A 144,179-nucleotide genomic window follows, 5' to 3' on the forward strand; every position below is an offset into this window, starting at 1 on the left:
TCTGATGATGAACCAGCCCCATTATTTTCTGTACGACAGCAGGAAGAGATAGATTCCTGAATGTTGTGCCTTCATAGAACCAACATTATCCCTCTATGTCAGAGGTGGGTAATATCCTGGCGGTCTGGGAGTCCAGAGGTGCATACAGAATGATGTCATTAATCCTCCGGGGCAATCTTTTTCTCTCTGGCTCACTCGCTCTATTTCTACTACTGGCAATGCCGGAAAACAGAGCCACATTTGCATGCTGCATATGTTGCCAGGTGGCTCTGTAGGCTGCGGGTACAAATTAGATTTTCTGACAACAAGGTGTAAGAGAGGGGAGACTGGTGGGGGATGGAGGTTTTCTTTCTTTCCTGTCCTGTGGAATTCTATAGAAACAATAACTTACATTTAACTTAAAGAAAATGGACACCAGACACCTGGTGTTTTTGTCTTCCTCTACATATGAAGCCTGAGTAAATTACTTTAATGTCACACTTTCTCTAATTGATCACTTACATCTAACAAAAATTAGGGGTCAAACATATACATAGATAACCACAGCCTTCACCTTGACATTGGGAGAAATGTGGAAGGAAATGTAAAAGCACAACTCTGATGGTGGGCTTAAACTTTTCAGCTGTGAGCTACATGCCTGTCTGGCCTGTTCCCCACCCCCAAGGGGTAATGACGCTGTTTGTGTCAGTCTCCTTGGAACCAGCATGGATGGACCAAAATGCCATTATATTATGCCATTGTTTACCACCACCTCCAGACAGAAGACAGGAAGCTAGGTTGTGGATGACATTAGCATTCCTCATAGTCCTCATGTTGCCAAGGCCTTGATCTCTCAGGAGACAATGAGAAGGGGCATCAAAGCAAAGATGGTGTTCATTTGAGTGTGTCAGCACACTCATGCATGTGGTCTCATGTCGTGCACCGATATCGAAAAGCAAAGCCCTCCTGCCTCATTTACCCCAAATTCAACATTCCATTGATCGGTCCCTTCAATTAGCGGCCAGGTTGGTCCCCAATCAATTCCTAGCTCACCCTCCCTTGTCTGCTCCACTATCTGTCCATCTCTTTCTCTGCATTCATCTTCCCTTCATTTTTCACATCACCCCCTTGTGTCCCCCATTGCTTCCCCCCCCCCCCCCATGCTCCTACCTCACACCCTAAGGTCTCAGAGGTCACTCCCACCAAGGTGATTCGTAAACAGCAGCTTGGAGAAAAATCAATACTTTATCAACAAGCCACGAGGGGCTTTTGCACTTATCCTATATGATCTTTGTGGTAAAGGCCTCCAAGCATCTATCTCCTTGTCTGGTCCGCTCCCTAAGCTCTGTTGCTAAGACAATCAGAAGAAAGAAAAGGGGGATGAAGAGAGGAGGAGGGGCCAAAGGAAGGAAGGAGAGAGACAGAGGGAGAGGGGATTGTGCAGGGTCTAGAGGCTCGCTGTTAGAGGAGGGATTTGCTGCTCTGCTGCTTTTAGCTTGATCTGCATCTGATTAAGGAGAGAGGGCAGAGTGTTGTCCTTCACCCCACTGCTCCCCTGTCCCGCCATTATGTACCCTGGCACTGAGATCCATCATCCACCTACCACAGGCCTGGCTGCCATAGCCTAGGGACTTATTAGACCAACCCTGCTCTGTTCAACACTGCCCCACACTGCATACCACTGAGGGTAAAACCTGCTGCTGTATGGCATACGGTATATTTACCATGCATCCCAATGACTTGGGTGAAGTGTAAAGAATACATAAATGTACATATGTGTGTATACTAGATTAGCATACAATGTGTCAGCCATATACTTTGGATTGTTAACTCTTTCTTTTACGCTTACATTATACTATCCTTATGTTTCGTTTGTATACAAATATCACTACAAAAGCACTGATTACTCCTTCTTATATTGTAAACTCTGCCTGGGCAGCACTAGTTTTTCTTCTACTCGGGGGGCACCAGATGCTACCCTCACTATGCACCGATATAGCAGTATTACCTGCTAGCAGGTTACCATGCTAGCATGTAATACTGCTATAACTTCAATAGATAGGTTTGACTAAGGCTAAGTTCAGACTGCAGGCTAAAGTGACCCAAATCCGATTTTTTTGCACAAATGTGACCTATATCTGATATTGTCATGACAGTCTGAACAGCTCAATTCCGATTTTTTTATATCTGACCCAGGCCACTTTCATATGTGATCCTAAATCAGATACGCATCCAATTTTTTGCAATGCAACCTCAGTCTGAACGGCTATGCGGCATATATCCGACTTTTGCGTCAGTGAAAGGCGACAGACGTCACAATTCTGCGACACAGGAATGGGCAGACAAGCGGTGTTGTTAGCAACAAGCTCCTGTTTCCAGGAAGTAGAGCCCAACTCCAGCACGCTTGCTCACAGATGAGGGAGATGTCGACTCTCTTGCTGTGAAAGTGACACAGAAGGCGCTCGCAGACGTATTCAAAGGTTCTCGTCATTCTGAAATTATGAATGTTGAATGTTATGAATGAAGTCAGTGTCGCTAAAAGCAGTCACATCACTATCCCACCACTCCGCACCCACACACATCTCTGTACAGACGTTGCAGCTACTGCTCTCTTTTTTCTCAGCGTTCTTCCTAATATTATTTGGTTGTAATTATGTTGGCTATGATCGGACATTAACACAAACAAAGCCACACAAGCACACATTGTGCGACGTCGTGTCCCGCATGCGGGTCACTTCAGGGCCGCAGTCCGTTCACACAGGAGAGTGGTAGCAGTCGCAACGAAAAAAAATTTCACCAAAAAATCTGAATTGAGCAGTAAGACCTGCAGTCTGAACGTAGCCTAAGTGTCTTCACCCACTTTGATTAAGAGGTGGATGCCATCAAAGATTGCCAGCTGTCTACTGCAGCCACCCACCACATCTACACTTGTGCTCCACCTCTCTGCCCATTTTTTGATATAGGGGTCTGCCAAGATGATGACAGCCACCGCAATAAACTTCAAACCTGTTCTTGCATGTGCATGTTGGGTTCACAGATAAGTTGTAATAAGAGTGCTTGAGCTGCTTTTTACCTAGGCAGAAAATAACCTTAGCAATAATATTAACAGATAGATCAATTATGCAATTTCAGTCTTTTTTTGAATTATGTACTGTTGTTTTCCAATGCATCATCTTTTTATACTGTTGTCAAATGTGCATGAAAATAACAATGACAATATGAAAAAAAACCTACATGCAAAGAAAAATAAAGACAAAAAATGTTTTGTTTTTTTTACTTACATGTGCGCCAACACATGTTTGTGTAAACAATTAACTTCAAACATTTTAACCAAATCAGTAAACTGTTCTTCATCCACACATTTTCTTTATATCTCTAATTTAAAAAATCATGTGTCTCAAAAAAAATTTGAAGCATGTTTTAATTCCAAAATTCTGACGCAACTGCTCATTACTTAAAAAGTATGATGATAAGTTAGGGTTTAATTCAGCTCTAAATCATAAGGTTCTGGAAGATAGTCTCTGTTCTCTGAGCTGTCTCGCTCCCAGTGGGGCTCGTCCAATAAGCCTGCATCAAACCCGTCAGACACAGAGTGAAAAGTGGAGGAGCCCGCCATGTGCAAACATCAATCCTAAATTTCCAGCCTCAATACCATCATGACCTTGGTTTGGAATGACATCTATTTGCTGGCTGGCTGCACACATCTCTTTGCAAATTGTATGGGCCAGGCTAATTTGTTTTTATGCACGTTTAGTCAAGAATGTGATGCCACGTTAGCTTTTGGGAGCACTGCCAATGCGGTGTGGGGTTCCGAGTGACAGACAGAAAAAGGGTGATTGAGGATGATTGTTCTGCCCGGTTGTGTTGATATATGAAAAGAAAGAAGCTCTGCTCATCGTGGAATGGGTTCACGGCAGATAGGAGTCCTTCTGGGACCACCTAAAGCTGAATATCATCATCTGTACGAGGAAATAAACAATGACCTTTAAAGCTCAAATCCTGGAGTGAAGACAGGTGCAGGGTAGTAACTTAACAAGTCTTGAAAGAGAGGACATTCTACAGTGTGATAAAAAGCCTTATAAAACACTTTAAAACATGAATCACAAAATTTATGGGGGAAAAAATGTAGCTGAAAAAATACTTGTCAAGCTTGTCTGTTGTAAGCTCCTTTGACCTGCCTGCAAAACAATCTCTGTGCCCCGACGTAACTGAAATGTAAACACACTTTATGCGGGAAAATATTTGCCTTCCTCATAGCTGAATTGACCTCTCATCTCCACACAGGCAACCTAAGCTGTTGTTTCATTATCTCTTCAGCACAAAATAGAGTCTCAGGTTCAGCTCCCTGCATGCATGCTGCCTCATTACCATCCTTTTATATAGGCCTTGCTTTGAAAAGGGCCTACATAGAGTACTCAACACAATGCGTTTTTGTTCATGAGTAAACATAATAGACCCCTTGCACATGATCTGACTTCACAACAACTGCACAAATATAAGTCTTTATCACACACATACATTTACTGTATATATCCACAATCCCACTCTCCCTTGCATATCCTGCAATGACCAGGGCACAGTTCACCCTGACTGACAACGAGCCGTCTTCATATTACATGACAGAAATAGTCCATGTGGCCCTCACAGATATATGCTGCAGGGTGTTGGGACATACATTCAAGTAAATACTGTCCATAACCTGAGATTTGTTCTTTTCCACATGTGCCGCACGTATGCACACAGCCTGGGGTGAAAAGGTCTCATACACACAAATACAGTGTGAGCCTGGCCTCACACAGGCACACACATCTGAAGATAAATGCACACTGCTACACACACTTTTGTACTGTACTCTGAGTAGCGTGTCAACGTGTCTGCAAAGGTTACATTCCGCAGACATAGTTCGCATATGTCTTAATATATGACGAGGGTCTGTTCAACTGCTCCACATGCTTCACACTTAGTAGTTACAGAGCAGATACAAGCGGATGGTAATGGGTTTATTTACCACTCCAAGAAATTGTTGTTATGGTCGTATGCGCAAAGGTATTGAGATATCAACCTCTGAACATGTGCCTCAAGCCAAAAAAATGGATTTCAAAGGAAGCCTGTTTGTTCAGCTGAAGGCAATGAAAATTTTAACATCAACATCTCAACAGTGAAAGTTACTGTGGATAATCCACCGGCTGTTCTGTCAAAAAAAGATTCTCAAATGTCATGTTTGAGTATGTTGCTAAGATTCAATTTATTTATTAGAGTGACATTATGAGTTTGAAAGGTGACCTTCACTGGCAGTAAGTGAAAGAATGTGTGTTGGTGTACCGCAGAACTTCAAATAAGGTCAAAACTTCAGTTTCTCAATGTCTTCTATATTTTTCAGATTCAATGTCCACTTCGGTTTACATCTAATATGGTTCAAGTATGGCCAGAGACATAAATGCTTTTGAACAACCTTCCCTCACATAATACACCTAAACTGTACCAAAATAGTAAGTAGGTTACTTAAAGATTCCACTAGAGGGCGCATGCAAATGACCAAGTATGTCCCCTGTGTAACAGGGGAGAGAGACCTTTCTGATTGGCTGTTCAGCTTAGTGTGTAGTGTGCAAGAAAAAAAAATAATGTGATGAAAGCGAGAATAGTTCACATTTAACGTCAGCCTCCAGGGTGGAGACATGAAGCCAGTCCAGAAGTGTTAAAAACTGCAGTTCTCTCCTCAGACTCTCGGGGCTGGCTCCAAAAGTGAGTCAAACCCCATTGACTATAAACTGTTAAAACGGCTGACTTTGCAGCAGAAATAAAAAACAAACATGTTTAGAGCCTGTGTAAAAAATGATTCTGGTCACAATTGGCAAGTTGTCTTTTAGGGACAACCATGGGGGGTTGGGTTGGGGGTTGATTTAGTCCTAACTTTTACCCTTTTTGTCCTTGTGTATGAGAAACTTGCTCTCAGGTCCACAGATAATAGATGTCCTTTCATGCCAGGGAGGTGTGATAGCCACACAGTGGCCTCACACCATTTGGCTGCCCAAGGCTACTCCTCGCCCACATCAAGTGAAACGTTCAACCAACATTTGATTGAAACTGGAATGAAGAGATACAAGAGCATGTGATATGGCTTCAGGGGTGGAGTGCAGCTTCGACGCAATCTCACAGACGGAGCAGTATCAGAAATATCAGGTATGCTTGTATAGCCGGAGGTTGTTCCATAGGATTAGAAAGCAGCATTATCTCTGTGCAGTTTGAATGTGAAAATAGACCAGGCTGGGTTTAAGTGTGTGTCAGTCAAAGAACACTCTGGTATGCCATCTAGCAAGGGCTATCACTGACATCATTTAGTATTATTGGAGTCTTATGCAAAACATAGATAAATATTCACAATATGACTCAATGGTGCAGCTAAATCATATCACCACTGAATTCAGATACATATACTAGGTGACATTTTTCACACGTTCAGGATGACGAGATACAGCATGTTTGGCTAACAGGGAAAAATACATTTGCCCTGGAAAACAGCAGGTGACCTAACTTCTTAAGCTGCAATGCTGATTTACACACAGCCGCGAGTCGAAACCGGTTCCTTCACTGAGGATTAGCAACATGAACACCTACAGAGTTACCTGCATCTGTGTTCAGCGCTCATATGGAGAGAATAAACTGACTCCATATGTTTACCTAAGTACTCAGTCTGCCTCATCCTCACCTGCGGCCCCTTGGGATCAAAGGTCGCTTCTGCAACCCAAATCAGCAGCTGAATAATTACTCCTCTCAACTCCTTCGCCTTTCTCTTCACTCAAACATTCTTCCTTGCTCATTTTTGTGGCTGTTTTTCTTGCTTTTTGTCTCTGTCCCCTAATTTTACCTTCCATCTTGACATCTCTTAGCTTGTCACTGATTCATGCTCACCTCCTCCGCGACCCATAGCTTCTCTGTCCCTCCATCCGTCACTCTGCTGTCCTGAGGCAAGCGGGCAGAAGCCGATCTGACTGTACAAAAGGTCGTGGAGAGGTGACCACTCCCTGTTGTCTCCCTCAACTCCTGAGTGTTTGATGACATAGCTGTCCATTTCATAGGCAAATTGGTTCTGTGCGTGTAGCGGCAGGAGACATACTGTTTATGCTCATCTTTCAGTTGTATAGGAAGACATTAGTGTGCATCAGCATATGGTCTTGACATACAGTAATAGTGCAATGACTTGCCTGTCTTTTCCACTGGTTCCTCAGTTTTTCCAAATGGCTCATAAGCTGGCCAGATAAAACAGGAGAAATATGTAACCCCCATATTTTTTTTTTGCTTCTTGTCTACTTTTCTTGTCAATTTCCCAAAGAGGTCATCCACATGTAAAACTAAGTACCTCGGTGACTGATGTAACACTGAATGGTAGCAATTTAAGTCTCCTAGCAGGAGCACGACTGAAAATGAATGTCTACACTCGAGATCCAATGCTAAACCTCATTTGTATGGGAGGCTTTTAAAGTCATCATTTCAGAAAGAATCAATTAATAAAACTTGAGTTATATAGCACAAATCATCCATCAAACGCAACTCCAAGATCCTAATCAAAAAGACAAAAAATATTCTAACACTTTTCTCGAAGTTCGATTTAACTTAGCTATTGTCATTGGATAGAAGCCTGGAAGACTTTCAAATGTACATGAATTAAAACTGAATAAAGAATGTGCGAGCACTGAAATGGTGTTGAAAGTGGTAAGTGGATAAAACTAGAGTTTTTGCCCAAGTGTTGCTGTAAATCAGAGCTAGAGCCAATGAGTACCTTTGAGTACTATAAAGTCGTATGACCTGGCAGTTAGTGGGTCTTAGTAGGTTTTTCCAGTGTGAAAAAAAACTAAAATTGATCTTAGACTGAATCTGATGTAGATGATTCCAGGGATCTCGTAGGTACATACCTTAAAAATGTCAGACACCTCGAACGATAACAGTAACATCTATTGTTTCAAAAAGCAAGAGCAGTAATTTTAATACAGGTGTAATGCTTGTTTTCCTTGTGGTCCTCCTGGTCAGCACATAAGAAGCTGAATTTTGTTTAAGTTGCATTTGATCTATAGCTTTTTTTTTGGTAGAACAGAAAGTGGAGCATTAAAATAGTCCAAGTCTACAAGTAATATAGTGAGTGTGCACTACTTTCTCAGTACCTGCCTGTGTGAGAAAAAGATGCTGAGTATACAGTATGTTGTGTTTGTACATCAGCGTCTACAAGTAGCCTCTAAGTTGCAGGAATGAAGAGTTGCAGGAATAAAATAAAAGCGCACACCTAAGTTAGGTAACGTTGGTTTTGTTAAATCCATTTCAGTGTTTTAAAAGAACAGAAAGGATGCATACATATGCGCAACTGCTAAAGCAAATTTTACATTAAAATTGTGTGTGTGTGTGTGAATTAGATCTTGCATGTATAGCTAAAACACAGTTTACCGTTTCTCTCTGTATTTAGCTGCTCCTAGACAAAGCCATTCATGGACTTACAGTGATTTCTCTGTATCTCAAACACACACGCACACGCACAACCTCACACACACACACATATACACACATCTAGGTCAAGGCAGCCAGGGGTAATGGGAAAAGCCTGAGGCGTATCTGCCAGGCAAATGATCTTATGAAATGATTAAAGAGAGGTTTCTCTCACTGAAGTCATGGATAAAACAAGACTAGTGGTGCATATGCAGGTTTATGTATATGTGTACATGTGAGCAGAGCTAATCCAGGCTTCACAGGATCCGCTGTTAAGAGGCAGTACAGAGGAGAGAACGTAAGACAGACAGACAGACAGACAGACAGATAGATAGATAGATAGATAGATAGATAGATAGATAGATAGATAGATAGATAGATAGATAGATAGATAGATAGATAGATAGATAGATAGATAGATTAATTTATAATAAATAATTTTGTTACGAGAGGTTGCCAATATGTTGGTACTAACTCCGCATGAACTTGACTGAGCCTGACAACATGTCTTTAACCGTGTACAGGCCACTTCAACCCAGCTCCACTAGTGAAAAAACAAGCTGAAGGTGAGAAATTATTTAAAAGCAAGCAGAATAAATCTCAGGGATTACACCTTACAACTGAAATTTCTCACTTCATCACTCGCATACACAGTTTGAAGACTGACAGTGATGTAGATATTTTTGCTTTTGGCAAGCTGCTACACACTTTCAACCTACCATTTTTTATTATTTGTTAAAATCAGCTCTATTGAAAAGTGCTGACAGATATGCAAACAAGCTGAATATGTGTTAATGACTGCTAGCTTAGTGTGTGAATAGCAAGGTGTTGATTAGTGCTGTTGCAAGCTGTTGTAGCCAAGGCAGGCCTGGCTCACCACGGTGAGTTACAGCCCACACCCTTAGCCAACAAAAACGAACTTCTGTTTCCATCAACAGCTCTTGTACTCACTTCTGCTCTCGTCCTGACAGAGGCGATGCTGCCTTATTGCAGAGCTGAAGTTTGCCCCGTGGCCATGCGGGGAAAGAGAGGGGGAGGATAAATGAGACCTTTTTGGACAGCGGTGAAGTGACCCACATGTTTTCTCTGGTCATATCTCTATCTCTGCACTCGTCCTCTCTCATTTTGTTCAAATTTCCGTACCGGTCACCTCTTTCTCTCTGGCCTCCAGAGCCTCCGCACCCTCACCATTAGTGCTTCCCCTTAGTGACAGCAGACAGATGTTTGGCGCCACTTTTTTAGCAGAGAAAAAACACAGGACATGGAGTAGAGTCCACACACACAAATTTATATAGTAACATGTACCGCACTGACAGCTGCACCGTGCTGTCTGTGAGTCCCGCTCTGTTATATGCAAAACACTTCAAGTGAATTTTTCCACACAAACAGATATACCCACATTTCTGGTGCCCACATCAGAAGAGGGATGCTGTGTTGTTGTTCCCAGTGTCACAGGATCACTATCACCACAGATGACAAACAGATATAATCAGCTCTCCAGAGACCTATCCTGCTGCTGCCACGTTCATTACTCCTGAACTAATACATACATCAAACAATCAGGGGCCACTGGCCACTGCACTTTACAGACTCACAAACACTCTTACACACATGTGTAATGGCTGCATATTCGAACACACATTTCCGTGCACACCCAGATATATACACATAATTGCACGCACTGTCAACACTCATTGTCATCACATCAACACATATCTCATATCAAAGGAATTGTCTGTTTGACCCTCCACAAGCACACAGAGCAGAATAATCGCATAATCTCTAAACTAAGGAGCGATATACATATCTAAATGACTGGCTGGGCCATCCTGTCATTCCATCAGTGAGGATTTGCATGTGTGTGATGTATTTAATACTTTCTCATGCCTGATCCAGCCCACCATAATAACACAGCATGTGAATAAAGGCTAGGCAGACCTGCAGCTCATTTATAGTCCTACCCTGGCTGGAGGCTCCGTCTGGGGTGTTTGAAGTGACATGAGTGTGTCTGTGTGTATGAATGGATGCACATAGATACAGATATAGGTGTTTATGCATGTGCCTGTGTGGGTGTGTGCATGTGTGGATAGGGGGTTCACTCGTCTAATGCATGTCGTCTAGACAACATTTGTGCCCTGCGTCCGAAAGGGGTGACTGTCTTATGCAAATGAGGCCACGCTAGCTGTGGGTGCTGCATCCAGCATGTGGGTCATGTGATGAGAGACCAAAGCGAAGTGGTGACGGTTGACCAGAAGACGGAAGAATGTTGTTCTTTCAGCAGTAATTACACTAAGTGGTATTCAGACCAAGAGAACAAACAATCTTTATAACTAGTATATAAATAGTTATATAACTATAACTATTTTCTTGATTGGAAGTGATTCATGTGAGTTTCTCAGTTTTTTTGCAGAGTAGTATCAGCCAATTTAGGGTACTTAGCATTTGAAATTTCTGTCACCACCTTTATAGATGTTCAGCATCTGCATTTCTTTCAACAAAGCATTCCATCATATCTGCATATTTATCATCCACTTGGCCAATATTCCATAGTTGAACGAATGACTTATAATGAAAACCTAGAGTACTGACTTCAAAATTAAATGTTGCAGTTATATTATTGATATAATGTTCATTTTTAGTATTGTAAGCTCTACGACATAGTTTAACAGTACGTTAGTGTGAAGATGTTGGATCAAATACATTTTGACAGGCTTCAAGGTATATGCTTGTGTCAGATGATAGAATCTAAGTGGTGCAAGGATGACAAATTTGTTGATGAGAGCAAGAAAAAAAATCTGATGTATGTTTTTTTTTCTCTTTTTTTTAGCATGTCAGCTTATATACCACCAATCTGTCCGGGACGTAAACACATACTAATACACTTTTGATGTTAGGATTTATGACGTGAAGGTTATGATTTGGGCTTTAACATTCTCAATCACAATGGTAAACACATGGCCAACTTCTCACTAGGGCTGCAACGATTACTCGAGTACTTGAGTAATATTCGAGGGCAAAATGCAGGCGCCGCGGACTGGAGCAATGGCACTGCAGCAGTCCAAAGCACGTATCCACTACGTGTTAGCTGCAGCCGTATCTATGGGAAAACTATATGACATTTAGCTTACGTGTGATCCGAGTACTCGAATAATCGCAAAAATAATCGGTTTGTTTGTTGCAGCCCTCTTCTCACCATCTGCAACAGTCTTCTCCATCACTTCTAGTCACTATGATAACAAATTCTTTCCCTACTTGGAGATTTTTAAAACAGTAAAAATCCCTTCCCTCTCCCTTGGTAATGTAGGAATTTAAATGAGATTTAAATAGAAGGTTTTGATTGTGCCATACCATTACTACTACTTATGACGCAACAGCATCTGTTTGACTGATTTTGATGCATTGATCCATTTCAATGACTAGCAAGGACATTATATGTCCTTGTCTATTATATGCAAAGCAGCCATAACATTTACAGTTCTACACATGGTGAGATGTGAGCAGATGAGAACAAGGCTGCATGCTCAGCACAGTCAGATGCAGCTTCTCTGCATCCATTCATACACTTCTAACACTCTCTACCAAATGTGGCAGCCATTTTCTTGTAGCTTCCAGTCAAAATGCCCTCTTTAATTATGGAAAGACAGAAAGGACTGCAGTGCAGAAAGAAAACAGTGTTAGGGTAGAGAGATGGAGGGGGGTTCTGGGACAGCGGGGAGCAGTGTGGACTTGACAACCCAGGGCATGAATCGTGTAAATGGATTTCAAAACAGATGACCTGCATGCTGATCCCATGATCTGTGCCTTCCAGTCCTTCCTAAATGCAAGCTTTTACTTCTCATCTCTCTCATCATTCAGCCTGTTTTTTTTCTCTTTCTCATATAGAAATCACCCCCCTACACACACACACACACACACACACATACACACATATATGACACAGCCTGGGGTATTATCATAGGATATGTCCAGAGGTCCATGCTGACCTTTAACCCTGGTCTCTGGGATAGAAGGGGGCCCCGATCTCTGCCTGAGCATAAAGAGTGGCGGGGCCAACGGCAGTATTGTTGGAGGGGGCTGCTGACTGACAGGTCATTTTTCACCCATTGTTTCTTTTTTCAAACAGCAATTTTATCTTGCAAAGTAACGCCTTGGCAACCATGAAATGTGTAGCTTCAATGTGCTTGTTATTGTTAAGTGATGATCTGATGCCATTCAGAGCATAAAGATGGCCAAGGTTTTTTTTTTCTGTTTCAAAAAGGTTAAATCTGTTTAACATGAGCAGTATTTTTCTAATTTATTACAGTCCGCTCTTGTAATGGTAATGCTTAACAGATCAAAAGAAAGGAGCAGGCTAAAAATGACAGCAACAGCATATATATATATATATATATATATATATAATATTTAGTGATATATTTCTAGACATCTGTTCAACCAAAAGTGAAAATAAACCATGCAGCCACAACACACTTTGTTTACTTGAGGTACTTATGTGTTTACAACTGCTGACACACCAACGTGTGTTAGTCTCAGTTGCTGTGGCTCTCCATTTTCTGTTGGTATCTGGCACTGAATCAAAGCTGGGGAACGAGACGCACTCCAAGTTTTAAATTGAATTTCATGCTGGATTAGTGGCACTCCTCTGAAATGCATGTGAGCCTCCCCTAATGACGCGCTCATCTTCGCACTCCAGAGACATGCTGTGGATATGTGTGCGTATGTTTCTCCGTCAATTAGTGCAAGTGGCCCAACAGACATGTTTGTTTTATCGGTGGAAGTAATTATGTTGTTTTCTTTTGGTGGACTTCAATGTGCTGTGTACATATTATGACAGCTGATCATTTTTATTCCATTTTTGTTAACAAATGTTTTTCCTAGAATATTTCAAACATTTATTTTTAGCCTGTGCTTATAATCATCACTACAAGTTTCACAAAGTCCACGCTTCCTCACATATTTCATATCACACATTCTTGTTCCCTCCCTCTTTCTGTCCCTGGCCAGGTCTGATGGGGTCCAGGCAGCCTTGGGTCTATCTGTCCTTTGCCATGTGTCCTCTTTAGCACTGACCCATGCTGGAGGAGCAGGGACTGGGGCCTGGGGGCTGAGGTGGTAGAGAAGGGAAGGAGTGTGTAGTAGAAGCAGGGGGGTGGGGGGGGATGGCCTCTGCTAGAGGCGATGGGTGAGCAGAGGGCAACAGCGTGGGGGTTGAATGTAAGCCTCTCCTACCCTTCCATCCACCACTCCACCCCTCCCTCGTGATCCTGGCCTGAATGACATGGATGAATAACAGAGATGTGCAACGGTACAGGCTGCCCTGCTGCTGACCCTGGTCTGCTCTGGCCAGACCACGAATAGTGTGTGTGTGTGTGTGAGAGAGAGAGAGGGAGAGCATGCTTCCATACACTTCCATACATACATGTGCACAGAAAGTTTTCCTTCATTCTAATATCATAGGTCTTTGTGTATGTTCACACATCTATGCTTTATGCATTATTGTGTGTGTGCATATATATGTGCGTGCGTGTGGCCAGGAGGGAAAAATAAACAATGTGCTCTCCTTGTCAAAGGCAAGGCCCCAGGGCTGTGGAATATCTTGGACACAGCTCACAAATGGAAATGAATGAAATCAAGCAAAGTAAGAAAGGGGGGGAAAAGGGACCTTCACTCCATATGGCACATGGCTAAATCATATCACCTTTGTATGGACATGCTCATGCATGATTCTTCATGTCTAAGAAGTGAACTGAAAGCTATTTGAAAGTTCTTTGCATCTGCAACAGAAGATTTATAGGCACAATATTGTTTTTTGTCCTGTGCCAAACACTGTGTGCGCGCACTCATATGAACACAGATGCACGTGTCCACTGCTGCTATCTTCTTAACAAACTCTAAAAAAAAAAGACAGAAAGGCCATTCCTTTAGATAAGTGGAAATATTGAACAGATGTGTGAACTTGCAATAAAACCTTGTCACATCATCCGATATTGTTATTGCACAGGTGACAGTCTAGTATTGATTGTATCATGAGTTTAAAGTATTGTATCATATTTTGGTATATAGCCATTGTATAGTTGGAGCTATGTTACTATTAACTGCTATATTAGAAAGATTAAAGGTATTTAGATTTCGAAAGTAAACACACGCCCCTTTCTTTCGGAGCTCACCCCGAAGCCACGCCTCCCAATCACATGGAAACGCATTACATGAAGACGAGCTGCGGTCTGTGACTTCAGCCATCATGCACGTACCTCTTTGGTGTGACAACCAATACTCCGCGCAGGGTCGTCCCGGGGGATTGGCTGATGTTTTTAGCGTTTTATAGCTTCCACAGATGATTAATATTTTTCGTTTTAATGCGAAACTGCCGAACTAATTGGTTGCTATCGGACTGTAAAGAGAAGTTACACTAATTTAACAAAAAGTGCATCAGAATGAAATCTCCTACCCTACCTTTAATATACAACACTACATATTACTTATATACTATAAGTACAGATTACATTACCAGATTAAACGGCTCAAAACCTGTATTAACACACATGTACATTTTTCATAATTTAGAATAAAGTATTGAGAATTGACCGATATATAATATAACTTTATACTTATCAGTGATATATTTTCCATCAATGTACAAATATTCAGCCATATAACATTCTGCCCTGACTTCTTCCTACTGTACTACAACTACCTTAATGTGTGGTCTGGTGATTAACGGTACAATAAAGATGGACATTTCCGACAATGGTTGTAAGACACGCGACAGTAACGATGCTATGCAAATTTGCAGCAATCAATCTTAGCGCAGAAGTGGTTAACTTTCAGTGGGAGGTGGAACAAAAAGCCAGCCATATTGGCAGTGCTGTGTGCCAAGTGGTAGTCATGGCCTCTGCCCAGCCCTCCTATTATGAGGCTGGCAATAAGTTGGCCTGCCCGCTGGGGAAAACAGGGAGCTGACACCAGGAACATATGCAGCAACACCTGATTGCTGTGCCACCGCCACAGACCTGGCTGCCAGAGAACACAAACACAGCAAATTCACACATAAAATGACAGATACTGTAGCATGCATTAAAACCATTTATCCATACAATTTGCTTGGTATAGAAAAGCCTCCACTGCTGCCTAAATATGCAGCGTACACAGAGCACATGCAACATAAACACACACTGACTTACAGAGCAAACCCATTGGGGATTAATTTCCTTATTCAGAGTGTGTGTATGCCAAGCTTGGCTGGTGTGCCAGTCGCCCGCGGTGCACCACACGCTGCCATGCTGTGCCAGCAAACAGCACTGATGCCCTCCATTTGCAGTGTCACATATATCAAATGCATGCTGCTATCACTTAGCCCTCAGTAGCCTGAACCCTACCCTGCCTGCAAGCCTCTCTGCACAAATGTGTATGTGTTCAGCATCTGGTTTCATCCCTGCCATGTACTCCAACGAGTTTGATTGACGACAGTCCAGCATAATGCCATGATTGATTGTGTGAAAATCGGAGTGAATGAAAGTGTTTTTGGGATTATCTGTGGCCAGACACTCACCCCGCTCTGCCTCAACACAAACTGACAAAGCTTGGGATTTTATTTGCCGCCATTTTCAAGAACTTTATTCCGATTTGCAAACCCGTGACCTTCTTAGCACATGCAAACACATACAGAGAAGCAAAAGCAGAGAAGTTGCTCTCAGATTTTCTACCTCTCTGGCCAGTATAAACCATAGTCAGTCCATCATTATGGAGCCATGTGTGGTAGAGGGAAGAAAGCTTGAGAGAGTAGGAGAAGGGTGGGGGAGTTGTTAGAGACCAGGCCTGCATTGTCTGCTGCCTCTCAAAAGGTTTTTACTGTTGTTCATGGTCATGTTCTGAACTGGATGCGACCCTACAGGTGTCCCTGCTCTCTAAATGTGCTCTCCAGACCCTTCACCAGCCCCCCTCAAGCCGCCTGTCTGTGACCTCTGACCCCACAGACCCCAGGAAGTATGGGTAATGGCAGGCTTGTCAATAAAGTCCAGGGTCACTAATAGACTAGCTTTGTTCTGCCATGTCAGCTACCAAAAAGGAAAAGACTGGCAGAGAAAAAAAAATCTCCCTCTAACCCACCATCCTTATAACGTATCTGGGTCTATTCAAATAACAAATGGGTGCTTTTGATTGTAAGCCCACAACCCACCACCTTTCTCTACCCCTCTCCTGCTTGCCTGCCTCTCCTCATCTTCTTCCATCTCCTTGCCTGGCTGTTCGCATCTTCAACTCCAAAGAGGTGCTTGTGTGCTGGGCTAAAAGGTCTTAATGTGTCTGCATTCATGGAACCAGACCATAGAAGGCTGTTTTTAACCCTGTTTACGGCCTTGCATCCATTTGGCCAGGAGTCCTTCACTCCTTGTCCCTCCCCCTCTCCATATCTCTCTCCATTTTTCAACCTCCTTCACTCTCTCTTGCTCTCTTTCTCTCTTCCACCCACATCCCAATCCTTTTGTGATAGGATATGAATGCACTTTGCTAGTTGATAATTACACTCTCCTTCTCTGCCCTCCTCTCCCTTTCTGACAGTGGGATCCACAGGCAGTCCTTATTCAGCCAGTAATTTGCCTGTCCTCCTCATTCATTGAGAAGGTACAAATTATCCTTCACATGGGCACTGGCTATTCTCCCTCTCAGCCAGTCTGATGAAGACTGAACTAAAGAGAAAATAGCCAAGAATATGCACTTTGCATCTGCTCTAAGTGTAATCTAAAAGAGGAGATTTGTGTTTCATTCAGAAAGTACAGATTTCTGGTTAATATGGCAGGCAAATGGAAAGATGTAGTAATAAAAACTCCTAATTGTGCAGCATTTTACTATAAAATGTGATTATAAAAGCATTTTCAAATAATGGACAAATAATTTGTTTTGAATGTTTTGACCAGATCAAATACAATATGTTTAGCTTAAGCTTTATAATTACAGCCAACACCAGTCGGCCATTTTGAGATGATTCACGCATGTGATTCCTGGCATTAGTGTCCAGACCCGGGCACATTTGGACATTTGCTCCTCATTGCCTTCTCATCAACACCCATAGCTGAGGTCTCACCACCAACCCAACTGTGTTTAAGCCTCATCCAAAATAGCCCGAGTGACAAACAGATAGTTAGCAAATGAAAGGATTCCACGACAAATTGCTTACAGGACTCCGGCTTCTTGAGAGCATATGTCTCTGCAGCCTTTTATATCGACTTTATGAGCGTATAGTTTTGTCAGGATTTATGGCTGGCTATGAATTATGTACAGTATTACACCCTTCCAGGCTGGAGTGTTTTGCATCCTTAGACAGGGTGGGTTTATTTCAGCATATCTGTGTGAATTTAATTACAAGTGCTTTGCTCAGTTAAAAAGTGTGACAGCACCACGGGCCATTTTGGTAATTTATTTATGGGCTGCGTTGGCAGCAAAGATGAACCTCATTGGGTGAGAGCAGGGTTAAAGCAGCCAGTGGCGATTACAGGGCAAACGTGACCACTGGATAGACAACGGCTGGCCCTGGAAGTCAACAGGAAATGCTTTTTTAAAGACCATAATCATGTTTTGTCAAGTAATTACAGAACCAGGAAGAAAGTATGAAAATACATGGAGATAATGGGACAAAGCATTGATCATAACTGTTCCAAACAACTCCTGATAGCCATGGAGGGACAATGAAGCACAGAGACACCCATTGTTCCTTGACTCAATGAACTATGTAGCTCGTTAGGTGGAGCTTTCCAAGATTAAAGAGATGGATATGAGCGGAGGAGTCAAGGCCCGAGGTTGGAACTGGGGGCGAAAATCGACACTCTGCCATAGCAGAGATGATCCAGCTCCCCAGCCTCTGACCCCACAGCGGGCTGCAGCCTTTGATTCCGTTCCTCCTTTTTTCATCCCCACATCAACAACACACATCGTTTCATCTCTTTGCATATTATCAAACTCCTCCCTGCTCTCCTCATCTCTAATGAGTGTCCATCTTTCCTTCCTCTTTCGGTTCCTTCTCTTTCTGTCTTGCAACTGTTGTCGTCTTCCTCCCTGTAAGGGGTCCGTAATTGATGGATTTCAATGAAAGGTGGAGGTGTTGTATGTATATCTGCCAAAAGCACTATGCCATTGATATTCTCCCCCAGGCAATGGAAGAGAGAGGGAGAGAGACAGAGAGGGAGAGAGAGGTGACCCTGCTGGCTGAGTGGCAGTGGCCGTCATGCATAGCATCTCTAAAATGGGGTGGGGGGGTGAATGTCACTTTCAAGTGTCTCCTCGGCACTCTCTCTTAATGAGAGATGGGTTCTGCTCCACAGACAGCCAAGGGGACCAAGGAAAGGCCCTCCCCGCCTCCGCCTCATTCCTCCCCTCCACCTCTCAGATCTCCAATCCTCCAAGGAGCTGACAGCTCCAAGATCCGCAAGCCTGCGTCTCCTCCACCTGCACAACCTCATTTCCCAATCATAACAACAACAAAGGTAGGAACTACTATCACTGTCTTCACAATGTGCACATCCGCCACACATCAATCTTAATCAGAATGACCCCCACATACATTTTCACTGTATTGGCTCACATCTTCGCTCCATATCTCACTCTTTTCTTAAGTGAAGGGACGCACACTAATGCTATTTAGCTAGCCTGGCTAGTGATTCATCCATTCCAGCTGAAGGGAAAGGTGAGAGGAGAGATCTCCCAGGACTCCTTGCAGCCCCCATCTGTCAGACGCACCCGGCCCACTGATTTACATTTACCGCAAGGATTTATGGGATGCCCGCCACAAAACGAGTCGAAGCAGCAAGAATCATGGGGCGAGAGACAGAGCGGGGAAATTATTCAAAGCAGTGATTATTTTGGGATGGCCATTACGCATGCACACCTGATCAGGGGGTGTCACCCGTGACTCCCCCCATCCACCATGATGGAGAGGGGCCTCATCCGTGCTGCGCTCTTATTTTACCTGGCTTGCATAAAGGAGAATTCTCTTAGGCACCAGGAGAGCCTACTAAGGCTAAATTAGGCCCCCGGACAGGCAGAGGAGAAGGGAGAGAAGAGCAGATGAGGCAGTTATATATGCACAGGGGATTGAGATGAGGGATACTGGTCAAATTCACGATCAATCTTAACCCAACATATTGTGGCTATATATTCACAAATGCATATTTGCTTCTTTCTGCACAGTGATTGTTTATGAGGATATTTCAATATACTAGGTCAAATTCACCTGCTACAAAACACAACACAATGTGTAGCATTGCAAATCAGTTTAACCAAAACGAGACAATTATCAAAGATGTGTGAATTTCTGTAAGTTTAACAGGTGACATTTGCTAGTCCACCTGCTCTTTCTGTAATTCAGAGGCCCAGAAAATGTCACAATGACAGCCCTCCTTTCAACATGGCTCTTAAAGCTCTACTTACTTGCCACCTTCAGTGAGGATCATCACTTATGGTCATTACTTACAGCACTTTGCAGTCAGTAGCAAAAAAGGGTTAGTGTAGCCAAGTTTGAGCACATGCCTGCCTGTTGTAGCTCTACAACTAAGGTCAGCTCAAATGCAACTACTGGCCCTCCTCCTCCTTCTCCTCTCCCCTTCATTACCAGTGGCCCCCAGGAACGACCTGATTTCAATTCAGACGCACTTTGTTCAATTGCCCTACATGGAAGACGTTGCCAGAATGGGGCCAGTTGATTATGCTCTACAACCACTATGCTTACTTTCATTTCATCTCGAAAACAGCAGATAATTTAAACAATCTAGGACAACTAACCATGTTTTACATCTTCTTTCATTTATTGCCTTATGTATCCAACTTATCTGTTTCTTTCCCGTGTTATTTTACTCTTTGAGTGGTAAAGTGGTGTCAAAGAGCAGTCGGTGATCAGCCGTTAGCAATTAGCTGACCTTAAGATGAAAGGAGCAAGCACATGATCTTTGTTGCAGCGATGAAGTCAGCATCACTGCCCTCTAGCATAAATTTTGACCTCAGAATGATAAAAAGAATATTTCAGATCTACACTGAATGATAAGCAGAAGGATCACAGTAAATGCAAAGTTAACAGAGAGTAGTCAGCATTTTCGTCCTTCTCAGGGGATATAACATGCATTTTGTTACTTAGTTTAGGACATTTTTATGTTATCCACAGCATTAAATAACCATACAAAGAAACTTTTTTTCACCATTTACTGTATGAAGCAGTGATATTCAGTAGCCATTTACTGTGTATACATCTTTTAAGATCCTATTTTGTAGTCTGTTTTTGGCAGTGTGTACCACACAAGGTGACGCTCTTTTTTCACATTAATTATCAGGTTTTACTTTAAAAGTATTTATTGGTTTACTGTTTACAAATGTGCTGCTATTGTTGTGTGGCATTTTATTTGAATCCCAAGCAGAAAATTCTACTTTGAGTGACATTTTGTTGCAGGATGTTGGAAAATGTCAATTTACAAGTTGGGTCCAGCAGTCAGGGGGAAAAAAAGAAAAAAAGTCTTTCAAGGACATTTTCTAATGTGGTTTTTACACATTTCTTTTGAAGATTCAACCTTTACTCTAATTTCAAATACCCTTTAATACTCTAAAATCAAAGTTTATTTTTAACGTAACTTTTTTTAATCAATTATTTTATTAAAAGAGCTGCAATGTTTTTCTCAAACATTTTTTTGTAGCAGAGGGAAACAGTCCTCACTGCAAAGACTCTCTGTGTCAGAGGAACTGGGGTGTTTTATTGTGTCTTTCTGGCCAAAGTTGTGATCCCCTTACCTACGAGACGCATTTACAGGCATTACAGAACTGGACATGGTTCAGCACTGAGCAGCGCAGTATTTCTGTTTTACTACACACTCCTCTTTTCCCCATACTGCCTGACTGCTATATAAGGTTCTTTATTGAGAAGAAAAGCAGACTGAGAGTCACTATTTGAATCGGATTCAAAGAGTCTTATTTGCTCTATGATTGTCTTTTTCCTGGCAGTGAATGATCAGCTTACTAAAAATGGCCTTCTCTTTGTGCCAGCTGATCCTGAGATGATGAGCCATTTTATTGGGTCCAAAGGAAAGTTGATTTGCCCCCAAAACACAGAATCCTTAATTTGTCTGTGTGAAAGTGGAACACAGTATGAGAACTGACTGTGCCACACTAAGACTCGCGGAGAAAGAGGTGTGAGCAAAGCCGTACTGTAAAGCTGAAGGAGGCAAGAGGGAGAAAAGCAGCTTGGACAGGGGGAAGCGCTGGACGAGGTGGCCAGATTAGTATCGCAAGAATTTGTTCGAGGGATGAAGTGATGATGGAAAAGTCTGCTCTGCATTATATTCTCAAATGTTGCTTTATACTAAAAATCATCATGCTGACAGATTAAATAGTGAATTAACCCTGGTGCAAGAAGTTGGAGAAAGCAAGGTTGGCATTATCTAATGGATCATAATTAGCATATTCCCCCAGCAGACCTCTCATGTCTTTGTCTTTGTTGTGTATTCATATATAAATCGGTGGACATGGTGACGGTGAATATGTGGCATAACATATGTGGGAAATATTCTGAGGCCTTTGTGGCTGACAGAAGAACCATCTAATCTGTGGGATAGCTTTGCCTCAGATAGCAGGTCTGAAAAGCTTTTAAGAGAAACAGGACAAAGAGACTCTTAATTTCCAATACAGCTTCATCGGTTGTCAACTCAATTAACATATTAGAAGGGATCAGTCTGTGACAACTGTCAGAGCAACCTCAAGACAAAACCACTATTGTGTCTGAAGGAAACCTACATGCTCTGGTCAGATAGACGAGTGGGAAATAGGTAAGCCTGAACATGGGGCGAAGAGAGTGCATTTATGAGCACATTTCAGAAAGATACGTCTGGTGTCACATATAAAACTGTTACTGTCTGTGAGGGCATGGTCTGATGCATCACCTCACACTCCTTTCCTTTATTCCTGCAGAAGCAGTAAAGGCCAGCGTGCCAGCTGTACTGATGGTATTGGTGGCGGTGGCAGCGTTGAAGCTAAGCGCTGGTGACAAAGAGAGATGCCTGGAGGACTCTTCAAATGTCCATCCTCACACGACATGAAGCACACAGGGCCCACAGCAGCTTAGAGACAGGATGCCAGTCTAAGCATATGCTACATGGGGGACAAAGCATGAGGGACAGACAAGGGGGCAAGATGGGACTCTGAGATGCAAGGCATGATAAGAGAGACAAATAAATGTGCAGGGAGACAGGGACGTATGGGTTACAAGGATGAGAAACTGGGAGGTGGAGAAGAGGGGTGAAAGGGACAGAGAGACTATGCATGAAAGGAAGGTGGGGGGGGGGGGTGAAGGCAGGGAGGGGTTAAGAAAGAAGGAGAAGTTTGAAGTAAAGTGGTTGGGACATGTGTGACATTGGGCCCTGGCAGGGGTTGTGTCATTGGTCCAATTGACTTGTTTGGAGCCTGGGTAAAGTAACGCTTCGTAACAGTGGTGGAATGGTCGCTGCATGACCTTTCCATCAGGAGCACTGTAATGACATGTCACAACATTTTGAAGGGAACAAGGCCGCATTATTGGTGATGTCTACATGTCCCTTGTCTGAAATCGATTTAAATAATAAGAAATATATAAGGGAAAAAGGTGTCAAATCCAACATACGTCTTCACTTTCCATGCCCCTGTGCAATAAGGCTCTGTTCGTGTCTTATGTTGTCGTGGGCTGATGAGACTGAGCAGAGTCCTTCAGCCATATAAACAAAACCCCTCGGAAGAGAAAATGCCAGGGTACCTCAGACCCCCACCATCATCACCAGCAAGAAATAAGACTTGACAAGAAGCAGACACAGGTTCAAGCCTTGGCCTCTAGGCCTCACTGCATTCTTCACTATTCCACGAAACACAAAGTAGTGCAGAAATGTTGCCATTTTTTTTCTTATGACACCACAATTGAGTCACGAAAACAAAGGTTGTCAAACTGAATTCAAATAGTAACACCACATAGTATATGACAGAGACGTGTATTGAACTGTAATGTATGACAAATTAGAGCTTAGGTTCTTTAACACACACACAAAACCTGTGAAACAAACAGAACAGAGGCTGATTATTAGATACATGGGTTGTAAAGTTTAAATCAACCTTTTATCTTTCTGTGTTAAAAATGACAAAAAAATGAGGTGAACTTTATTTTTTGTCAAACATTAATAACATTCACCATGGGCCTTCATGAGGATTAACTCTTTGTTCCCCCAATACTCAATCAATAAACAGACATCTTTATTCGAAGGCCACTCTAAAGTAGAAAAAAGAGCTAAGGCCCCTATTCTACTTTCTCTGCGTGATGATGTCTGCTCCTTAATCTGGCCTGCATTCAAGTTGGCCTGCTTTATGTGCAGCTTTCTGTGTGTGTGTGTGTGTTTTTGTATGCACATATGTGGCATCGGGTGAGCTGCGATCATGACAGATTAAAGGTAATAAGATCATTTAACAGATTAAAGGTAATAAGAGTGGATACAAGGCACAAATAAACTAGCTAGACATACACTGTTAGAAATGGCTCTTTTCATCAAAAATAGGACAAACTGATTAAAATAACCAGCTGAGGTGAAAGGAGCATTTGGAAACTGCAGATAAGGGATGAGAATAACAATAGAGGGGTGCCCTAAACATGTGTTTGCCTCCATAATCCTGTGGCTTCACTCCCACATCCTGCTTTCTTAAGGCTAATCCAAATGTAAACAAACAATCTTTCTAATTATTAGAAATATGATAGAATAAGAGACACCACACATGCGTAGAAAAACACTTTTCCTCTTAAAACGTGTGTCCTCATTCTTCCCTCCCCAATGGTGGACTCCCACAGTCCTTGGGCCTTTGTGTCTGTCTCCTCTTTATGAATAGAGGCTTAACTATGGCCTGAAGCAATGCGTCTTCTGCTCCCTCATTGATAGCCAATGCATTATTCATTTATTTTCATCATATCATCAGATGTGCATAAGCTTTACCCACTTATTTTTGGGGTGCGACATTGGCTTTTCTTTCTTTCTTTCTTTTTTACTCCATTACTTTTCACAGAACACATTCACATTATTCAATCATTCATGGCCTCTCAACTTTATCAAGACCCCAGCTGAGATGAAAGTTCGTCTTTATTATTGATTATCAGAGGGATTAGCTCCCAGTGAAAGTTAAGGTTAGCCCCCCAATGCTGTTAGTCAATGGATGGGAGCCAGTCCTTTTTGTCAGGAGAGTGTCGCTGCACGCTACCCTCTCATGTGCGGGTTAGGCGCTTTGTGTGTATGCAAAGACAGGGGAAATAATGTTCAAATCATACACGCATTCTTAATGGTTGTATTTTTTTCCCCTTCACATTCATTCAAACATCATGCACCACAGGCAAGCCAGGATTTTTTCCAACTTCAGCAGACAAAAACCGGAGTGGGCCGATAGGTAAGATGAGGAACAAAGAGTTTGAAACTATATCCTGTGTCCACAGCCCTGTGTGTAAGTCAGTGCCCTGGACCAATTATCCATAGCTCTTTCCTCTACCTTTCTTTACTTAGAATGAAAGACAAACAAAAACCCAAAAGCAGCTGGCCTGCCTGGTGCTTCTGTATGAAAGCATTGCTTCTCTCTCGACCCTCTCTTCATCCAGTGCCCACAAGTCTCCAGCCTTGACCATACATTATCTTTCAGACTCAACGCTCCTCTTCCTCCTCTCCGTTTTCCTCTCCCTCTCCAAGAATAAAGCGCTCCTAATGACTGTAGGCTCTCAAGGGCCTGCTGGTGCCCGGGCACTCGAAAGTGCGGTGCGGTGGAAAAGGGGGGCACCTCCTCCTTCTCTTCCTCCTCTTTTATCACAGGTGAGAATAGAGGGTCAAGAGGGGTTAATGTGCTGCTGTTGCACAGAGGTTTGGGCTATCACCATGGCAGCAAGCATGTCGAATACCAAGGTGTATTTCTTTTCTCAGAAAAGAGGTTTGTTTGTGACTTGTTTTTTTGGCCTTTGGGTTCAACTTCATTTCCAGATTGCAGGTTGAAAAGGTTTAGCTTTGACTCTTTGAAGTAAGATAAGGGTGGAAAGATGATGTTTTAGTCACTGCTGTTGAACTTGTTTTAGGGGAAACATTGTAAATGTGCTCCAACTCAGTGAAGCACTAAATTGCCCCAAAAGATCTTATGTCACTCCAGAAGAGTGAGTTCAAAACTCCCGCCATCGCCCATTTTGGCAGTGCCTGAGTAAACCCAACAACTGCCTGAAATGACAAAGAGATGTTGTGCAAGTAGAGCAGGTGATGCATCAGATCTAAGATGACACTAACCAGTCACTGTTTATGCACCAGGTTGCAAACATGTTTTAACATGGAGATCTACGAGCCATGCTCAAAATGGCCATTCCAGGATCCATCTCCATTTTCCCCTGCATCCCATGGGCAAAAGGTCACAGTGTGAAGGGCTAAAGTCTTCAGTTCCTCTCAGAGGGCCTTAACAACTATATACTGTTGAGGTGTAGTGGTGGACATTATTGCAGAAATATACTTTGCATGGCACAGATATGCATTTAGCTTTAATTGTGGGAAGCAGAGATATTGTTTTGCATGCTGCAGACCTGAGAAAATGAATCATTAAAGCCCTGCAAGGCTTTATGTGCTAATTTAAATTCCAGTACTGCAAAAAAATTAGCTTGCTCCTTTATTCTTTTTCCATCCAACTTGAAACAAATGCAGGCAAATCTAAAATAATTAATTTCAAAGGCTATGAATTAAAGAAAAATTCCATCTAACCATTCTGATGCAATTTGCATTTTGATTTCTGCGATTTCTGCACTTTCTTTATTTTGCGCCTTCACACTCTCAAGGTTCTCACTTTAATATCAGTGAGGATCAAAAGCCTTTCATTAAGGTTTTCTGCACTCCTTCCAGCATTGTTTGGCTCCTAGGATAACAACAAAGTGCTTTCCCCTACTCCAGGGCCAGGTTAGCAGAGAAGAAAGGAACAGTTATTCCTGGGCTAAGTTCACATCAAACACAAGGGGCTCCAAGTGAGAGAAGATGAAAGAGCCAGGCCTGACCCGGAAGATTAGACCAACACTGCTGCCAGCTCTGTTGCACCCAGGGGCCATGCTCGCTCCGGGATCCTACCCCTCCTCTTCACATAGCACAATGGACTTTAGCACAGAACAAGAAGAAGAAGGGAGTAAAAAAATGAGGAGAGGAAGCAGACAGAAGGAGATACAAAGGAGCAGTGCAAGGCAGACAAAGAAGGAGTGAGGGAAATGGATGAGCAGAAAAGAAAAGGAAAGAAAAATGTAATATCATTTCAAGAGTGTAAAACTGCAGACTATCCCAACCTACTTTTCTCGCCTCTGCTGCCGCCTCCTCTGACAGATAGCGGTGAGGCTAGAAATAATGCTGATTATCATAATTGCTTAAAGTGTGTGTGAATATTCATGATTTCTTCAGCCTTATTATAGCAACAAATCCACAACACAATGAATGTAAATGCATTGTGATTATTTTACATAGCGCAGTGCCCCCAATCCCTATTCCCCATCTATGTGTGTATGTGTGGACTGCAGCTGTGGGTGTCAAGGTTGGGTGCTATCTCTAACTGGCCCTCATCAGCTGGCCAGGCTGTTGCCATGCATCACATGCAGAGGAGAAAAAATCTGTAATGTGAAAGAAAAGGGGTAGGAAATAAGAAGAGGGAAATGAGGAGGAGGAGACAGAGAAGGAGAAGGAGAAGGAGGAGGAAGGGGCAAAGGGGAAACAACCTCAGTGTGAAAAAGAGAGTGAAATGAGTAAAAGAAAAGAATATGTGAGAGTGATAAAAAAAGCAGGCAAGGAAGGAGGGGGTCATTCATTCAGAGAAAAATGCACTTTCCCATCATGGTTTAGAGAAAATGAAGGGCGGGGGGGGTACAACAGAAAGAAAAGTGAACAAAAGAAAACATAAGTAAGTGATGTTAAGGAAATGGGTCATATGAAAGAGTAGGGCCACACAAGGCACATAACGCTGTACTATCAAGATACCAAATCACACACACACAAACACACACAGCCCCCCCACCCCTGCTTCTGTGCCCATGCTTATGAGATGCCAGATGGCACAGGACAAACGCTCCTGAGGGGAAACTGCATGGTGACCCCTCCCTCTCTCACCCATACTTTCTCACACATTGAAGACACATGGAAACAGAGATGGGTTTGAGGGGGGGGAGAAACAGGAGGGGTTGAGGTTATCAATGATGCCCATCAAAGCACACACACACACACACACACACACATACACACACACACAGCGCAAGTTATGCGCTGACTAACACCCAAGATGCAGCGATATCTAGGCATGTCTTGACATATTCTGTGACAGGCAAAGAATTTGAATAGCCCATCAAAAACAAATCTGGCTGGTCTGTGGGCCCTGTTGCTCTGCCTGCAGGACAGTGCCCTACATCAGACATTAGCTGCCTTCACTTTGTTTGCCATCCATGCCATGCTAAACCAAAGATGCTATCTCACCTCCGCCTGCATGGTACATGGTGACTCGTCCCTCAGACCTCTGCTGCAACAGGACCCATGAGTCGTGTCTGAAAACTTGCATGAGGAGTGGTGGTTATGGGTGAGCGGCTCAGAGAAAAGAGATAAAGGAGATACAGAGCTGAGGAATGAATGTGGGTGAAATTACAAGAGCTGCTGTTGCTGGTGGGGACCATATTAATCAAAGCACCACCATGACACATGTCATGTGCCGGCTGTGAAACAGTTGTAATTTGCTACATCCTTGAAGCACATTTCAGTCTTAACAACCCAGGCCTTGTTTTCTACATCTGGCCATCATTTGTGTCATTAATAATACAATGTTAATGACAACACCACCTAATCTGGTCATGTACAAGGGACGATTGATAAATTCATGGCTTAAACAGAAGAATATTAGTTATTTAGCTAAGGTCTACACATGCTTGGTCGTATCACTATTGGACGGGGCTCCTTTTTACAGTATGGTAACTAACAGGAACCATGTCATGATCTTGACATATAACAATACATAACAAAACAGCACACTGTCACAGAGATGAATATCTCCCAGAAACCTTTCAGTGCAGTTTTCTGCAACAAACTCCAAATGACCAGCTTACTGGGACCCCGAACTCTAAGTGACTGATATAAAGCAGATTTGGCACAGCTTGTCTAGGATAACGCATTAGCTGACAGCTTTATCTTGGTAATGGTTGCTACCCTAGTAATGCAGAGTGGAACTCCAACACCAGCCCTTTTCACCTGATTTGGCACCCACACTAGCTCAGAGATCACCTTTTTGACAGTGGTGACAGTGTCATCGCTACACTAGTTTCTGGAGTTCCAAAAATATCTGAATAACGGAAAGATGGTTAAACACATGTAATGTTTTTCAAAATAGTTTGACCAATCTAAGGGTGTGTTTACCTCCTTTGCTTCACTTGAGTGACGAGCTAACAGTACTATAAGGCAGCTGTGTAGCCTATCAACAACAGCCTTCGCTATTTATTTCTTCATCTGTGGTATCACATCATTCAAGGTTTTTCACATTCACATCTGACATTTTGCAATCATAATTATTTGTTAAGGGGGACTGATGTTTGAATTTATTTAGGTCAGATACCTCTCACTGGAGTGCAAGCCATAGTGCTTTGTATATATACACTGAGAATTCTAATATGAACAGATGATTACAGCGGCGATCTCTATTCAAGCAGCAGTAGTTAGAAGGTGACAATATATTTTCTTCTGCCACACATACGTCAAGAATACCTCTGTCTGTGCATGCCGAAAGAGTGACCTATTTGATTTCGTCTCACTCCTCTCTCTCTCTCTCTCTCTCTCCATGCGTCGGCTTGGAAGAAAAAAAAATGCACTGGGAGGACAGGCCAAGCCGTCCCAATGGGCTCCACTACTTATCACCAGTCTACTGAGATTCCACCAAGATTCACCCCCTTATGAATAATCTCACCCACAGGCACCGTGGAGCATTAGAAAGGAGAAAGCGACAGATTATTTAGAAATACGCAGGGAGGGTTGGGGATAGTTTCAGGGTGAATGAGAGAGAAAAAAAAGAGAGAGAGAGAGAGAGAGGAAAAGGGGGAGACAACAGAGAGAGATGCGAGATGGAGAGAATAAAGGAATAGGGTGGGAGGGGATGAAGGACAGGGAGAAAGTGAGGAAGTCTTTTGATGTGTTTCCCTCTTCAGCACAGGCATCAGGGTATTTGGTGGATCCAAAGCTAGCCCCGCTGCTTGAAGGGACTGACTGGTTTATTAAACGCTCCCACCGCCCCCATGCCTCCGAGCATGATGGGATTAATGCTGGCATAACCCTTTACTTAATTCATTACAGGAGGACGCTGGCTAATTTGATTTGATATTATTTTAATAAAGTTCTGTGATGATTTGGAAGATTGTTTCAGGCTATCAGAAATAATTTTCCAGTTATTACTGCCGTTCAGGCAAGTCCTTTGATAGCGCCAGTCAGTCTTGGTGTGTGCAGAATACATTAGCCGTAAGTGCAAGTACTTTAGCTACAAAGCTACTGAAGAAATACTAATAATGAGACCACTCTGAATTGCTGAGTGTTGTGAAATGATGTTCAGATGTGCTGTGGGCAGGCACCGTGTAAGACAAACATGACAGAAGAGGAAGAAGAAAAGAGAGAACGAGAACAGAGAGCAGAGACGGAGCAGTGGAGCGATATTTTGTATGCATTGAGCTTACACATGTCACCATTGTTAAATCTCCTAGGGATACATGGTTGCCTTTCAGAGGAGCACCAGCGCTTTGTGGTATTCATGTGATTATTGAAGAGACCACTGCTAGCGTGGGTGTCTCTGAACAAAAAGATGGTCCATTTTCTTTCTCCATGGCTGTGGACTTTGTTTGTCAGTGCGCAAATGATCAGATGTGGAGCATTAAACATGACATGATACACTGTTATCCTTTGAAAATGTATAATAGTTTGGCATACTTTTTTAGAAGTACTTAGTGCATGTCTGATATGTTTAGCACATTTTATTCCCAAAGTGTTGTGACGCTTAGTTCGTACAGTAGTTTCACAGAATAATAAGGTTCCGAATCCATCTCAGTATTATATTGGTCCCTCAGTGTTAGAATAATCCTGTTTTCCACCAAGCCTTTTGTCCACCTCATGTCATGAGCCGTTGCCAGTTGCATATAATCCCACCACTGTCTCTTCACCTATTTACATATTCCTCAAGATAATTGGAGACACTGTAGATGTCTCACACTATTTCCTTAAGCCTGCGTCCAGGCATTGCAAGTTTTGGAAGAGAAGGGAGAAAAGTGAAGGGCCCGGGGTTTCAGGGGGTGTGGGGGGGGGGTTTAAACTGTATGGTAGTGACAATGTTTTTGTTTTGCTTTTTCCTTAAACCCCAAATGACACACATTTCCCTCTGAAAAGATAAGCCCTCAGTCAAAGGCCGCGGGAGATGTCTGGGACCCTGTGAAAGAAGTGGGGGAATTACCTACCAGGGGTCTGGCATGAAGGGAGGAGGGGGTGAGGATGGAGAAAGAGGTGGAGGGGGGGTTACCCTTATTCATTAGTCCGTCTGGGGTCCAAGGCGGGGTCACACAATGTGACGGTTGTTCTCCAGACCCCCAGACCCCAGCAGACACGTTTAATGGCCACCGTTTCCTCTCCAGACAGAGAGAGAGAGAGAAAGAGAGAGAGAGAGAGAAAAGGAGGGGGACGGTTGGAGTGAAGGTGACAGAGGGGGATGGACTTTGAGAGAGAAAAGGGAGAAGGATGAAGAGAGAGGTAAAGAGGAAAAAAGTACTATAAAGAGGGGGAAAAACAGGCCCAGGAAGGGAAAATTAAGAGGCGAGAATCAGGTGGATCACTGAGACACATTTCTGGGTCATTGAGGTTCTCACTCGGGGCAGGTTAGTACCTGCCCTGGGAGAGAAACTGCAGCGCATTCCACCTCTGGATGCTTCTCTCTGTTTTTTCACAAGCTCCAAGGTGCACAGGTCACAGTTTAGAACAATTATTGGGGTCAGAGTTTATGGTTATCATGGATAAGTGGAATCACACAAATGTGGAATTTCACAGCCCACAGCAAGTGTTTAAAAAAAGTGTATAGTTTCCACTTCACATAAATACTTCAACAGGGCTTGACATAGGCAGCCATAAATCCTGGTAAAAAACTTTTACGTCATGATCGAGATCGACACCACAAATAAAGGATGATATGCAACTTCGCATCACTTATGGAAATGGCATGCAAATCGTATGTATATCGCCCTGTATTTTCCTTCCATATGTGCGTTTTAACCAAGGCATTTGATAATGTCAAAATGTCAGAGGTGCCGGTAATAGCTAGCTTTCTTTAAGTTCATTATATCCGCCGAGATATGCTGCTTCAGGTTCAGTAGTATGGCCCCAGGCGGAAATCAATGTCCACAAAAAGGTTTTTGATACTACAGCAAGTAATCAAGGTTATAGAAAAGGGCACGCATTAACACAATTTCACTGAAATATGCAGAGGTTATGTGCATATGTTCTCAGATTAAATCAAAAACTCAAATGTCAAGTGTGAATGCAGGCAGATCCAAGCAAATAGACCAAAGCTCCTGTTATTGATACTAAGACTGAAATGTTCAGTGAAGCCATTCAAATTTATATAATGATCAGTCAGAGAATGCAAATCAAAAATGGGTAATGCTTTGTATTTAAACTCTCTTTCGCCTTAATCATTTCTTATCGAGACATAAATTCATGCAAATGAGTGCAGATGTTGAAAAGAGCATCTATTTTTAATCGACAGACTCTGAAACACATTGTCATCAGTACGAAACACATGCTCTGAGCAAATCATAATGGATAATGGCAAATGATTTTTATCTAATGGACTGTTTTTCTCTTCCCCTTACAACAGGGTTTAAGATGGAATTAAAAGATATAGCATTAACTACCTAGGTATCCGCTCCGACATCCATCTCTAGAGGTTCTCTCTCAGTCCCTAGTGTGAAAGGTAGTAATTTGTCACTTTACGCTGGCTCCAATTAGATTAATTGCATTAGACAGGCTAGTTTAGTGAAACCCCCTCCTCTGGAGCTGAGAGACATGGGTTTTCTGTCTTCTTTTCTCCTATCTGTCCTTAATACGCTGTTTCTATCCCCACGGGGTTTAGTCGTGATCTTGAAAGATTCTGTGATCCACAGTTGATTCATACGTCGCAAATGAACGCAGCGAGGGAACTTATTTTGAGGAAATACACCTAATCCTGAACATGAATTACTTCCTGGAAGTTTTTTTTTTCCAAGACAGAAACAAAACACCACAAACAAGTACCTAAACACGCCCACCTACATGTCTCAACCAGGTTAAAGGCACACAAATAAGGACTTGCTCTGCCATAAAATCCTCTGTCTGCACCTTCCTTTTAAAAGTCTGGTGTTCAAAACACATGTTGGTCCTCCCAGAGCTTTAGTTACTACTCTTGCTGACCAGAGCAAGAAGATTAGGGGTCATGTCAGCTCCAGATTATTGGAGGATTTTACATTTATATACCTGTGCTGGCTCTAATTTAACTGCACCTTCAGGGACCTTAAAATGTGGCTAGAATGAGAGAAACAGATGTGCGGCCCTGTTAATAGGGAAATAGCAGCAGTGGACAGAAAGACAAGGCCAGACAAGCTCATCATCTTCACTCTCTTTCTTTCCTTCCTCTCTACCAGTTCCCACTCTGTTTCTCTCTCAATCTCCTCTTTCCACTCTCCTGCCCTTTCTCCCCGTGTCCCTTTCTTAGGTGGAGCTTTGCCGATTTCATGCCTTACTGTTGACTAGGTTCACTGCCAAGCGCTCTGCATCCAGGGATACTCGCCTGGCACTGGTGCACCGGACAGGGCCAAGCCTCTGTAGCTCATGCTCTGGTCAGCTGGCAGTGCAGTTGAAAGTTAAATACCTTGGACTGTGAAATCAAAGGCTTTGCAGTGATTTGACTTGTACGATCTCTGCAGAATATTATGTCACCTAGTCCTTAGAGGAAGACGCAAAAAAATGGATAAAGATTATGGCATGTGTAATATCCTGCTGCTGTTGTGCGTTAATGAAAAAGAAGAGGTTACAGCAACAGGATAATTAGAGAGAGAATTATTTAATAATGAAAGAATGTGAGAAATCACATCACTGATTGTGCTTGTAATTTTTAAACAGTAAATGCCACTATGTCTGATGATACTGATCTCTCATCTCCTCAGCCTCTGTCCTTCTACATATCCCTCTATCTGCCTTCTTTGGGCTTTCAGCCAAAAGTGGGCCAGAGTTTAAAGGGATCTGCTTCCCATTTAAGGGCCCTTAGCCATCGCCATGCCTAATGACAGACGGCACTGGATTCCTCTCTCTTTCTCAGCCTGAGAAATCTCACCATGGAAGGATCTGCTACCACAGGGAGGGCTGAACGACTGCAGATTGCTGGGTTTTACAGAGCTGCATTCACACTCCATACAAAATAATGAGCAGTAGTCTGTGCTGTGATATGCTGTTTTTAAAGATACCCCAAAATAGTAATGTTTACATCTGAGTATCATATGCAAAACTAAACCGCGTGCCTTGAAGTCAAGTAAACGTATTGATGGCATTCCCTTTATGTAAAACATCTATAACACTGATAGGTAGTTGTTACTCTGTAGTCCTGCATTGTGTCATAATCACTTCACCATTGCTTATTAATCTTTACAAAATTTTCCGTATTCTCCTTACAATCATTTCCTTAACAGCAAATTACAGTAAGAATTAGGAATGTCCCGATCAGGTTTTTTTACCCTCGAGTCCGAGTCATTTGATTTTGAGTATCTGCCGATACCGAGTCCCGATCCGATACGTTCAACATTCTCTATAAAGGCGGCAAATAGCAAGTCACTCGTTGCAGCAAAACCTGTGTGTGTGAGTGTGTGTGTCCAGAGCGCCACGCTAGGAGATTTCAGACACGCAGCAGCTCATTGAGACCTCGAACCCAGGACCTCTCACACCAAAAGGAACTGTCATACCCCTACGCTACAGGACACAGAGCCACCCTGCACAGAAGGCGTTAACTTTGACAGCCCTAATATCCGAGTCCTGATCGGGAGGCAACATCCGATTCCGATCGAGTCTGAAATCACATAATCGGGCCAGATTTCCAATCACGTGATCGTAGGAATCACTCCCCATAACTATCTTTATCATATTTAGCCCACACAAACATCACTATTCAAAACAGAGTTTGTACCAGTTAGGCTAACTCTGTGTTAAAAGGCAACAACAGCAAACAAAACCTCCTGTTATGTGAGTTAACATCACAAAATCATCATAGGTTTGTATCCAACCACACTCATGTATCAGTATGTTGTGAAAACCTTTCTTGTCTGTCAACATCACTGGGAGTTATATAGTACAATGTAAATATATAATGTGTTCTGTCCCTTTAGATCATGTTACTTATGTTGCTTCTGGCAAATCTTCTTGTCGCAATACTGACTCATCCTCATCCACATTAAATTACTGTCATAATTTGCTCCATCTCACACACATAGATACACAGACACACACACACACAGACACAGGGACATACAGTCTTACTTGTCATACGGTGGCTTGGTGTGAGAGGGGCAAAGCGTCGCCTTATCAGTGGCCAATCAGCGGTTCTGTTCCATATGGCACAGATCGGGAGGCATCACATGCTCGCCGGCTTCCCAGTCTTACTGCCAGACAGGCCTGTTAATTGGGCGACAAGATCAGAGGCAATATTACAAGCCAATTAAAGCGATTGGGACAGATTGCCAAGTGATGAGCTCCACTGCGTAATTGAGAGTGTGAAGTGCTTGTCACCTCTCTCTCTTGTCCTCTCTCTCTCTATATATCTGTCTCTTTCTCTCTCCGGGTCCATCTGAATGCAGTGATGAGACTGCAGAGGACTGAAACTAGTTAGCGCATTAGTGATGTCACTTGAGGCCCCTTCATCATTACTCTTAGAGCAGGAGGCAGTGGATTTGGGCTGGAGGATTTGCTGCAGCGCCTCAGTCTTGCCGTTACTGAGTAGTAAGTGGGCCCACGGCACAGATGTACCGACATCAGAGCAGACGTTTTTCAGTGAGACTAAGGTTCTCTGCAGACCCATCCATTCAAGTTTGAGAGGTTTGTTGTTTCATGAATCTCTGTTTGTTTGATTTCTGCCACTCTCCTGTGATTTGAGATTGACTATGTCATTAGTTTAGTTTTTGGTTGGCTTTCTTCTTTCTTCTCTCACTGTGTGTGTGTGTGAGAGAGGGGGGGTGAAACAGAGAGAGAGAGAGAGAGAGAGAGAGAGTGATCCATACGACAGCTACTTTAATTTGTTCTGGGAATATTGTTGTATTGGTGCAGTCCATTGGGTAGCACCTGCATGCCAAGTTTGCTTAATCATGCAAAAAGAACAGAAAATGCATTACAGATGTCAGACTGTGTCCCACCAGAGACAGAGATTTGACAAACACCTTGAACCCTGAGAGAACAGCAGTGCAAAATTCTTTTTTGTGTGTGTTTGTGTGTAGGTAGATCTCCCTGCCACAACAGCCCCTGATATTTTATATATTAGCCATGTGCAAATTAATCATAGTGTATTTTATGTTTTTATGCATAAGTATAGAAACATATATTTTACCAGAAAAAAAGATTAATATCAAGCTCTCTGCTTAGTAATCACCAAGGCTGTGTTACAATGTCCATACTGCAAGGCTTTTTAGCATGCCAAGAAATGTCCCAGTATGTAGTATGTCATATGCAGTATGCAAAAAGCACCAACGTACTCAACTCGTCATCTTGTCACATTTTGCAGAGCTAGCATGCTATTCTGGTTATATTTACCCACAGTCACCTGCATAGAAGAAGTCACATGACTGGCCTGCCAAGAGAATACAGTGAAGTAACAACAGCGACAAAGGTAAAAGCATCTCGAAAAAATATATGGAGCGCACACTGTTTTGTCAATATTAAAAGTAGAAGGTAGCATTTAAAGTTTAAGATGCAAATTTATGCTGTTGTGTTACAATTGTATGCCAGAAAGTATGTTCCCAGCCTGGCACAAACAGTTTTGGTCCCTATAGAGCTTCAGGAAAACATACGGGTGACATCACTGGGGTTCATCCATCTTTGTGTTTTTCACACTCACACACAGATATAATGGCTTTCAGTTAAAAACCGAAATTGTTTTCATTTCATATCTGAGATAACCCTGGTGACAGTTCTCCTCAATGCTTCCTGACTCCTCTGAATTTAACCCCTGCAGTACAGATCAACTGCTGAATTTCAACCGCTCCCAGAAACGATCAGAGGCAGTGATGTATGCTGATATTCTCCACAAACAAATTAAAAATCAATAAACGCTGCCTACATCTGTGCATTTAAAAACTCTGTGGTCCACCTGAACCAGCTGTCAGGCATCATGCAAAGCGGAAGTATTCTACTTCCGCTTTGGATGACGCTAACCGCGTGTAAATACAATGGAAAATCTCATAGAAAAACAGGCTTAGCTAGAGGAGTTAGCATCACGTTATTTTACTTACACAAGCAGTCAAAACGAACCAACTTTACTTTCAGACCAACTTTAACGATGTGACAGGAGCACTATCAAGTTACCACCATAAAGAACGCGCTTAAAATCAAAACATGACGCATGTAAAGTCTCTGCATCTGTGTGGTTAGTAAGCTAGCGCGCACTGATTTAGCCGTAACAATTAAGCTAGGTTTCATGATAAAAGAGAGAGAAAGAGAGAAAGACAGACACTAACAAAGGGCCGAAACGATGGTGGTAACCTTAGGTGTGGTACAGAAATTGCGTGGTTTACGTATGTATGGTTTTACCTGTGAAAACAGGATGAACAGATGAGACGTCATTAGGTGATGCGTTCACTGTCACTTGAGATGGAGAACCGAACCAGCGCACCAACGGGGCGACGCCCCCCTGTGGCATTAAGTTAAAAATACAAATATATAAAGTTACATTTAAATTTGTCATATTTACACCACAAAGTCACACAACAACACACATTGTGGCCTTATACCTCATATAATTCAAATTTTTTTTTAAAAAGTTTCCTTTTAAGAATAGAAATTCTTCTGAAATGTGCACTGACCTGCAAAAACAGCTGATAAAACACAGTAGTTACTGTACTGAGATGTGTTTCCATAAAGCAATGGTAACATAGCTCATTTAAGCTCCTTGTGATGATGTTATGACAGTTATGACAATGAAGACTTATCTTTGGCGATAGCTCCATGTCACGTGTGGTTTGGAGGTAGCTGGTGTTTAGCGTAGCTGAAAACCAAAGTCTGCGCCCTTTGCTCTCCGTCTCTCTCTCTCCTTCAGGGTCTCAGTCTCGCTCTACCACGATCTGTGTCTCCCTCAGACTCTCCCACATCCCTCCATAATACAGTGGCAGCCATTTAATATCCAATGGCTGTGATTATCCAGTCAAGTCAGAGATTTTCCATCTGATTTTGAAAACTAATGGGGTGTTGGTGCATGTTTTCAGTTTGATACAGGGTTTTTTTTTTTTCTAAAGGATAGCAGGGGCTCGTTCTGAAGGCTCGGAGCCATTCCAAATAACAGCTAATGCTAGACTCAACTGGCTTTGTTTGTTTTAAAGAGGAGAGAGTGACATTTAGTGGCTAACCGAGGGGCGAGGGAGCGAACATGAAAGTGAAAGTTTCATTTTTAAAAAGAAAATGCCAGCCTAAGGTTTCTGTTGCAGGCAGGTTGTCGTACCACACACACCCTCTAAAAACCACACACATACACACACACACGGCTCCGGCAGTAACGACCATTTTCACTTTTCCCCATCAATCTTAAATGTCCTGCAAGGTGCATCCTCGTTACATTTAGACACACTTCTCTTTAAATGGGTCGTAACTTTAAAGGGAGTTGACACCAACTTCCCATTACAAAACACAGCTACAAGTTTCACAACCTTTTTTTATGAGCTTTATTGACAGCTTGCCCCCTAAATGCTGAGCAACAGCAGTTCAATAGTTGAATTGTCCTTCTTTCCTCTTTTCCCCCTCTGCTTGCACTGCTGATGTTGTTCTAGTGCTACTTGGGGAATAAGAGACCTCACACCATGGGGACTTGTAAAACCACTGTCATGTTGATGGGGAGACTCTGAAGTGTGTGTGTTTGCATGCACGTGTGTGTGTATGTGTGTGTGTGTGAGAGAGAGAGAGAGAGAGAGCGTCTTTTGGATGTGTGTATGAGCACACTGCGGAGACCAGTAAAATGCTGTCTGAATGAAGTCCCAGTGCAGCAGTGGTGAGTAGAGTTTGATGGCCATGTGATTTGTTTGTTCAGCCCCAATGGCCTTTTCTCCAGGCTCGAGTGAGGGAGAGAGAGAGGGAGAGAGAGGGGGGGGGGGTGCGAAAGGGAAACCAGGGGAGAGGGAGGGCTGATCGCTTCGCACCTTCTCCCCTCCTAGCCCCACCAATGAGCCATTTAATCCTCCTTCTTACAGCTAAATCAACACCTCTCACACACTGTGAGCCGGTTCGGACCACCACTGCTGACTGTCTGCAGCTTGATCTGAAGTCTGTCTTCTTTGGATTTAAGTTGTGGACAGCTTGTGGGTACATCTGTACATCTGTTCTATTATTGGGGCACAGTAATGCCTAATGGACACACGATGAGGTGCCTCACTGACAATGATGCATCCATTTTATCATCTTTCCCATGTCGTGAAAATGAAACCTCTTATCATCATCATGAAGGAGGAAAAGGAGTGAGACAGGTGAGGGCTGGAGGAGGCAGGCAGGCAGGCAGAGTGTGTGAATGAGATAATTAACAATAGAAAGAGAAAGGCCAAAAGCATCAGAGGAAAAGAGGGTTGAGGAAAGTGTGGAGGGCCTTTGATGGGTACTGTAGCTTGTGGGCGGCATGTTTAGCCCGGTGTGGTAATTGTGTCTCTAGGGTAAGATCCTTGGACCTGATCCTGGCTGAGATCAGAGAGCGAGGCAGATCACTGCAAAGCAGAGCAAGAAAGAGAGAGAATTACATGTAAAGACAGATCAAGAGAAAGCTGCATGTGCTGGGAGGTTGATGTCATTATCACAGTGAAACAATGTGTGCCTGTTTATTATAACTCTTTTGTATTTTAATAAGGTCAGTTTCAGCAATTATGGGAAATATTAATGAGCCATTTTAGATAAATAAGATGGATGGATGAGATCAGAAGGCACTCCACACACTCAAAAATGAATGATAGCTGGATTCTATTTAGCTACTTAATCTGCTCTTTATTCCAACTAGTCACCTACAGACACTTTGGTCAGGTAACCTCATGGCGTTATATAGGTGTCATGGTAGTGCAACGTCAGTGCAGATGAGATGAGAGTTTCGCAGACGAAAGACGAGCATCGTAGGAGAATCGTGGTCGTGGCTCTAAATCGGTGGTCTTACGTCGCACTGTGAGGCAGGTTCCACGACGGCCGTTGTCAGCGTCTTGCGACCAAAGACAAACTGAGATCAAATTCTAGCGGTGTCAGAAATTTAGGATGACTGACTCACAGTGTGACAGGTCTGTCACTCCACGTCCACATCTTCCTCCTCCACGCATGTTGACGTAAGACGTAACCTGTTTCAGTAACCGGTCATCGCGCAATCTGCACGCATCAAACTTGACGTCGTACCAAAGTTTATTAGATTCAAGTCTTGTAGTGTGTCATGCAATGGCCTTATAAGATCGCTAAAAATCGCACGGTGTAGAAAGGCCATAAGTGTACGGCCTGGACAGGGCTAAGATAGAGAGATAGAGAGACTCTTTGGAATGTACAAGGAAGCCGGAGTACCTATAGACAAAACCCAAGAAGAACCAGGGACATACGGTGTGGCAGTGCATCACCATGCCAGTGAGTTAAACAACCAAGATACCTCACCTCATGGGTCCAACAACACCACCACAGTATGGTGACAGACCTTGCTGCATGTCATTTTATGACGCTAAAGGCCACATTCATTAAACCCCTTTCACACTCACTTACTTCCAGGTATTTATCAGCTCTAAAAACATGACACCATGGTGGATGGGTGTTTTGTCCCTTTTCCATTAAGCCTCTATCTGTAACTCTTTACCATGTCTGCCACAACTTCTATCACCTTTGATATTAAAGATTAAATATATTAAACTGCTGCATTAGAAGTTGGAAGTTTTAGCACTAAATTAAGTAGTTTGGATTATCAGACTGTGACTGTTTCCCCTTCAATCTCTGCACTCCATCATCTTTCTCATGTAAGAAGTTGGTGGAAAAAACAGTTCAGCATCATCAGATAGGGAAACTGTTGCCATATTTCTGGACACAAAATCAGGAAAAGCTGTTGAATAATAATTTAATTGTATTAATGATCCATGCGCTCATTATAGAGTTAATGTCATAGCAACAATGCAGCACAAACATCCACAGATTAGCTGCCTTTGAACATAACAGGTAATACAAACAATAGGAAGTCCATTTTAGTGGCTCTTCCACATACTTAGTACACATGCCCCACTCAGCTAATGTGTGAAAAGCTGTTCTTGGCTATTTTGTTGCCAGCCAGAGTACAGAGAGGCCACTACTCTGCTCCCCGCTGAAAGACCAACATACTCTCGTGTGAAACACCTCCTTATCTCCCTCTCCCAGAATGACCAGGTTTGTTTCCCTGCAGGTCCACCAGCACACACACACACACACACACACACACACACACACACACACTCATACACACCAATGCAAGCATACTCACACACCACCCAGGGAGGCAGTGGGACTCTTCACAGACACATGCTGATGCTCACATAAAAATGTGTATGCGGCCGGACAAATTCAGACACACAAATGTACATACTGTAGGCTTGCCCCCCACCCCCCCACCACCATCTCTCTCTATCTGGTGGCAGCAAGAGAGTGAGGGGAAACATGAGCGTTGGCGGTCCAAGTGCCTCGGTGTCGACTGACAGATATAATTACAGGAGCGGTCTCTAAAACCTCACCCTTCCTCCCCCACCCCCTTACCTCCCCTCTCTCCCTCTTTCCTTCAGCCCCCCCACCCCTCCTTTTTCCTCTTACTAACCACCCCCCCACCACACACACACACACACCCTCCAACGCCACTCTTACCCCCTCAGCTCTAACCATTATTTATTTTAGCAGCTCCAGCCCGCTTCAGAGGGCTCAGCAGCACTCACAGGGCCCCTGCCAAAAAGTGGCTTTCTGACTGAAAGCTTTCCAAACAAGCTCCGCTGGTCCATTTGGCCGAGCTCCAACACTGTGCGGTCTCCCTACTACCGCTCCCTCTCTCTCTCCCTCTCTCTCTAAGAAAAGAGGGAGCGAGGGAGTCTGGTTTGCATTAGGATGAATATGTGTGTGTGCAGCCACATGTGCGCTCATACTTCTACAAGTTTATGTGTGTGTGTCTGTGTTTCTGGCGATCTGACCCAGACCCAGAGTGATGGTCCCTGGAACCTGAAGCCACACCGCGCTGTATAAACAATGAGCAGTGTATTTACACAGAGCTAAGAGAGCAGGAGACTGTGGCTCCTCCGGTGCATCACAGCAAAGCCATGTCTCTGATACTATGCAGACAACCTGTTTATGGCCTTCTATGTGTGTGAGTGTGTAGCTCAGTGTGTGTGTGTATATGTATGAGAGAGAGAGAGAGAGAGAGAGAGAGAGAGAGAATGAGAAGAAGACAGATAGCCTGTCTGGACCTTTCTCTGGCCTACCTCCCTCCCAGGTATCTAATCACTGTTGGTGAAGATAGTAGAATATGGAGAAGCGGCTATAATGGCCCCTTTAGATAAGTCTGTGTACAGGAGAGAGAGGTGAATAGATAACACATGATTAGATTAAAAATGGTGGTCAGACACACAAAAATAATGCGTTCTATACAGGCGAGGCTGATGAGCAGAGCTGAAAACACTGCTCTGTGCTATTTATGTTTGAGATTTGCAGAAAAAAATATCTGTTTATTTAAGTTCTCTTAACTTAAAGCCGGTTTATGAAAACTTTGTCAATAAAGTGATGAAATTTAATTGACAACGGAACTAAATCTGGCACTGGACTGAGGAATGGGCAAAGAGAAGTTAATTTTACTGATGAGACAAGCCTGTGGGGGGAAAAAAACAGTCACAGAAAAAATTAATGAGCACGTGTGCAAGCTCTGTTTGTGTATTCTACTGTATGTGTGTGTGTGTGTGTGTGTGTGTGTCTTCTGTGGCATTTGTGTGAGATGTTGCAGCTGTCCACTCTTCCAGGAATCAGGAACCAGACCCAATCTCACCTGACCTCCTGTGTGAGCTGTGGAGTGTGACCGAAAACATGCACATATACGCATGTATACACACACACACACACACACACACACACACACACACACACACACTTATACACACGCATGCACAAGCCTCAGAGGAACAGAGCAACAGGACACACACTCTTCCCCAGGCCAGCAGAGAGGAAGGAAATAAGGGCTGGTGGTCACACAGCACGCCAACGGCAAACCTGCCTGTCACACACTTTGAGTTGCCGTCTGCATTCACCAGTGCGACCTCTTTAAATGAATAAAAGTTATAACAAAAAGGGTGGAATTAAGCATTTTTATTCCATTTTAATCAGTTCTATTCATTAACTTGAAAAATATTCACATTGTCAGTACAGCTGTGCTTGACATTTTGACTTTTCATGAGGAAATTTTCCGAAAGACATTATTTGACAATAACTAAGTAGGAATTGTGTTATTTTCTGAATGGAACAAACTTATTATACATTTTAAAGTTAACAAGTTTTCTGTATAAACTGTTTAAAAGCCACAGTCTAATAATAAAAGTTTTAAACATTTTAAAAGCGTTGGTACAGACACACTCAGGCTTCCAGGAAAGTTGATAAGGTTTGCATCAACATCTGTTTATGGGCTTCTCATCACACTGTTATAGGGGATTACTACCCTGATGTCTGAAAATGAAAAATATCCAGGATGTGAAGTTGACAAGAGAAATGCTCTGCTACACTGCAGCCCACATGTGCACAGAGGTGATGGCTGCCTACCAGGAATGTGGATCTGATCTCATCCAACACCCACCCTTTGCACCTGATTTGGCACTCTTAGGCCCCGTTCACACTGAAGAAAGTTAATCCAGCTAGAGTAGGATTGTATCTGGATTGTCTTTAAACTGGATACGTTCAGACCTATTTTCAAATCTGGCTATCACACAAGCGTGTCCGCACTCAATCTGGCTTAATCTGGCTTGTTTGCGGTCCTCCCAACCGCTAGGTGGCGCCTTGTAATATACAGAGTCCATTCAGGCTGCGGTAGGACTGCGTGTGTGCATGCGTCATGCATTTTTTTGTCCCGTGTTGCTCGTTCCTTCTGGTTTTTTTTTCGGTTTAAAAAGCAGTTTATTCCTTTGTAGCCCTGTGGAAAATAAACTCGGGGCAAAGCTGTCATAGTTCAACAGTTGTTTACATACAGCTTTTGTACACGACCCGGACACTGTCCCCATGAACCGGAAGTATCACATCGCTAACCGGAAGTATCGCGTCGTTAGCCGGATTCGCTAGCTGCATTTGCATTCAGAGCTGAGCCACATTTGAGCCAATCCGGCTAGATCCACCTCCGAGAGGTGGATTGAAATCAAGCTGGATATAGCCGGATTCACAGTGTTCACACTCAGAAAAAGGATATATCCAGATTCTGCCCGCTCTAGCCGGATTGATTTCCCCAGTGTGAACGCGGTATTAGACTACAAGCCTCTTCCTCTGCATGAAGTGGTCCCCTTTCATGACCTAATGGACTCCTTTCTGGATCGTCGAAGACACTGACATCTACAAAGAAAGGATCCATATGCTCCAAAACCAAGCTTTAATGAACGGATGTCTTCTGCCGTAAGCCAAACGGTTGTCAGTCACTGCTAGCAATGCAAGATGATCCACAGTGGAGAGCAGACTTACAGCAGAATTTTGGGACATTTTTATGGACACTGCATTATTTATTTCACTGTTCTTTCATGAAGATTAAAGTTTATTTGTCTACTTGAAGAGAATGAAAAGAAAGAAATGTCATCATATTAAAACAAATTTCACCACAGCAAACAAAAACCTTAAGTGTCTCATCATGCTAGGGTTAACACTGAAGTGTGCCTAGCACAATAAAAATATACAAAATCTAGTAATCTCATGATTGCCCTGATTAGCACAGTTTATTTGGTTATAAGTCAAGAACAAGCAGCTGCAGAGACGTAATCCTCTTTAGTTATTTTAATTTTTATAGCTGGAACAAACGTGGAGCAGCAGGGTGACATGAGGTGAACCGGATTTTTCATTCCGCTGAGCGACGGCCATCTGAACGCCTTCCTGGTTTTATGACACCAACAAAAAATGTACAGAACTGGAACAGCTGGTTTTATGTGTGCGAACACAATGTAATAACCAGCGTTTACAGAAGCGCTGACTGAGTGATGTCACACAACAGAGACGCGATTGTTCAGCTAGTTAGTTTGCAGTTTCTGTTTATCAGAAGGGGTCAAGGCTGGCGGTTATGGTTTGAGTGCTGCCACTGGTTCCAGGCTGCAAGGAGCAAAAGGTTGCCCTCACTGATAACTGTCAGCGAAGGCGATGTCACGGCATACATCAATCATTTCTCTGGCTGCTCAATTCACCCCTTTGTGTCCGTCCTTTCTTCCTCTCTTCTTCCTTTCTTTTTTCTGTCTCTTTTATTGCCCTGCAATTACAGCTTATCTACAGTGGTAAACTTGGCCCTTCTACTTCCTTATCTCTCTGACTGGGCAGAGCAAGGGTCTCTTGAGTAAGAAGAGAGGGAGGACAGAAGCAAGAGGAGAGAGAGAGAAAGAGAGAGAGAGAGAGAGAGAGAGTTAAGAATAAGCAAAATCGAGACCTCAAGCAAATGAATGGGCAAGTCGCTGAAAGGAAGCAGGCTTTACTTATGACTTCCTACCCTCCCCTCTCCTCTGTAACAGCCAGCACAATACATTCTCTTTTTATTTGCACCCTTTAACACTGCAAGACTGATAAAGCAAACAGCTGGATTACATGCACATTCACTGAATAATGACCATTAATAATTGTTTTACTTATTATTAATATTATAATTAACTCTGTTATTAAGTTGAGGCACATCTGCATACTTATATTTTTCCATGAATGCTTTCATTCAATCACATTTTTTTCCTCTTTAACCACCCCCCCCCCCCATTCTTCCCCTTCATTGATTCCTTGATTCCTTACCACCCCTCCTTAATGTCCCCCTCTCTCTTGTCTCGGTTGGTCAGTGTGTGTGTGTGTGTGTGTGTGTGTGCAAGCTGCTCTGAAGGGTCACTGGGGCCAGGGAGTAGACCTTGGCCTTGTGGTTTGACCCCAGAGAAGAGACTGGTGTCTGGGTCTGAACGCCCTGTCTGACTTCCCTGTCACAGTTGTGTGTGTGTGTGTGTGAGAGAGAGAGAGAGAGAGCGCGAGAATGTGAGAGAAAGATGTTCTGTGTGTGTGTTTTATGCATATTTGCACATGTATTTGTGTTTATGTTTGCACATACACACCTCCTCGTGCAAATGTGTACATGTGCAGCTCTAAATATTGAACTACTCAGTGCGTTCATGTGTGTGTGCATCGTCAAACTGCCTCCCTGTGTGGTGGTGGTGGTGGGAGGGGGAGGGGGGAGGGAGCAGGGCTTTGGCCAGACGAGACAGAAGTGACAGGTATTGATCATCGCTGTTCCAGTCAAGCAAAGACCCTTTCAAGCCTGTGTGCTTTAGGGAGAGTCCTGCCTGCGTCCAGGGAGAGAGAGAAGGAGAGAGGGACAACTACAATCAATGTCTGATCCCCCCTTTCAGAGTGGCAGGGTCAGTCTGGATTTACCTCTCTTTCTTGCTTCTGACAGACAGCGGTAAAATAAGATATGTCAGTAAACAAAATGAGTGAAATACTAAAAAAAAATGTCAATATTCATGCTTTTTCTACTCCAAATAAGATTTAGAGCACAAAATAATGATGAAAAATGCAGTGGAATCTGCAAAACTACTTTGAGTTCTCACTGTGGCTTTTATGAAGCTGAACCTGCGATGATGCACAATTGTGCTTGCACTAATTGGCCTTATTGAGAGCTAAGAATAAGAAAGTATGGAGGTAGAGCTGCATAACTCAGTCTATTCACTGAGTGTTCTCACTGCTGCACAATCTCCCATCCCACCTCCTTGCCCTCACCTCCACAGACAAATTGATTTGCAAGGGTCCGGAGCTGGCGAGCCCTCAGAGCACCACCTCCTTTGCATACAGAGCGCTGAGAGGATAACACAATGACTGAGTCCAACAAAAGATGAGGGGAGAGAGGGATGAGGAGAAAGAGAGAGAGAGAGAGTATAAGAGCAAGAGAGAGAGAGAGAGAGAGAGAGATGGAGGGAATGAAGGGAACAAGGGTGTTTGTGGGTGGGGGGGGGTTGGCTGCATCAGGCCAAACTCAGCAGGACCGGGTGAACTGGCGGGTTCAGAGGTCCATGATATCAACTAACACACAAAAATACACATGCAGACACAAGGATGCAGTCATGCAAACACACACACACACACACACACACACCCACTCCAGTGCCCTTACGCCCTCAGCCCTCCCTCCTTGTCCCTTTATTCCTGTCTGGTTGGAAAGGTCAGCGCATGTCTGGGAAAGGGGGTCCCAGAATCCCCAAACCCTGCTTTTCCTCTCTCTCTCTCTCTCTCTCACACACACACACACACACACACACACATGGAAAAACATAACAGCAAATTAATTTTTATGTAACTTTATTCATAAATACTATACACACACCTATAAAAAATACATAAAATACACAAAGTAAAGAACCTTTTGCTGACCTGGTGGGAAGGAGGTCTGGAATAAATTTATGTGCATTGGTCAGCATCAGCTGACCTCCCTTCCACACCCTCACACATACACATACATACACTGTGCACCCCCTATTACCCTAGCCCACTCCTTCCCCACCGACCTCAGTGAAAGAAGAGAGTGAACACATTCAAATGGAAAACATAGTCCATTGTGACCGGTGTTTTGTCTCCGCTCGATGTTAATAGCTACACCGGCCAGCATTCAGAAATGTGCAGTTGTAGCAATGTCAGATAACAACGCAGTCCCTGTCAGTGATGTCATTATATCAGCGGTCATGTGACATGCGGTATTTTGGGTAGATATGTGCATGTGTGTGTTTCGGCTGTCTGGTCAAGTACTCGTGTGTGCAATAATGAAGAGATAACATGGAATAAAGTACTATATGTGCTGTGCATGTTTGGGTGTGTACTGAAATGATCTGCTGTCTGTCTGGCTCTCTTCCTTTTTCCCTAATGCCCCTGAGACACTGCCTCACTCACACACACACACACACATATGCAGGATTGTAGACACACAGATAGTGAGGGAAACCCTCTATATCCTTCATGAACCTCCTGACCTGAAGCTATATACAGACACCCAGGACCAGGGGTTGTCTGTATAGGGAAAACAGGGGGGACGATGGGGGAAGGAACATTGTATGGAGTGTGGGGGGAACTGCAGTCCCAGCTGGGGTGGAGGAGGACAAGTCTAAAACCTTCCCTCCTCCTCCTTCACCTCACCCTCTGATCTCTGACCTGCTGCCAGGCAGAGGACAAGCCATGTCTGGTTTGGACATGTCATACAGCAGCAGTGAGCTGCAGAGAAAACGCCACTCCTCTAACTGGCAGGAAAACTTTTATATATATATATATATATATATATATATATATATATATATATATATATATAGCACACAGATTTTGCACACCTTTGGTTTCTGTGTGACAATTTGTTCATTTCAGCATTCAGGTGTGCACACCTCTCTGTGTTTACTAGTAGTGTTTAAATGCATATAATGCATTTGAAAACTTGCACACACATATGGAAAGAGGACACTGTTTGAAACACCAGTATTACTGCTAACAGTATGCCCCAGCTAACCCTCACCTGTTCTACTTTAACAAGTGGCAAACAACAGAGAACTCTTGGGACACAATGTCATAGCTGCTGAAGAAAATAATACTGTGTTGCAGCGCTTTGTCTGCATTTCTGGTAATGTGTCTGATTGTTGACTTTATCTTGTGAAGAGTCGTCTTCACTCTGATCTGCACACCAAGAGCAGCTGCCTGCAGGGAGAGATGTACAGACAAAACAGTGACAGGGGTCACACGGCGAGGACAAATAACCAGATAACGTAACGAGAAAGAAAGTTAAAGAAGGTGAAGGTTATATTGTGTCTGAATGCTGTGTTTGTCTGTGACACTGATGGAGCACCCATGCAGTGTGTGTGTGTGCCTGTGCAAGAATGTGTATTAAAGTGTGTTTACATTTTAACACGCTGAGTTCAGTGGCTGGGATGTGAAGAGGGGGGTAGGGGGGGTTATCGTTTGCTTGGTCTTAGGTCCCACACACCATGAAGGTTTCTGCCGGTCCTGCCCCTGATCTGGGTCAGGGGACACCCCATTCAGGTCCATTCCATCCCCCAGAACCCCCTGCTGCTTCTGTGCTTCATCCCCATCCCAGCAGCCTCTCACTCCTCCATGCCAGGGATTGTTTCCAAAGATTAGACTTAATATGAATATCCATAAACAGAATGGGACTCCCAGACTGTGAAAGCTATCAAAGACATATTTGCATCTAATCCTCAAAGAACCCCCTCCCACCCCTTACAGAGAGCTCACTACCCCCTTTTGGCCCCCCGAAAAGATCCTACTAAACCTCCCCCGAAAAAAAAAAAAAAAAAAACCCTAAACCTGCCATCCTCCCCAGCCTAGAAACCCTCCCCTCTTGCCCCCCGGACCATCCCATCCATTCCCTAACCGTTGGGCCAGACAAGACCAGACCAATTCTGTTGGGGATTATTTGGCTTAGTGATGAATAATGGATGACCATCTCCCCTCTGGCTCTCCACCACAGTTGCACCTCTCAATTGGCCTTGGCATTGAGCCATTCAGCGGCCTGTCTGGATGGCTGCTTGGCCGGCTGGCTGGCTATAGGCAGCCCAAGAGATCGGCAAGGTGATGGCAATATTGGTAAAGTATGGACACAATATTAGTGATGAATGCTGAAATCATATTGATAAATCATTTAATGACAGGGTGAACTCTAAGGTTAAAGTATTAATACCAACTTTTAACAATTGAGCAATCAGAAAATATCATATTTATGCTGAAGCTCAATAATTAAAAAAAATAAATTGCCAGGATGTGTTTCGGCTGCACACATAAAAGTGCATCCCTGTCCTTGAAATATTTACTAATATAGAAGGCTGCGCTCTGTACATGAAATTACTGAAGGCCTTTCAATAAATTAATATATAAACTGATTATCCTTGACACTAAATAGACCACGGGGGCAGAGAGAGTGTTGAACAGAGCGTGGGAGAAAGGCCTGAACATTGTCCTTGCCCTGAAAAGCAAGGAAGCCACTCTTCTTTTATTCCTCCTCTCATCCTTGTTTTGCACTTTATCTCTTTTCATTCGCTTCGCTCTCCGTCTTATTTTCAATGGAGCACTTTGGGCCAAACAGACGTCAGTGCAGTGGATACACACACGCATACACACACACAAGGACACACCTGGGCATAAGAGCGCCAGCTGAAAGGAGACAAGTTCATCTAAAGGGCCTGGCTAACAGTAACACAGGAGGGGCCAAGTCCCTTTGTGCCCCCCCCCCACCACCTCCCCGCCGGTCCGTTCAGAGGCTTCTTACCCCTTCTCTCTTCCTGAAGATAGACTCCCAAGGTGCAATTCGACAAGATGGTTTTTGTACACTCATTATTTGTGACCCTTTTTTGTCTTTCATTTTCTTGTTTTACGGCTTTGTTTGTTTGTTTCTTTCAGTCCAGGGTAGAGTAGCCTTGGGTCTTTTGACGACAGCTGTGCTGCCGAGCGCCGCATAGAAACAACACAAGTTCAGCACAATGACTGACAAGCGCTTTGTTGGCAAGAAGGCCCACAATGAATGTGTCCCCACTAAAGACTACCGGTTGGCCCCATAAAGACCAGAATATTAGTGGCTGCCTGGTCCAAGAGTGTCAACTGCAACAGTGCAAACACTCACCCCACCCCGCCGCACCCCCTGGAGTATTATACACAACTGCAGTCTACTAACAGCTGAACCCTAATGAATCTATGGGTTTGAAAGAGAATGCATGACAAATTATTGATAGGTTTGTGTTTTCTTTTCAGTTTTCTAATAGCATGTGGATCACATGAACCTCACAATGAATAACCTCAGAGCTCCTCCATCCTTCATCTTAAGGAAAGAGAGGGTGTGGACGTAACAGGAGATGTCATCTCCTACTGTGAAACCTCACTCATACTCCTCTTAAGAGCAGAAAAAAAACTCAATAACGAAGAGGCCATACAATAACATATGTGGATGCAATATGTCAAATTCCTACCTCTCCCTCTTTCTCACAAAAAAACATACACAAAAACTGTAAATACTGCTAGCAGGGGGAAGTATGTATAGGTTGTAGAAAGGTCAAGGCCTGCCAGGTCAAGCATGTGACCGTGGACTTACAGTCCCTCTTCCATCCCTCCTCCTCCACCCTGATCCCACTCACTTTAACCCCTGGGCCCCAGGAATGAACCAGGAGTGAACCAGGAGTGGAGCTGCAATTCTCAGAAACTTCCTGAAACTTTCAGAGCCCTTCACCCTTCGACCTCGTTGGTCTTAGCCTCCATCACCTCTGCAGCAGCTGGAGAGGCTCAGAGAGCTCTTCTGGCCCCCACGGGTCAGCGCTGCAATATACACCTTTAACACACACACACACACATACACTAAAGGACACACACACACACACTAAAGGACACACACACACAGGGATATTTATTGGGTAAACACTGGTAAAAAAAGGATAAGCAAAGTAGACATGAAAGAACATTTCAAAGAATCCAAATTTCAAAGAAATTGGAAACAGACATGGCTTTCCTTCAGATAGCACGTCCAGCAGCTTTGTCAAACAATCAAGTTGATATGTACTATATGTTACATTAAATAAGCAAGATACGACAGAGAAAACTTTTATTTAGAGGTTATGGTTAATTAAATATCAGGGTGCACCTTCTTCAGAAAGATGCTCACGTCTTTCTGCCAGCAGGATTTGATGCTGTTGAGCGCCATCTTGGATTTTGAGGTCACAGCTACTTGTATTAACACTGGCCTTTGGCAGTGAATGGAAGTCATAAGATGTGGATTTGTTCAGTGTTGATGTAGTTCTTAGTAACAGTGGGCTGCTGAGGTCAAAGGTTAAAATTCCTTCTGCCTGATACAACTTAAAAAATTTGAACAATCAACCAACCTTTTTCACTGTACTGTGTTATTGTTTTTAAGAGCAATGAGCATGTCCCCTCTGGGAGTTTCAAATCCACACAGAATTCCATTATAAAATGTATTAAATGTAAAATTTTATCAACAAGACAAGTGAGCATATTTCACAAAGGTTCAAAGCATTCTTGCAGCTCTTAGCACCTTGTAGACAAAAAATAAATATTAGCCAGAATGTATAATTCTGACAATGAATTATGTATTTGCTGTGTTACTGTCCAGCCTCTACTGACACTGAAATATAGTGGCATAAAGAGGCCGGAGGATGAACTTTGCCTCTTTGTTCACAGGACAGTAAACAGGCGCCCTGCTGTCTCCCACGGCACACACAGCATACAGCTCACACACACATGCACGTAGACACACATGCAGGTGCAATGAAAAGCACACACAAGTCAGAGGGTACTGATGAAATGACCCTGTTTTACTGGCCACATAAATCCTGCCAGCGGTGTTGCACCTGGAGAACACACAGACGCACAATTATGATCATAAGCACACACTAACCCAGACATATGCGCAAGTGCACGCCGCGCTGTATCTATATGTAAACAGAGTACTGGCCAAAGCACGGAGGGTTTAGTGGTTAGAACATGGTGCCACTCTAAGCTCCACGCCCCAAGGTTCAAGGTGGGATCAGTCGCTCTCTGGAATCCACTGCCTGTCCTCGCTCCACCTCCCTCACCCCCTGACCCGCCCCTCTCCTCCAACCACCCATGCTCTGGAATGAGCCACCCCTGCTGTGTGCCACAGGAAACCCCTTCAGTGATTGACCAACCACATACTGATATCATACAGTGCAGCTTTCACACTGAAATAGTACTGACCTGTGCAAGGCTGGCCCTGAACCTACTGTACACACACAAAACACTTGTGGAGGAGGAACATGAGTAATCTGCAGTAAAGCAAAAGAGCTTAAAGTAATGTCCAAAAGGTCAAAAATGACGGATCTATCTTACAGCTTGATCTTGATTCTGCACCCTGAAACCAAAAGAGTCCACTCAGTGTTGGTCTCCGCTGAATTCACCACATTCTTTCCCCCTCTCCCCTCACCGTCGCCCCCTGTCCTTCTTTTTCACTCTGAGGTCAAAGTTTTCACCTTATCTGGAAGCCATCAGCAGTACCAGTCCCACCTCTGTGAGTCATTTAGCTGAAACTGTTGCACGTCGTTAAAAACCTTCTCTCTAGGTCTGAGAAGGAGGAGGGGGGGGGGAAATCACATACACAGACGTTTAAAGCAATACTTCACAAGCGAGGTAATCCAGGTCTCTGCCAAGATTTTCCCTGCCAGTTACAGCACATATTGTCTAGCGGGTAGACTACGACTCAGATGTTGTGAAGGAGAAAGAGGAGGAGGTGGAGGGGGTTGATTCCGCTGTGATCCAGTTTACTATTTTGGCTGGGGCTTTCTTCTCGCTGTGTGGTCATGGGGGAGATCGGCGCAGCCAGCAGGCGCTGAGGACACTGGCTGGCCACAGCCCGACACAGAAGCCACATGGTCAGACAGAGAAGGAGAGGGAGCAGGACAAATGCTAGCAGAGCTTTGGGGTGAGGAATGTGGGGTGAGGTTATTCTGGTTTTCTCTTTTATGTTCTCACATTTTCTCGCTCTCTGTCCTCTCCTCATTTGTGGACCTCAAGCACTTCCTTCACGATCTTGCACTTCAACTTCAGCCGCCTCTGCCCGTCCGAACTTCAACTTAAGCCCGGTCCCCGCATCCATCCGCCTGTCCTTCTCTCCCTTCCCCCTTCTCTCCTCTCCCTCAGACAGACACAGCTACCCTCCTGGACGTTTCCTTTCTGCCGGCCTGCCCCAACAAAGGTGCTCAGTCATGTGAAACCTAATCTCCAGCCCCCCAAAACCTGACCCTTGACCCCTTCAGTCTTCACACAGCCAGAGGGGGAGGGGGACCGAGGCAGGAAAGGGAGGCTTTTGGGAAAAGGTCACATTCCCAAAGACACTTTTGTGTACGCACGTGTGTGTGTGCCTATGTGTGTGTATGTGAGCGTGCGTGCACCCCATCCATTATGTGGTTTGTGTTCCAGCATAAGCATGTGTGTTTGATTCCCTGTCTGTGCACAAACAGGGGAAATTTTCCTGAATAGTCCTGTGTGCCTAACTGCCTTTTAAGTTGTGGGTGCTCCATGTGTGTGCCTGTTGTACAGTAGATATGAGCGCCTGCATGCATAGGCACATTGTACATATGTATGTGCATGTTTCTGAGAAAGCACTTTCAGCCCTGAAGCGTCACTGCTCATAGACAAAACACAGACTTTGTTTTCTAGCCAGGCCAGACCTGCAAGTCTTGTCTGGGCAGAGCTCCTCTCCTTCCACCCTATAATGGCAATCCTCAGATCTTTGTGTATGTGTGAGTGTCTCTGTGAAACACTGTGTGTGTGTATGTGTGAGGCACTGGGTGTCAGCTGTCCTGGGTGATTAGTGCTTTTATATTGTTCCAAGGAGCCCGGACGAGGCCCCCTCTTCACTGCAGCACAGCACAGCTGCAGTCTGCCTCTCCATCTCTGCTCTTCAGCCTTCCTCTGCTCACTGACACTCGTGAGCTGGGCTAGAACCCAAGAAAAAAAATGAGTCTAAAAAAAAAAGAGGCAAGAAGAAAAAGAAATGGACATGACAGAGTGCGCATAAATATGGAATGAAGAAGAAAAAGAGAGATAAAGAAGGATGATCCACTGACAGCTGACGTAAGAAGGAGACAGTGAGAAGGAAGGAATGAGGGAGAGCAGCGGACGGGAAGAAGTGGCATATTAGTAGGATTAGAGAGTCGATTCAATGCGCCAACTCTCTCCTGGACAGGATTTCCCCCAGCTATGCCTGGGAGGCCTCCCCTGCTTTAAACACATGTCAGGACACAGAGAGAGGTGAAACAGGGAAGAAAAAGAAAAGCAGGGAGGTGGTAATCTTCACCTTTTGTTTGTGAGCTTGTAATTAACACAGTGAACTAATAAAATCTTTCAACCCAACATCAAAATAAGCCTAAGACAGTTTAGTGACGACGACTATTCAAAGGTCGACACGTATTACTTTCTGCTTGAAGAGCTGCGACTGTTGCTTTTACAAGTTAAGGACATATGTCTACACAAGGAGGAAGAGGAGGAGGGGACGGTAGGCAAGGGCCAAGAGTCTGCTATGGGAAAAGTATGTCTGCTATGCATGGGTTGATTGGTGGCAGGATTTGTGGGCCAGCGCATTGTTGTTCTCCCGACATTGAACTTGGGTGATCTTAGACAAGTGAGCGGGGGTAACTACCCTGTTAAAAGATTACAAGTGTGTATGCACATGCACAGGCTAACAATTCCTCTTCTCCCAACACCCACCCAGCCAGCTCCACTTCCTTGCGACTCTGCTTTATCTCAACTGTCAACACCTGGCCTAAGCAGGAACCTCTCTCTATCTGTGAACTTTAATCTGGCCCTGCTATAGGCAAACAGCGCCGGGCTCGGACAAGGAGAGCGATTAGTCTGTCACGTTGCCCTCCAGTGCTTCACCAGGGATAGGAGGAAACGGGGAAGGGAGCGGTCGGAAGAAAAAGAGAGAGATTGGAACATAGGAGGACAGGCTTAGAGTTAGATAAAACATTACAAAAAAATACACAAAGAAGAGAAAGAGACACAGAGCAGAGGCTTGGGGAATGGTTGTCCCGGGGGAAAGAAGAGGGAGAGAGAGAGATACAGCAGATGGACGTTTGCTGGAGATATAACACAGATACTCCGCTGACCTGACGAGGCAGCAGACCACAGATATGATGGTGAACTTCCACCTCCATGACCAGTAGTTGAGGCAGAGCTATGAAAACATACACTGTACACACCAACTCACAGTGCATGTCAATGCAGGGTATTATATATTAACTTGTCTATATGTCACGTTTGTTGTTGATGTGTTGCTTCGTAGGATCGGAAGACAGTATTTAATAATGAATCTAAGAAGCGTGGAAGAAGCCACAGGGGCCATGGCCACCCTGTGGCTCCACCCATGACTCCATACAATGTTGTATTTTTAATTAGAATACCGAGAGTATACAAACCACAATAAAAAGAAAAGCACCAAAATCCAACATGTATGTAATACTTTTTATTTTTTCAAGACAAAATGGCTGAGTGAAGAGAATAATGCAGACAACAGCTGAAAATAGAGTGGCATCTCCATAACTGAAAAATAACAACGAAATCTGAACTCATCAATGTTGGTCAATGACCTTTGGTCATCAAACAGAGAAATTAAGCCATCACATCTCATCAGGAGGGAGGAAACTTGAACTGATTTGTTCTGCGGTCACTCTGTTCTGAACAGTGTGTGTATGTATGAGTGTGTGTGTGTGTGTGTGTATAGTCATAATAAATAACGTCGACCAATGCCAGAGGTCGACTTCAAGTTCAGTTCAGAACAAATAGCTTGAGAGTAAATACAGAACACAGGATGAAGTCAGGCTAAAAAAAAATGTAAATGTACCTCAATATACCATCAGCAATGATAACATGTACCAATCTTTTTCTTTTCATGGGCTCACTTCTATTTAGAATATGCCTTGCATATGAGATGTACCATATTTAAATAAGAAAGCACCATGGTTCTTTTGGCGATGAAAAAAACAAAAACAAAACTGTAGCACAAAAAAAAAATCTTTTCAGATTGATATTGGATTGATTGCATATGACGAAATGTCTTTTTCAAAAAACAGCTGGAATGTTATCAGGTGGTACATGATCAAGGACAGTAAAAAGTTGGCTACCAAGAAAACCCAACAATAGCTTGTATTACTGCATATAAAATGGCAGGAGGAGAGAAAAATATATAAAACAAACCAAAAAAAAAAAAAAAAAAAAGATATGTACAACCACCTGTTTTTACCTCATTGTGGTCACTCTAGCGGGACTGCCTGAAAAGGCCATCATATGACCTCTCACCCTTTTGGGGAACACCACAACTTTTTTTAGTTTTCAAAAACATACTTATTTTTCAAGCATACAAATTATTCACACTATATTATCCTGCCAAATTAAGAAAATATACGGTGGCAGCTTGTTGGGATTTTTTTCACTACAGAAAAAAAAAAAAATGGGTACATTGAAACCTTTTAAAGAGTACAGGCAAAACAGTTAAAAATACAGGCTCCAACATAAATACTATAAGTGCCTACGCTAAGTGAACATTAATTTCAAATACCATTCTAAATACAGGAAAAAAGTAGACCATAAATGTTTTGAACATAGGAACTTACATGAGTGTGTGCATTTTCCTATGTGTTTTTAAGTTCTCTCTATATATTTATATATCATAAATCTCTCCCCAATGCAAACTTTTTGTTCAACCTGAAGACTTGTGTAGAGTAAAGGCAAAAAGATGAGAGATCATTACAGTTCATTACATAGTGATCAAGTCCTGGATGACACCAGGACAGAAAAGAGAAACAACAATAAACAATTAAAAAAAAAAGAACATTTAAATAAGGTTCTCCCCTAAAGATATTGAAATGTTACTTAAAAAAAAAACACATTTACTTATCTTTTTAAAATCAAATTTGTAGAATTTGTCTGTACTGAGCAGTTATATTTCTATGAAGCAGGATAGTTCTATGGCGGTTCCTGCGTTGATACCTCCAAGACCCAAACGGATGTTTAGTTCTCAGAAGGAGACATGGCTGGCAACAGTTTCTATTTTTTTTTCTTTTTTCTTTTTTTTTTAATGGAAAGCAAAATGACACCACACTAATCTGTCAGCATAAGAGCAAGTTTTCCCTTGAGTGTCCGAGTGTAAACTGGGAAAATTGAACAGTGCACGTAGGTAGTCCCAGACCTGAAATCTGGTCCTCATCATTTTATACTCAACCGCCTGTACCTCCGATTAGAGAGACAGATACAGAATCCAAGGCAGAGTGACAAGTGCTATATCATCAACAATGACAGGGGATGGAAATAAAAAAAAAATACACAGCTATCACAATGAGGTCAACTACAGCAACTCAAAAAAAAAGAACTCAAAACAGTTCAGGGGTAGAAAAAAAAGTACTGAATTCTTTTAAGAAAGTTTCCAATGAGTTAATAAAAAGTTTCAGATTACTTAAGGGATTCTAAGAGCTAATGCGGTAAAGAGAATTAATGCTATAAGGACATAAACTTTTGAATTGTAGAGACACCTGGAAAAACCCCAACCCCACCACCACCACCCACACCCCTACCCCGTCGCTACACTGATCCCCACCCACCCACCCTCTTCCTCCTACACTCACCCAAAATCTGTCTGGCTTATAAACAACAACAAAAAAAATCCCACTCTGTGGTCTTCAAGTGACTGCTGGCTGCACAGCCTGCCCGCCCAGCTGACACCGAAGAAACATAAATCTGTGCTACTAAAACAAAAACAAAATGAAAAAAATCACCTGCAAACTTTGAATTTTCAAAGGAAATAAACACTCTGGAAAATGAAGAGCTTTACGATGCTTTAAAACGACTCGTCAGAGTACCCTCTCAGCATGGTACACAAGTACCGAAACAACATAAACACCTAAACCAAAAGTCTACGTGACAAACTCCTACACCTTTTTTCAGCATGTAACATGCCAGTAAACAGAAATCTTGAAAATAACAATATACACGAGTCAGGCAGATAAATGATTTACCAGAGATACACATATTTTTTTTTTCATTTTTTTTTTTTTTTTTTTTACATTTTCGTTTCAGCTGGTTCCCTATGCTCTGCTAAGTCAAAAACGACAGGGTCGCACAGGTGCTTGATGCAAGGACCTGCTTATTCCATATGTGCACAAAAATGTCCTGTAATCTTTTATAGCTGAAACTCCGAGCTTATAGCAAAAAAGGAGGATTAACTAATGCAGGTAAAATATCTCAAGGCACTCTTTGTTGTCATTTCACACCATATTGTTAATTTCATTGCTGTTTGTAAAAGAAATATTTAATGGCGCCAGTGCCTAGCATTTCATAGGCAGCCCGATTTTTTTTTCTTTATATATACTCTATCTCTTATCTCAATGTTGCATGGAAAAATCTTTCACAAAGATCAGTTTTAAGTGTGACCCTGCTTGTCTTGATGGTTTGATAATATGACACTGATCACTATGTTGAACACAAAACTGTACATGATATGTAAAACAGTATGTACTGTATGCAGCATGGGTTTTCATAGCTAACTTTTTTTTTTGTCGAAGAAATCAAAAGTATCAACAGCGACACATGTACAACCAAACCCACCAGCCGACGACGATTTTTCTCTCTAAGTAGCCAAAAACACACTGAGCATGCTGTCCAGTTACAAAAAATACAAAACGTGTAAATTATTGCACAATAGAAAGGCTCAAAAAGTTTTGCGTTTGATGCAATAGTATTGCCCCAATGATGGATCATGCATCCAGCGTTTTTTTTCCAGTCGGGGATCAGAACAGGGCTGTACTGTGTACTGGTGTCTAACCCTGTTGTCCTTTCCCCCTCACTTATCAGCTAGTTAGCCAGGGTTGCTTTTTAGCCAGGGGAGCTGAGAAAGAGAGAGCTGCCAGCATGCTGCTCTTTGCCTACTCAGTCTTAATGTCATTAGCCAGAGGGCGCTCGCTGTGCCACTTCTTCATGTGTTTCTCCAGAGTGCTGTATACACTGAAAGGCATGTGGCAGATTTCACATTTGTACACGTCCTTGCCCATCTGTCCGTGGGTCTTCATGTGGCGGGTGAGCTTTGAGCTCTGGGCGCACGCGTAGCTGCACAGCTCACACTTGTAGGGCCGCTCTCCAGTGTGACTGCGGCGGTGCACTGTCAAGTTGCTGCAGTTCTTAAACACCTTGCCGCAAAACTCGCAGGTGTCACTTCGTCGGCCGTCCTTGGAGCTCGGCCTGCCGTTCCCATTGCCGCCGTGAGGAGTGCTGGCCCCGCTCCCGGTTCCACTGCGTCCTGAGGTGGCCCGTTCCCCGTCCAGCTCGCCGGGCGGAGTGGAGAAGCGCAAGCTGCCGTTTTCTGATGAGTGCTCAGATGAGGAGGCAAAGGGCGATTGTCTGGAGTCCCCACCTGTAAAGTTAATGAAGGGGTCCTTGAGTTGCCGGGAGGCAGCGTAGCCAGCTAGCCACTGAGAGTAGACGTTCTCTGTGTTCGGGATGGTTGGTGTGGGAGGGTCAAGATCTTTCTCAACCTTGATGCGTTTGGATAGGGGACTGAGGGAGCCAGGACTGACGCCTCCTCCCAACAGCTTCCTGGACAGGCTGTCATTGGATAGAGGTCCCAGACCATTGATGGTAGTAGTGGTTCCATCATCTGCCCGGTCTGACTCCATGGCTGAGTCCTCATCACCGGGCTCTTGGGACAAGCTCCGGCGATGTGGGTGTAGGGCCTCGCTGTTCTGGTGGTGGCGGGCCCCTTCTAGCCGCAGGCTGAAACGATAGTCATTTCTTTCATCTTCCTCAACTTCAGGCTTACTCTCAATCTCCTCTTCCTCTCCCTCCTCCTCCTCTTCTTCTTCCTCCTCCTCCTCCTCTTCTTCTTCTTCTTCCTCCTCCTCCTCCTCCTCTTCCTCCTCTTCTTCTCCATTTTCAGTCATGAGGCCATTGTTCTCACTCTTGAACTTGGCCACCACTGACTTAAGAGCATCTGTGGCACTGCCCATCAGCTCACTGGTACCTGGTTCGGGGGAGCTAGCAGTTGAGAGGCCGTCCTCTGACTTGGAATTAAGTGCAGAGGACTTGTTCTGACAGTGCGTCTTCATGTGACGTTTTAGCTTGCTGGCCTGTGTGCAGGCATGATTACAGAGGTGACACTTGAATGGCTTTTCCCCTGTGTGGCTACGCCGGTGGACGATAAGGTTGCTCTGGAACTTGAAGGTCTTCCCGCAGAATTCACAAGATTTCGCCTTGAGAGGGGTGCCCGGTTGGACAGAGTTGGATACGGCATTAGGCGTGGAGCGTGAGCCAGAGGGTGACTGAGAGGTGGAAAGGGGAGGGGTAGCTGAAAATGGAGGCTTAGAACCTGGCTGGAATGGCTGCATCAGCCGTTGCATAGGGCTGGGCCTGTTAGGTGAGACAGGTGGGGAGCCTCCTTTGGCATTGCCAGCAAGCTCACGTAGACGCCTAGAGAAGTCCATGCTCTGAGGGGTATCCAGCGGCACAGAGTTCAGCCTCATCACCCTGTCAAAGGCGCTGGGGTGGTGGGTGGCCAGGGCCAGATCATCGGGGCTGAGGTGGTGCCGTGGTGGCGGGCTGAACAGGGGTGGTGTTCGTGGGTAACGGCCCTCACGAGGTGTGGACGCGGATTCCCGTCCAGACCCAGAGCCCGGCATCCTCAGGAGGCTGTAAGGACTGCCGTCAGCCAAGTGGACGGCATGGAGGGGAGGCTGGGAGGAGGCACAGTCGCCCCCCATCCCAGGTGCTGCAGCCACGCGGGGGGTGAGAGGGCTGCCAGGCTCACTCTCCAGATAGATGCGGAAGCCGTGGGTGTTCTGGGCATGCTGGAGCAGGAACCAGGCACTGTTGAAGGGCTGTTTACATGTGGTGCAGGTGTAGCTGCTGGGCTCATCTTTATCTGTCAAGAAAAGGGACACACACAGAAAAATTACTTAAGTTGTCTTATATTGCTGCAGCATCAAATAATGACTCGTAGATGCTAAAATCGGGTTTTAAAATACAAAAAAAATCTTTGAGTTCATTGCTATTTTTCACTTTCAATGTGTGCCCTGCTGGGTATTACATCACCAATTACTTCTGCCTAAATGACACAAAAGTGCTAAAAAAAAATTCTTAACACATTTTAAAAAACGTTAAAAGACAGAATTGAAATTGTAATTAGAAAAGAACAAATAAAACGCAATAACAAGGAATGTTTCAGGCAGCAAATTTACACAATTTACATAGCTGAGAAGGCATAGGAATATTTGAAACAATAATTGACTTTCAATAGCGCTTGCACACTGACCTGAGATTTGCCTGACAATGCACGCCTAATCTCGTTAAACACACTCATCTCCTCTCCAATGCCTTGTTTACAGAATTAGCAAGGCTAAAGTGGGACATGTATCTGATGCTGCATATTAACACTGAATACAAATAGGAGGTCACATGTTAATAAATTGTACCAGCGTTTATCACAAAAAAACACATTCACAGCAAAAAAAAAAAAAAAGAAGCAAAAGGGGAAAATTGTGTATGCGTGTTTGTGTGTGGGTGGGGAGGCTCCTATGAAAATGCATTTCATGCATTACTTTTCTATTTCTGATATTTCATGCTTTATGGATTTATTTAAATCCTCTCAGGTGAATAGAAAAGGAGAAGAAGGGGAAAGCAGAAGTGAGAGATATGCAAAATAAGAAGCATCCGCCACTTGCAAATGTGCTCCCTCTTTCATCTCTTGGCTTTCTTATCCTTTCTTCTCTCTCTTTTTTTTTTTACTGGAGGGCATTTTTCTGAAGTCATTTGCAGACACTGAACCCAAAACCGTGGCCACACCGTGCTGAAGAGGGAGAACAAGGCAGCGGAAGAGAGGAAGATAGTCTGCATGGTGTGTGTGTGTGTGTGTACGATTGAGACTATGAGCGATCCCTAAGATGGTGGATGGACAGTCTTGCATGTTTAAAGCCTGCCGTGGCTGAAAGACAAAGGGGTGAGGAAGGGGTTAGGAAAAGAAGACGACTGCTGAGAAATGAGAGGGATGTTGTGGATGAGCGGCAGATTGGTGTTTTGTGGTTCTCCTTTCTGTCTCATGTGTCCACAGCTACCGTGGCCCCCTCCGAACAATCTCACTTAAAGACCAGAACGCGGCATAAAATGTGCACCCAATCAAACCTCCACGCAAACCTTTTTCTCTTGACTGAAAAGAGTTGGGAGGGGGTATACTGGTAAATTATGGATCATTACAATCTGCAAAAATTACAGTTAATTGCTGCCACCTGCAAGGGGCTTTGACCCACTATGGAATTTTTCCATCATAAAAAAGCCATTTGCCCATACACATTTTTTTGCTCCCTCTCTCATAAGCACAAATAAAATGTGCCCATTACATTGGCTTTGGCTATATATATACACGTTTCCTGATTATGTGTGTGTTTTTATGACTTTAAGTAGAAAGCCCCATATCACTCGTAAAAAAAAAAAAAGGGGGTTGCAATAACCTGGCCTCTGCTGTTCACTTTGCTTTGATTTGCAGCTTATACACACTTCCCTTAACCCGCTGTCTTAATGTGTGAGCAGAGAGTGTATATATGCATGAGGAAGAAAATAAATGAATTTTTCTGTTATTGTGAAGGACAAGAGAGGAAGACGGCAAAGAGGAGGGGGTGGTGTTGGCTAGAATGTCGTCTTTTCCTCCGAGACACTCAGCGTCTGTCAGAAGAAAAGAAAGCACTGAGGGATCATGGAAGTGAAGGAAGAAGGCAGGGAAAGGGAGCAAAACAGGGAGAGAAGTGTGGCGTGAAGGGGACATTCCTAATGACAACCCAACACATCTCTGAAGGACACAAGAGCCACCGCACAGCACTTCAAAGTCTGTAGTCAATTCATTTTCTTATGTATCAAAACCTCCATGTCTTGTACTATGCAATCAGTAGTCCATCTATGGACATTTGACAATCTGTGCTCATGCCACAAGCAGTGATGATAATTGTTATTCCCATCCCGGCTGTGGACACATTGATGGGCAACAACAAGCCAGACCAACGCATGCCCAGACTCACAACAATGGAAGATATCCAAATAAGCCCACCATTGTCCTTAATAGCTGTCCTCAAAGGGATGGAAGGACAGTTATTCAAAGGGATAAAAGACATTCTGACAAGGCGTTTGATGGCCTTGAAGGTTCCTTTTTTTTCTCGTATGGAGAAGCACAGAACTGTGTGAGGGAGGAAGGATGATCTTATAAACGAGTCTGTCCTCTAATGGAATAAAGGAGAGCTCCCACTCGCTCTCTCGCAGTCTGTTTCTCTCCTTCTACTAACTTTACGTCTGTGGTGAGTTAGGGCTGGAGAGCAGGAGAGCTGAGGCTAATGCTGGATCTCCAGGTCCCTTTGAAATAGGATCAGCACAGAGGAGAAACCACACTGACAACCCCTTAGCTGCCATTTCATGGCAGCGGCTGGAAAAAGGGGGGCTTTGTAGAAAAGCAGGCGTATAGAAGAAGTGAGAAGGAGCATGAGGAAAAAAATCAGTCAAAGAAAGACAATAAGGGGTTAATGACTCTTTTAAATGTATTTCAGTGTATTGCAACACAATGCAGACGGAGGCTATTACTGGGCTACTAACTCACACTTCACCACTATCAGGCAGAGAATGTGATCTACAGCTCAGGCAACAAGCACTTAGTCAACTGATGTGAGTCCAGAAGAGAAATGATGGAACTTCAACAATCCAGTCTCACAACAACATGTGCAAAATCTTACAAAGAGGAGGTACGGAGGTTGACCGAAGTCTACATGGAGGTGGTGGACAAATATAGATGAACTTTTTTTTGTTTTTGTTGTCAGTTTTTTTGGGACTTTAGGATCGTGTTTTGGGTTAAAATCGTATATTTTTAGGAGTTGTATCCTTTCATCTAATCCAGGCAAGGAAGATTTATTTGTTTTCATATGCACCTCATATTTTCTGAGCCTTTATTATGAAACCATCTCATTTTCCTGTGAGACTGGGATGACCCTAAATAGCAAATTAAGTCACCTCACGCCACACTCACACCACCATCCCAGACAACAGTGCTGACCAGACAAAAGCACTACACAGTCTAGTAAGTCTAGGCTGGGTCATACACTTTGCTCATGCAGATTGCTCTATTGTTAGTGACCCAACCCCCCCCCCCCAAAACGGGAGTCTCACATGCACAGAGTCTCCGTTAATCACCACATACACAGAGAGAGAGAGAGTTATCCCATTCCTGTTTATCCCATCAAACACAATAAACCAACAAATCAAACAGACGCCATGATAGCCATGACCCAGAGATGGAACGTTATCAGCTCATTCAAAACCACCGCCCACAGAGGTACTCCTCCAAACTCTCTGACCATACACTGAAAAGTTAGCAGACTTGGCTTGACCTCCATTCTTTTTGTTTTTTGTTTTGTCCTTGACCAACCCTCAGAGCGGGCTTGGGCCGTGGTGGTGTGACCACGCAGCTTTCACAGATATTGGTCATTTAGCTAATGGAGGAACAAGCTAACAGGATTAGCTCGCAGGCCTTCCAAAAAGCAGAAGGAGGAGGTGGAGGAAGAAGGCAGAAGACACGGGGGGGGTGGGGGGGACACAGCATGTCACCGCCATTTCCCAAAGTTATCAGTCGCCATGGCTCGAGAGAGCACTCACTCACACCTGAAAAGTGATTATGCTAATAGCAGGTCTTTGCCAATATTCATAAGTGTTTATAGGTGTTGGAGTAAGTGCCTTGGGAAGATGGAGGGCTGTCAATACAGTGCCTCTTAAGAGTGCCTCAGCCATAACTGCCGTTAATGTGATTACCAGTCTGTTTATGTCATTAGGGTATTCACAGTCAGGGATTGGACAGGGGTGAAGGGTGAAGCTGGAGAGGAGAGGAGAGGTTGAGGGAAAAGATGGGGATGGGGGAACAGCGGAGGCTTACACTGGAGATTTTCTTTGTGTTTTGACTTCTAGCTACATTTATATTAAAAATCTGCAAACATTTATCAGTAGCTTCAGCACATATTTATCACCTAACTGTCCTTGCTTGTGTTTGTATTTCTGAAAAATACCTGATAGAGCTGGGTGGGCTTGACCTTCCTCCTTCTTTTTCGTGTTTCTATCTGTTTGTGCTTCTCACACACACACACACACACACGCACGGAGCCTTGTACACTCAACTCTTTGTCCTGGACCAGGCTCGTTGTGCTGTGCTGAGCCACTGGCCACAGACAAAAGGCTTGTTTGACCAACACTTGTTCCTGAGACAAAGCCGGATGCAGGAAATACAATTTAGTAAACAGAAAACTGGCCAACACTGGCTGGTGTTGGGAGTCACACATTACACAGTTCAGGAGAAGCTGACCACTCACTACTACATAAATGACAAATGGAGAGAACGAATATAAAAGAAGCCCAGAAAGAGGCTAAGAGAGAATGGAGAGCTAAGACAGCAAAAGACAGAAGTAGAAGAAAAGCCTAGCTGGCATGAGCAAGCAAAGGAGGGGGAGGCAGATCTCCAGATAAAGATGCATGGTGGTCTTTGAGGGCCGGTGCCCAGTATAAAGTAATCTGCTGGCTGTGGCTTTGTCTCCAATCAGACTTTCACACTTCTTACCTTTCCTTTCCCCTTCTCCTTCTCCTGAAAGTTGATAAGAGCAACAGTGGAACTGAGGAGTTTCTCTGAGCCACTAAGAAACCATTATGGCCAGATGGCACCCACACAAGGGCCGATGAATGCACGCAGCATACACAACAGACAAATGTGTGTGTGTGTGTGTGTGTTTTTATGGATGTCCTTTTGCATGTGAGCGAGTGTTTTATTAATGGGCTAATTCATTGACTATGATCACATGACAGTTTCCATGTATGCATGCATCCCTGGGTGTGTGGCTGTGTGTGTGTGCGTGTGGATATTTGTATGTAATACACTTGCCACACTCATTTTAAAATTAGCATCACTGCGCTGTCTGTTTCCCCACGTAACCTTACTCCCTTTGATCTTTTCTCGGTTGAACTGTGTTTGAACTGACCATCCACCCACGCATCCATCCATCCATCCCTCCATCCATCCATCCATCCAGCTCCCCATCCATTCATCCATTCCAACTAAGCCCAGCTGGACAGCTTCGTGCTTGGGTGCGGCTCAGGTCCGGCAGACCTTTTAATAGGCTGGGCCAGCCGTGACTCTGATGCAGATCATTATTTGCTCTCTGCTTACCAGTGACGGTGGGAGGCCGCACACTATTGTTTCTCATCCCAGCTCTAATAGTACAGTGAAAAGACCTCTGGGCTTCTAAGCTTAACCAGTCTAATTAAATGGACTGTCGCTTATGTAAGCATCCGCAGAGATTATTTATTGAGTTGGAATCCGCTTCACAGGATCAAACTACCGTCAACAAAAGCCAATGCTCAGTGGAGAAGGTATTAAATAAAGGGAAGGAATCAAAGAAACAGCAAACTGCCAAGTGTCAGTTTAAGCACACATATCCAGGTACATAAGACGACTTAATCAAGCAGGAGTATTTTTGGACTCGGGCAATATCCCAGATGGGCGAGAAGTCTCTGAGCACTTCAGAGGGGAAATGTGAAAAGCGTTCTGTCAAAGATATGTCTCAATAAACTGCAGCTTAAAGGGGAGGAGAGAAGAGTAACACAGGCTAACAAAGAATATAAAATAATATGTTAAAAATCAACAAATATGATAGAAAACTTGAACATTTTTGGCTTTTTAAAATACAGCCCGCAACATTCAGACCAATGCATCCCTGTCTTTCCATACAAGCATCATTCCTGTCTGAAGTGCAGTGACAAGATAGCCTCTGTGTGACATGAGGCCAGCAGTTTGAGCTTTACTATCTCTGCATAGCTCAGCTTATGACAGGCTGGCGTCCCTGCAGAAAGGATGGAGGGGGACCAGGGAGGTCGACTAGCTGCACATTTCTGCATAAATCTCCAGATAGATAGCATCAGGAGAAGAGAAACAGGGGAGGGAGGCAGGCAAGCAGCGCAGGATGATAAGGCCCCCGGGGCAGGGCATTCGACACTGTCAAAACTGTTTCGTCTCTGGCTATTGGACGAGTGGAGCGCGTTATGAGCCTGCATACCATTTGCCAGGACGCGATTCGGCTTCACCGGAGCATACAGGGCCCCGTGTCTGACCTCTCCTCTTTCCACCCCCCCCCATCTCCCCGCTACCTCCTCCCTGAGTCTTCACAGACATGCGGGGAGATGGACAGAACATCACAAACACCACAAGGAAAAAGATGATGAAGATCAGAAGAGTCGGCACACTGCAGTCGCAAACAGCAGCTTTACTGACACATATTCTGAACGTTAGTGAGTTAAAATTAGAACAGACAGAGACTTTAGAGGGGGCAGATTACTGAAAAAATGTTCATTATTTGCTTATTGCAAATCAGGCAGGAGAACAGCTTCACCCAGACTGCAACATCTGTGCATGAATACAGATTAAGTAGGGTTGCGTAAAAAACGTATTTTAATATCATGAAGGAATTAACTTGACATCTAGCTAATATAATGTTTTTGTTATTTTGCCTACCTTCTAATGGTCTAACAAAGACTAGTTTTAGTGGACAAACAGCCGTCCATAAATAACAGAGGTATGAATTTGGAGGCACCAGTAAGCACACTCGCACTGAGTGACAGAAAACAAGAGAGAAGGAAGAGAGAGAAAGGAAGAGAATGGGCGAAAGAGAGAAGAAAAGTTTAAGAGGAAGAATGGGCTATGACAGAGCTACAGGCACAGACCTGCAGTCAGGGTATCTCCGAGATGATGGAAGTCCGGACATATGCGTATAAACACACACACACACACACAGTGATTCTATGGGGACTGAGTAAACACTTCAGCCTGTCTGGAGAGTCATTCCCTCTCACTCTCCGTCCCTCATGCAGCCTGCATACTCCTTCGTTACTCCTCCTTCCATCACGCTATTTTCTTAACACGCTCTGATGACAGCACTGAGAGAGGTTAAAGTGGGTCTACCTTTCACATTCACACACACACACACACACACACACACACTCACACACATGTGTGTACACCAGTGTTTTTTTTTTACCTCTGGCCTATAACATACACAAATAGTTTCTCTAAATCCTTCTTTTCTGAAGCCCAAAGGGACACTTCACTTGGCCAAGAACACCTGTGTCACAATACACTTCTCATCTTCTCCACCCACTCATTTAGCACAGGGCAGTTCTCAAAATCCATCCATCAGGCCAGTGTGTACAAGCCCTGCCATTGGCTGAGGCGCTCCATCACTGTAAATAATACTTCCAGAGAAAATGAGAGCAAACGGAAAAAAAAAAAAAAGGTGAGGGGCGAGACAGAGAAAGATACTCATCATTATCTAAATTGCTTTGGGACGGCGCGGAGGGTGGAGCAGTTTGAGGGTATGGGGTTCCAGATGGGTCCACATTTTCTTTTTGTGCCACTAAAGTGGGGAAAAGCTACGACTAATGTTGACCTGAGTTGTTTGTTCCTGAACATGCTTGCAGTAGGCCCAGGAGCTCTCAAGCACGGGCCATCGTTTAGACACCAGCGAACAAGGGCTGTTTTAAACATGCAGTTATTTTTCGCCCTGTCCTACCACCTCAGGGTGAGAGGACCAGGGCATGTGAGCTCGGGCCAACCATAGCAGCTCGTTATGCATAGCAGCCTCAAGGCATTGTGGAGGGACATGGCACTTTAAAACAAGAGGGCCAGTGTGTTGGTGTGTCCCGTGGCCCGGAGCTGTGGAGGCTGAGGGTTTAACACGCGTCCCATCTGGTGTGTGTGACTGTGCACACGGTGGTCGAGTGGTTAAGGAGGCATCAATAGCCGGACTCTTTAGATTGAAGAGTGTCTGGAGGTCAGATGCAGCTTACAAATTCATTTTCTTTAGAAGGTGGATGTCAGAGAGTGTCACAAGTTGGATCAAATTTCATTTAGTACTGCACTTATTTCACCGAGCAGTGATGTAAATCCTTGGATGTGATGTTCTGTGATCCTGTAATAAGGACGAGGGCACTAACAGTGAGACCTCAGTGCCCACCACCATCCATTCCCTGTGTTATTATTAATTCATGGAGGAGAAAACTGTGCTGGGCCATTGCTCTGCCCAGCTTTCCAAATCTTGATTAAAATTGCAAAATGGCCTCCTGTTCAGCCCTAATTCAGCCCCTTCAAGACATTCTGACGGAAGCAGGAAGACAGCAAGGAGCGAGGAAGTGGTCAGATACCCAAAGTGACCTACATATGTTTCCTTTGGTGCTCTTCTCTGCAATGCTACAACTTGACAGCAATATTTCTATGACTCCCATAGAGGAAACCAAGGCCACACCTCTGTCACATGTTGCTCTGGACAAATGCTTTAAAACATAAGTTAATAGAGATCTGTGCAGAATATTCTTCCAGTGACATGAGAGTTTTGTCCATGTCAAAAAAAAGAGGGTTATGAGAGGGTGAAGGCAGCCAGTTAATATACATGTAACGTTTACCATCAATAACAGTCTGCAAGATGGATGGGCCATATGCTTGGCAATGGCAGGCCACGCTCCACACAATTCTTCATCTCTGAGTCCCGCCGTACCAGATTCCTGCCTGCTAATTAAAGACATGTGGTCTGATCAGCCACTGTAGCAAAGATGGTTAAAATGGTGGACAGTAGGACCTAGTGCGGCCCAGAAAGCCAATACCCAGAACCCCACTGCTCTGCAGTCCAACAGGAGGCAAAATCTGCATTTATATCAGCGATACGTTTAACTTTGTGGCACTGCGGGGGCTCGTAAAAATAATTTGAAATCATCTTTACCTGTGTGTTTTCAGTTATATCTCATGCACGCTGGTGCCATCAGCGGCCTGTTAAAAACACAGCATGTGGATCCTTCCGCTTATTCTCCCAGGAGGTGTGTCAGGAACATGCATAGGTCCAAGCAGTAGTGAGTGTGATATTAATTAAGGTAGCCAACCTGTAGGTTCCTTTGTGCCCAGCTGTAGAGCATAAATCAGGCTTTTAACGAGGCTAGGGCCCTAAGATCTCAAACCGTGCTGGAATGCTACCTGCACAGCCATGCCAAAAATCTGTCTGGGTCTAGGGCTCCTATAGATCACTATGTTTATAATGCGGGTTATAGCGACCTACCCTGGGGAAGGAAAGAGGGAGGGCAAAGCAAGAGGAGCAGAGAAGGAGGGTGGCAAAAGGGGGACAAGAGCTATTTCTACTGGGTCATCAGGTTTAAGTACACATGTGTGTACGTGCATTGCAACAAAATTCTTCTCAAGTTTTAGGAAGACTTCATTAAAACCAAGGCCGAGCAGGCTTTGCAAACATAAGGAAGTTTAAACCAGATAAAGAGGATGGCAGTAACAGGTACAAATTACCAACAATCTCTCCTTAGAGACTTTATGCCAGGATGAGTTTAGATGAGAGTAGATCAATAGGACACGTGAAGAAATCCTGTATGCCTTTGGTGACAGAAGGATTTATTCACAGACAGCTGCAGGACAGGACACACATGTACAGGCTGACTGCCTGGCTGGCTGGCTGGCTGGCTGGCTGTCCAGCTCATTGCTTCTGCACAGAAAGGGTCCATGAACTAAGACATTCCACAACAGGCAGTGGCAAGACACACACACACACAGCCAATAGACAGGCATTATGCAAATACAGACATTTAATTGTAGCTGCTCTGCTAAAGTAAAACCTCAAACAGTAGTTTTATTTCTAAAAGCAGCACTTTCCAATGCAAAGTGTAGCCTACAACGATTACGGCTAATGAACGATGTATAAATAAGTCAGTGTGGAAGTGTGGAAATTTAGATTAATGGCTGATCAGGGGATGGGTAGCGCTGGTTTCTCAGGCTGCACTCTGCAGCACCACCTGAGATTTATGGGCCAGATGTTTGTGCCATTGCTTCTCTAACAGACTATAAAACTTCATTTACAGAAAATACCAGTGGAGCAAAGATGCTAAGATTTTGCTACGCAGATGCAAACGTCAATTCCAAAATGATTAAAGAATGCATTTCTTCTACAGATTCTTCTCTCTCCTCTTCGTGTCATATATACAATCACAGCCCTGACAGGAATGTAACTCCACTCCCTGCCAATGAAGTCAGGTTCTCAAGATCCACCCTGTCATTTTGAGAGGGGGCTGACAAACCCCTGACCGACACAGGGGTCACCGGGGCATCGACCCCGGCGGACAGCTTATGTTGCATTCCGAGAAATGAACTTTGTTTGCACAAGGTCAAACTGTAAAGATCCTATGTGCTCATTCCGTACATGTCCAGCTGATATGAGCCTGCAGGAAAATCCTGGGAGGCCAAAGTACCGGAGAATGCTCAAGTGACAATCCAGCAGCTATCTCATGTACCTTTGACACAGCCGTATAGATATATAAAGACATAAAAAGATATGTTTGCTCTTAAAACACATGCCCTTTATTGCTCTCGTCCAGTTTCATCACCTTTACAGTACACTTAGGGCCGGCTAATGAAAAGAAGAATTAAGGGCAGTGAAAGAACAAGGATATTATCTGAAGAGGAAGGGGAGTAGTTGAAGGGTGTCAAGATGGTGTAAAAAGCTGTGAAGAGGAAAAGAAGGGAAAAACAAAAGAGTGGTGGACAGCTTTACACTGCAGCACCCCATTCTAGATTACATTAGTGGCAGCTGCTTCCTTTGTGTGGTTTTATGGCCAGGCCCCAAGAAAAAGCTGCTAAAATTTCATTTAATCTGCTGAAGAAACTCAAGTGTCTGTCAGCCACTCAAACAAGGGAGACTAAAAGCGCCATGCTCTCATATAACTGAGGCAAAATAATGCTAATAATATCTCCCACCATAGCCATACAGGCAGACATTTTGTGTAACCGAAGAGGGCTCGCCTGTGCCGCCGGTGCATGGGAAACTGGCCCGCTCTCCTGGTCCAGGGGCAGGCCCTTAATGGTGGCCGAGGGAACCAGACGTCATCCTCCTTCTCCCCCCCCCCCTTTTATCTTCACCTCCTGTTCATCCTTCCAAGTCATTAGCTTATGTTAATCACTTAAACTACCAAGAGTGACCCCCCAATTTCATTTAGTATGCAAACTATACTTAACAGCAGATGACGACACAGCTGCTACAACAGATTTATTGAGGTAAATGAATTGGATTGCAGAGCACATATTATTTGCTAATTTGTACTAGCTTCTTAAATATTTATTGAACTTCTTTTTATCTTAAAATATAACACATGCATCTCTGTTTCTCGTCCTGTGGAGCTGCATCTTGTTCACATGTGTTTCAGCGGTTTTCCCCAGCAAACTATGAACAAAAGCTGCCGGATGATGCTCTGCCAAAAACCATAAACGGGCCTAAAAAAGGATCAAAAACATAATTAAACAAACTGTGAAGAATGAGCAGGAAAAAAAAGTTAACATGCCAGTTTCATCCTTTAAAAACAAATCCTGTATCTCGGCTGCCTACTCAATTTCCTGCTCCTAAAAACCCAGATGCCCAAAAGATCAACGACATTCTGCTGTCCTGACACAGAGATGGAGCTTTGACAGCAGTGGTAGCTAACCCCGGGTACATTTGACATGTCCACTTGCGTCCACACACAGATTCTATTCCGATTAAAGTGAAGGGAATAGCTGCTCTGTGGTTGTTATTTTGCCACGTGATACTGCTGACGCTTAAAGCAAAAAGATGAAGAAGAGAAGGAAGAAGAGGAGGAGGAGGAGGTGCCTGAGGCCACTTTTCCTTCGAACTCTCAGATAATAAGATGGCAGGGATGAGGAGAACTGTGGGGGGGTGGGAGAGGAAGAGGGAACTGAGAGGACACAGGAAAAGAAGGAGGGAGAACTTAACAGTCTGTCTGGACAAGATCTGGACATTGACTTTTTATGGTACATCCACTAACACCAGTGTGTGAAGATGATGACAAGGAAGAATGGCCACAACATAAATGGAAAGAGGAGTTGACCTTAGGTGTGTCTTCTCAGTGTCAAATTCACAAAGCTCATAGAATTACTGAACATGAGCAACAGGTTTGCGCTGTGCACGTTGAACTTGCTTAGTTAGAAGCAGCAACTTCCATGGCTGAGAAATGGAGGCCTATAACACTCAGAAGGGCTAAAAACTGCAGTTCCTCAAATGGCCAGTTGAGTCAATTCCCATAGTCTCCCATAGTTACAATGCCCTACTTGCATAAAGAGTTGCAATTTTTAATCCTGTTTAAGGATAAGGCCACTTTGAGTGACAACCGTGCGCTGTCAGGTTGCCAGTAGTGTGCCTGGATGTCATTTGCATTAGTCTGCTCTGTTCACACTCACACACTGCACAGAGTCGATGAAACTATGTGGATAACAGCACCTAAACAAACTAACACATTTTATTTAGTATCTGTGCATGTTGCCTTCTTGTCAAGAATATGTGACATTATTAATTAGACTCTTACATCTGTACATCACATTTTCTTAGACTAGAAACAGAAGAAATATCTTAGCTATGCGCAAAATTCAGCTTCTAGCACCTCCGAATCTTGTTAAATCTGTACAAACAGAAGCTGGAGTCTGTCCAAGCCATAGACAGCCCCCACTCCTAACAGAGCTACAGGCTTGTCTTAACACAAATATATATATAGTGTGCTTTTACAGTGCCAGATCACTTCATTGCTGAGTGCATTTACATCCTGGAGTCTGCTCACAGTGACGACAGGACTCGTGTCCCCCCCTCTTGTAAGACTACATGCTGAGCCAAGCTACTGTAAGTACATTGGTATTGATCGACTCATCCAACCCTCCCAGGAGTTCTCATATTTTATTTCCTGCTTCCTCTACTGAGACTGGTCAGCTGATTTGTAGAGAGGACAAAAGTTGGACAAAAGTTGATTTTAACATGAATTGTTAGTTCAAAGCTGCAGAAAAAAAAACAGCACTTTGAGCAACACGAATACCCAACAACACACACTAAAGGATGGCTATGTTAAAAAGTGTTTATAAAAGTCAACTAAGACAAGAAAGACATGAAAGAAATTAAAGGCAAAGCAGCACAGATACAAACGAGTGCTAATGAAGACATAGCAAGCTGTGAAGGGGGGGAGAGGCGGAAGAGATGGGCGAGGGCAAATTAACCTTTTTAATTGGAGAGTGGTAGCCCTCTTTGGACCCTGCAGTTGGATCCAGAGTGCTGACAGATGATGAGAGGGAAATGGCAGGCCTATTACAGGCAATCTGGCCCTGCGACTTGGCAGACCACTGCAGTACCAGAGCCTGGGGAGAACAGGGCATGTCCAGCATGGAAAGCACTCTCTGCCAGACCGCTCACTGGCAGAGGAGGGCTTGCCTCAATAAAGGTATAAATAGAGAATGGTTATCTTGGCACTTTGAACTGTGGGGTAAAGGGTTGTCATAAGGGAGTCTGGTTTCTTGTCTGATAACAAAATACTACCTGGTCAAGAAAAAGGAGAAGGGCTTTGCTTTAATGAAAGAGAGAGGGAACCAGTCTGACAGGTATGAGAGAGGAGAAGGGCCAGAGTGGAAAGTGTGCGAGAGAAGAAATTCACACACTATTCGAGTTCACCTGACTTTGTACATGTGCGCACACACACACACACACACACACACACCAACCAGGCATTTGCAAACCCAGATGGCACAGAGGAGCCAGATGCAAGAGAAAAAGCTTCAGAGAGGATAACTTCCTGTCTGTCTGTGTGTCTGGATGCGAGAACCATGTTTATGTCTGGGGATACAAGCAAAACAAACATCAAGGTCAGAAAAACTGGAGTCTGTCCAAGCGATAGATAGACCCTTCTTAACAAGGCTGCAGGCCTGTTTTAACATATGCCCCCAGGGGGACACCAGGATTTAGACAGAACCCTTTAGGCAGGATTTCATATTGAATATCTGGACCCTTAACGCTGTCAGAGCTATTTCCCAAGATGAATACTTTTTATCTGACATCTGAGAGACACTTGTAAGTGAACAGCAATATGAGATCTGACTTGCTTTGCACATGCATATCATCAAGCATTTCGTGCCGTGATCTCTGCACTCCAAGCCAAAATTCTCATCTATTGTCTTACTGTCAAGCAGACAGTTGAGTAAACATAATCCTGAAGCCTGATTTTTAATGCTGACCCCATTAGCCAGACGTCCATGGACATCTCTAGGTCATTCCCACTAAGACAAAGTGCAACCAGGCCTTATATCTGCTTTTCATCTCTTCCCTTTGTCTCTCTGTCAGTCCATCCCTCAGTCGACACATTTTCTTTTTCCGTCTATCCCTCCCTGTGTCCATCTGTCTTGAATTATGTATTCTAATGCATTTAGAACAAGGCCCAAAGTGGCAGACCACACTGGGCTGCTTTTAGTCACGTCATGCACAGCCATCCAAAAGGACGACACATGAAAGTCCATAAAGACTCACACTCTTTGCATGCACTGTATGTCCGTGTGCATGCCCATCGTACGGCGGCATCTGCCTGCAGCTCTTGCAGCTCTTGCTCTTTGCAACTCTCCCTTGCAAATTTCTCCATCACTCTCCCTGTCTTTGTGTCTCTGTCCACAAACACACACACACCAGACACATGGCCGAAGAGAGCAGACTACCATCTGGGAGTAGTGGCCGGCTTTGTCTGGGGGGTAGGGGGGGTGAAAGCGCCAACAAGACCCCCCTTTTAATACACACACACATAAACCATACACACAACCCTTGCAACAGCCCCCCATCGCTCTCCCCATCCAACTGCTGTGTGAGAGCACACAGCAAGTGTGAGAGCTCTTCTCATACAATCTGCACATATACATATGCAAATTTGCAGGGGGCATTATAAAAACAGCCATCTCTCACACACACACACACATAGAAAGAAGCGAGAATTTTAGTTGTCCTCTGCTCCAAAGTAGCCACACAAGAGTTTTGAAAAAAAAAAAACATTTTTCTGAGAAGTAGAGCAAGAGCTGAGAGGCTGGAGATAAAAAAGAAGAACCGTCTTTTTAAATAATAAACTAATGTGAGCATGTGTGAAATACATGCAAATGGGATTTCATGCATTTACACATAAACACATGCACACACAGACATGCAAACATACATTATCCATGTTTGCCCTGCAGCATGCATGTGATAAATGAAGGCGTGAGCAGACACAAGGTGTCATCGCATCTGTACGCTGTCCTCAGATTAAACATCACACAGCTTTTTATCTTCATAACCAGACAGTTACACATTCATCGGTTACACCAAACTTCAAAGATTCAGAGTAATCAGTTAAATTATGATATTTGATACAAAAATGAATCAAGTTCTGTTTGGCTGCACTTGAACTTTAGGTCTTTTGTCTGGTGTCCATTTGTCATAATCAAAGATTATTCAAGCACAAGGCCCTGAGCGAGAACAGAAAGACTGAGAGAGAGAGAGAGAGAGAGAGAGAGAGAGACACCTGCAAGGCTGGAAAGGCGACACCTAATCCACCCCTATTCTTACATAAATCTCACTATGTCTTTACACACGCACAACCTTTCACACAAGTTTGACACTTTCCTCACCACTTTTTACTCACTAACACCATGTGCATGCCCCAAAATGCACTGTAAGACCAGAAAAGATCCAGATTAATAAATTCTACAATCCTACAGCGATAAACTCTTGGTTCCTTGAATTCCTCAGATATCCATGATGTGACAGAGCTTTCTGATCTGCCATCTCCAGGCAGCCTGTGTGTGTTGAAGGCATTTGAAGTGGAACAGCGAGCAGCCTGCTCTCAAAACTCAAGGGACGCATCCGAGTCGTAATTAGGGAAGAAGCTGCGTCCATATTTTATAGCGTATGCAGACACAAACACATTCACAGACACGATTTCCATTACTGCCACATATGTACACTATATGAGATATGGTTACACGAGCAGCTGACACAAATAGAAGGCTTCTCGCCCACGCGGCATAACAGTCCATTATGTGCATCTTCCATATCAAGTTCTTTCTCCCAGTTTTTGCCACTCTCATGTTTGCTGCGATGTTTTCAGTACACAATAGCAGCGGTGGTGTTAAGCTCATGTTGCCCCATCAAGAGGAGAGCACTAACAACAACCAAACACTTTTCCCTCCTCTTCCCACCCTGTTTACGACCGGATCCATTCGTCTTTCACTTTGTTCCCACGCTCCCTCACTTCTTTTCTCTCTCCTCTGCATTGTCCTGTGCCCTCAGGTTAGAGGTTCTCTCTGTTTCTTCCACTAAAGCCTGGAAAACAGAGGAGGACGAGAGCAGGCGAGCTGGAGAGAGAGAGAGAGAGAGAGAGAGAAGAGAGGGAGAGGGAGAAAGAGGAGGGTCGGGCAACAAGGCCTGTGTCCGTCTGCCTCCTTCGGCCTGGCTGGCTAACCGGTCTGAACTGGTTCTGACATAGGTGAACCAGAGACGTGTCCTCTTTCGCCTCTGGACAAAAAAGAGCCATGGTGGCATTCCATCCACAGTCAGCAGGTACCAGGGATGCGTGCATCTGTGTGTGTGTGTGTGTGTGTGTGTCTGTCTCCCAAGACCTTTGAGGCCTGGATCATTGCCAAGTTCATCTGTTAATGGACAGCTACTAGGAGAGTTGCCCCATCCCCCTCTTTCCCTCCTCTGTGTCTCTCCAGCAGCCATGCCTGCTCACGACCCCCCTTTAACCTCACCAACCCCCATCCAGGCCTGCTCAGATACAGGCCTGCACTCTCCCTCTTCCTCCACTCCCTTTCTGTGCCTTCCTCTGAAAGCTATATCATTCCCTTTCTCCCTCTCCTCCTCCTCCTCCTTCTCCTCCTCCTCCTCACTGCCCCCCAACACTCTGTGCTTCTCCTATTCAAGATAAACAGAGTGCTTCAAGTTCAGGGGACACCCTGGGACCCTTTAACAAAGCCATCTATCATGCTGTCTGCCTGAGACTCCTTTGGCCATAGTGGGCTCTGCTGCTGCTGCTGCCGCTGCTGCCGCTGTGTGTGTGTGTCTCTCTCTCCCAGTGTGTGCGAGTGTGTGAACACACACAGGCTGGACACAGACCAGCTGGGCCAGCCGGCTAACTCTAACCAGCTCCTTGCACTAGCTGATCTGAGCTGGACAATTTCCCCATTGTGTTTCTGGCCTCTCCAAGACCACAGCAGAGACAGACTGACCCCAACCACCCTCCTCTCCTCCAGAAAATGAGACAAACTCCCGACATAAAGGCACGCCACAAAGCGGAGAACAGCACGCACATGTAAGCCACTCTCTCTCTCCACACCTTGCAGGCAGACTCCACTGACCCCTCTCCGATTCCCCTCAAGTCAAACTGTGGGATGATTAACCAAACTGTCAACAGCCTAATAGTCTGGGAATAAGAGACTGACAGTAGGCCTCCAAGCTGTGTGTAAACACTATGGAGATTATGAATGGTACACGAGAGACAGAGAGACAGAAGAAGAGAACCCCTGTTCACACAAGGATACTGCAACATTTATGGGTCCAATTATCTGGATTAAGGAGGACTGTATCCAACGCATAAAAATAAGGACACCACAGAAGAAGATAAGATTAGATCATTACCTGTTTTTTGACACATTTTATAAAAATTAGCAGGTATAATTTAACATAAACAAATGACTTCAGCTCCAGTTTCCACACAGTGCTGACAAGGAGTATTTCAGGATTATTTAGAAGCTTGGATGGATGCAGTTAAGGGGCCAGACAGAGAGTTTTTCCTGGCTAACTACTGTGACAAGAGCTGGCTAATAAACTCTTGACATCACAAGCTCACTCCAGTCACTCACGTCACGGTCATGCAAACTCTTGTGCATTTTCTGTCTGCCTCCCTCCCCTCTTTCTCTCCCTCCCTTACTCCTCTTTCAAGCTTGTCCTCATGTATCTCTCTGACAAACAGCAGCGGCCCCAAAAAGCCCAGCAGCTGCTGTCCTCTCCAGCCAGCTAAAGAGAGAAGGGGGAACCGGCCTGCAGTTTTTAGAGCGCTAAATTATCCATTAGATGTTATCAAGTTGTAGCAGGGTGATGCCATTCTGCTAGGAACCATCAATCTTTCATAAGTCCCAGACACAGCATGCATTGGGAAGCACTACTAGAATCTCCTCCACTCCCGGCACACCACCCACCCTCCGTTCAACACAGCTCAACTGCACGCAAACCTGGATATGTCCACACACTCGGGAGGACATTCACACACAGTCAACAAATACACATGCTGACATAAATGCAGCCAGGTACACGCTCTTGCACTCAAGCTCTGCAGAAACAACAACCTGGACAGAGTTTTTTTAAGTAACATCCAGTTGTACATTTTTTGTGTGTTTTTTACTCTCCTTTCCTTCAACCCAGCTTCTCCCCAAAACAACACTGTACAGCCGAGCCACCACATTTTACACTGCCTAAAGTGTGTTTCACCACCCTCCACACATGCTTCTTTTGCATACTCTCTCTTTTATTTTCTCATCTCTCTCCCTCCCTCTGCTTCTTGCCGTGGCCTGGCAGGCAGGCAGGGCAGACATGTTCAGAATGCGCTTCGGTAATGGGCTAATCAAAAATGCAAAACAATTGGCAATTACCGTGCGGGGCCCTAATGGTCATTAGAATTTACAACAAGGTAATGAACTGAGAGTCAGCTCAGTCCATGCATATTCATAAAGCAATCAGGCCTTTGAAGATTAAAGAAGCGCTTCAAATTTAAATGAGGGCGCCAGCATGTTATCAGTGAGATTCAGCCTGCAAAAGTAAAGGGTGCTGGGACAGGAGTGTGCATTTATGAGTGTGTGTGTGTGTGTGTGTGTGTGCAAAGCGAGGGCTGGGGGTCAGTTTGGTGTAGGGGGGGAAGGAGTGAAGGTGTAAGTGTGTGCATGCATGCATCCGTGCATAAGTGATCACCGCGTGTGTGTGTCAGTCTGATTGGTGTGCCAGCTTGTGCCTTATGCTTTTGTGCAAAGGAAACTACAGTAAACCAATCCACACATAACAGCCTAGAGTGATTCTAATAACTAAATTAAAAGTCTCTCAAAAATGAATGAAGTCTCTATCATCTCATCATCGTTTAAGAGATGTGGGATTTGAATCTAAGATCAAATGTACAGTTAACTTGAGCTATTAGGAGGCAATGAGCTTTGAACACAAAAGCCCCTGAGGAATAAGGCAACCTATTAGTATACATTTATGAGAAACTGCTGCTTTGCCCGTACGTGGTAAAGCTTACTGAGTCTTTCAAACACACACAAACACACACACACATGCGTAGAGGGCTGGGAGTTTTCACAACATCAGACAGGGGGGCCCCTCTCTGTCCTGTATCTCTCCGGTTGAGATAAGGCAGTGAGACACAGCAGTAGACGACCACCCACACACACACAAAAGGTGCAAATAGACTCACACACACACACATTTCCGACAGGGCAAGTCCAGCACCGGGACCTGTGAGCAAAGAAAGCAACACCAGAGAGGCAGATAGTGACCAGGATCACTAAACTATAACACAGTGCCCTTGTCTTCTTCATGGCCTCAGCATTATCGCGTCGAGTGTGAGAAAGACAAAGCAACAGTTCTGCAACACCACAACTTACAACACAAACATCGTCATAATAGGAACAGCAGAGGTTGTGATGACATTCTGAATGCTGTCTCTCCCAGGTTGTGATAATGTGACTCCTAAGCAGCACAATAAAATAAGATTTAGATCAGGTCAGTGACCTAAATGGAGACTAACAAGAATACAACAAAAGAAGAAGACATCAGAAGGAAAATGACCTCGGCAAAATCAGCATCCATTCTCACCCCAAACTAACCTGCCTGCTTCCTAAAATACCACGTCTGTCCCTTTTTGTTCCGATCCGCCACTTCCTGAGCTACAGCTGTATCAAAGACATCTTTTCTTCTCTGTTTCGGTTCTGTCTAAAAATAAAGTCATTAACCTGCAGGTGGTGAAGCCGGCGGCTGGCATGACAGGCCCTGACGCTGTCAGATGACCCCTGACCCTGTGATGTGACTGGCTGCCACGCTATTGACAGGACACGCTTATTTCTGAGGATACTTTTTTTGAACCTGCCTGACGTGGCTACGGACAAACAAGGTTGTTTCTGTTGTATAGCTTCATTTGACGGTAGGTAAATGTGATAGAAAGAGGCAGTGTATGTGTGTTTAGGCCTGTGTGTGTGTGTGTGTGTCTGGCTCGCTCTGCAGCCAAAATCTGTGAGAGTGAGAATGAGCTCTAGAGTGGATGTTGGAAGCCTTTAAGAGGTGCAGACACGCTAATGTAGCCAAAACTTTCAGTTTCCAGTCCCTCAAGACAAACTACTGGAGCGATGGGTGGAGAGAGAGAACATGAGGGAGAGAGAGGGAGAGGACGAGATAGAGGATGAGGGGAGGGGAGGGGAGGGGGCTGAAATAAGGATCATATGTTTCTGACAGATCTCATCAACTCACAACACATCATGGGGCCTCTGCCACAACACTTTTAATACAGACAAAACACGGGTTCACAGGAGGGGATTTACACGGTGTGTGTGTGTGTGCGCACATGTGTAAAGGTGCATTGTTGTGTTCGTAAAACAGGTGTGTGTCTGTGTACATTTGTGGGCGGGTATGTGCATTTGTGTGAATGTTTGTGTGTTTCTGTGTGTGCATACTTCAACTAGCCTCCACCTGAATGGCCTGAGGCTGTGGTGCTGGGGTTGTTAGAAGACAAACAGAGACACAGGAAGCCAAAGCCAGGAGCCCCTGAGGAGAGCACACACACACACACACACACACACTACAGCATACCTACCCTTAAGTACACACACACACACTCCCGTTGTCAGTCATAACCACCACCACCACCACCATACCTTTTCAACCCACAAAACGAATACTCACTCACAACTCACTCTTACACACAAACACATTTAGGCCCAGCCTGTCCCTACGGACCACCGCTGTGTGCCAAGTCTGGCCTGGCATGGTCCACAGAGGGGTGTCCTCAGGCGAGGCTTGCCAAGTCAAAGACTCTTTCATGTTCGGTCTGCACGCCCAGGGTAGTAAAGCTTTAACAAACAGCAACAGACGCACACACACACACACACACTCCTTCTCTCTCAAACATGCACACGGAAAGATATAAACAGTTTAAGTGGTCAAAACCACACTCATATGCACATAAATGCACACATATGTACACTTAGAGTACATTAGATTAACACCACATCCACATTGTAAACATTCACTAGACTTCAGCACTTGAATGCAGCCAGAGCCGCTAACACTTAATCCAACAACAAAGGCTGACGGAGCTCCACCGACTACATTTGTGGGTGTTTAGAGCTTGGCTTTGGAATACAAAAACGTCCTCTATGAAAAATTCATCCTTAAAACCATGCCTGTTCACCTTCATTAAAACTTAGTGGAGCCCACTGCCAAAAATAGGACTGATTTTTATCAGAGCCCAAAGCGACTGTAGGATCAAATTAGAGTCAGTTTTTACAGACAATGGAGCATTTATGTTAAAATATTAGCTGGTGCCCGATAATTGCAGCAGCGTGCATCTGTGCCTTTTCACTATCAATTAAAGTGATCACCGAAACAAAGGCGCCACATGTAAAGCTGAACAGTGACCCATTTGCCTGCACACACACTGGACACAGGAAAAGATATCACTACCAAGGAGCCTCTCAAACCCCCCAACACACACACACACACTCACCACACACTGCCCAGCCACCCCCAGTTCTGCCTGACAGATACCCAGTGTGTATATGTATGTGCATGGGAGGGGGGGGGGGGCTAGGGGAGCTGGAGAAAGGTGGCACAGTGCCAGTATGGAGCTTGCTAAATACCTTTGTCTCCACAACACACAGGGAAAACAGGACAGGCAAGCTGCCGCATGGAAGACGCGCTACAGCCACGGAAAGAGGTGTTACAAGAAATGCTGCTCAGTTAGTATGTGTTCCTCCTCATAGACAAAAAAAGGGGGAGAAGGTGGCCGCCGTAATTGACTCAGTATCGATTCAGAGTCCAGGTTACAATGGAGGCAGTGCGCTGGAAAGAAGCACAAGTGTGAGATGGTGGTCGATTTGCACGGCTACAATGGCCTCATTAACGCACGTGGCTACACTGGTGAGAATACGAGAGGTGTTAATGGTCAGGATGGATAAATACAGGGCAGAATAATTTAGCAATACGAGCATAAAAAAAAATGTGCTCATAAATCTAGCAAAGACAAATGATTTGTAAAAATACTAATTAAGGTATGTAGGACATGGAAAAAGTAGTGTGGTGTGTGTGTGTGTGTGTGTGTGTGTGTGTTGCTCCAATTCCTCAAACAATAATTTAGTGCATGAAAAAAAATATAAGTCCACTTCATTGGTGCTTTAATAGTAATAAATGCAGTTTTACACCTCACACTGGAATCATGTAGTTTGTTTGAGAAACCATCATCTGTTCTTTTTTTTTTCTGGGCCATCCATAATCTGTAGACAAGCTACGACGTCCCTGTGCATATCTTAAATTGTTTATCATGCAAATGACGGCACGCAGGCTGCCCTGCCCTCATCTAACGGCCCAGAGCTCCAGACTGCAGACCCCAACCCCAGCTGCAGTCATGAGACTCCCAGACGGCCTCAGCTGTCCCGTAGACAGAGACCATCTCCTTGCTCTGGGTCCATTACTTGCCCCCTGCCCCTCCTCTTTTTTTCCCGCACCATCTCCCCCACCTACGACTTCAACCATTCTGGGTGTCATCTCCCTTCAGTCCTTCTCGCTACTCTGAGCCCTCGCCTTTATGAACTGCTGTCCATACGGAAATCCATCTGTGCCAAATGATATTTTTGGAGGAGGGTGGGGAACGGAGGCGTCGCTTACATTAGCAGTGCAGCGGGATACAATAAATCTTTAAGAGTGTAACATATAATGTACTCCCCTAGAACAGACTGGACATGAAGCAAGCATTGGGGGCTGTATGTATTGAGATGCCTCATGCTCAGTGTCAGCCTCTAACCGAGCAGGGTGAGAAAACATGGCAGCTAGCATATGGAGTACGGGGTGGCGCGTTGGCACTGCCAGTCTGGATCCATCAATCTTAGACGAAGGAAAACAGAGGTGGGGGAGAGAGAGGCTGGTTTATATGCATATGTGACGGATGTGCGGCTGTCTTCTGTTTGACTAAAAAAAAAAATCCTTTTCCTTATCTCCAAGTTAATCTATTCATCATTAACCAAGAAAAAATCCTGGCTGTTACACAATGTCCACAGACACAAAACCTATAAATAAAGCTCTGCTCACAATGCCAGTGACCTTATGATATCATGTGAACTCCACTGCATGATGATATAAATGAGCAAAGAAAAGCATGTTCTAACAGCTGACAGGGCCGAGAGGCATTTCAGATGTGTGTGTGTGTGTGTGTGTGTGCAGATGTTTAACAAACTGTACACTAATGAACAGTGGTCATCCTGTATGACAGAGGGCTTACTGACAACAAATAACAGGAGCCCTTTACAATTCCATCTGCAAAAGCTGTAGCACTTACTAATACAGTAGAGGAGCGCACGTTATTGAGTGCTACTCTCGGTGCATTTAGCCTGAATTGGCTTCAAATTAAATCACAACTGCCCAGACAATCAGCACAATCTGGCACACACACACACTATCAGATCTGTTAAAGGAAATGAGTAAACATTCAAATGGGCTGGTCAAAATCAAACCCCCCGCTCTATAAAACTACTCATAAGGGACTCATGCTTGTTTTGTACAGCATCTCATGTTATCACTACGGCCTCATTTAGCCCCCGTGGACAACCAACAAACCAAGCAGCCGCTTTAAGAAGTCCTTAATTACTCAAATCAAGGAAAACACTGACAATTAGCGGCTGCAGCGTCCCTCAAATAAACACTTCTTCTTTTGACAGATCAGCATAATTACATTCTTTTCGATCTCTTTTTAATTTTAGCATCAGAGAGTGAGCTTTCACAGGCGCATATTTGAGGGTACAAGAGATATGGCGGTGTAATAAGCCAGGGAGGGATCGAGATACATCTCTCATCACCACATAAGAGAGAGTCCAAAAGATCTGAGCACATCTGTGAGGCAGCAACAAACCAAAACCCATTTCTTCGTTCTCTCTCTCTCTCCCTCTCTCTTTCTTTCTTTCTTTGTCTGTCTGCAAATGTTTCCTTTTCTCACAAGCATTTTCAGGACGGCTGGTCTTCATGTGGGTTCATGACTCAGTAAGGGAAATTCACAGCTCCTAAATGTAGCAGCAGATATTTCACACCCTGGTTATGCAGATTGGATTCATCCTCTTTACCAGGAGCATTTGTTCTCCTCTGAAATAAACTCTCTATGAACCTCAGAAAGTGCGGCCCACGCCACACACCTTTAGACCTCAAAGCCTCACTTCACACATTTTTTTCTCTCTCTGCTCATCTGTTTAGTCTTGCATGGCAGCCATTTTAAGCTCCCAGTGTGTTTACCTGTGATATTCTCCTGCTTAGGGATTATTCCTTGCATGGGTGCAGATAAACAATCCTCATCATGCGGCGACACCTGAACAGCCACCTCCACAGGTTGACGCACCCTCCGCGGGTGCTGATGTGGGGTCCGCGAGTGTGACGAAGACGTGGAGAGGGGCGAGGCAAGCGGGGAGGATGGCGGCCTGTCCAGAGGTTTGTCCGTACAGAGGCCACCGTGGCACTGCCTGCGTTTGTGTTCAATGAACAGCAGGATGTCAGCCAGGGGGAAGCGGGAGTGGCACTGGCCGCAGGTCAGCAGGTCCTGGTCCCCTTTTAGGGGCTCACCCTGAGCCACTCCCAGCCTGGGGGAGTCCTGAGAGTCTTCTTCTGGTAAAACACCTGAGAGCGGCTCAGCTGGATAAGAAGACACAAAAGAGGACTGTGACACAGAGCGCAGGGAGAGGCTGTAAACAAATGTGTCAAAGGAAGCACACACACTGATACACAGTATGGATTCTCATAGGCATTTAAAGAATAAGGTCAGAGCGTGAAAATGTGTTCATTTTTAGGAAAGAAGGAAAGAAAGTGCACGCAGACTGCTTCGATAAGGACTGACATGTTCAGCTTGCAGGCAGCAGTCAAACGATTAAGTTGCTTGACCCTCTTTATTGTGCTGCCAATCTCGCTTTTTTAATGAACCTAACACCTCTGAGAATCAAAAAATAGATTCTAATTTGAGTTCAAGATGATTGGACCCCATTTCGTTAAAAGTGCTGGGATCTCGTGAACCAAGGTTAGACATTGAGGGGTTGGATGTGGAGTAGGTCCCTGAAGTACCGACAGAGAGGGAGAGAGGAGAGAGAGAGACAGACAGACAGACAGGGAGGGAGAGAGAGAGAAAGAGAGAGAGCATTTTAAAAGAAGTAATCTAACCACATGGTAAACGACATTGGGCGCCCCGACTGGGATGTTGAGATAAGATGTGATGAATTCTTGCCGCCGGTTCAACCTTTAATTCAGTATCAGGTCAGATGAGAAGGTGGTGAGGGACTATGCAAGATAGGCCCTGTTACCTGTATGTTCAACTGCATTAAAGATGAGGGAATTCGCCGCTATTTTACTGGAGCTTATCTTAACCAGCTTATGCTTTGGACACAGGCGAGGTGTGCGAGGTTGGGTTAGGTGGAAAGATTTTCTTCAAACCAAATAATCTCATTTTGATGCCAAGCAAGAGTGATGTGAATAAGTTTGAAAACTAAAATATAATCCGCCTTTTTTTTTTTTTTTTTGGACACCTTGCTGCACCAGAATTTAAAGTAGTTTAGGCCAGTGTTTCCCGTGGGGCTACAGCAGCAGGTTGGTTTCACTATCAGGAAAAAATCACTGGGCCTCTTCCTTTGACATCTTCTGACAGCAGATCCACACTTTTAATATACACAAGCCTGTTTTAAATAAACTCTCTCTGCTCAGAGTGTCCATTTGCTACATGACAGCAGACTATTAACCCCATAATAAAATTATGCAAAGTGTTATAATGCAGTCGTTTGTTGTTCAAATTAGAAGCATGGCTAAATGAAAAACAACACTGATATGTCAAATTCCATTAAACTGATCTAGGAAGAGCCAGCAATGAAACTTCATGTGTTTATCACTATCAAATGTTTTATCAGAACTTTATTTCTGATTTTTTGAAGGCGTTGAATATTTTCAACAAAGGCTTCATTAACACTACAGGCAGCATGCAAAATATAATAAATTGTTCCCTCTGCCTGGGCTTAGTCAAGCAGCACAGGGATAAAGTGGATCAAGTTCAAGTTCATAAGTGGCCTATAGGACTACAATCGCATTGCGCCCCCCACTGGCAACCCTTCTGACAATTATCCGACAAATGAAGGAATACATGTTGCGAGAGCATAATTGGTTTCGACCGAAACGGGAACAGCGTGCAGAGACACGTTTACTACAAGAATAATTAAAGACTACGGGCTCCTATAGTCTCCACTTTAAACTCACATTACAACAACCTGTGTGTTTGTGTGTTTGGAGACGTCTCCACACTCACTGACGCGCAAGGAGTGAATTGATAAAGCAGTTTTCTGCTGTCATCGGACTGATTGTGGGAAATAATTCTCCAGCAAACATGAATATATATGTCCGCAGTGCCAAAAACCTGTCAAGCAATTGAAACGAATGATCTGCATGTGTTTATCGCACAGGCGCGTAAAAGCACTTTTCTCCGTTTCTCTCCTGTGATCGTAAAACAGTAACGCGCACGGAGATTCCTGCGTTTTTTTTCCCCACACACACAACATAGAACTCTTAATGACAGCAGATAACCTAACCACGTATGGGAAACACGGTGCTTTAAACAGACGCAGTGAGGAATTTGTGCAGAGAAACTGCATTCTTTCTAGGTAACGCACACGAGGTCTCCGCGCCGCTGTGGGCAAGTGGGTATGTAAACACCACTTCCCCTGCTCCAGCCTCTCTTAATACATCCTCACAATAATAATAATAAAAAAAAAAACATATGCAGGGTTGTTAGTGCAGGAATACCTTCATAAGCGACATATGGAAACTTCTCAGTGAATGGCAGCGGAGCCTGCGCTGCCTTCATATAGGCAAAGGTCTCTGACCATAAAGCTCATGCATGCCCTTTAATGGCGAAAGAAATCTTGAAGGCTGCGTTATACAACGCGACACAAGTTGAAGCTCTGTCACGTTGTTTCCAAACTTTCACCAGGAGATCCCACATTCATTTTTTTAAGACACCGCGTTGTTGGATATGTTTTGTTATTTGGCTCAGGGCAGCGGTGGCTCTGTATGTGGCCGTATCCTCCCTATTAAAATTCCCCAAGGAAGTTGCCCTTTAATGTAAAAAAAAAAGCAAAAGCAAGAGGTGGGTCGCTGAGAGAAAGGAGAAGCAAAATTAAGCCAGAAATAGGTTTTTATCTCCACTTACGCGAAAACTCCCGTTTGCTCAAGTGCTGAGGTTTGCCTTGCTTGCGGCGAGACATGTCGGGTTTAGTGGCGGCTATTCAGCTGAGTTCACATTGGGAAATCCGTTCCTACAAGGTAGACTCCAAATGAAATATCTTCATTGATGCGTCTGACATCCAAATGGGAAAAAGGAAGAGCTGCAGATCATACAGGAGGTGAGGCGTTGCGCGCTACGGGCTGTGCGGAGCTCTTCATGACTTTTTTGCAAAGAGAGAGAGTGATGGGGGTACAGCGAAGCCCCCCTGAGCTGCAAGTTCAAGTGCGGACGTGACGTTCCTGCGAACTTGAACGTCAGGCGGTGGACGGACTGAGACATACAAAACATGGGCAGGGCGAAGCCGGCCAGTGGGAGGGGGACAAGCCATAATAAAAACCAATGGACAGTCATTATGGACTACCTATGGAAGAGGGAGGGGGGGAGAACAAGAGAGAGAGACCCTGAAGACACCAATGGACGAAGGGGATCAAGGGGGCTGGGCTAAGAGAGGGAGAGAGAGAGAGAGAGAGAGGGGGGAGGGAAGGAGGGGGGAGAGGGAGGGAGGACTCAGTTGTCCAAGAGCGCATGAACCAAAGAGCGTATGTACAAGGATGTAGTGGCAGATAAAGCCAGCTCCTGGATTCATGTTTATTTCCAGGCTCCTATGAATATGCAGCGTGTATGTAAATGTGCAGAGCGCAGCGGAGAGAGCAGTGCGAGGCTACACTGTGATGGAGTGAACAGTTTCATGTTTACATTTTATCATTCAGTTATTCAATTTAAACAGGATAATGAATCTACAGTTACACTCCCGTGGCCACAGAGGGTTCACTGTCAGAGGAGGCTCTTACTTTTTATTATAGATGAACTTTGTGTAGTGCTATATGTAAAGTGAATCTATACAAAATCAATATAAAATATAAATATTATGTGAGATTATGTGTTGTCCAGCGTTTTGACCATCACTAAATATTGCTGATCAGATATTGATAATGGTGTGTTGAAGACGTTAAATCTGCTTTTTAATCTCTCTTTATAATTAAATATTGTTCATATTTATATGTTTGTTGGGGTGTTTTTGTCAATTTGTGGTATGGGTGCTCAAATTTTCAATCACATGCAGAACAGACAAATTGATTAACGTGGATACTGAAAACTGAAACATGCTTTTAATGCATTTTAGCATTTTTTCTTATTGTTTGTTAGGGAGAGAGCATCCAGAGTAGATGCGTCAGTGAATGTGGCTTCACGTGAAATGATCTACTGATAATGGAACCTGAAAGGTCTGTCGGTTGGTGGGTAAAGATAACGCACAGGTGTCTGTGCTGCATCACCTGTGCACCAGAGTTCTTTATATTAAAAAAATAAATGAAACAAGTGTTGGTTTAATTTCTAATTAAATATAGTTATACCAGATCAATACCCAGGGTCATGCAGATGAAGTCTAATAAACAACCATAATTGAAATGTTTTATTTTAAATAGAATATATTTTGTCTATGATGATGATTTTATTATGAACAGACTTGTTTTTAATTTTAAGTGACCTTTTGCGTGAGAGTTTGATTATTATGATGAGGCTCAACAACTATATCTAAGCTCACTTAAAATCACAGCTCAGTGCTTTGACGCCATCTAGTGGTATAATCTGAGATTGATCATAATTTTGAGAAAACTACACAGAACATTGAGCTGAGATTGTGGAAAAATAAAGGCTTCAGGTTTGTCTCAGTGCGTAAATTATGATCACATAATGTTTTAAAAGGCGCAGACATCAAAAACAGCCATTTATTAACCAGGATTAAATCTAACTTCTGTTCATACACTGAACAATTAGCGTATCAATAATAAGTTTCAATGAAAACATCAATAACGAGGTCTTTTTTTTTTAATTGAGTCATTGTCCAAAATCCATTTTTTTTGCCCATCTAATACGAGCAACTCACGGTTTGCTGTCAGAATAGTATTACATAACCTCATGGGCTCTTCCTACGCGAGCGCACAGCGCCACCGTGAGGCCAAGACACGGTGACGCTGCTGAAGAAGCTGGGCTGGGCAGCAGGCTTGCAGGAGCAGGAGCAGCAGCAGCAGCGCTGCTCGTAATCCTCCTACAGATCGGATGCTTGTTGTTAAGAGGAGCACCTGGTGAGTTTGTGTCTCTCTTTATCTTTATGACGCTCTGATGCCGTTCGCGTCTTCCTCTGCTTTGAGGATGTAGGCGGTGAAATGAGCATCGCTGCTTGTGCGACAAGCCTATCTATATACGTCGTCCATAACGGCCGAGATCCATGGATGCACATCAACAAACAGCCTCCCTAACCTGATTTAGTCAGATTCAAAACACGTGATAATTGTTGAGTAAATCAGTCTAAATAACAGGATGTATTCTCTTGAACGGCGTGCGTAAAGGGATGTGCTGAACGGGAAGGACCAGTGTACGAGTCAAATGACAAGTCGGTAATTATCAGTAGTCTGTGTTACACCGATATGTGTGTGATCTTTTGCGTTATTTTCACGGAATATCCCTCACTAGGATAGGCCATCATCATCATCATCATCAAATGGCTCCATGATAGACGCTGAACTGAGACATGGCCTAACTGGGCTAATTTTAAAGCTCTGTCATTGGCTGACTAGAGCCCATCAGCTTGCACGCTCAGTCCGATGTGTTATCATTTGCAAAGGAGATTCATATCAGAGCCGTGTGTGGTCAAGCGTCTAAAGAGGAAATCTGGGCCACTAGAAACCACGTCCAGTAAGTGGATGGGTGGGGTGAAGGAAGGGGGGGGGGGGGTTGTCAAATCTCATTGGGTTTGAGCTGATGCATAAAACAGTAGACCCAGATATGACAATGTATGCGTAATTAAACCCCAGTAATTCACATATGGCTCACTCAGAGCGTGAGTCAGCAAGGCCTGTGAGCTGATGATGCTGCTGCTGCAGAGGGAGGACAGGCTGTTTGTTTCAGTGAAAAGGACTGTTGTGCTCCATGTGAATGGGAATCCTGACACGGCGAGGGAATCATATGAGAGGATCATGGGGAGAAGAGGAGTGGGGTTTTTGAAGAAGGCGTGTTATTGCTTTATGTCTGACTTCCTGCCTCTCTCATGGCGTGGTGTCCGACTCTCATGGATCCGATTGAATTAGCTGTGCTAATGCATGTATGATTATTATTTCTATCATTTCAGAGGCCTGGCTCATAAATGACTATGTGCCGCCTTCTTCTCTTTCTCTTTGCTGAAAATGATCCTTCTCTTATTTCAGCGTTTTGAGGATTCAACGATCAAGCAGTTCACTCTGAGTTCAGCAGGATGCCTGGACTTCTGTAAGCTGTTATGTGATGTTTGCTCTTTTACATGATTAGTTGCACTTGAAGAAGTGATGAGCATGTCAATGTCCTCAGGGTGATAACAGAAATAGCTACTGTGCATATATAGGAGCACATGCATAGATACTGAAGTATACTATTCTCCCAGTAACTGCATGAAGCAGCAGCATTCATGCCTGTTAGGACCTAACTTTTGATAATAACTTGATTGATCGAAGCGTGGATGCTATCTGAAGCTCTGCTTGCTCTCAGCAGGATGCATTAAAGGTCAAAGGGGTCAAAGGTGAGCTAGAGGGGCAGAGATGAGTCTGACTTCCTGGTTCCTGGTGAGCGGTGGGGGGACACGTCATCGTCTCCCCAGGGAGATGATCTTCGTAGGGAGGGACGACTGCGAGCTCATGCTGCAGGTACGGTAACTGCAGATTTTTCATCTGGCAGGATTATTATCTGAAGCACTGGGATTAGATTGGATTACAGTGATTGACTGGATTTTGTCTGCTTTAGTCCCGCAGTGTGGACAAACAGCACGCTGTCATCAACTATGAGCCGAATACAGATGAACATAAAGTGAAAGACCTGGGCAGCTTAAATGGGGTGAGTGTGTTTTTTAATTTGTGTCTTAAAGGGGCATGCGCCAATTTTAATGTGAAATGGAAGCCTCATGATTAAATCACAGTAATGCAAAACCTGCTTTAAAACTGGCCATGGAGTTTATAACAGGGGCTTATATTTTTGTATGCAAACCAGCATCACCTTGGTTTCCTTCACTCCTTGGACACTGTTGTTGCACAAACATTACTTAAGTTACAGGGTTATGTATTTAAAGCTGTAGAACTACAAAGAGAGCTTCTCATATGTTATTCTCAACCACAATCTTTTGCATTTGTTTCCAGACATTTGTCAACGACGTCCGAATACAGGAGCAAATCTACGTCACGCTGAAAATTGATGACAAATTGAGGTTTGGATATGATATCCTTTCAATAAGTGTTATCCGTCAAACCCACTGACACACAGCACAAGGTCAGTTAACATGGACAACACTGTAACTTTATCTGCTCTTGAATAGAGCTGTGAATGCCCATTGTACTCTGCCTGCTGCATAATAGATGAAGCTATCAATGCATGTTTCTCACCCCTGCAAAGAGGCTCAGCGTCTTTTACCTTAACCTGCCTCACATACCAACCTGTTTACTGTGGTTCGAGGAGAGCTACAGATTCCGGAGGAGGCCCTCAAGGTTAGACTGCAAGCTGTGCTGTGCAAGTTCATGTTTGTAGAGAGGGTAAATATGTCTGCTCAAAACAGGACAGCCAGGAAGCCTGTGTAGGATTTCATCATAGCTTAGTGGGGGGGGATGTTTGTCAGGGTCCTGCTGAACTCGGCAAGAACTACTTTTCACTAATTTTAAATCTGCAGTGTCATCACAGACAACTTGCCCAGGTAGCTGCACAAAAGGAAGGATTTCATCTTTATGAGCTTGATGAAAATTCAACATTAATGTATCTTTAATTATATGTTGTGGCTGAAATGTATACATTTGAGTCTCTACTCAGTTTAAAGCACCGTTTAGTGTCTGTGTCTCTAAAGTTGCGGCTCTGGTCACATTCATCAGCATGAGAAGTTTAGCAGCCAGCTTCAGCTGAATCAGAGGAAACCGACAGAGCCACAACAATCCAAACCTGAGGTGAAACCCTCCGAGGCAGCAGCAGCAGCACCACCACCACTGTGTGACGGGGCCTCTGCCAAGCCCACCGAGGTCAACAAGTCAGAAGACAAGACAGCAGGTGAGCCTACCTACTGATTGATGCAGTGCACACAACCCCAGATGTTCCAGTATGACTGGTGCAAACCGGTAAGGCGTTTTAAATATAGCTGTACATTCGCAGGGGATGTAGGAGTGTTGCACAGAGGTACCCCCCTTTATGGTCAGCCTGCCTGGTGGGGAGATGGAGATGCTGATGACCAGCAACCAGGGAGGCCTGAGGAAAAGAGCTCAGACCGGAAGCGAGAAAAAGCTGAAGCAGAGATCCCAAAGTCTGCCCTGCAATCAGCCTCCAATCAGGAGCCCAGCTACTTTGAGATCCCAACCAAGGACACTGCCTCAGCAGCAGGTAAAGTGAGCGGTGAGCCCCCCTCAAAAGAACAAGACGCCTCTGCTACTACAGAGCTTGCCCATGGCCACGCCTCCTTTACCATTGAGTTCGACCCCGGAGCATCGGGTAAAGTGACCGTCAAAGATCGTGTGGCAAAGGTAGGAGCAGAAACCAGGCCGCGTCCTAAAAGGGCTGTTGGAGAGGAGCTGAGTCCGCTACAGACAGCCATGGTGGCAGCAGAGGTCAAAGTTGCTGACTGGCTGGCCCAGAATGAGCTGCCATTGGCCCTAAAGGAGACTGTGGCAGAGGACGATGGGGAAAGTGTGAAGAGCGATGTACCTGTACACCTGAGGAGTCTTAAAGGTGTGTAGGGTTTGATGTGTTGTATTTAGTTTATCTTTTTGACTCCATTCTGACTGATTACTTTCCCTCTCTGCCCCACACAGGCAGTAAACATGAGGATGGCACTCAGAGTGATTCAGAGAATGCACTCGGAGAGCAGCGTCGGGCTGCAGCATTAGAGGAGCGTTCGTGGGGTCTCTGGGGCGGAGCAGGGATGAAGATCAGGGAAGGTCGTGCTAACGTGCCAGAAGGCCTCTTCGCTGAAGAAGACAGCCCTGCACGTCGTCGCAAGACTGCAAACACCAAGACAGCCAGCGGACTTGTGGAGAAACGACGTGGCTCTGCACCACATCAGCAGAGTGGGCGTGATGAGTGCTTCCACCATGGAGACGATTACAGTGACAGGGGGACTTACACCATTGAGCTGGAGAATGGAGATCATGAAGAAGAAGAGGCTAGGCAACTGATTGACAAGGTCAGAAAGAAGAAGGTTATAGTTGCCATCTTGGAGTTATAAAGCAGTCATTTTCTTTACTTGTTTCCATGTATGTTCCAGGTGTTCGGTGTGGATGAGCAGTCTGGATGTGTGTCCAGGGTGGGAGGTGCTGATCACAGAGAGAGGATCACCTCTCAGAGGTCTGGTGCTGGAGAGAGAGGAAAGCATGGACGCATGGAGACGGAGGTACAAAAGCATCAACTGATAATCACCTTAATCATCTTCCTTTTAGACTGACTTTTGCCAGGTTGGATGATGAATTTATGTCCTGTATCCTTCCTGGTTCAGGTGCTATCAGAGGAATTGGTAGTGGGAGGTCCTCGCTGGGTGTCGCAGTGGGCGACCCTGGCTGCCAGCCACATTAGGACAGACCCTGAAGGATCAGGAGGGGATAGTCATGTTATGGTCACAGAGGACAGAGGTACATGGTTAGGTTTTCATGAATCGCAACAGATGTATGTGTTAACGACAAAGTATTGATAATTTTAGGGCCCATATTAGGGCCTCTTAGTCCTAATACACAAATAAAATTTCACAAATAAAATGACATAAACAATAAAAAAAACATCTTGTCAATTACAGCAGTAGAATTACAAATAATAGATGACATACCAGAACATCATGTACCAATAATGTCTTTATGTCTTTATTCTCTCTTCTTCTAGCTGAAATAAGTGAATCCAGCCACTCAGCCTCCTTTGCCTCCTCAGGGTACACAGAGCGTAAGAGGAGAACCCTTCCCCAGCTGCCCGGTGAGGAGGTCAGTCTTGGAAGGAGGACCCCAGGCTCAGGCCTGCGTGCAGATATGGGAGAGAAACAGGACACAGAGCTACAGGAGAAAGAGAACCAAGAGGACAAAATGTCCAGGGGAAAGAGTCAGCCTGGTCACAGCACTGGAGGAGTGGGAAGTCACAGCGGCAGCCCCAGTCGCTCCTCACCTGCGAAATCGCAGGACAGCGGTGGTGGTAGAGTGGCAAAACTTCCTCCTCGTCCACTGACCAGTGGGGAGAAGAGAATGGAGGAGGCACGAAGGAGGAAAAAGGAAGAGGAGAAGGCAAGGGAAAGTAGTGGGAAACCGTTATTAAGGCAGGAGAGTTTCACTGTGGAGAAACCAAGTTCAAATGTGCCCATTGAGCTCATACCACGTATTGATGGCCTCACCACCAGCAGAAGTCAGAGCAGGGAGGCCGGCATTGACAGTGTCACTCTGCAGAAAGACTCAGAGGCTGTGGCAGCCTTTCTTGAGACCACTGTGTCAGACCAAGGAGATCCTCCCAGTCAGTCCATTGAAGGTTCCATGTCACCAGAGTCAGATGTGGACACAACGAGCACAGTAAGCCAGGCGGACGGAGCAAGAAAGGTAGTTCAGAAACGCCGGACCCTTGCAGGACAGCAGAAGGAGAGAACAGTAGTGTGCTCCTCCAGTAAGGGCTCAACTGGGGGCAGGGAGACCCAGGATAAGAGGGTCAAGAACAGAACCTCTGCTCCTCCACAGCCCAGCCGCCCCTGGACTTCATTGGACCTCACTGATGACGACATCAACTCTAACTCGCTCCTTTCAGACTCACAGCCCACTTCTACACAAAATACAAGAAGCTCAAATGCAAGACCGCAGACAGGAAGCACAACAGTGGGAGCCAGCACCAAGTCTAGTCGAGCTAAGCTCACCCAGGCCCCAGCCTCCTCTGCACAAAATAAAACCACCAATGTCCCCAAGCCAAGGCCCACCAGAGCATCACTGCTGAGACGAGCCCGTCTGGGGGATTCATCAGACACAGAACCTGCTGATCTGGACCGGATGTCAGTGGCATCTGAGGCTTCCACCACTAGCTCTACATCCAGGACAGGGATGGCAAGGAGAGGAATGTCTAGGATAGAGGCTCTAGCACAACCAAGAAAGCCAAGGGTGGGGTCCCCATCTGCCCAGAGTGACTCAGAGGCTACTGTTACAAGGAGTAGAGGTCTGGGGGCCCGCAGTGCTGCAGGTGATTATAGCATCAGACAAGGGCTGAGAGGATCAAATGTGACATCAGTGTCTGGACCCAGGGCCAGAGCTAACAGTGCCTCCAAGCTGCCTGACAAGGGTAAAGGAAGCTCCTCATATGGACACGTCACACCTGCATGTACGTTTTTATCCAAACATCTAAACAATCTGTTGCCCTATATCCTGGTCTTTTTTATGTACTTTCCTGTTCAATAATCCGCTATCCCTCCTTCCTCAGCGGGCACTCGATGGCGGCGGGTTCCTGTGGAGTACGCCTCCACTTCCGAGGACGAGTTTGGCTCCAATCGCCACCTCTCCAAGCAGGGGCACACACGGCCTTTCCCTTCAACTCGAGTAGTGCAGCTAGGAGGTTCGGCTCCAGCAACTCCTAATCCTGCTGGCCTGGCTGCCCTAAAGCAGCACTCCAGGGAACAGGATGAATACATGAGAGACTGGACAGCACACAGTGAAGAAATAGCCAGGTATGTAGGTGAGAAGTACTCCAGAGCAGCGACAAGTCATGATTACACTATTCCGATACATTGATCCTTGTATATGGCTGTTCTGGCGTTTTATGTCTTTGGTCACAATATAAATGTTTTTTTAATCAGGATAAGCCAAGATCTTGCAAAAGACCTGGCCATGCTAGCCAGAGAGATTCATGATGTGGCAGGAGAGATCGACTCAGTCAGTCCTGCAGCCACTGACCCTGGAGCTCTGGTAGAGTAATCACATTATAAAATAACCACAGCATGACGTAGGTTTATCATTTGCTGCCACTTGGATTAACTGTGCTCTTTTAGGAAATACAGATTCTTAATAACGTAAAAAAAAAATAGTTAGGATGAAATAATATTTATTTTCTCTGGATTTTATCTCTCTTTAGTTGGAGGAGCGTGTATTTGATGACAGCTTGGACCTGGGTGGTCCCTCTGCTGAGCATGGGCGGTCTGTGGAACTGCGACCACGTGGCTCTAATGGACAGAGCTCCCGTTCCATCCGCAGGCAGACATGGAACAGAGATGATGTGAGTCAGGGCTCCAGTATTAAAAATGACTTCGTCTGCACTGCATACACTGCTTTTTTACATCAGCTTGTTTTTAATAGCCATGGCACACTGTAAACTTAATAGAAACAACTTGGTTTAGATTTTTTGTATAAAATATAAAGAAGTCTCTGATCTATATTTCTTTTCCACCTCCTCTATGGGAGCTTAATTATGACAGTAGGGTACAACTGCAGCTTTTTTGCCACTAGAGGGAGCGCCATTTTTATTTCATACAAACAAAGCTCCTGACTGGACTCAAAGGACACATGTAGCAATAGCATTCCCACACTGTGCATTACTTGGTTATTTTTATCTTACTTTTAACGCTACAATGATCTTTTTGTGTCATCATCAGGCTGTCCTGGACAGTTTACTACTAGCGTCTGTGACTCAGCTATCAACCAGGATACGCCAGTCTGTTGACAAAACATCCTACAAAATCAGGTGAGCATTGTCCTCAATTAACAATTCATCAATCAATCAAACTTTATTAATATAGCACATTTCATACAAAACCTTGTAACACCATGTGCTTTTCAGAAGTTAAAAATTGTATGTAAAAGTTGACTTTGCTTTTATATATATATATATAGTTATAGTAGGTTTATGTAGTTAATGTATGTAAATGAGCATATGCAAGATATAGTGTCCATACTTATTACTGTATATATGTGTAGTGTCTGAAGATTCCTGCCTGTGTTTTATGTTGAAAATAGGCCAACTAGCAGAGTTTGAGTGGCACATCACAAAGGCTTACTCTGACAGCCTGCCTCATATGTTTCTCATTAGGATGACACCTCAAAGGCCATTTTCAAACAGCAGACAGCGCATCTGAATGAAATCACTTTAGCAGTCAGCAAATACTTTTATCAGGGCCTAGTATATTTAGCATGTTTTTTTTTTTTAACTTTAATCTATTTTTGTAACATCTTGGCCGTCAGGATTCTCTTCAAGGATAAGGAACGCAAATGGGAAGAGATTGAGACCAAACTGCAAGCAGAGCATGACTCCTTGCTACTCAAGAGCTCCAACAAGGTGAGGAACATGTCCATGTCTCACACCGCAAAAGGCCCGTTAAACACACAGCAGTACTTGAACAAGACAAGCAGAATGAGACTAGGAGTGTCCATAGTAGTCCACTTGTTTGGTCAGTCCACCTTTAGTGCTCTCATGTGGGTTCTCGTGTGGTCCTGGTGGAAGGGGAGCTTCCCACACTGAATCTGAATCTGTTTCTCACAGAGGTGTCTCAGAGGTCAGTGCAGCCGGCTTGAGTCAAAGTGTGACCCTTTTTGAACAGTGAGGTCTGCATCAAAGTTATGGCATTTCAAAGCAGGCTGCAGTGATCAATCAATACTATTTCCATTGTTGGGGGTTCTGCCACACCCAGCTCTATGGCAATGTATCCTTACCTGGTCAACATGTCATGGATCTCGAAGACAGAAGCCATCTTCCAGGCTCTCTCTGCTATATTTATTTCAGGAGTGCTCTTCTTCACCAGAGAAGGAGCACCGTCTACTCCTCCACACCCTTAGGCAGTACACTAAGACAGATTTGTAGTTGTCAATTACCTGAAAAAGAAATACGCCTAAGGTTACTGACTTCAAACTGCAAAATGACTCTTAGTTCCTATTACATGCACATGCATGCTTTCTAACTCAGGCCATGAACTTATCAATCATCCCTTCCATAATTTGAAGTTTTTGGAATCTCACCAAAGGATGGTGCCAGGTGTTTGCTAACATAACCTCTCTAATATAAAACACATTTGCACAGCCATGAATTTCCCGTGTGAAGATGTGCACTTGTTTATTGCTTAGTATTTTGATACCATCATCAGACACCGGACTGTGAGGAAGTTCAATCAATTTAACGGTTCATTTTTTGGCAATATTTTTGGCACGGAATAATACAGCTGACAGACTGAACGGCTGCCATGCGTCTACTGTAATAAAATATTTTGCACATGAGTTTCTTTTCCTTTTACTTGGATGAGATTATCAAAGTTTCTGTATCGCATCCAGACCTTCTACTACAGACCACACAATATCTAATTACTTACTGCAAGCAATCATACTGAGTGCTGACAGTGTTATAGCCGTGTGGGGGATCAAATCAAAGGTACTCCGGTCTTGCCCATGCCTTTTAGATTATGGTCCAAATTTTAGGGAGGAGAGCCAACCAAATATGGTCGTTTTAATGGAATGAAAAGACTTACAAGTTTGCCTCCACTAAACTTCTGCCTCTCTCTCTCTCTCTCACTGTCAGGGCCGTGCTCATAAATTCTGCTGTTAACCCAGACTGTCCTCATGTGAACCCCTTAAGAGATATGTCTGACCATGGTGCTAGTCACCTGGCTCGTAAAGCATTACCCAGTGTAAAGGGCTCGGTTCCAAACTTATATTCGTGCTGCAATAAAGAGATTAATCCAGCTGATTTATGTGTATAAGCTTTCACTCACTTAATCATGTCCTCAACCAGCCTTCATTTCTTATTTATGTTTTTCTTAACAGGAGATTTCAACCATCATTGAAGACCTCAGAAGGGTGGAAAGACAACTGTTAGGTACATATGTAATGAATCTTTTTAGGCATAAAACTTTGTCCACTAGTGTAACATTTTATAGGAAATTCAGCTGGAATCACATGCATTCTGTTTCAAATTGACAGTAATCGACTTGATGGTGGACCCAGACGGTACCCTTGATGCCCTGTCCAGCCTGGGCCTGACCAGCCCTCTGTCCGATCAGAAGGTCAGTCCTGGAACTCGTCCAGGGGCGTCGGTGTTGCACGCCAGAGGTGAAGCTTCTTCTAGCACGCTCTCAGCCTCCCTCAGGCCTGAAGGACTGTCCACTGAACCCTCAGACCGGACAGAAGCAGCAGATCGAGATGCCAGGTCCGAGCAGAGCTCCAGATCCTACAACTGACAACATCCAACCTCTACCTTCATATGTTGGACATATCCTGGAGCTCTTGGAGCAGACCATGGTGTGAGGTTAGAAGAATCTTTTGATTTAGTCTGAGGTGAAGGAAGGAGACTGATTCCTGTTGGCACAGGAAAGCTGGACTGCAGAATCATGTCAGAATGCCAGAGAGTATATTTAAACACTACGGTATTCATTGCTGGGCTTATGAAGAAGCTATGACATCACTTTCAGCAAGCCATTTTTGTGTTGCAGCTCATCCATGTGGTGTGGACACACAATCCTGATTTTAGAATCAGACTTGAGTTGTTCAGGATGTGGTCCTGTATCAGATACATTTCCAACTGGTGGCCATCGGTGGTCATCAGCTTGCATCAGGGTGTGGTCTTACAAATAAGTAACACACTGTTGCTGGTGATGCAGATGTGCACATGTGGGGAGAGGACAGTGATACTAGACACCTGTAATTATAAAGGTGAACCATCAAGATCAGTGCAAATAGTGCAAGAAAGGTGCAATGGTGTCAAAGAAGGTGATGCCATAGAATTATTTATTCAAATTAATATATTTTTGTCCTGTTGAAATGTCTAAGTCTGTCTCAGTAATGATTTTCCACCAGAAGCAGCCATGTTGCTCATTTGGTGGAAAAAGAACTGGGCGTGTACAGTCTAAATGTTTATTATAGTTCAATTTAAAACCTCCATCCATGCCTTCTCTTTTTTCTCGTGCCGATGTCGTTTGCAAACCAGTGTGTGAAGGACAGACCCTGCTGTGTGTGTGTGTGAAAAGTAACAAATCAAAATGTAGCTCCCAGAAAAGGATCTCCTCTTCCAAATGTATTTTGTCACAAGTGCCCTGGAACAAACAATCAGTACAGTTGGAGCTAAAGGACAGTGCAGTGTTCGCGATGGGAAAGAGGAGAAATCTGTTCCTTTGCACATTACAATGTTGAGATATATATAAATATATATATTCATATCTGAGAGGGACCAGGACGTGACGTTCCCTAATGATGCTCCTTTAGTGTATCTTTGACCAAAAAAAAAAACAGGGTTTAAAGCCAGCTGTCTGTTGTCAGTTTCTCAAGCTTCTCTCTGAAACGTTGTGTTTGAACCAGCATAGACAGGGACTACCTCCGAGTCCTGCAGCTGCATTTTCTCATTAACGATGCAAAGGAATGACTGACTGCGTGACAACCGTAGGTTTTCCAATGTCTTGCCTCATACCGATGTTTACATATGAATGTAACCTGATCAGAACTGTTGAATACAATTTTAGCCAAAACGACTTTAATAAAAAGATGAACGAAAAAAAAATGCATTCTGTGCTCAGCATAGTTCATTGTGTTTGAGCATTTTAAGAACATTTTGTTTGGATGTTTTGTATGAAGTCTTTTTCTTTTTCTTTCTTTTCTTTGTATTGATGTTAGGTTGACTGTTGACCTTGCAATATCTGTGTACGGTTTGTCTCATTTCCAATAAAATGCATGATAACTATCAGTTCTATGGCTTGATTTTGTTTTTAAATTCTTCATTTGTGCTTAGTTTAATTAAAAAAAATGTTTTTTTGAGGGTCCTTTAAACAATTACTAAACATTAGTGAAGTATTGCTCCGTCTGTAATTTCATTGCTGCATGGCTGCAAAAACAATTATGGTTACAGGCTGAGACTTGAGACTTTTGAATGATTGAAAGTTTGATACTCTTGTTTTGGTCTCCTTTAGCTACCATAGATAACGGTATTCTTCTTCTTCTGCACCTTTTCTGTACAGTCCTTTAGAGCAATGAGGAGAAAGCCATACTAACAGGTAACCTAAAGAAGAACTCTGAGTGAACTTACTTCACTGAGGTTGACAAGGAAACGACAAAAAAAGGCATATGTTTCCTGAAAAGGTCTAAAACTTAGTCAAAAGGAAATTTGTCTGAGGAGCAAACAGAGAAAACAATCCGCAAAACTCAAGAAAGTCACAAAAAATAAAGGTTAGAAACTTTAGGAAATACACAAGGGACAAACAGAAGGTGACCTCAGACAGCAGACAGGTCATAGCACAGGTGACGCTAATGAGCAAACCAAACTAGATGGGACAGGAAGCTAAGCTAACACTCACATGTACTCAAATTTGTCTTTTCAAAATAAAAGCAGAAGTCATAACAATGTCTACATTCTTGTCCTTGTGCACTTGCTGCCTCTGAGCTGCATCAGAACTGTGAAAGACATCAAAATAACTTATGAATAAATAAACAAAATAATAAATTAGTCCAATTAAATAATCAAAAGCAATATTATTTAATAATTTAATAAATAAATATTATTTATTTTACATCAGACCATCTTCTATTAACCTGCTTGTCCTGTAGTGCAGGGTTGCGTGGGGCTGGAGCCTATCTCAGCTTGCTTTGGGTGAGAAGTGGGATACACCCTGGACGGGTCACCAGTCCATCGCAGGGCAACACAGAGACAGACAACCATTCACACTCACACCTACGGGCAATTTAGAGTGACCAATTAACCTAATAAGCACGTCTTTAGAATATGGGAGGAAGCCGGAGCACCCGGAGAGAACCCACGCAGGCACAGGGAGAACGTGCAAACTCCACACAGAAAGGCACCAGTCAGAATCAAACCAGGAACCTTCTTGCTGTGAGGCAACAGTGCAAACCACTGCACCACCGTGCCGCCCACACCCCTTTTAAATCCTTAAATATATATTTTTTATCTATATTTTTCTTACTACGTTTCTTTCTTTATGGTTCTAGGATTTGCTGAGGTGAGAACCTCCTTTAACCTCAGACACACAAACACAAAGAAGTGAGGAAATCATTGTTTGTCCTGTATAATTAATAGAGAATAGAGATATTTTGGCAGTATTTAGTATTTGGCACATCTTCCACTTCTTTTTTCCTCATAATAATAAATCACCTAATGTTTAATTAATGATATCAGATCAGATATGAGGTCATATTCTAGTATAAACCTAATTACTGCACATCTCTCCCTCCATCACCCCAGAATCTCCTCTGGGCTACCATCATCACCAGCAGCTCCCTGCCTGCCTTTGCTCTCACTCTTTGCAGAAGCACCACACAACGACAAATTAGATTTTAGAGTCCACACACTAGCAGAGCTGCTGCACTGCTAATTGTATGTCTCCAGATATTCTGCTCCACTTCCTTAATCCTTTAAAGCTGTGTCAGGGTTTTTCTCCCTTGTGAACAACGTTCACCGCGGCTGCTGGTGCACATCAGTGCTTCTGCAGGTGTTCACCTAAATTGAAACAGTTTGGCTGCACTTACCATAGTTTTATTAAGTTCAGGTTCCCTCTGGGCTTTGTTACCACACTCACACTGCCTGCATTTATTGCATATAAATACAATATTCATATCACTGCGGCCTGTTCAGCACTGACGGGTGTGTTTTACTCTCTTTAAAATAAAAAGTGGGTTTATTTGCACACGCAGACCTATTAAAAATTAATATGAATATCAATATTTGTCGAGTAATGCACAGCATGCACCCTGTGTGGTATTCAGTGTAATTTGAGCTGCCACTGATGATTTAGCACCATTGTGGCCTTAGAGTGAATAAGATGTATGATAGTACACACCAGGGGTACAGGGGGTCATTTACATATTCCACACCTCTTCATTTGGCCCTTGTGGCTTATGTGCATTGGAGGGAAGAACAACAGAAAACCCATGTGCTGTTAGCAAGCTAGGTCTTTACATCCAGTGTAGGGTGGTGTAGCAGCAAACATTTTTATTCAGAGAGAGACATCAATACACCACAATCTCGCTATTACACCACAATTTGACTGATGCACTTATTTCCAAGTCAGATGAGTTGATTCTCAAGCCTGAAGCCTCAGCCAGCAGCTCTCTAGACAATATAGCTCAGGGAAAAAATCCTCTAGAATACAAAGAGTCTTCATGTAAGGTCCACTTGTAGTATCCAAGTAATCTGTGCAGGAACATGAGGACAGAATATCTGCAAGAATCCCACACTAACCAGTTTTCTTAACTTGATTTGTCCTGAACTGCAGGGTCAGCTATCAATGGACGAGAGGCGTGCTACACCCTGGACAGTCTATCACAGGGCTAAAATACAGACAAATCACACTCGCACCCATGTGTGTGAGTGTGTGTCCAATTTAGAGTTCCTAATTAGCCTAACATCTTTGGTATGTGGGAGATAGCTGGTGTACCTGGAGAAAACCCACTCAGACATAGACGTGCAAACTCCACACAGGAAGGCCAGATTTGAACCAGGAACTTTCTTGCTGTTGTAAGGCAGCGGTGCTAACCACAACACTGTTCTTTACCCTCAACCCTCTCAACTTTACCATGAAATTGTATCAAGTTCTTAAGCAAATAAATACATTTCCCAAAAAATGATTACATAGAAATTATCAGGTTCAAGATCAGGTTCAAGATTTCATACAATGGTTGAACACTGACGGTTTTAAAGGAGATCAGTGCAAAGTCACTTTTCCTACAACCTTTTATACTCATTATATAAATTACACAGGCTATAAAGGTCTTCAGTCACCATGTGTGTGTGTGTGTGTGTGTGTGTGTGTGTGCCCCTCTCTGAGCAGGCATATGGCACATTTCACAACCTGTTCAAAAGGTTTCTTAAGGTGAGGCTGCTGTGCCTCAGGACATCCTGTCTCTGCCAGTATCAGTATTCTGTGCATGAGGTGCAAATTGGGATGAATTAAATTTCCTACAAATGTGTGAGCGGATTCATGTCTGATAGTCTCTCTACACTTATCTCAATCAGATTACTTTCCTTCAGCGCTCTCTGTCTACTGCAACCACACACTCAGCTCCTGTTGCACATCTAGCCTAGCCTGCCCCTCCCTGCACACACACACACATAAAGAGACACACCCTCCCCAGCCACTGTGTGGGAGTGTGAGGAGGCGTTAGTGCTCTGACCACACAAACAGTCAGGGTACATACTGTAGCCCAGACAGCACAGGGACCAACAGCGGCTGATTCAGCTTCTGAAAGATAGATTGAGTAGAAAAGACGGGAGTGACAGCATCTCTGTGTGTGTGTGTGTGTGTGTGTACTTCAGAGTGTGTCTGCACCCCAGCAGACAGCAGCAACCCACAGGTCATCAATGGAACTGTCAGATGATCCAAGGTCGAGGGGGCAAGACGAGGCTCCCCCAGCGTTCCTGCCCTGTGTGTCCCCTTTGAAAAGCAGCAGCTACAGTGTTTTCCAGCAGCAGGGCTACTCTGCATCCATCTTCCTACGGCACAAAGACAAGCCGGAACGGGTGAGCCAGCCGTCTCATACATTTCAAACATCATGACAACTGTGTAAGGAAAGTGAAGGGATGAATTCTATAAGATATGGGATACTGTGAAAACAAATCCAGAATCATAATTAATACTTTAAATATGTAACCGTGCGTGCAAGAGTGTTGCTAAGTGCTGTAAACTAGCCAGAAGAAATCCATCCGTGCCATCTTCTAGTCCAGCGTCCATTGTGGCAGGTTAAGAACAGGCATCAGTTACATGTACTGGAAATCCATTCACTCTGCATGCCTGTGGTGCATCAGCCTCAACTCTGGAGGATTGCTGCTAGAGAAGTATATAGCAGAGCCCTGTTGCCTCAAATGAGAATTGATCACCTTTTTCTTCACGCGCTGCCACACACACACACCCAGCAAACGCTCACAAAAATGACGCACACTTTATCAGAACTTCTTCCAGGAGCCTGTGTGTGTTTAATATATTACCAACCAGCCAAATCAGGACACACTGAGATGACGAAGCATTTAATTAATTTTTTGATCAACCACAGATTAATCGGTAATAATTCTAGTATTGATTATAACTTAAACACGTAGACAAGCCTTCTCCACATTATCTGACAACCCTAAAGTAGAGCTTTATCTACAGTCTGTACTCAGGAATCCGTCTTTGATTTAGGCCACACCCCAAAATTGCAAATGTAATGTAATTCAACGGCACATATGGAGAAAAAATAACTCTCAGTCAAATGCTAAGACCTTAATGTTAAATTTAAGGGCTTAAAATCGTACAACTTGCTCTTTGTGCTGTGGTCTTGCCCCCTTTTAGTCAATGCTTCATGCAGACTGGGGTTTTCTACCAGCAACACTCCCACACAGGGAGCTAACTTTTTTCAAGTGTCTTGCTCTCGGTCAGACAGCAGCGGTCAAACAGTGTCTGTTCCACTGAAAGACAAGTGTTAAGGGAGAATGTTGAATACAATATTGTAAACAATCCAACGAAAGAATAATAGACAGCCATTAGTGTAGATACTGAGATACTTCCATTGTAATATAATAATCAAAATGAAATAGCAAAGGCTGAAAAGATGAAGGAAAAACATATGGAGCCACAGAACACTCAGTCTTAGAGTAAAGAGCTTGAAATACACATCTTATTGAGATATAATGCACACTGTGCATGCAAGCAGTACCAGTGCAGACCTGGTCTATTATGAGTCACTCATTGTAGATACACTCAGAATGTACTTTGCAGCGTGGCTCTTAAAAATGAGGACTATTACTATAATTGGTCCATTGTGTCGGAGTACTGCACAGTACATTTTCAGATAATGATGTACTGAGACTGAGGAGGCAGCGGGACGCAGCAGGACTGGACTGCTGTGACCTCTGAACCCTCCTGCAAAGATCAGAGCATGAAAACATACAGATCAATGAAGCTCTACAGTCACTGCACACATTAGTATTCAAAGTGGCATCGCTGCAGTGAATGCAGCTGGTAAATTGTGTATGTCAACAGTTTCTTGGCATGATATTATTTTATTGATCATACCCAAAAATGCTCCTATGGATCTCTTCAGGGTAAGAAAAATCCAGCCCCTAACCAGATGGACTGAAAAAGTTTTTAATTGATCTTTTAAATGCTGTCATATAGTTGTCCCTTAATGGATTATATTATATATTATATCCTGCACGATTAATGGGATTCCACTTTAAAGTGTGGCATGAGAAATTGCAATGATAACAAAGGTGACACATTATAAAACCTGAAGACTCTGCAGTACTGTGACAGTTCACATTCACTGCCCTCCTCCATCACTTTTACTGGAAGCAGCAGAACGTTCCAAACTCATTTCCTCCCATTTTTCTCCCCTAAATTGATTGGAGAAAATTTAGTAGGAGGAAGATTCTCAATCATTTCTACCACTGAGTGCTTTTAAGACTTTTTTCTCAATGGTCAGTCGAGCTCTGTGTTTTTTACCACGTGATCTGAGAACGAGTAGACCCTGTGCTCGTCTTTGGACAGGAACGAGACGGCCTAACGGTATCGTTTTTCACTGCTGGAACTGTATCCGTACGCCATTTACAGTCCCTTTTTGGCATGTGGCCCAGCTGTCTCTCCCCCCCTGTGGCGGGGCGCCCAGTCAGCTATCACTCAGCACATATCACCCTGACGATGACGTGATAAAAACGCCACGTCCTGTGCACACATGGAAACTTGCTGTTGAGCTTTTGTGAAGGTGAAACACTGACACTGAAGCGTCCTTCGTAGGCACTCAGAGGGGTGTTTGCATGGAGGTTGGCGTAAATCATGTGGAACTAAATAGCGACAAAATGTCACATTGATAAATTATGAACATGGGCCTGTAAGGAAGGTACAGGTTATTTGTGGGTCATAAAAGATTAAGGTGTCTTGGCTACACTAGGTTAAAAAAGTTATATGATATTATGTTGAACAGGGGATTCAGCACCTGATTTTACAGTAACGAAGTGTTGCTAAGGTTCTTTCATCATCATCACACCTGTGCATAGGCTCACTGTATTCACTCTTTTAATTGACCCTTTGCATTGGAGGAGTGTGCTGTACATTATCAGATAATGATGTCTCACAGAGAGTCAGGAGGGAGCAGGGGTGAAGAGCCGTAACCTTTGAACCCTCCTGCAGAAGCGGCACAGAAAGACAACTGACTGGTAGACACACATTAGTGTACAAAGTTGCATCATTGCATGTGCAGTTGGAATGAATCGTCAACAGTTTTCCTGTCATGAGACTTAGCCGGGCACCTCCTTCATGTGGTGGCATTGCTAAAAACTGCCCCGTGGCTGAAATTCTACACTCATCAGGGAAACAGTGAAAATCCATTTTGGTATTTGTCACTTTGTTTGAAAGTGTGTTCCTTTGACCCCATGTGTGCAGCTTTAGGAACACTCACCTCTCCTGGGAAGTGACTCAAACACTTTCTGTCGGCTCTGGCTCTGTGTTTTTTTTTTCCTTCTCGCAGACAGCATGATGTGCAGAGGGCACCTCTCCTAGACACAGCAGGTTTCCCTGCTATGACTTTGTTCCAGCGCTATCAATTTTTACAATCTCATACAGTGCTATTCATAATTAAAACTTACATTTTTTCCCTATATACCAGTGCTCAAAAAGTGTGTGCAAAAATGCACATGACTGCAGTACAGTCATCACATATTGGTTTTTTTATTGACTCCAGGACCTAATGAATGATTTAATGGCAATAATTAGAAGCCACTCGGTGGTCGTAGAGAAATGTCTTGTTGCCTTGATTTAAACTCTTGGACAGAACATGACCTGACAGACAACCCATAGCATCATAACCACACATAAAAATGCCACTGGTGAGGTATCTTTACACTAAAGACGATAATGCAGCCTGCACATGTAAATGTGTTTCCTCATTCCCCTCCCATCCTGGCAGGTTCTCTGTATACATTGTTGGACTCATAAACAGAGCAGCAGCTTGCCTGCAGTCAGCAGCATATGCTGTCTTTTGCCATCAGGCAATGTTCATCTGTGAGGAAAGGGTTGGGGTGAATAAAAGGGTTGGCATATTTTTATCGAGGCCCTTTAATGTGCTCCTGTGCAATAGGAAGAGGCAGAGCTGTAAGATGTAGCTGTACAGTAAAAGTGAAGCATGAATGGGTTCACTGGGTTATTATTCTTTATCACAAAGATTGAACACAGCAAGGGTTAAATCAGACAATGCTACTGACTTACATATAGAAGCTGTTAATAGGAGCTCAATTAGTGAAATTTGTGCATGTGTGTGTCAGAATCAGAAATACTTTATTGATCCCAGGGGGAAATTGCGAGGGGAAATTTGTGTGTGTGTACGATTTGGGAGTTCTGCTGCAGCTGTCACACACACACACACACACTAATGGCATGTTTCAGCAGCCCACCCCTCTAAGCCAGGACCAACTGCCTTCTGCCAGATGAGTTTTGTTCACCAAGCAGATAAAAGAGGGAGATACAGAGGGAGAAGCAAGAGGAGGGGGGAGCTCTGAGCTACAGCTCTGTATTGGCTATTTGAATGAGAGGGGTTGGTCTTTCTCCATCTTTCTAACCACCTCTACTCAGCAGCACACACAGTTTACACACACACACACAAACGGAATGGAAGAACCATGTCAGGACACGGTACAGAGCTGAGGTGCACACACAAAGAGAGGGAGCAGCAAGATGAAGACAGTGAAGACTGAGGACATCAGGACAGGCTGATACAGACGAAGAGCCACAGAGACAGCGATGTGTGCCTAGGCTGCTGTTTCCCACCTGTCACAGAAGTTTGAAGGAGTGCTGCTCTCATGGCCGGACCAACCACACAGGAGCCTGTGAAGGTGACGATAACAGCCCTCTGCACTTTATTCACTCTGTATTTAATATGCAGCCTCATTTGGTCTGTAAGGATTTCAGTGCATTTGAATGTTTGGGTTTTTTCTGCTAGCTTCCATTACACTAATGACTCACTGACTGACTGATTCATTTAATTGAAGTCTTGAATTCTCTCCATTTGAGCTGAAAACAAAGATGTGTAAATCAACGTCCACCTACTATTTCTATAGAAGGCTTTAGAGATTATTTTGGTAGATATTCTCAAATTAAGTGTTTTTACTTCTTTGATTGATAAATGACAATTTTAGTATTTATCACAATGTTTGCCAATTCTTAGTCCCATCATCCCAAATTTGTTTCCAAACAATAAAATAAAACAGCTACCAATTCTGATAATGAAGAATAAAAATATGTCTTGTTAGGATAATGGAAATCTACTGAGGGATCCACTAAGCCGACCAGCTTGCTGCACATTTTCCTGACTACTTCCAAAAGAAATGGATTATCCTACAAATTATTGACTTAAAATGAAATGAAGAGCTGATCATGTTTAATATTTTTGAATAATACATTACTTAAGATACGTATTTTTTTAAATGCTGAAAGTTCTTGTAATATCAGAAAAAAGTGAAAACATTGATGAACCTGTTCCAAGACCCTGTCTGGTACTTTCTCTTTAGTCTCAGCCTGATTCTGGTTGATTTAAACAGCACATCAATATGTGATTTTTCATCACCAGGCAAACAGAAAACATCCAGCAATCATGTTGCATGATTATCTGCTGGATAAGCTACAAAATCGTTGCTCACTGCAGCAGTGGAGCATCACAAACTCTTCTGTTAATCCTGTGATGTCTGAGAATGCAGATGATCTTTTTACTCTTGGTTAGCATTCAGCACTAAACCTCTTTGTTGCTTATAATCCTGAGAATACACAGAGATCTTTTTTCTTTTTCTTGCAATTGTGGATTAGCCAACTAATTGAATAATCATTTGAATCCTGTCAGTTTAGGTTGCTCTGTGTTCTAAATCTGTTATTGAACTGTGTCTTCCTGCCTCAGTAGCTCCTGTACTGAGAGTGTCTGACCTGTCTCACACTGTCAGCCTCGTTCTGTATCATGGAGCCTTATTTCCTTGCGGCCATGTACACATCCACAAGTCAGTCCTGGTCCTTGACTCTGCTAAATGTAATGAAGAGCTCACCGGCCTCTGTGGACAGCAGAGAAGTGTTAGGTGCATCCGGCTGGCACCAGTCTTTCAGCCTCATTGCCTGAGACAGACAGAGAGTGGAGAAGGGTGGGAGGGGATGGAGGTCGACAAACAACCTCCAGCCCTCATCTTCTTCATGACTCCATGCTGACTAGTGCTTTTATTTTATTTAAGGTTCTCATTATAAAAGTTGTGCCTGGGAGTCATCTTTCTGTGGAAAATAAAAAAAACTGCTGCTTAAGATACCAAACTTATCAGTGGGATGCAATTCACTTGACTGATGGAACACAACAGAAGAGAATGTGTAATGTGATGTTGACAGCACACAAACCCGACAAAGCCAAACAGGGCAGGGCAATGAGATGGTGAAAATCTGTGCTGGTAAGCAAAACAGAAGTGCCTAACTGCACTTTTAAAACTGTGGAAATCAAAACTCCTCAGGCAGGATCGGGGCTGCAGCGTTATAACCTCTGACCACATCACACCACCTATAGCTGCTCCACACACATACAGTGTATGCACACAAACATAACCTTTAATAATGCTTATCATGAATGTAATATTGGTCGCATTCCTGTCTCGGTGCTCATAAAGCCCCTTTTTCAACTGGGAGTTGCTTGAACAACAAAGCAGGAGGTATACATAGAAGCATGAAGCAGAGCCTTCCAATGTTCCTTATAGTTGCATCAATTTGCTCTCGGCTGGAGAGCGTTCCACTTCACTCGTCCTCTGCTCTGTGGCATAAAGTGGGATTGCTGTAGCCGGGGGATTTGTGCTCCAGAGCGCTGAATTCTGCAGCAGACTGGTTGTCAAATCTCCTGTCGACATAGTAGTTGTTGTATTGATCATGAATCCTAACCTCTGATCAATGTTATCGACTGAGGACATTAGCATCTGAGGACTGATCCAAAACTAACTGTCCACTGTGACAAACAGGGAATGAGCTGCTGCTGCATTCTGTAAAAAAAAAAAAGTCCACTAATAAAATGTCCGGTCTGATTGTTGTGTGTGCCTCTTCCTCGTCTTACAGACCCAGCAGAAGTGCATCGCCATCTTTGCCCTCCTCTGCTGCTCTGCTGTGCTGCTGGCTCTGATCTTCTCATCGGTGGACATCTGGGGGGACGATGAGGACGGAATCACAGAGGAAAACTGCAGCAAAGACTGTCGGTAAGATGCAAGTGTGATGGAATAACATATAAAGGCAGGGAAATAACAGGTTATTCAAAATAAAGGCAAAGTTCTTCCAGCACTTGACTATTAACTGTAGTTAACAACACCCCACCCTGAGGGGTGGAGCACACTAGTGTCCCATGTGCTCCACCCTGAGCCTCCCTCATCTACCATCAGCTTATAAGATTATTTTGAGAAAAGCTGTAGAAAAAAATTGTCATAAATGTCACAGACACCAACATGGCCATCACCATGGCACATTTCAGTCTGGTCACATTAAAGGTAGGGTAGGAGATTTTGAAAACTCAGTGAGAGTCAGCCAGATTTTGAAAGAAAACACACGCCCCTTTCTCTCGGAGCTCACCCCGAAGCCACGCCTCCCAATCACATGGACGCGCATTACCTGAAGACGAGTGAAGTCTGTGACTTCGGCCATCATGCACGTACCTCTCTGGTGGCTAATGTTTTTAGCATTTTATAGCTTCCACAGATGATTCATATTCTTCGTTTTAAAGCGAAACTGCCGAACTAATGGGTTGCTATAGGATTGTAAAAAAAAAATCAGAATAAAATCTCCTACCCTACCTTTAAGACCTTCTGATTTGTCCAGGATCTTCACAGTCTCACGTTGAGATAAACTCCATCTTTCCAAATAATAAACGTCTCAACTGATCATTTAATTGTCTTTTTCTTCCATGCTAGGCTAAAAACTGCCGTAAAATTAGTAACACTTCATATCTTACTTAAAGCTGACCTTAACACTCAAAAACCTTGTTCCTGTCAGCATCGTGCTTGTGGAGAATATTGCAGATGACCTCTCTCTCCACATGGATGGCAGACCCCGTCTTCCTCTCTCTGCTGGCTTTCACACACTGTTGGACCAAGCAAAGTACTCAGTAGAGATAGTGTCACCTGTCTGGAACCTGAACCCTTGGGACCAGGAGACAATACCAAGCACTGCCAAACAGGTATAAAGTCATCACAGACAGTGCTGCAAAAACACTGAAGCCACTGCATTTCCCATGTGTTCTGTGAGAGCAAATGCAATTATTTTCTAGTAAATCTGTGTCGTCTTTTAATGAGGTTAACCCTGCCGAGATGTAAGTGTTGCCCTTCTAAGAGACATCCAGCAACACTGCTGGGTGCTTACCTACAGCAATACAGAACATCATTCTCTTCCTCAGGGTCAGCTTTTGTTCCAGAGGCTGCTCAGCCTGAAATCTCGGGGGGTTAAACTGAAGATTGCCAGCGGTCTGACAAACTCTACTGAACTGAAGAGCCTGGCAGTGCACAGTGAGTCGGCTGTCACATTTTTATTTTACAAAAGCTATTTGTTATGTCCCCGCAGCAAACAACACTGAAGATTTAAACACCCTCTGCCTCACAATATTTTGAGGATTCTGCTGTTTTTAGCAGCAGCAGCAGCAGCCCGTCACTGCTGTTGCATGCAGCAATCCTGAAGGAAAGCAGATGCATGTACAGCATGCAGCATCACCCAGCAGCTCCACCACACACCGTGTGTCAACCTTCATATCTGCCAAACTTCACAATCAAGGTCAAAAAACCTTGAATGTGCACAATCCGACTGGTTGTTTTTTCCCTGTCATAGACTTTAACTCTCAGGCTACGTGTAGCTGTCAGACAGCCCAAGGCCAGCTGGCAGACTTCCACTGTTCTCTCCATCTCATTCCTTTTTTACTTGCTTTCTGTCTCTGTTTCTCGCAGGTGCAGAGGTTCATTTTGTTAACATGACCGCTTTTACCAGAGGAGGACTGCACTCCTCATTCTGGATCGTTGATCGGGAGCACATTTACATCGGGAGCGCTGATATGGACTGGAGGTCACTCTCCAAGGTAACAACAAACACAAGCAGCAGTATAAAATTAGAACTGAGGATAAATGAGCTTCACTAGTTAGGTGTGGGTGAGTCTACAGTTAAAAATAAAAGCTGGACGTACAGAATTTTTGAAACGATGAAAGCACAGGGTGTGGATAGCTCCTCCATACACCTGTACCACTTTATACTGTTACTCCAGCAACTCCTAATGTGCATCCAGGATGATTTAAGATGGCTGTCTGAGAAAGACAAGTAGCATTTCACTTTTCATTTAATATGTAATCCACAACAGAGGAGGAACCACGGACCATTAGCATACTGTAACTTAAAGTGATTGCCCTGGTGCTTTTAATGCTCTAGCACAGGCTGGAGGTACTGTTGAGCATAATTAACTAAGGAGCCAGAGGGAAAGGATGAAATGGACACAGATACAGCATTAATGTGGGTGCCCATATTTATATATGCACTCTATACAGAGGAAATGACAGATAGGTGGGAAAGAAAAGGAACAAATTGATTGCGAGGCAGAAATTCACTCTCCATGGTTGCACAGCAGAGTGAAACCTCGCTGCTCCTCCTGCTGGGGCACACACTAAATTAGAATAAACACAAAACAAATTTATGCTGTGTCCTTAATGACCAGGCAAGAATATATTTAGAACAGCTGCCTCATGTTGTCTTTTTATGTAGGTGTTCCTAGCCGTGTTAGCACTCGGGATGTGGATGTGACACCAGTCTGTCGGCCAGGTTGTCCGTTGTCTTGGTCCAGACCGAGCAGCAGATTAATTTGTGCCTAAAAAGGAAGCTAACGTGGAAGTGCACAAAAATGCACTTGCCCAAGTGGCCACTAGGTGGTAAGCTTCAAAAGGCCTTAATTCCCCCCAACAGCTATGTTGAGAAATCCTAAACTTCACAGCATAAACACAAAAAAAGTTTCCGTGCACAACGCACCTTTTTTAATTATTATCGCACATAACAATTATGCATAATATAGAGGACAGCATCTTTAACTGACAGGTAGGTGTTGCTTCTCCACTGCTTGGCCTATAATTGGATAACTTGGAGTAAGATGGACTCTGCTACTGGCAAGATGGCAATGACCTGGGGTGCACTTTCTTGATAGAGTGGGCAGATGTGATTCCACACTCTGCTGCATGCCATCCGCATTCCTCTGATGATAACTAAAGGCAGAAGGCCAGAAAATATGTTTAAAAAAATGAAGTTGCTGATGACCCAACCCACACCTTGAAGCTTAAAGCGTCACACTGCAGGAACATAATAGAAGGTTTGCCATATTCTGTGTGCTAGGCAGAGATAATTACGTCTGCATGACTGAAGACAGATAATAGTCTATTATGTTATGAGGCAATTTTTTGCAACAAGCCTCTTCATCTTTAATGGCAGATTTTACATGCTTTACATTCACACAGCCACAAGGGGGCACTGGCTGCAAAAACACCAGTTTTTTTGCATTACAAATGTCTGTTAGGGTCAATGAAACATATATGTGTGCCAAATATCATAATCAAAATCTTAATTTGTCCAAATATCCAGCCTCAGCAGCTTGGTTTAAAGCTTGTATTAGCATGCTAACACTCTCAGCTAGGACACTGAGCATGGTTAGCATCTCACTCAAAAGGCAGCCCCACCCACCTTTGCTCTCTTTTACTTATTCAAAGTACTTTTCTGCTGCATCACCGCTTCCTGTGTGCTTCTCTCTCACCCCCTGCAGAGGAAAGAACTGGGGGTGGTGGTATATAATTGCAGCTGCCTGGCTCTAGACCTCCACAGAGTCTTTTCATTTTACTGGCAGCTCCATGAGAGGGACTACATCCCCTCCATCTGGTGGAAGAGAGTTACAGCCCTCTACGGGAGGCACCAGGCCCTGGAGCTGCAGCTCAACGCCACCCCGGCCACTGCCTATGTGTCTGTGAGGAACATTTTTGTTTTGTTACAGGGACGTGGAGCATGTTTACACATCAATTCAGCAGATGTTTATGTGCCCATATTATATATTATATTCCTCTGGAGGCACCAGACTCCTACCTCTGATCTCAATAGAGAACGTCTTTATAAAAATTTCATTTCAAACTAATAACAGGCACACACAGGGGGTGATTAATCATGTTAATATCATGCTGAGGAGCATCTTGAGTCTGAATATCTCAGTAGCTCAGCCTAATTTGACAGTAATGAATCTTGTTACCCTCTAAGCGACAAGACACTTATCAGTTGCATTTAGCACATTTATCATCCTATAGGAACTAATAGAGCCGTGCTGTCACAGGCTGCTGGCAGCTCCAACCTGCTCTTGTGTAACGCCTCCTCTAGTAATAATGGAAAATGTGCGTTGTTGTGCTTTTTGTCCCCTTTTTGCACCGAGGCTTTTGGGAAATTAACGTGTTGGACCGAAACAACATTAAAAGCCTTTTAAACCTGTCACCTCCTCGTCTGTGACTCCTGTGACATCATTTTGGGTGCAGACTTGTCTGAAAGCTGTGTCTGTGTCTGTAGACCTCTCCTGAACTCTTCTGCCCCAAAGACCGCACCAGAGATGTGGATGCGATCAGCCAAGTCATCCAAAGTGCAAAGACGTTTATCTTCATATCTGTGACAGACTACCTCCCTCTAGTGAGCAGGAGCTTCAGAGGAACTTCACTCACAAGGTGTGTGTGTGTGCACTTTTATTGTCTTTTATGCAATCCATGCTCACCAGAAAAACATTGCGTGAGGTTGATATTTTCACCCTTAAAAAAAGAATACTGAGCATATTCCTTAACTTATCCCGAAAATGGTGAATGCACGAGTGGTGTAATGGTCTGTGTAATGTTATGAATGTACCAACCCCTACACTGTTTTCAATGCCTAACCTTAACCAGTCGATTTTTATGCTAAAGCCAGCTGCAGTTAAAAACAAACATATACAAACGTGTGCCTTGTGAAAATCAGCCAATACAATCATATGCTCTATTAATGCAAACATAGAATACTGTGGTATGTCCACAAATGCATTCATATGTGTGGTTAGCAGAGAAGTAACCATGAGTTGTATCTGGCAGGTGTATAATTGAACAGATGAGGTTCTGTTTCACGTGACTTCCATGTTCAGATGTGTGTCCTTCTATGCTAAAAGTGGCATGTGGTTTTTCTCTGGCTCTAAATTCTTAATCTATTAATAAGGTTTGCACTGCTGTAATAGGTATTGGTCACCTATTGATGAGATGATCCGGGAGGCTGTGGTGCTGAGAGGCATCAGAGTTCGCCTGCTGATAAGCTTCTGGAAGAAGACTCACCCCCTCACTTTTAACTTTGTGACCTCCCTAAAGTCTCTGTGCATACAGCTTCAGAACTGTTCTCTGGAGGTGGTGAGTGACAAAACAAAAGATGTAGAAACGTATCCTGATTGTGTTCTGTTCACAGAAAACATGATAGAGTATCAACAGCTTATCCAGTTCATTATGATGCACATGTTGATTGATTTAATTTTTGTTTATGTGCAGATACATCTCTTTTGTTATTTTTTTCAGAGGTTTTTTAGTCACAAGGAGCAGAATGAAGACTTACAACATGGACTGAACCACAACAAATACATGGTGACCGACAATGGCGTCTACATAGGTAAGAATTGTTGATTTTTAATGATTGTTTAAAGAGTTTTCTTGCCATAAGCCAGATAAAAAAAACACTACTCATGTTTCTCGGTTAAAGGTAGGGTAGGAGATTTCATTCTGATGCACTTTTTGTTAAATTACTTCTCTTTACAATCTGATAGCAACCAATTAGTTCGGCAGTTTCGCTTTAAAACGAAGAATATTAATCATCTGTGGAAGCTATAAAATGCTAAAAACATCAGCCAATCCTGCAAGGCGCCCCTGCGCGCACCAGAGAGGTACGTGCATGATGGCCGAAGTCACAGACCACAGCTCGTCTTCAGGTAATGAGCGTCCATGTGATTGGGAGGCGTGGCTTCGGGGTGAGCTCCGAGAGAAAGGGGCGTGTGTTTACTTTCAAAATCTGGCTGACTCTCACTGAGTTTTCAAAATCTCCTACCCTACCTTTAAGTCTGAGTACACAATCCTCACACTACACAATCAAAGTCAAACTACAACCTAAATTAAAAGATGTGGACAAAATGCCTTTTAAAAAGCAACAGTAACAACAATATGAGCACCCACCACTGAGGCACAGAAGGACACAGCGACCTTCTCTTTTTGTTTTGCAGTGTAGCTCACACCACCTCCGAACACGATCTGACTGATCACCTCTCTCTCCTTAGAGTCTTTAGAGCCTTGATCAAAGGGCCTTACAGTGTGTTAAAACTGCCAACACAAGATGACCATCGTTCAAGAAAGTTGTGTGATTTAACTGACTGGCTTCATAAATGTATAAACATGACAGAGAACTTATTAACGTGATATCTCTGTCCTTTCTGTCCACAGGGAACCAGGACTGGGTCGGGAGCGACTTTGCTGTCAATGCAGGCGTTGGGCTGGTGGTCAGGATGAACACCGGACTCAAAGACAGAGGAGTGACGGTACTGGATCAAGTCAGAGCTGCTTTTGAAAGAGATTGGAGGTCCCGTTACGCTAAGAGCCTTCAAGGAGACAAGGACCAGCAGGACAAATACAGACACTCACACCAGGGGAAGTATCATGTGGAGGACCATGAGTGGAACCACCCCCTGTCTTTATAAGCACAGAATGTCTTTCTATACATGATAGATTTACAACTATGAATGTAGACCTACACTATTAGATTTATTTAAATAGATTTAACATGTATGCCAAAGTGATGTTTGAATTACAAATATAGCATTGATCTAATTATGGACTGTTAGCATGAAATGCTGCATGAATATTGAATCAATATTCAAATACAGACTATATACTCAGATAAGCAATATGATCATTACTAATACAATATACTCTGTATGTGAAGCCTCCATCAAACTCACTAAAACAGTTTACAGTTAGTATTTTTAATTTGTATTTTATAAACAAACAAGTGTTTTAATGGCCATCAGCTGGAATGATACAAGTGGGCTCATGCAGTATTTTAACATCTCTCTGAAACTTTTCATCTGTCTTTATATAAATGCACTTTTTTTCTTTTTTTTTATCTCGGTCTCATTTTTATGTCCTGGGAAACACAGAGAAGCTCACATCTACCATTTACACACCAACCTGACAAGGTCAGGTGCTTCAGACAGATACAACAGTGAGGCTGAGCCAATGGTGAGCTGCAGGTTGCTCTGCTCAGAAAGCCTGAACAAATGAGTTACATTGCTGTTAGTTCACACTGTAGGGTTTAAATGAAGGGCTTCCCTCTCTCTTTTATGTCATTAAAAGAACAAAGTTAGTGTATCACCTATGTGTGTATTCAGACTGATGAAATGCCAGAGCAAGTGCGGGAGCCGTTTTAGACCACAAGGGGGCAAAAAGGACACAAAACACTGGATTACACACACATTACCAACAGTAGTTGCAGTGACTGAAACATTAAAGTACAACAGCGTATTAGGGCCACTGTAAGAAATAAAATACTGACCCGGAAGAGGAGGAGGGGGGGGGGGGGGGGGGGGGCTAATATTCTGAGATTATTATTATTAGTAGTAACAAATTTGCGAGATAAAAACTCAGAAATTTGCATCAGTGTTTCTTGGTCAAGGAATCATGTTGTGTTTCCAAGACGTCATCTTCATTGCATGCATACGTATATGGATAAAATGCAACTGTTTTAGGGCTTTAGTTTTTTTAATTTGGTATATGCTTCTTAAGAGGACGGCAGTGAGTACGTGTGTGTGCGTACCTGTGGCGGTGTGTCAGTGTGCAGGATACAGGACAGCGTGTGTGTGTGTAGGAGGAGTTAGCTTGAGAGAGGGGCGATTTGTTAACAAGAAGTATATGTACAGCTGCAAGGACAGGAAAGTGCTCTGGTCTCCCATACTCCAGCTGTGTGTGACGGTGGGGGTTAACCACGAGCAGCGTAGCTCGTCCCATGTGGTTGAAGCAGGAAAGGTTATCAACGGTGTTATGATCTTCACAGCATTGCCACAAGTAGCATACAACTTGATGAGCTTTCCCACGGTGACCATGACAGCAAGCAACGTCTATCTATCTATCTATCTATCTATCTATCTATCTATCTATCTATCTATCTATCTATCTATCTATCTATCTATCATAGATTTGTTCCTGTTTCTAACATCAGATGGTGCTATTGCCTCTTTTTGGCTTATAAACCTTGGCACAGTGTAGTTTAAAGGTTTTGTACATAGACATATTGTGTTAGTTTAAATGCAATCTACAATTCTGAGCTTAGAATCTCATCATAACACTTTTTTAGCACTGATCAGGTCCCCTTGAGCAGAACCAGGGATTTAATTGTAAACTCATATATTAGGTAACTTTGTTAGTACTATAAACCATCATCACAGATTCATATGTTAACACACCTTTATGGCTGAAAAGTATCGTGTTAATCTTTGTCATGACTTTTGCTGATCTCTAAACTAGCTCTATAAAAGATGGGGGGCTGACGTCTCCATGGTAACAGACCATGTACCGGCAATGATATTTTAGATCATTTAATTATCTGCTTTATTTTCCACCCTAGCTGCTGCAAAAGAGAAGAATCTTGTATTTGACTATTTCTAGAAGCGCTTTAATTAAAATAGTGTCCAAAGTGTCACTTAAAAAAAAAGATCCCTATAAACATCGAAAATGCATCAGTGCTTCTAACTCTATGTGACGAGCAAGGGAGGCAGGGAGGAGTAGGGAGAAGGGGAGGAGGGAGAAGAGGAGGAGGAGGAGGGGGGAGAGGCTGACGGCAGATGCCTTTGCAGCAGAGGACCAAGGAGGATGTGAGCTGCGGGACAAAATGCAGATACGCCTGCACACTGACTCAAACTGATGAGTTTGTGAGCGGACAACCCCAAAACGCAGCGTCAGTCCAGAGGGAGGAAAATCTAAATGAGATGAATGGGACGACTTGATGACTTCTGCCAGAGCTGACATGTCACCCCTGTGAAGGAATGTATCAGTCTTTTTGAGACAGCCTGAATGTTGTGTTGAGATTAATCACTGACAACGATGGAAAGTGGAGTTTTTCTGCCCTGCCTGGATCAGTTCATGCTGAGTCCACTTGTCACCTGGGTAAGTAGTAATGCATGAGACTCAGATGTCTGTGATATCAGCCTTTAATTTATAATTATGTGTGTACAGGTAAAGACGTTCGTGCCGAACGATGGAGGCATGCACTTGGATTTTTCTGAACTGCTGGACGGAGTTTTTCTGATCGACATAATGACTCAGATGTAAGTCAGTTTGGTCATTTGTCATGTTACCAGACCAGATGGAGACTAGGATTAGTAGGCTGTGTTTTGAAGCTGAAGGCTGTAATATGGCATCTGTCATTAAGTTATGATAAACACCTTCAATGGTGCATGTTTAACAACCAAGTGGCCATCCTCTTCCTCTCATCTATGGCAGCTTCTGATACAGTATCAAGCGTCTGCTAACATTCTCATCCAGGCACCAACAGTACCAGCTTTGTCACTCTGCAGCAATAAAGGGGATCTTTGTAGTCTGCAGCAGACTTTAAATGTAACTTCCTCATTGCTTACAGGTTAGGGTTTCTCAAAAAATGTTAGAATTAGCATAAAGGTCATATATAAATGGACAGAATGCACTACCAGATCTGCTAAAAACAAATGCATGACAGACATCATGTCAAGATGCTACTTAAGAGCTTATGATTGGGTTGCCTTATGTTCTGAGGGAATTACCCCCCATTTTTACCAAGCACCCTGCTAACCTTGCTCATGTGTTGATGGCAGGATAAAATGACACAAACTGAAGAGTTGCACTAAAAAAAAGAGCAAAAACTGATGACCCAGTGCACTTGTGGATAACTCTGTCTAGCCACCCCAAGTCTACAATATCCAGTCATCCCACTTATCCCCCCCTGTGGGTCACAGTAACCAGCTCTGAACACAAAACAATGATGCACTGAAGGGAGGGGAAGAGGCGGGATAATCTCCTGGATTGGGAGACCCTCTGGGATTAAGGCCTGGTGTTTAGTGCCACTGGGACACAGATGGGAGTGCAGAAAGAGGACAAACAGCACACACAGCTCAGCAGCATATCTGTCTTTCATCTTTGTTCCCAGATGCAGGATGATTAAAATCCAATGAAATAAGAGTTAATGCACATCGAATGTGGTCCATCACTTTCTCAATTCGGTCTCTTAAATAAGGTGAAATCTCACCTACAATATGCACCACTAACATCCATTAGTGATAATACTTTGACAGTTTAACCCTGGACTGTGTTGAAAGAGATCACAATGTATGGACAAAGGTATGTAGACACCCAGCCACCATATGTGTTTGCTGGTTCCCTCCAGTCCATTTAACATTTTCTAAAGACTGATGATGAAGACAGACTGAGAGGCTTTGAGGTCAGAAAAGGCAAGTTCTTCCACAGCATGTTTGAAGGATCATTTCTTCAAACCTTGTTTTGTGCCATGTTGAAACAGGAAGCACAACGTCATCATCTTAACATCCCTTATAAGCTGGAAAGCTGCAACAATGAGCCAATGACTGGAAGTTTGGGACTGTTTTCATGGTTTTCAGGACATTTTCCACTGTATAGTCCATAAATTGTCAAAATACATTGACTGATTAATCATGGAAAATTGTGCATTACATTTCATGCATGATGCAAACTGGCCTCCAGCAACAGGCTAAGCTGCAGTCAGGCCCAATGTGCCAGGCAGCAATGCAACAGTTTGAACAGAAGTGCTCAATTAAACCACAGCTGCTTTCTGAAACTACATGCAGTTACTTATCTGTATGTATAGTGGGTGATGCCCCTAAATGCTGTTTCCAGACACCATTAAGCTCTAACCAACAGACCAACAATCCAGCTAAAGTATCTCTGTTGGGGAGAAAAGTCCAATGCCTCCCTGTTTGGCTCGCAAACACTCCAGTTTAGCAGCTGAAAGGAATGATGTCACACAGTCTAAAGTTAGGAATGAATAGCGACCTCATACATGTTTTCATGGCCATCCTGCAGCCAAGAATTCCACCAGCTTGCAGCTTCCTTTCTCCACCATGTTTCTGTGTTTTGTTTAGGAACAGCATTATTGTCAGTAAAATGCCTTTTCTCTCACTTTCAGAAACCCCTCAGCTGCACCTCAGGGTGCAAACAAAGTGAGCAGGGATCCAAGTCAGAGGATCCAGAACCTAAACTTTCTTGTCCAGCAAATTAAGGCATATTATCTGGTGAGTTTTGGATGTTGTCCATCTTATCTAATGCATCAAAGCTACATTCTGCTAAGCTGTCAATCTCTCGCTACATCGGATTATGGTATACTTCAACTTTGCATCGCTCTGGATCACTTGGTCGCGCTCGTATCCCAGCAGATCAACTAGTTCTCCTTAAGATGCATGCCCTTAATATCAGCCATGTGAACAGCTGTGCAATCAGGACCCAGACCCAGTGAAGTCAGAGCTGCAGACAGAGATAAAGTCACGAGATTCATGGACAGACCCCAGTGAAAGCGTTGAAATCTTGGATTTTCTTTCTGTGTCAGTCATTAAGTACAATTTGAGCTGAGCTGTCAGATCTGATAGAATCACGAGAGAAGTAATTACACTGAGGACAGGACAATGAAGGATGAATGAAGGATTTTTTCTTTTGATAGCACAACAGCTTCCACTGGCAAAAACTTTGGTTAATTCTAGCTTACACACATTAAGGTGTAGAATCAAAAACTCTTTACAGTTTTGTTCATAATATCAGAATTGTTGTTAATCATGTGCTGCAAATGTAGGGTAGTTCACTAACTGCTGCAGCCCTTTTTTTCGGGTTATTTTTACTCTTTAAGGTCAGTTGAAGAACATGACCGCTGAAAAATAGGACTGCCATGAGTGGGGCTTTTGAGCTAAATGCTAAAATCTGTATGTGAAAAGTAAAAAATGATAACTAAAATCATTATGCTGCATCCTCTAGGGAGCATGAATGTCTTGATTTATACTAACATTAACAAGAAGCTAACAAAAAACAACTCTAGTTGTGCTTTCCTGCATGAGGAGGAATTGATGGTCACTGTTGCACTGCTTGCACACACACCAGCATCATGCAGGTTACTTAAATCCTGCAGCAAGGCTGAACCGGAGAGTCTTGGAGGATTTCACCACTGCACCAGGGAAACTGGCTCCTAGGTCTACCCATTCAGAGCACGCACTTCATTGGTTGGCTGTGTTTCTATACATGTGTCAAAGAAGCTGCTATGTGCTGTACATACCTACTTACCGATCCCTTCAAATACTTTGGCTAGACTGTGAGAAGGGTTGTTTTGTCTTTTTTGTCAAAACTTACTTATCTTTCTTCATTTTTTATGTCTGTACCTATCTTCCTTTATCTGTTTCTCTTTTTTTTTACAGGATAATCTGAGACAATTAATCATGATTCCTTTGCCAAATGTGTTGCTGCTTGGCAGGACTCCTTACTGTGGTACGCCTTTTAAAAACTTCTCATTCCACCCCTTGCTGATTCTCAGTATTCACTTTTTTTAAAAAAAAATGTCCAGAATAAGGCAAATGTAAAACAGAGTTAGTGTCATTTGTTGTTCGTTGCCTCTCAGCACTAAAACTGTTACACGTTCCCTCTTTCCTCACAGACAGACTGAAACCATTTTAATTCAATTGCACACTATCAGCCTGATAACCGCACTGGCTTGTGATGGCAAGGCTTTGGTGAATGGTGACCCAAATTCACCAGTCAGCACTCTATCCAGTTTAAATCCATGTGGGCAGTCAGTGGGGCTTCAGTCCAAAAGCTTTTATTTCAGATTTTTTTTTTTACTCCCTGTAGAACAAAGTCTGGATGAAATAAAGAAGCTATTGCTGTTACTGCTGGGATGTGCAGTCCAGGTAAATAAAGACAGAGATCATGAACACATGAACACTGGTTTTATTGAGTTGTAGGACAAAGTGTCAATTTTTTTTTGCAGTGTGAGAAGAAAGAAGAGTACATTGAGAGGATCCAGACACTTGATTTTGACACAAAAGCCGCTATAGCATCACATATTCAAGAGGTAGCTGATTTTATATGACATGTGCTTAGAGTGCCACAGCTTTGTTGTTAAGTTTAAATAGTTGGATTTTCAAGCAATCTTCTGCAATTCCGTATATTTACCAGCTGACCCACAGTCAGGAGAACGTGCTGGATCTGCAGTGGTTGGAGTCCAGTGAGGTGCACCTGGATGAAATGGAGGCAGTGGCAAGGAACATGGCCACACACCTACGACACCTGCTGGACCAGAGGGACACTCATCTGGAGGTAATATTAACTCAGTTTTATCTGCATATTTTGTGTCCTGTGTGTGGATCCAGACAGTAAACGGCACTTTCTTACTCTTACTGTCATATCTATCCTGCTGATTCATTCCTCTGTCCTTTTTGCAGACTATAGCAGAACTAATGCAGGAAAAAGAAGGTACACTCAGCTTGCTCAGTAGCCCCTCCAGCCCTCAGTCTGGCAGCTATTCTCCCAGCATGCACCAGCAGCAGCAGGTGAGGACTCACCAACACCTGGCAGTGGAGCTGGCTGACTCCAAGGCAAAGATCAGACGTCTCAGACAAGAACTGTAAGTACTTGTAATGACTAGTACCAGTCTAAATATCTATTACAATTTTAGTTCACATTGTCACTTTGTTTATGATGTTTTTTGGTTCTCAAAATGTTCTCAACACAAATAAATCAAATCAATATACAGTCAATATACACATATAAAGCAAAATATATAAAAGAGGTTCCAACATCTATGTAGATAAAGTGGACTCTGACAAAAGAAGCAAAACAGACTGAGCAGGATGCTGCTTCACAGGAGTTTCTGTACTCCCACAGTAAGGGATGGTTGGGTTATGTGTCATTGAGTTTCTCTTCAGGGTGGTTATTGGTAAAGAGGTTCCTGTTTGGTACTGCCAATAGAAAGTGAATGAGGGGAGCAGAGAGAAAGAGAGATACTACAGGATAAGAGATGCCCTGCGGAGTTTGGCCCACATTACTGCCTGCTTGGCAAGTTGCATGGCTGTGCACTACCAATGACCCACATTTACACTGCATTTCTGCAGATAACACACACACACACAGTGATCCAATCAAGGTCTCTGTTCCCTCGTCCCCTGCATACATACGGTTGCCCCTGAGCAAACACAATAGCACATGAAACCATCAGTGCCCCTTTGAATGGCCATGACCTCTGAGTGATCCAATGATATATACATGTGAATATGCATGTCTCTGTTTAGTCTGTGGCCAGAATGAATTATGTTGCAAGTTTTTTAACAACAGCAGTAATGTTTCTACAAGGTTTTGACACATAGTCCTACATGCTGACCTGTCTCTCTGTTGATCTGACCCCAGAGAGGAGAAGAGCGAACAGATGCTGGACTGCAAACATGAGCTGGAGAACTCGGAGGCAGAGCTGAAGAGGATCCAGCAGGAGGTCTGAGATGAATAAATTACAGCTCCTTGTAATAGTGACGCTCAGTAACCTTCTGACCTCTCTGCAGCTTACACAGATTAATGAACACCACACTTTGTGGCAATGCAGTGCTTAATACTAGCAAATATAAACCACTGAATACTAGCTTTAGTCATAAGATATAAATAAAGCTCCAGGTGGATTTGTCTGAACAATCTCAGTATGTATTCTTTGTCTAAGCTCTGTCATTATAAACATGCTCTAGCTAGCATGGTTTATATCTATCTTTTTTATCTAGCTTGTTTTTACTGTGAGGCAGTGGGGAAACATGTTGTTGATGTTACACATCCAAGAAACTTTCCTTACCTTTTTTTCTACCACGTATCCAGAAGTTGATCCTCTTTTAGCTCTTATTTTGGTGTATTTATCTGTGAACCATTTGATGCTAGCTTCAAGTATTTTATATTGATTTTTTTTATAGATTAAAGAGACTTAAATAAAACAGTGAAGTTGTGGGTTGCAAGCAAAAACAAAGTGCTTAAAGTGCAGCTTTAAATATAACCACCTGACATGATCTGCCAGGTAAAGACAAACATGGAAGATTCACCTTTACTTTCACTTTTTACTCACTCTTCTGTGTGAACCTTTACCAGAACTCCCAGCTGCTTGTGGATGCACGTGCTGCCCGTACCTACCGTGATGAGCTGGATGCCCTAAGAGAGAGAGCCATCAAAGCAGACAAGCTGGAGAGTGAAGTGGGACGCTACAGAGAGCAGCTGCACAAGATGGAGTTCTACAAGGCCAAAGTGGAGGTTGTTGAATTATTACTATACTGATTAATGCTCACAACCTATTATTGTTCGATAATTAAAGAATGAACAAAATTATTTACGATTGTTGAATATAAGTGAAAGACAGAGAGTCTGGATTTTTTTGGTTCCTCAGGAGCTGAAGGAGGATAACAGGGTGCTCCAGGAGACCAAAGAGGTGCTAGAGGATCAGCTGGACAGTTGGAAGGCACGCTCCGATAAAATCCACCAGCTGGAGAAGCACAATCTGCTGTTGAAGGCGCGAGTCCATGACATGGAACAGGTCAGACATCCAACCAACCTGTGGCTTTGTCATAAGAAAATGACATCAGAGGTCTCTGCTAGCAGCTGGACAGATTCTCTTTACATCTGATGCGTTTCACTTCAGGAGAAGGAGGCGGATCAGAGGCGCATTGAGGAGATGCAGGAGGAGAACCTAGCTTTGTGTCTGGCACAGAGGAGGAGCATGGAGGAGTCCCAACACCTGGGCTGGGAGTTAGAGCAGCTGTCTAAGACCACTGAAAACTCCCAGGGTAAGATCTGGTGATAGGATAAGGTAATGGTAGTAGGGAGGGTAGATGAATGAGCTGGATAAGTAAATTATGTGAATGTATATATAGTGTTTCTGTGTACACAGAAGCCATTGTGGTAGGGACTGTGCTTATTTACTGCTTCTTTTTTGTTGTCATCTTGTTTGACCTGAAAGTTTATTTCCATTCTGTGTCTGTGTGAAGGACTTCAGACTCTGAGTGAGGAGGTGACTGAGAGGACCCGTAGTCGGATGCTGAAGCTGGAAAAGGAGAACCAAAGTCTCCTGAGGACCATAGAAGAGCTCAGAGCTGCTGTGATTAAGAGCAGCACACAAACCAAACATAACCACCAGGCTGTGTGCTGCACCAACAACTGTACTTCACCAACAAACGGATCCTCAGTGCTGCAAAGCTCCTGCTCCAATACAGAAAACTGCACTGATGGTTCTCCGCTCACACAAAGGATGCTGAATGGAAATTCAAATTGCCATCAGCAAGTCCACACGGAAGAGCCAGAGGGAGTCCAAAGTAAGATCCTCCTCACTGATAATCCGGACCTCCATGTTGAGGAAAAAGGGCAGCTAGAGGATGGAGGTAGTGGAGACTGTTTCAAAGAAACAATGTCTGATCTGGAAGTCTTAGAAAACAACCACAACAGGCTCCATTGTTTGGTTGGATCGGGTGAACACTCCCCTGGCTCAAAGAGCAGCAGCCCCTGCCATAACAGCATCTACACCGGTATGCCAACACGTCCCTCTTATGCCAGCAAGCAGACACAGCGGCTGGAGGCCAAGTGCAGAGCTCTGGACACAGTTAATCAACATCTACAGACTGCTCTCGACAACACTGGTAGGTCTTATACAGTGGGGAAAAAAAGTATTTAGTCAGCCACCAATTGTGCAAGTTCTCCTATTTAAAAAGATGAGAGAGCCCTGTAATTTTCATCACAGGTATACCTCAACTATGAGAGACAAAATGAGAAACAAAAATCCAGAAAATCACATTGTAGGATTTTTAAAGAATTTATTTGCAAATTATGGTGGAAAATAAGTATTTGGTCAATAACAAAATGTCATCTCAATACTTTGTTATATACCCTTTGTTGGCAATGACAGAGGTCAAACGTTTTCTGTAAGTCTTCACAAGGTTTTCACACACTTTTGCTGGTATTTTGGCCCATTCCTCCATGCAGATCTCCTCTAGAGCAGTAATGTTTTGGGGCTGACGCTGGGTAACACAGACTTTCAACTCCCTCCAAAGATTTTCTATGGGGTTGAGATCTGGAGACTGGCTAGGCCACTCCAGGACCTTGCAATGCTTCTTACGAAGCCACTCCTTTGTTGCCCGGGCGGTGTGTTTGGGATCATTGTCATGTTGAAAGACCCAGCCACGTTTCATCTTCAATGCTCTTGCTGATGGAAGGAGGTTTTCACTCAAAATCTCACGATACATGGCCCCATTCATTCTTTCATTTACACGGATCAGTCGTCCAGGTCCCTTTGGAGAAAAACAGCCCCAAAGCATGATGTTTCCACCCCCATGCTTCACAGTAGGTATGGTGTTCTTCGGATGCAACTCAGCATTCTTTCTCCTCCAAACACGACAAGTTGAGTTTTTACCAAAAAGTTCTATTTTGGTTTCATCTGACCATATGACATTCTCCCAATCCTCTTCTGGATCATCCAAATGCTCTCTAGCAAACTTCAAACGGGCCTGGATATGTACTGGTTTAAGCAGGGGGACACGTCTGGCACTGCAGGATTTGAGTCCCTGGCGGCGCAGTGTGTTACTGATGGTAGCTTTTGTTACTTTGGTCCCAGCTCTCCGGAGGTCATTCACTAGGTCCCCCCGTGTGGTTCTGGGATTTTTGCTCACAGTTCTGGTGATCATTTTGACCCCACGGGGTGAGATCTTGCGTGGAGCCCCAGATCGAGGGAGATTATCAGTGGTCTTGTATGTCTTCCATTTTCTAATAATTGCTCCCACAGTTGATTTCTTCACACCAAGCTGCTTACCTATTGCAGATTCAGTCTTCCCAGCCTGGTGCAGGTCTACAATTTTGTTTCTGGTGTCCTTTGACAGCTCTTTGGTCTTGGCCATAGTGGAGTTTGGAGTGTGACTGTTTGAGGTTGTGGACAGGTGTCTTTTATACTGATAAAGACTCCAAACAGATGCCATTAATACAGGTAACGAGTGGAGGACAGAGGAGCCTCTTAAAGAAAAAGTTACAGGTCTGTGAGAGCCAGAAATCTTGCTTGTTTGTAGGTGACCAAATACTTCTTTTACTGAGGAATTTACCAATTAATTCATTAAAAATCCTACAATGTGATTTTCTACATTTTCTTTTCTTATTTTGTCTCTCATAGTTCAGGTATACATATGATGAAAATTACAGGCCTCTCTCATCTTTTTAAGTGGGAGAACTTGCACAATTGGTGGCTGACTAAATACTTTTTTTCCCCACTGTATATCAAATAAACATAAAACATGCAATAATTTGTTGAAATGATTAGTTAATTTCTGCCTTCCTCCATCTCTTTAAGAACGAAAAGTTCAGCGCCTGGAGGCTGAGGTTCAAGAGCTGGAAGCAGAGAACCAGAGTCTGCAGGCAACATTAGAGGAACTTCGGATTTCTGCAAGACGCCTGGAGCAACTGGAAACAGAGAAGCAGAGTTTGGAGCATGAAACCACCACTCTGGAGAAAGACAAGAGGCAGCTAGAGAAGGAGAACAGACGACTCCGGCAGCAGGTGGGACTCTAGATTTCTAGGTTAAAGGTGTTGGATATGTCTAACGTTGGATAATGTTTCACTTTACACTACCTTTGACTACCTTTCACTGTTTCAGGCTGAAATCCAGGAAGCCAACTTAGACAGCAGTAATGTCTGCATGGCCAGCTTAGAAAGGGAGATGCGTTGTCTAGTGAAGGAGATGGAGGGGTTAAAGGAAACTGCTGAGAGGGTCAAAGGCCTGGAGCGAGACAACAGAGAACTGACCAAGCAGGCTGCAATCGACCAGAGGACCCTGGCAACGCTCAGAGAGGTGAGGACACACTATAAACACAGATCATTTATTTTGAATGCATCCTTTCTGTGCAAAAGATTCCTTTGAGAGGGTTAGAGATTAACACTAAGAACAACATACATATACATCTAATAGGAATGAGTTTGCAGTATTAATCAAAAAAATTTAATTATTGTGATTGTATGACATCATGTGGGCATCTATGCAGTGTAATAAGTGTGTATGCTGCATCTGCAGGAGCTGGTCAGTGAGAAGCTAAAGACCCAACAGAGAGACAATGAGCTGGAGAGACTGGCCCATGAGTTGGAAATGAAGGCCCTGAACCAGGAGAGTCCACAGCAGGATGAACAGGAGTCACCGGACAGCAGGTGTGTGTGTATATATATATTTATATATATTTGAAATAACAGAAGAAGAGTTATATTCCTTTTTTGACTTTGCAGTAGGTTCAAGATGCTGGAGTCAGAGTTGGAGTCATCTCTTAAAAAGTCTTTGCAGATTAAAGATGACAAGATGGTGGCTCTGGAGGCTCGTTTACAGGAATCTTTCTCCCTGAACCAGCAGCTACGCCAGGAGCTGAGGACTGTAAGTCATCCTGGAAGGATCAGCTTCCAGCAGTTTATCCAAGTGCAAGTGTTTGACCCCCGTCTCATAACACAGGTGAAGCTGAGTTATGAGGCCTTGCAACAGAGGCAGGAGGAGGAGTGGACAACAACCTTAAGCTCCACCCCTCCAAGGGAGCACAGTATGGTCATGAGTGAATGGCTACGTGAAAGCCAGGAGGCGACCAAAGAACTGCTGAGGCTCAAAGATCGTCTCATTGAAGTTGAGAGAAATGTAAGTGGAAGGCTCCGCTTATCCTTTACAGTTACTTTGATACTATCCTTGTTTATCTGACTCTTCTCTCTTCTCCTCTCCCATCCCCTCCTCTCTCTGCAGAATGCGACACTGGAGGCGGAGCGCCAGGCTATGCAGGCCCAACTAAAGCAGCTGGAAACTCAGACTGACAGTCAGCAGTCACTGATCCTCGCCCTGCAGAGGCAGGCTGCCTCACTGCAGGAGAACAACACAGCCCTGCAGACACTCAACGCTAACCTGCAGGTGTCACTATAACACACAACAGAATAGACCACCACCACTTCACCATTAGCATACACAATCCATTTAAACTATATTAACTGTCTGGCCTGCTCCTCCTCCAGGTAGAGAAGTCTACATTGAATTCTCAGAGTGCTTCCCTCATGGCCCAGAATGCTCAGCTGCAACAGCAGCATTCCAGGACAGAAAGCGAGCGAGACAGTGTCATACGTGAGCGTGAAGAGTTGCGCAGCGTTCACGAACAGCTATTAAGGGATCACGAGCGGTTGGCCGTTCTGCATGAGCGTCAGGCCATGGAGTGTGAGACCCTGATGGGAAAACATGGCTGTCTGAAAAACGCCCACCGCACACTGGAACTGGAGCACCGTACGCTGCAGGACAGGTGAGAAGGCTGCAGACAGAAGAGACATGTAAAGAATTAGTAGGATGAATGGTGAGAGGTGAGCTGATGTGTATGTGGGAATATGTTTAGATACAACAGCCTGTTGCAGAAGCGGACAAAACTGGAAGACTTAGAGAAAGCCCTGAAGGAGGAGCAGATGAGGATGGCTATGGAAAAAGAACAGCACAGGTCGACCGCTGCTGAATGCTGCAGGCTGCGTGATGAGAAGGACTGGTGAGAAAGCACATGTGCACACAGCGGAGCACAACAACTCAAGCAGGGAATAAATATCTCTGTACATCTTTTGTTAGGCTCAACCAGACATACTGTCAGCTTCTTAACGACAACGAGACGCTAACAGTGGATCACAAGGAGCTCAAGAGCCAGCTAAACGAGGCCAAGCTGGAGCACACCTGGCTGGAGGCGGACTTTTCTAAGCTCAAAAAGGAGTTTCAGCAGCTTGACATCACCTCCACAAAACTCACCAACCAGTGTGAGGTATGTCACAGCTACACTGTTAACTGAACTCATGCATGCACCTTTGCATTTATTCCTACTTGTCTATGTGATGCAAAGTTGCTGAGCCAGTTAAAAGGCAACCTGGAGGAAGAGAACCGCCACCTGCTCTGCCAGATCGAGACCCTGATGCTGCAGAACCGTTCCCTGCTGGAACAGACAATGGAAAACAAGGATCTGTTTCATGTCGAAGAGCGACAGTACATGTGAGCACATGGATAAATGGCTGCCTAGCTTAAGATACCAAAAATAAAAGACAACCCAAACTTAGACTTCTTTTCTTTCCCTTCAGTGACAAGCTTAATGATTTGAGGAGACAGAAGGAGAAGCTGGAGGAGAAAATAATGGACCAGTACAAATTCTATGAGCCATCACCTCCTCGCAGGTAATACTGATGCATCTTTATTTTCGTTGGGTCATGCCAAGTATGGCATTAGTTAATGCTCTTCTAAACAGTTTTCAAGAATGACTTCCATGATGGTTTTGTGTGTATCTTGTGTATACTTGTATCTTGGGCCAGTATTTATTGCATCTTTTGGCTCAATTTTTATCCTTACCTTACGAAAAGCCTTACAGAATTAAAGCTGTCACATACATTTCTTTGGCTTTATTTTGTTTACTGTTAAAATAGCTGTTATGTCAAAAAAATGTTAGAACTATGACCCAAAACAGTAAAGTTATGAAAAAGGAGCTACTACAAGTGAAAACACAACAACAGCCACCTTCTTAATATGTCTTACATGTGTACTTTTTAAAATTTCTCCTCCACAGACGTGGCAACTGGATAACTCTAAAGCTGAAGAAGCTGATAAAATCCAGCAGCAGGGAGCATGGACCTGACCGCCCACCCACTCCCACTCACTGTCACGACAATGGTTACTTCATCAGCTCGGACGGCTCTGGAGGCTCAGCCTTCACCTCAGCTGGTGATGCCATCTCACCCCAGCGTAACAACAGTGAGTGTGACCTTCTTAAATTCACCACATCTTCATCTTCATCATCATCATCAGGGGGAGAGTGTACAGATCATCTAAGTGTGTTCATGCACAAGTAAGGTTCAGCCTGCAGGCAATGAACAGAGAGGCATGGGTGAACTGATCACAGCCACATCAGCATCAGCATGTCTCATCAGCATGTGAAGCTCCCCTCCACCTCTGCACTTTTAAAAGAGAGACTCAGCTTTGTATGTAGTCGATCTGTTTGGTTTATTGCTTGAAACACAGACACTGGCTGTTTTATAACTTGAAGAAAAATGTTTTTAGTTCAATTCAGTGTATTAAATTTAAAGTGTGTGTCATATGTCATTCCTCCTGATGCATGAGTTGTGTAAACATTCTTCAACAGTCCTCAGTATGTTGTCCCTCTGTCTTCTCTTGTCTTTATGTATTTATTCACTTGTCCCCTCGGTGTCCTCCTCTCCCTCGCTCTCTGCGTGCATCGGTCCTCCTTCCATCACTTTCCGTCTCCCATGTGGTCGCACTTGACGATTAAAAGCCTCTCTGAAAATGTTTCCCCGTGTGAGGAACAGGCTGAAGGACAGAAACAAAGTCAAGTCCCTCTTCCGTCGTTCCTTGTGTAAGAAAGACCTCCATTCAATGACTTGTCTCATCTTGAATGTCGGCTTTTCTCACCCTGTTGTTGCATTAATTCTAGTTTGATGCTTTTTGCACAACATGCCATAATGCTAACATATCATTAGCAAACATTTGTTGGTTGTTTGATTGTCAGGAAAGTGGTATACATCAATCAGCACTAACTCTTATACACTAACTGGTATACAGCATAACATTTTCTATTTAAATAGCTAAATGAGACTAGAGTCTAGGGCATTTTAACAGAACAATGGAGGTCAGAGAAATGCTGCAATGCAGGAAGACACTGCTGCATGAGCTTTACTCTGCAGAATCACAAAACAAACTCCATAATCTGCATGACCATTTCACCTGTCTATCCCTTCCCCCTCATTCAACTCCTGCTTCATCCCCTCCTTCGTCCAACAATGCAGCCTTGAGCAGCTTATCCGACCCCTTAGCCCCGTCTGAAGCGACTGGTTGGGCCAACAGTTCCGAGCAGCTGCAAGGGTCAGAGGCTGATGTGGAGGAGAGCAGGAAGAACCCACTGACCTCATCCCTTACTACCTCCATCTTGTCTATCCTCCACCTTCATCATCCCAACACTCTGCCATCTGGTCATCACAACAACACCACCACAAATACCACCACTGACACTGTTCCAGATGTTTCTGAGCTGTGGGTGACAGGTAGACGCATCCATACATCCCTGTTTTTGTCATTGATTACAGCAGAACAGTGCAAAGCATCATCTCTTATTACCGCTCAGTGATTTCCTATTTTATTCACCACAGACAAGGATTCAAATGATAGCGCTGTGCCATCTGGATTTGAGGACAACGATGAGCTGCAGCATCACGGTAAAACCTTCTCTTTTAGAGGATTCAGTGAGCATACAGATGTATAACCAGCTCAGGAATTAGAGTAAATCCATCAAATCGCAATCATGACCTTGTTTCATATTAATCTCTGTGCTGGTCACAGAACAACAACTGTTTTGAGAAAGGCTTGACTCTGCTGCTCCCTGTTGGCTGAGATGTTTTTATGATATATATACTGTATTTGTTTATATATTATGCTGTAGCACTTTAAAAATGTACATTATAATCTATTTTCAGGTCTGAATGGGGTCCAGAGTCGAGCCCAAAGTGAAAGCAGTGGTGAGTTCAGCCTGAGCCTGGAAAATGAGCCGTGGTCTAACGGCAGCAGTCCTGTTCAGCAGCCTCCATCACGTCGCTCCTCCTCCTCCTACCAGCCACCCAGTGATACCTCCACCCCCCAACATGATACAAAGCAGCAGCAGCACCAGGAGAAAGCCTCCAACATGCCCACTGCCAACACTCAGAGTTTAGACGTCCAGGCAACACCAAAACAGAAGGATCTGCTGTCTCAGGATTTCTGGCTCACAAGGGGTACAAAAAGTATCCGAAGGGGGTCAAGAGGAAAGGTGACACGTCGCTCATCGGACTCAGGAGCCACAGTAAAACTGAACCCGAAGCTCAGTGGGATGGATTCAAAGTGTAACACCAGCAAAGCTGAAACAACCCGAGCATCTGCCTGTTCACCCATCACAGTGCTGTATGTTCAGGGAAAGTCTTCTTCAATGTCTGGGTGCCTCAACTGCTTCTCCACCACTCTAGGGAAAGAGGGGCGACTTAAAGGACCAAAGTCCCCCAAAAGTCTCCCCCGTGCCAGCAGTGTGATATCCACAGCAGAGGGCTCATCCCGGCGATCCAGTGTCAGCAGCAACTGCAAGGTGACAGTCAAGACTGACCCTTTTCCTGTCCAGGTTTCAGAGAAGAGCAGTAACCAGGAGGAAACGAGTCAGAAACCAGATCCAGACACTAAGAACAGTGAGGCTGAGCTTGTCCCTCCTGTCAAACCTCCCAGAGACCCAGCAGTTGTTGACCCCACAGACCGCCCAAAATCCCCTGTGCAGGAGTCACTTTTTGGCTTCACGTTCAACTCTGTCTTCTCAAACACTATCTTCAGTGACTCTGTGGTCACTACCACGACCAGTCTGGATGCACTCAACACCAACCACACCTTCCTCTGCCCACCTGAGAGGCAGGATTCTGCTGTAAACACACCACAAACACTGCACAGTAAGGAAACCGAGCAGACTTCACCATGTCCAGGTGGCCTGGAAGGAAAAGACAAACAACTCACAGTAGCATGAGAGCAGCTTCACGTCACTGTATGCTCAGTAAATAAAATCATCATAAAAGCATCAACAAGCACACCTATAGGTAACTGTAATTAAATCATCGCGCAGTTATAGTTACATTTGCAGTTACGATCAATAAAAAAAATAAAAAAAATCACACTGATTTTTCCTTTAATAAAATATTAAAGCAGCAGACCAAGAAATTTACAGTATTATAAATCAATTTTGGTTCTCATTTTGCACAAATTTCATGTTTTAATGTAATGACACATTTATAGATGTCTTTTGTCCTGAATAAAATATATAGGTGCTTGTGAGCTTATTTACCTCACTGACAATCCTCTGTTGTGTATATTTACCAAAACATTTTTTGTGTTTGTTTTTGCTCTTTCTATTTATGCCCTGTCCTTTTACAAAAGTTTAAGTTATTAAATAATTTCAATATATGGGAATTTAAGATGGGATGGATGGAAGTTGTGATGCTCATTTGTGAAAAAATATGTATATGTTGTAAAATAAAAAGTGAACCTGAATGATCTTTTTCCTTCATTAAAGAAATCCTCTGTGTAAAATATAAAGTTGTATCCACTTGTCATTCTTTCATAACTGAGCTGGGAAATAACAGCAGCAATATACAGGCATTCAGTGTACTAAACATACATCTCTAAAGGTAAACAAAACTGTATAAACATTATTTACAAGAAAACGGAGATACAAATATATGTAAATTTAAACTATGTGCAAAATTTGTTACAACAATCAATCAGCATTATCTATGATACAAAAATGAGGTGTTATACATTCTTATGGCATGTCCAGTACAGGGTGGAGAGGGCGATCGGGGTTATACATGATAGATAACAGTTTGTTCAGTGTCCTCTTCTCCACCACTGCTTAAAAAGTCTCCTGTCTGCAGCCAATGACTAATGCCCAGTCAATTTAGAAAAATATTTTTAGTATTAACACATGTATTAATGCATGAATTCACTAAAATTACAAAGCCTATTTAACAAAAGTAAAATAGTGCTGTGGATGAATACGCATGCAGTAGTGTTCAAGGGGTTTGTTGTGAATGAAGCCAACCTTAATTTAACAAAAAGAAAGTTATCAACACACATAAACACAGTCTGATAGAAGTTTGATCTATAAACATGCTAAACTTATTTCCCATTTCCACTTACGGCCCCACCATCCTGAACACGCCTGATGTCATCTGATCTCGGAAGCTAAGACTTGGATCAGGCCTGGTCAGTATTTGGATGGTAGACTGCCTGGGAACACCGCGTCCTGTAAGCTTTTTCCTTCGGCAGCAGGGGGCGCTGTTACTTCTTTCTTCTGCCTTTTCATAAGGAATTGTTTATAGACAAAAAAAAAACATGTTATTTTGTGTGTATTTTAAACAGTTTAAACAACACTTTTATCTGTCTTTAATTCATTATTTCATTTCAATATCATAATAGTTCCATTTTTAGTTAAATCACTTCCTAACATTGTTAGGTGTGTTAACTTTATACTATGCATTAATGCTGTAAATGTACTATGCCTGTATTAAAACTGCAAAGAGAAAAATAATGGATACATTATATGAATTTGGATGAATACATTTTAGTGTTGTAATTATTCTGTATTTAAATTTAATTTAAATTATTTTTTATTTATGCTACTTTCAAACCCACGTGCAGACTCTAAACCTGGAGCTGGTTAAAATGTTTATTATTAGAACAGGCAAAGGAGGAGAATAGTACAGTAAGGCTCACCGTGGGCTTTGGTGTTACAGGGGAGCTAGAGGCTGGCGGCCTGGCTGCAGGGCTGGCACTGGAAATAAATCTCCTCCTGATGAAGAAATGGAGAACAGTATTAATTCCACAGAGAAGAACTTAATCACAGTTTCACTATAATCTTATCTCTGGGCGGCCTAAAAAAATGTTACCGCTACAGGTTGACCGATCTGGCACTGACTGGCTGCAGCTCCCAGCAGAAAAAGGAAAGGTGATGAGAGGAGTGGAGCCAGGCATGAAGGCAGTCGGGGGCAGTCCTGGCAGCAGTCCTGTTCAGCAGCCTCCATCACGCCGCTCCTCCGAATTGTTAAACATACTGATGGGATATTTGTTGTGACTTTTTGTACCAATATGTCCAATTATTTTTATTATGGCAATATATAATAGGGAGGCAGAGACCAAGCAGTCTCACTTAGACAGACTATTACTATGTTTACTATGCCAAATATTATTATACATCGAGATACAACCATACCATTCTTAACTGTTTCAAACTAGGTAATATTTTAGACTATATTGCATTTTTTCGATGCTTGCAGATCCGCCTTTTACCTGCAGGAGCTGCACCTACAAAACAATGAATTTTAGGTTCAATATTTCACCCATTTACCTGTGGTATTTTTTTAAAAGTACTTCAATACTAAACCCACCAACACAAACTAAAAATACTCCCACACCCTCTCTCACCTCGCCTCGGCAACCATGTTATTGTTTGAGTATATGTTAAAATCTTTGGTTCAAATTCACCCTACGACTGCCTTTTAAAGAGAAAAGTAGGTGGGTCTCTTTTATTCAGCATCCTTTGCCCCATGGCAGCAGTATATGGGCTTCATTAGTGATGGCCTTTAATGGCCCCTGATGGTGGAGTGGTTGCTGCCAGTCAGTGAAGTTAACAGTGTTAATCAGTCATCTGTGAACACACCCAGCAGAGATCCAACGGGATAAGCTAGAGGAACACCTGTGTGTGTGTTGTTGTCCCTCAGTCTTCTGATCCTCCAAAATGGAATGAAGGAAAGCAATCTACAGGTAACCAGTCCACTAGAGAATTTGATGTGTTCTCGGCCTTAATCAATGATGATCAGTAAATTCCAAACAGAACAACTCTGAGTAAAGCCGACAATGGTCTTTAATGGTGCTCTCCTTTGTTAGTTTAAAGATTAATGGAAACAATGTGGCGGAGTAAATGAAGATACAATTTTGACTCTAAATAACTACAGGAGAGTGACTGTTTTAGTGTCTTGCAGAGTTTACTAGAGACATATGAAGTATTACAGAGAAACGTTTCCTTTTAACAGTTGACATGAATAATGTGGTCCAATTTTCTCATTCAATGGCAGTGACTGGTTTATATGGTTCTGTCTAACTGAAACTATGCTATTACAAAAGGTTTCCCCCAAACTTTAGTTTAGTAGTAATATTAATTATTAACATAACATTTGCTACTACAAGTATAAATGTCCTCATCTAGAGGTCACAGTTGAGTTTATCAGGTATTAGCTCATTTCACAGGTCATCTTGAACTTTTCATGGTTCAACTGCTGAAATCAAGACTTAACATGAATTGACACATCAGTAAACAAAGTTATAACTTAAAAAACAAGTACTAAAATGCATAACTGTTAAGTGTAATAGGAATACATTAAATTAATAACACAGTAGATAAAAAATAAATGAAACTGATCTATGTGTGGTCTAAGCTGTAGCAGTAACCATAGCAACTTGCCCTTATTGTAAAGGACATGTGACATTAATTTTAAAACAATGAACCACAATAATAAATCATTATCAAACAAAACCTTTCATTTTACATCCTTGTATAAGCCCATTGCTACTATATTTGTACGAAGTCTGTATAGTCCCAAATCAAGAGATTATGGCAATCACATCGTGATGTTTCTAGAAAACATCAGCTCTGTCAAAAGAGCAAGACATCAAACAAACACATGCAAGTGAGGGCAAAAAACCCAGAATTAGCTTTTACTGGGAAAATTCCCCCACGACCCTCTTATATGAGCGATCACGGTGTCCCGCTTGCAGTGAACAAATAAGCAACATAATGAAAGTAAATAGGTAGATGCATACTTTTCAACACAAAATTTAAGACGTAGATGATCTCACGGTGGCAACAAAAGAATCATATTGACATATCCAGGTCCGATCCCAGGTCCTCATCCAGTTAAAAGATGTGCAGAATGTCTTGATCCACTCCTGCCCTTTACCATCAGGAGGTTGTTAGCATCCAGATCAACATCCAACATCTGCAACTGGACTTCAGCCCCACAAAGCAATTCATCCACATTGTGAGGAGAGAGGTTGTTACACCAGACCCTCTCAGCAGCTATCTTGGAAGTCATCATGGTCCTGAGGATTAAAATGCCGCAAAAAGAAGGGTTAAGGGTTGAAATGCAACAGCAAGCATAGATAACATAATAATCATATAACCACCTTTGTTATTCTTGTCAGCTAGCAGTCATCACAGTTATCACATCGGGGTCAGATGCCTGGTACCTCAACCTGGTAAACATGACATCTTGATCCACTGGATCCTTTCCCATCAGGAGGGTGTGAACATCTGCGTCAACATCCAGCAGCCATACGTCAGCCATAGAAAGAAATTTAATCACGATGCAAGGAGGGAGGTAGTTACATCTGACCATCTGAACAGCTATCCCAGAAGACACCACGGTCCTGAGGACTGAAATGCTACAGCAAGCATACAGTTAACAATAATCCCCAAAACAATCACAACTTTGAAGACATGTACCAAAGAAAATAATTTTTTTTCCGTTTTGTACTCCTGCCATTTTCTCCTGAAATCTCCCATTGGCCACCAGAAAGGGCAAAGTCCTTAACCATCTTCCCCTTGTGGAACAATGAATATCAGACGTAAACACCTGTAGGCTCCTGGATGAATTAAAAAGGACTGCAAGCAAAGACCTGGAGGTTTGGACCTTGAGCAATACAATCAAAGAATTTATACAGTGAATCCTTTCTGAGATATTAGACTCCATTTTATGGAATATAGCAAGGATTTCATTTCCACACTGCAGTCGTTCCTCCCAAATTAGCTGAATATTCCAGGTGCAACTATTATCCTGAACAGCTGCTGAGGATTCATACATCTCTCAACCTTGAATAATGTCAGGAGCTCAACCTCCTCTGGCCATTCTTTCCACTGCATAAGGACATCTGAGGGCAGGACCTCATCCAAGCCAGTGTCACCTGTGTTATCCTGAACAGTTGCTGAGGATTCCATCATTTCCATAAATGTAATGTTTTGCTGAGACATTCCCTTGTCCTCCTGAGGTTGTTCCATTGAAATCCTGATTATACTGGTTGTTCAGCATGAGCTCCAGTTTGGATACAATCAGACATCATACTTATCACAGCAGATGATGACTCCATACAAAGATGTCCATTTCCTTGTCAGAGCAGAGATCCTATTGGCCACAAATATGTGGAAATGCGCGTCCTCCTTTTGACAGGTTGAGCAATTTCAGCAGAGATCAAACGAGTTGTCAATTGCAGTGCTCCTTAGTGCCACTAGGGGAGAAACAGCACTCAATAAGTGCATAGTCGTTTTGCACTCCTGGCATTCAAAGACCTGGTGAGGTTTAGACCTTGAGCAATGCAATCAAAGACTTTATGCAGTGAATCCTTTCTGGGATGGTTGACTCCAGTTTGTTGAAATGAAGCAAGGCTTTCATTTGCACACTGCAGATGTTCCTCTGAAATGAGTTGAATATTGCTGGTGCAACCGTTATCCTGAATAGTTGTTGAGGATTCCATGATTTTCATACATTTCATGTCTTGCTCAGACATTCCTTGTCCTCTGAGGTTTTTCCATTGAAATCCTGTTTATACTGGTTTTTCAACATAAGCTCCAGTTTGGATTCAGACAGATATCATAATCATCACAGCAGATGATAAATCCATACAAAGATGTCCATTTCCTTCTCAGGGCAGAGATCTTGTTGGCCACAAATATGTGGAAAGGCATGTCCTCGTTAATATTTATCAGAACAGAGTTTCTGTCCGTCCAAAACCTGCTCCGGCTATTCGTCCACTGCTTCAGGAAATCCAACAGCAGGACATCATCCAAGCCACAGTGGCACCTGCAGAGCTCACAAAATTGTAGATTAAGCCGGTTAAAGACAACATGCAACATCTGTTGAAAGACAGCCGTTTCAGATCCATCCTCAACTTGACTGAGGCACATTCCACTCTTCCGAGTAGGTTTGGAGCTCACAGAGCTTAAACAATCATCCACATAGAATTTCCTTGACAGGTTGAACAATTTCAGCAGAAAGATCAAATGTGTTGTCAACTGCAGTGCACCTTATTGTTCCTTAGCCTGACCAAAGTACAGAAGTTGATTCTGTACAGTACTTACCCAAATCCTTTTAGCTACATACATCTCTCAACCTCCTCTGGCCATTCTTCCCACTGCATAAGGACATCTGAGGGCAGGACCTCATCCAAGCCAGTGTCACCTGTGTTATCCTGAACAGTTGCTGAGGATTCCATCATTTCCATAAATGTAATGTTTTGCTGAGACATTCCCTTGTCCTCCTGAGGTTGTTCCATTGAAATCCTGATTATACTGGTTGTTCAGCATGAGCTCCAGTTTGGATACAATCAGACATCATACTTATCACAGCAGATGATGACTCCATACAAAGATGTCCATTTCCTTGTCAGAGCAGAGATCCTATTGGCCACAAATATGTGGAAATGCACGTCCTCCTTTTGACAGGTTGAGCAATATCAGCAGAGATCAAACGAGTTGTCAATTGCAGTGCTCCGTAGTGCCACTAGGGGAGAAACAGCACTCAATAAGTGCATAGTCGTTTTGCACTCCTGGCATTCAAAGACCTGGTGAGGTTTAGACCTTGAGCAATGCAATCAAAGACTTTATGCAGTGA

The 144,179-nt window shown here is 43.7% G+C and overlaps 4 protein-coding genes across 4 annotated transcripts; 3 read left to right on the top strand and 1 right to left on the bottom strand.

Annotated features, from left to right (window-relative positions):
- Positions 1 to 59,189: 59,189 nt before the first annotated feature.
- On the bottom strand, positions 59,190 to 89,135 carry LOC114437854 (B-cell lymphoma/leukemia 11A-like). Its single transcript, XM_028408823.1, has 3 exons — positions 88,827 to 89,135; positions 85,886 to 86,278; positions 59,190 to 61,353 (listed from the first exon to the last, which is right to left on the bottom strand). Exons 1-3 carry the CDS (start codon positions 88,879 to 88,881, stop codon positions 59,366 to 59,368), a joined length of 2,436 nt encoding a protein of 811 aa, XP_028264624.1. The 5' UTR covers positions 88,882 to 89,135; the 3' UTR covers positions 59,190 to 59,365.
- A 2,982-nt stretch (positions 89,136 to 92,117) lies between these two features.
- Positions 92,118 to 101,055, top strand: cep170ab (centrosomal protein 170Ab). The gene is made up of 18 exons (XM_028408714.1): positions 92,118 to 92,165; positions 92,421 to 92,575; positions 92,673 to 92,762; positions 93,062 to 93,140; positions 93,348 to 93,406; positions 93,782 to 93,953; positions 94,056 to 94,625; positions 94,709 to 95,094; positions 95,161 to 95,286; positions 95,389 to 95,533; positions 95,766 to 97,223; positions 97,323 to 97,566; positions 97,696 to 97,804; positions 97,971 to 98,111; positions 98,488 to 98,576; positions 99,074 to 99,167; positions 100,643 to 100,694; positions 100,799 to 101,055. The coding sequence occupies exons 2-18, from the start codon at positions 92,471 to 92,473 to the stop codon at positions 101,053 to 101,055; spliced, it is 4,176 nt and encodes a 1,391-aa protein (XP_028264515.1). The 5' UTR covers positions 92,118 to 92,165; positions 92,421 to 92,470.
- A 9,398-nt stretch (positions 101,056 to 110,453) lies between these two features.
- pld5 (phospholipase D family member 5) lies at positions 110,454 to 119,578 on the top strand. The gene is made up of 10 exons (XM_028409645.1): positions 110,454 to 110,675; positions 112,909 to 113,045; positions 113,833 to 114,016; positions 114,233 to 114,341; positions 114,774 to 114,901; positions 116,618 to 116,815; positions 117,400 to 117,551; positions 118,085 to 118,250; positions 118,413 to 118,503; positions 119,325 to 119,578. Exons 1-10 carry the CDS (start codon positions 110,643 to 110,645, stop codon positions 119,576 to 119,578), a joined length of 1,452 nt encoding a protein of 483 aa, XP_028265446.1. The 5' UTR covers positions 110,454 to 110,642.
- A 2,398-nt stretch (positions 119,579 to 121,976) lies between these two features.
- On the top strand, positions 121,977 to 137,488 carry LOC114446070 (girdin-like). Its single transcript, XM_028421525.1, has 28 exons — positions 121,977 to 122,039; positions 122,109 to 122,200; positions 124,066 to 124,171; positions 125,336 to 125,405; positions 125,766 to 125,824; positions 125,905 to 125,988; positions 126,093 to 126,233; positions 126,359 to 126,540; positions 127,320 to 127,401; positions 128,034 to 128,192; positions 128,326 to 128,472; positions 128,578 to 128,722; positions 128,924 to 129,568; positions 131,263 to 131,468; positions 131,566 to 131,760; positions 131,980 to 132,110; positions 132,186 to 132,327; positions 132,403 to 132,579; positions 132,682 to 132,843; positions 132,945 to 133,222; positions 133,313 to 133,456; positions 133,534 to 133,720; positions 133,799 to 133,944; positions 134,031 to 134,123; positions 134,510 to 134,694; positions 135,233 to 135,313; positions 136,104 to 136,169; positions 136,428 to 137,488. Exons 1-28 carry the CDS (start codon positions 121,977 to 121,979, stop codon positions 137,486 to 137,488), a joined length of 5,229 nt encoding a protein of 1,742 aa, XP_028277326.1.
- The last annotated feature ends 6,691 nt before the right edge of the window (positions 137,489 to 144,179 follow it).

The sequence above is a fragment of the Parambassis ranga genome, chromosome 1 (assembly GCF_900634625.1).
Source record: "Parambassis ranga chromosome 1, fParRan2.1, whole genome shotgun sequence".
Taxonomy (NCBI): domain Eukaryota; kingdom Metazoa; phylum Chordata; class Actinopteri; family Ambassidae; genus Parambassis; species Parambassis ranga.

Excerpts from the sequence above, each read along its gene's own strand:
- LOC114437854 (XM_028408823.1), bottom strand. The coding sequence starts at position 88,881 with ATGTCTCGCCGCAAGCAAGGCAAACCTCAGCACTTGAGCAAACGGGAG. Across the intron at positions 86,279-88,826 it reads GAGCAAACGGGAGTTTTCGC|CTGAGCCGCTCTCAGGTGTT; the intron begins GTAAGTGGAGAT and ends CTTCTTATCCAG. Across the intron at positions 61,354-85,885 it reads TAAGCAGGAGAATATCACAG|ATAAAGATGAGCCCAGCAGC; the intron begins GTAAACACACTG and ends TTTTCTTGACAG.
- cep170ab (XM_028408714.1), top strand. The coding sequence starts at position 92,471 with ATGAGTCTGACTTCCTGGTTCCTGGTGAGCGGTGGGGGGACACGTCAT. Across the intron at positions 94,626-94,708 it reads ACACCTGAGGAGTCTTAAAG|GCAGTAAACATGAGGATGGC; the intron begins GTGTGTAGGGTT and ends TGCCCCACACAG. Across the intron at positions 95,095-95,160 it reads ACAAGGTCAGAAAGAAGAAG|GTGTTCGGTGTGGATGAGCA; the intron begins GTTATAGTTGCC and ends TGTATGTTCCAG.
- LOC114446070 (XM_028421525.1), top strand. The coding sequence starts at position 121,977 with ATGGAAAGTGGAGTTTTTCTGCCCTGCCTGGATCAGTTCATGCTGAGT. Across the intron at positions 122,201-124,065 it reads ATCGACATAATGACTCAGAT|AAACCCCTCAGCTGCACCTC; the intron begins GTAAGTCAGTTT and ends TCTCACTTTCAG. Across the intron at positions 131,761-131,979 it reads CCCTGGCAACGCTCAGAGAG|GAGCTGGTCAGTGAGAAGCT; the intron begins GTGAGGACACAC and ends CTGCATCTGCAG.
- pld5 (XM_028409645.1), top strand. The coding sequence starts at position 110,643 with ATGGCCGGACCAACCACACAGGAGCCTGTGAAG. Across the intron at positions 113,046-113,832 it reads AACTGCAGCAAAGACTGTCG|CATCGTGCTTGTGGAGAATA; the intron begins GTAAGATGCAAG and ends TGTTCCTGTCAG. Across the intron at positions 118,251-118,412 it reads AGAACTGTTCTCTGGAGGTG|AGGTTTTTTAGTCACAAGGA; the intron begins GTGAGTGACAAA and ends TATTTTTTTCAG.